The sequence below is a fragment of the Scardinius erythrophthalmus genome (genome assembly GCF_964197995.2).
Source record: "Scardinius erythrophthalmus genome assembly, chromosome: 3".
NCBI lineage: Eukaryota > Metazoa > Chordata > Actinopteri > Cypriniformes > Leuciscidae > Scardinius > Scardinius erythrophthalmus.
The window spans coordinates 49438415-49582593 of NC_138223.1; the positions used below are offsets into that span (position 1 = coordinate 49438415).

The 144179-nt window shown below is 37.8% G+C and overlaps 1 protein-coding gene and 2 pseudogenes across 3 annotated transcripts in view; 1 reads left to right on the forward strand and 2 right to left on the reverse strand.

Annotated features, from left to right (window-relative positions):
• Positions 1-8232: 8232 nt before the first annotated feature.
• LOC308688874 (B-cell receptor CD22-like) lies at positions 8233-27113 on the reverse strand (the record flags this gene model as incomplete). Its single annotated transcript, XM_081362314.1, has 8 exons — positions 8233-8290; positions 8495-8647; positions 11560-11659; positions 11743-11985; positions 12097-12351; positions 16806-17054; positions 17153-17488; positions 27056-27113. 8 exons carry the CDS (start codon positions 27111-27113, stop codon positions 8233-8235), a joined length of 1452 nt encoding a protein of 483 aa, XP_081218440.1.
• Positions 27114-29332: 2219 nt separating this feature from the next.
• LOC308688875 (B-cell receptor CD22-like) lies at positions 29333-113058 on the reverse strand (annotated as a pseudogene). Its single transcript has 11 exons — positions 113001-113058; positions 34995-35342; positions 34648-34896; positions 34307-34553; positions 33941-34195; positions 33504-33852; positions 33278-33323; positions 33117-33194; positions 32910-33030; positions 29513-29892; positions 29333-29392 (listed from the first exon to the last, which is right to left on the reverse strand). The product of its transcript is annotated as a B-cell receptor CD22-like (transcript).
• Positions 113059-133969: 20911 nt separating this feature from the next.
• LOC308688232 (B-cell receptor CD22-like) overlaps positions 133970-144179 on the forward strand; it is a 10503-nt pseudogene continuing 293 nt past the window's right edge. Inside the window, exons 1-9 of the transcript in view lie at positions 133970-134027; positions 134653-134994; positions 135093-135341; positions 135425-135671; positions 135783-136040; positions 136130-136372; positions 136456-136555; positions 136724-136817; positions 143660-143868. The product of the transcript in view is annotated as a B-cell receptor CD22-like (transcript). The remainder of the gene's footprint in view (positions 134028-134652; positions 134995-135092; positions 135342-135424; positions 135672-135782; positions 136041-136129; positions 136373-136455; positions 136556-136723; positions 136818-143659; positions 143869-144179) is intronic.

Genomic DNA, 144179 nt, shown 5'->3' on the forward strand with positions numbered 1-144179 from the left:
AGTAAAAGATCAACCAGACAAGTTAACATGGTCTGGATGAAATGCTGAACTTATACATGAATCTAACTAATAAAAGTCAGATAAGAAAATTTAAATGCAGCTCACTTATTTAATTCCTCAGAATCAAGCAGCAAAAAAATCAACCGGACAAGTTATATTAACTTGTCCGGTTGATTTTTTTCGTCCTCCTCGTTTTTTTCGTCCTCCTCGTTTCCACCTCGTTACAACGGGGTTCTACTCGCGTTAGCCTGGGTGAAAGGATGAATATATTATATATATATATATATATATATAAAAGACTTATATATAAAAAATAGTTTCAACATACAATAAAATAATCATAAATTCATAGCTTGCAATACACCATGTATCTCTTTAATCAATGCATTGCATTTGCAACCACTGGATTCTTATTGCAGTCTGTTTTTAAATAAACAGTAGCATGAGGAAACTTGCAGACCCCATAATCTATGTGCTGCCTCAGCACACGAGAGATCCGAGATCGAGTAACAGAATCTTTATTGCAGACCGGTAATCTACGCTCTGCCTCAACAAACGCGAGATCTGAGTCAAAGAATCTTTATTGGCTTTTTTCCCTCGAGAAGAAAGCCATCAGGAGTAGAGCTAAAACTCTCGATAGTGCAAATGTTACACGTCAGGAATTTATTAATGAACACTGTCAGCCCCCTTTTACTAGAGCTGACCGTGCATGCTCCACTCCCAAACAAACAACACATGAATTGCGTGTGTCCCCACTCGTAATGAAGCAAGGGCAGGAAGGAACACACAATCCAAAGCTGTTTGCTCCCCATACTCCTGTCTATATATATATATATGCTTGTGGTTGTGCACATACATCGATGCTCAGTACCTCTACCTCCTCAGAGATAGACTGCTGAAACACCGGGCTCTCTAACCAGGGCGGAAGAAACCACGGCACGGGCTTCCGATCCCAGAGAGGTATCCCCTGGGTAAAGGCAGAGAAAAGGCGGAGCCCGTCTCTAACCCCTCTGCGAGATCCATTTGCGAACCCCACAATACCAGCTTCCGTGCTGCCTCGGCAACACAGGGCTGGTACTGCGAGGAACGCAAGCCTGAACACCCTCCTCAAAGAGTGACAAGCGGGAACGGAGCGAGTAAAGCGATAGTAACTCGCAATGCTCGTAGTCAGTGCCCTCGAGCACTGACAGATCATGCTCCATTCCAAACAAACAATACACACATCGCATGTATCCCCACCCGCAAAGAAAGAGGGCAGGCAGTGACACACGATCCATGGCTGCTTTGTTCGCCATAATATTTCTGCTTGTGACAGACAACAATAAATAAGACAGACAGTATGTACACAGAGTGCTTGCTGAGGCACAGAAGCTAGCGCGGTTCTAAACCGGATGTCCTTTATCCTTTCCTGGTCGTCACGTCACCCGCCCGTGACGCCCACTCTCGCCATTGGACTAGTTGACACAAGTGCTTCAGACGCAATCACGCAGGAGCGTTCCCAAAGCGTCATCGACACTTCGCGAGTTCCCTCGAAAGGGAACTGTAGAGTAGAGGCTGACACTTTTTCGGGAATCCCGCAGGAAATAAAATCACTATTAATCACGGGATTGGGACGGGACAGGAAAAAATGTCAGCGGGAGTGGGCGGGACCGGGAATCGTAATAAAACTATGACACCCAACTTTATACACAAATATACAGTTTCTATAAATAAACTCTATATTTAAATTTTTAACTAAATTCTATTTGCCCTGTCTCTTTATGCTCTCCTGTTTGCTTTGGTGTGGCTGGTAAAGTGAATAACGTGCTCCACACACCCGTACCAGTTGGTGGCTGTAATATATGCACCAAGTTGGTATACAATGCCAACCACCAATAATAATACAGAGCTGACAACTCTCACGCATTCACCGTGAGACACACGCAATTGACACTTTTCACACGCTCTCATGCCACACATCCATTTTCTCACGCACAGAAAAATCGCGAAGCAAAGAGGACACGGAGACCGACAGACTAGACAGAGCAGGTTACTTATGATATAAAAAAATCTCAGCTCTCAGATTCTGTCAATTTTATTACGAAATTCAAACAATAAATACCGTTTTAGCGCTTGTAAATGTTACGTGACAGATCCCTAGCGCACGTGAACCGATCATCTCTACTAGCTAATAGTTAATAAAGACAAATGAACACTGTTGAAAGATACAGTACAACTTACCGAAATGTATATTCCTCATACATAATATCGATCAATCAGTGTTTTTCATCAGCATGAAGAGGTCAATAACATAGCTGGAGAACAATTATCTCACATTTACCTCAGGAAAGCCATTTAATGAACATAATATAGGCTATAGCACGTTAGTTGGCAAGAAAAAAAATAGCTATAGAGTATTTTGCTAAATATGTGTCCTATATTACATATTTATTATATTTTTACTTATATCATTAAATAAAGTTATAATAATAATAAAAAAACGCATTATATTTAATTTGAGTTATTTTTAACCTTAGATAATAGCCTACTACCAGCTGATAGGGCTCTCTGTATGTTTACAGCATTAGGTGAGTTGTTGTTTTTTTCTTGAGAAAAAATAACGCCTATCTTGTGTAGCCTACTTAATATTTATCCAAATGAGTCAATATTAAAGGTATAGCGGAGGATCTTTCCGAATTTTAGATAAGACCCGCCCTCTCCACTTTTTGAAAAGTTTGATTGATTCACCAGAATGATTGACAATTAGGAGGACCAATAGTATAGGTATTCCACCCGGAAGTAAAAAAATCCTCCGCTATACCTTTAAATCAAATCACAATAATTGAATTGAAATAATAAAAAAGCGTAGCTTACCAGAAATTGTACCATGTAAACATTGTAACATGTTGTCACTAAACCTAATGTTTTTGAAGGAGTTACACCGCACTCACGATCACCAAGGTGCCAGACAAACAAGACTGAAAATCTCAAAAAATAAACTGTCTGCACACTTAAATCCTTTAAGCAAATTTAATCACCAAGCTTTCAATCAAACGACCATCCTCAGGGCATACAGACAATGAATGTAGCAATCAACTTAACTGTGTTCAAACACATCAGGACAATCAACAGTGATTACCACACCTGTGAAAGCCAGGTAGGAAAGTTGTAGTCCAATGAGTTGTAGTTTTTCTTTAACCTACCCAATATACTGAGCTATCTAGGTAATTTACACATTTACTCCCCATAGTGAAAATCCCCACTACAAGAAACAAACATAAATACAAATATACAAAAATACAGGCACATATATACATACATACATACATACATGCTGCATAAGTGTATGGAGACTGTAAGGACATCAGTAAAACCTTCATAAACTGCAGTATTCAAGACTTATAAAAACAGTATAGCTGTGACTATAGCATGACACTCATGTTGAAGTCCACATTTAAACCTTTGGGATGTAAGGCATCCAAAGTATGAATCCAGTACAGTTCCCTTTGGCATAGCACTTTATCAATGTTGCCACCTCTAGGTAATTTAATCTGCTCAATTCCCTGAAAACGGAGAGAAGAGACTAAATGAGCACACTCTGTAAAGTGAAAGGCCACAGGGTAGTTAGGGTCAGCACGTCTGATAGAGCTTTTATGCTCACTGATCCTCTGTTTTAAACTACGTGTGGTCTTTCCCACATACACCATGTCACAAGGACATCTTAAAATGTAGATAACATTCTTAGTTTTACATGTAATAATGCCCTTCACATTGTAACTCTTACCGGATCTGGGGTGTTTGAAGTTATAGGTCTTGTGTGTATTATTACATTGGGCACAATTGCCACAGGGATAGTTACCATCCCTAAGGGGTGCTAAGAGTGTTTGGGTAGAAGCTGATCTTATACATGCTTTAACTACCCTATTGCGGAGGTTAGGGCCCTGTCTGGACACAAACAAAGGTGGATCCTTAAATTTATCCTGAAGAGAAGAATCATCAGATATTAGGTGCCAATATTTCATTATGGTGTTTTTAATTATAAAGGATCTTGGAGTAAAGGTAGTTATGCAGGAGACAGAAAACTTTTTATCCTTTTTAACACTCTTTTTCAAAAGGTGTGGCCGTGGTGTGGAGAGGGCGATATTATATGCCTCTTCAATACATTTAGTGGGATAACCCCTGGCTAGAAATCTTTGCTTCATATCTATAGCATTCTCCTTAAACTCTTCAATTGAATGGCAAATCCGTCTAAGTCTATAAAATTGACTCTTAGGCAGGCTGTTTTTTAGGGCACTGGGATGCGAGCTGCTTGCCAGAAGGAACGAATTGCGATAAGTCTCTTTACAATAGTGGGTTGTGGTCAGTCTACCATCTTATAGTTTGATCCACATATCTAAGAAATGCACACGTTTGGAGTCAGATTCTACAGTGAATTTTAGATCTGAGCTCATCCTGTTGAGGTGAGTGGTGAATTCATTCAGCTCATCTTGGGACCCTTTAAAAATACACAAGACATCATCTAAATATCTAAAATATCTGATGATATTATTGTAGAAGGGATTTCTGTCCTCATTAAAAATAAACTGTTGTTCAAAGAATCCAACGTACAAGTTAGCATAACTGGGGGCAAAGGTACTCCCCATACTTGTGCCTTTAACTTGGAGTCTTGTGTAAGCATGGAATAAAAATAGCCCCACATCATCACATAGCCTTCACCATACCTAGAGATTGGCATGGTTTTATTTCAGTTAGCCTAATAGCTGGTTTGCATTTGGGTATAAAGTGTTTTAATTTTACAATATATGGTGTAAAAACGTCTGAGTGCTGCCCTCTTAAGGTTGAACGGTGGCTACTGCAGTTGAATTTTCCTATTGGATGTTGCGGTGGCAAGTGACGTAAGCGGTGTCAGGTGACGTAAGCAGGTTCCAGCTCACCACGCCCCTGGTACGAGCTCACCACGCCCTTGGTACGAGCTAGCGTAGATTTATCTCTATTGTACAGTGGGCAGGAGGGTACTATTTAGGTGTAGTGTTGCTGGTAGCAACAGCACTGCTGGACTGCATAGCTTTCCAGCAGACTTGGAAATTAGGCGCCAGTGTTTGCATGCACTTGGCCTGGAAGACCGTGAGTGTGAAACCTGCATTTTACGCGAAATTGTTTCTCCAACGCAATAGAGGTGGAAATGTGCTTCTCCACACAGCTCGCGCTGAAAAGTGACACAGTGCCAAATGCTGCTACTCCTGCATGGACTCCACCACCGCAGCGGCGTCTTGATGTGAGTGATCATATATATATAATCACAATTTATGGTTAAAGGGATAGTTCACTTTGAAATTAAATTTTGGTATGTTTTAGCTTACCTGAAGGGCATCCAAGATGTAGGTGTCTTTTTTTCCGCAGTAGTTTCAATTTTGATATTTTTAGGTCAAACCGTTCTTGTCTGTTAGTCATTTCATGCAGGTATATGGATACTGACTCAAAGAGCTTGCACAAAGTCCAAAATAAAACAGTTCCCCATCGTCCAAATTAAACAATTCCCCATCGTAAGTACACATTGATGGCCTAAGACACGAAACGAGCGGTTTGTGTGAGAAAACGAACAGTATTTATATAGTTTTTAGCTATTATAAACACAGCCGCGTCCAAATGATCTGAGGGCTCGGCGGGTATAGATATACTAGATGTCGCCTTGGCTACGGTTCCGTTCCAATGAACTGCAGTAGCGAAGGCGACATCTAGTGTATATATCTATACCTGCCCAAGGGGCGGGTATAGATATATACACTAGATGTCGCTTGGCTACGGTTTCGTTCCAATGAACTGCAGTAACCAAGGCGACATCTAGTGTATATATCTATACCCGCCGAGCCCTCAGATCATTTGGACGCGGCTGTGTTATAAGAGCTAAAAACTATATAAATACTGTTCGTTCTGTCTGCCTGCCTCTATGGGAATTTAACATAGGGGTGTCCAGACTTATGCACCCTATATTTTAAGGAAGAACATTTATTTATTTGCGATACATTATTCATTCACAAAGAAAATTGGTGTCCTTAAAGGTTGGATTTTTCCTAATTTTTTAAATTAAGGCATTAAGTTCAATTTCCAAAAGATGATTTTTTATTCCTCTTTTTAGTCAACTTTAGCATGGGTGTCTAAACTTATGCATAGCACTGTATAATATAACAAAAATAATCACCAATGGAGTCAAATAGTTTACTCTGAATAAGATCAGTGATTCGGGTCACTACATGATCTTTATCATCAACAAGCTTTCTTTTACTGTTTTGTCCAAACACAGTTACAATATAAAAAAAAAAAAAAAAAAAAGCTGTCAAACTGCCTAACCAAAGTAAACACTGATCACAATACTGGTGACATCAAACTAAACTATTATTTTCAATAAAGCATCATCATCTAAAGCTCTGGTAATTCTCAATAAGAGCTTCAGTGAGTATGGTGAGGCTGCAGACCTGGAGCCGGGAGATATACGGCACAGGCAGTTTTACGCCCCTGTTGTTCCTGATTCGTCCAGTAGGGGGAGGCTGTACAGCAACACGAACTGAGGTATGTTAAATAATCTGCTAAAGTTATTGTTGTTTTGCAATGATGCAACATTTATTATTTATAAACGATTATCTAAGGGTAGACATCAGTTCATTTCTAAATGTCAATAGATGGGTCTTCTTTTTAATTGTCTTTTGTTGCCTGTCTTGCGTGAGATGGCCTCTTCTGGTAAGACTCTGTTTACTCCTTGCATTAAAACACTCCACATGGTTTCTGGGGCAATATTACAGTAGATATTGGAAATGTGTGAACACACAAAAGACAAATTTATAATGAGCATATATGTGTGGACAGTCTGTATGTAAATCTCTCTAAGTAAAGAGTTGAACTACACACTCACTCAAATATTTTTTTATTATGTCCGACGTAAAACTCACATTAAAACTTTGCTCCCATATGTTTTTAATGTAGCCTACTGTAGATTTTGGTTTGAGTTGTTTCTTATAAATGAGATGGTCTAATTATCTCATTTATATATTAATTTACCTTTTTTCTTAAAATAATAAAAAAAAAATCTATCCAACTTTTGCTTTTTTTATTTTTTTATCAGTGAGCGTGAGCACTTTGACAGGATAGAAAAACAGTTAAAGAAGAGTGGCAAGCCATAGGGGGTCATCATAATTCATAAATAGTGTTAATAAATAACTTTTTGTGAACAACAATATTGTCTCTTTCTTCTAAATGGCCCTTGGAATTTTAGAAATGGGATACATTGTGTTTGTCTTCATAAAATGCTATGTAGGACACTGTTGTGTAGCTGTATGACGACCAATAGAGAATATTACAGCAGATATTTCATTGAGGATCCATATGATTACTCTATGTCTAATGAGCTAAATATGGTTAAATGTAACTTTATATACATTACACAACAGCATATATCACTCAGTCTCCTGTATATAAAAACCTACGTTCAATATAACTATTCACTGAGTGAAGAGAGTGAAGCGTGTAGATATTTTAATTTGTAGTGCAGATCATTCAACTGTCTATTGTTACACTGCAACGTTTATATTTAAATGAACACTAAATTAGTCAAAGTCTATGAACAGAACGGTTATTAATGTGTAAGTTTCGAGCGTCGATTTAATGATGTTATTTTGTCGTATATCCCCCTACTGGACGCATCAGGAAAAACAGGGGCGTAAAACCGTATATCTACCGGCTCCAGGTCTGCAGTCTCCCCATAGGCTTCTGTAGACTCTGGAATAAAGTCAGTCTGGTTAGTAATAAGTGAAGCTGGTAATGCTGTTTGTGGAGATGAGATTATGATGTATAAAATGTGAACAAGATTGTTCAGATTGTAAATGTATTTCTCTCTGAAGTTTATTTGATTTCTAAGCTTATGCCTAAAACTGAATACCAAAAATTCTGAGATATACACATAATATTGAGCTATATATATATATATATATATATATATATATATATATATATATATATATACATATATATATAAACAAAGTAACCAAAGCATCAAATACACAAGAAACAGACTTTACATCAGTCCAGACCACAATGACTGTCACTCTCTCACAAAGGGTCAAAGAGAACGAAAGAGTCTTAATGCGGGTGATGAACCTGTTTGTATTGGTTGTGGTCTGAACAGAGGGGTAAATTATTCCACAACTATCCAATAATCCATTTTCTAGTCTAGACTGATATCTGAACACAGGCTTCTGTCACTCATTTGACGCTGCTGTAGATCACTGATGAATCTTCCACAATCTGAACAGTTGATCGCCTAAACAATCAAAACAAACAGGAGCACAACAATATTATAGCTGATATAACATGTGCTGGTTGAGCTGGTGGTTAAGTTGGTACTGGTTAAGTTGGTGCTGGTTAAGTTAGTACTGGTTAAGCTGTTACTGGTTAAGTTGGTACTGGTTAAGTTAGTACTGGTTAAATTGGTATTAGTTAAGCTGGTTAAGTTGTTTTTTCTCACCTCACTGCAGCATCAGGCTGATGAACTCTTATTTCATCATATTGGCATTCATTCTCCTCTGCTCTCTTCGTCTCTGTCTTTCTGTGATGTTGGACAGTTGTGTACTGGATCTCCTCAGCATCTCTGGATTCAGGAGCTTTTCCTCTGAATCTTCTGGGTTTCACATTGGCATACAGAGAATCATTGGCTGAATCCGGTTCAGAAAGAGGCTTGTTGATTGCAGGAGAAGAAAAGGACAGAATGAGTATCAGAAGTGAAATAATCAAACTGACTGTAAATATACTAATGATTATCACATTATTAGAAAACAAATCTATATTAAAACTGAAACTATATCAGATATTTTAACGAAACCATGTAAAAAAATAAGTGATTTTTTTTTTCATAAAGTGATTTCTTTCTTCATGTGTCACACCACCTGAGGGCGCTGTACATACAGTTTGAGAATCACTGGTCTAAAAAGAAAGACATATTAGTTTATTAATGTTTTTACTGGATATTATTGATAAAGACTAACAATTTATATAGACTAACAATTGATAATGTTAGTTTTGATTTATTTTTGATTTATTAGACAGTAAAAAAAATAAATGCATAACATGAAGTCATCACAGTGACATTATACATTAATTAGTTTCCCATACATTTACAGTCTGAAACACAGATAACGCCTGATCGATTCATTCTCTGCTTTTGTGAAGTCATGTGTCATGAGCTTCTCTCTCTCTCTCTCTCTCTCTCTCTCTCTCTCTCTCTCTCTCTCTCTCTCTCTCTCTCTCTCTCTCTCTCTCTCTCTCTCTCTCTCTCTCTCTATTTTCCCACCTGTTCATCATTGTAATTAGCATTTGCGCTGCTTCTCTGTGACACCTGTTCTCACTTAAGTGACCTACTGTAGCTGAACAGGACATGAAACGCAGGTGCAGGGACTACATGCTATCTAAGGAAATTAGGAAGAGACTTCCAGATAACATTAAACAGTTAGAGGCTCTCAAATTCCTGTCACCGAGTCATGCTCTGTCATCAAGTAAGCCAAGGATTGATGATCTTCCCTTTTTCCACCTCTTTAAGGGAGATGTAGGAAAAGCAGAGCAACAGTGGAGAGTAATTCACACTCTGGAATGGAACAATGCAGAAGATTCTGCATACACAGATACTGCAGGTGATAGAAACTTTGAAGATCTTGGAAATTTTGCATTGAGTCTTCTTGCTCTACCATTCAGCAATGCAGCAGTTGAGCGTTCATTTTCCCAAATGTCACTGATAAAGAACAAGCTACGAAACAGGCTAGAGCAGAATTCTTTGCTAAATATAATGAGGATTCGAGCTTACATGCAAAGAAGAAACATATGCTGCCATGAGTTTAAACGATCATCACGGATGCTTTCTCTCTTTACTGCTGAAATCTATTCAGCACCACCTGAGAAGGGTGGGGAAGAGAGCACAAATGTCTAAAATAAAACAGCCCTGTGATTGTATATAGTTCTGTTCAAAGCTGTACTCAAAATGAGGCTCCAGTTAGACCATCTAAGAAGAAAATGTTGTGAAAAGTTCTGAAAAAAGAGAAGACAAACAACAACAAAAACAAAGTGATGAGGTGACAAGTGTTCAAGTTCACCCAGTAAGCATATTGGTAATAATATTGATAAAAGCCAGTGCATGTTAATTTAGTTTAACAGTGTGTTAATTTTAATATTGGTGCTTGTGTGTAAACAGAACAACCGCAGATCTGGAGAGAAAAGCATCAGAGAAAAGTGCTGAGAAGAGGAAAAGTAAGTGCAAGTTAGTACTTCTGACTAGGGTCAGAAAATATCAGAGCGGACATGTTCTTATTTGACCTTGATTGTATGAGATTGTGTATAAAAAAATAAATAAAAAAAAACACTGTGTGATATTAAGAATTTGGGTAAGACAAAAGGCCAAAACTTTAAACTTATACATGTATACATTTATTTTAAGGCCCTTTGTGGGAATCCAGCTGTTATCTAATCTGATTGGACACTGGAAAATTGGGATAGTTTTCATTCCATTTGGGCAGGTTTTGAGTTGGCATTGGGCTGGAAATATTTCTGGGACCTGGCAACCCTGTCTAGCGCTGAAATGTGTTGTTTTTTACAGATACGGATAACGGATACTGTGTTCTCTTGTGGCTCGCACACAGTCTTCACTCGGATGCACGCTTCAATCCGATTTGGAGACTCTATATTCGTGCCAGTGAAATTACAAAACAAAATGCACACAAACGTGTCCCTGCCTGATATACAACCACTGATAAACATAATCGGTTTTGAGAAAAAAAAAAAACTATACGAGTGCGAATTAGAACCCACAACCTCTGACACGCTTGGCAAAAGTTCTGCCACTGGACCATTTAAAAACTCGCCACTAAAATTCTCACCACTAACAACATATATTAGACCTCATTAAACGACAAATTAAACACAATGTACTATTTAAATTGATTGTTGGACATCGTTATGTTATTGTTCATACATCTGATTTATGATTTAGCATTGTGTTAGCAATGCTTTTTTATTAAACGTGTATTTCATTAGTAAGCTACAGGACATCGTCTTTCAAAACATGACCTGCGCGAAAGAGAAAAAAAAAAATCCCCAGCACATTTCAAACCAAACTGACGCCCATGGCCCTACGTGAATTACCAGCTCTGCAAACTATCACAAGAGTCTTCCGTTTCTGCTGACCTACTGTCCACTGACTGTGAGTTTATTCCAGTTCTGTGTCGCTGCACTACAGACTGCCTGTGTTAATCCTTCATTAAAGACTATTGCAAGAACTTGCCTTTGTTCGTGGATCCTCTGTTTCTTCTGACATCATGTTTAGATTTACATCTTTCACTGTGAGATCTTCAGATTTAACACTCCTCTGTTTCTTTCTGTTATAATCACAGACATTAACAGCATATGGATAAATGTATCAATTTAAATGAAAATATGAATGCTGTTTTTGAAGATTACTAATAAAACACAAAATAATAATTGCCTTTTACATCAGACCAAAAGTGAACTTGTACAATCACTGCAGTTTTTTTTTTTTATTAAACTCACATTATAAACAGGATAAAGATGATGATGAAGGTGATGATGAAGAATAATCCTCCAGATGCCGCTGTGATCACAATCACATTCCCAGCAGCAACATGATGAACTGAAAGAGGAAGATCATCATGATTAACTCTCCAAACTGATGAATGATGTGAAGATACAGGAGTGTGTTAATAAAAGCTTCACCTGTGACAGTTACAGCGTCTGATCTCTGAGATCCATGTTGATTGTGAGCCTGACAGTAGAAGCGTCCACTCTGTAGTGCACTGAAACTCTGTCCAGATCCAACAGCTGAGGGTTCATTCTCCTTAAACCAGCTGAAGTTCAGAGCAGGAGGGTTTGAGTCACTGATGCAGTTCAGAGTCACTGAATCTCCCTCCACTATTACACCAGATCCACTCATCAACACTGAGACGTTCCTGGGGGGGTCTAATAACAATCACCAAATTATTTAAGACCTCTGACACATTTTTAAAATGACTAATATGAACCAAATTAATCAAAACAGAATTAGCATCTTATGTTTTATAATAAACTTACACATGACATTTAAAGTCACATTATCAGAGTATTTCCCTCCATGTTTATTGATGGACTTGCACTTGTATTCTCCACTGTCATCAGAGCTGATCTTTGAGATGTTGTAGATTCTTCCAGATCCTACAAAAGTTCTTCCTTTAAACCATTTGATTTCTGCAGGAGGGTTTGAGTCACTGATGCAGTTCAGAGTCACTGAATCTCCCTCCACTATTACACCAGATGGACTGATGGACACTGAGATGCTCTTTGGAGGATCTAACACAGGAATTTTTTTTTATCTTTAAATCATCTACTTTAAACACAATCTCTGTTTAAAAAAAAAAAATAATAAATAAATAAATAAAAAAAATGAATCTTGTAAGGGTGGAATTCCTGCAGTGGTTCAAGCTGCAAGAACTGCCGAATGACTAAAGAAACGTTATTGGCAAGATGGTAGAAAACTGCACATTTCTTGTCTTTAACCACCCACTGCCACTTATACCAACGACGGAAATAAGTGCAGTTACAATAGCTTAATATTTGTGGGAGAGCGTTGCTATAGATAGTGATGATATTGTATTGCAATATGTAGCACTTCAAAGTCAAATCCGAATCAAAACTAGTTAGCACATTAGTTGCAATTGAAAAGGTTTAATGACAAATTATGGTTATGGTTACACCTAAAATAGTTACAAAATATATGTATGAGATGATGATAACTTATATTATTAATTGTACCCAGCATATATGAAAAATGTTACCTGAGAGAGAGAGAGAGAGAGAGAGAGAAAGAGAGAGAGAGAGAGAGAGAGAGAGAGAGAGAGAGAGATAAAGAGGAGCCTCCAAGAAAGGGACCCAGAGAAGAAGATAGCCAGAGCATCAAAGAGACAGAGCAACAGTTACAATCTTCTTTTATCCTTTCCTTGACCATGTGACTAAAACCCAACTGTGAGACATTCAAACTGACCAATCAGATAATTACACTTCCACCACTGTACTAAAGGTGTGACAATTCATCGACCCCCCAAAGTACAAACATTTGGCCTGCAAGCCTAGATCACTATCAGCCCCTCTGTGCCTTAGGAACTCCAAATGGTCATTGTCTCTGAAAGAGGGGGTAGAAAATATATTTTCAATCCTACAAATTCCCCCCTTGGCACCGTTGGCCACACACATGGAGTCCAAAGGTGACACAATCCATAAAGACATGCTTTCTGTTGCGTGTAGTTGTATCTTCAGACTTTTCGTCCAAGCTTGTTGCAATCTCAATTGTTAATGTTCAGTCTTTGTTCTCCTTCAGCCTTGCATGAGGAGGCTCCATTAAATGGTGTTGCACCGTTCATAGATGCAAATCATCCATCGAACACTTCACACCTCCACAAGAACAGGCACTGAATCTGGGAGCAAACGCTGGTTTCTCTTTATGAGACGGGTCACAGAATGTGAACTTTGGTTGCAGGGATCCTGCAATCTTAAAAGAGCATAACAACAAACAGCAAAAGCAGACACATGGCATTTGTCATTGGTCAGAGGATTGATATGGTCAGATTAAAATTAGTCTTTGGCAAAAAGCCCTTAAATTGATGTACTTAAAAAGATGGTCAAGGGAGAATAAAAGAAGATCTCACAAGCTCTTACACTCATTCTGGAAACATTTAAATAAATTGCATTATAACAAAACAACAAATGCTGGTTTAAAACCCCATTTCATGAAGAGTATCAGCAAAATATTCAGTGTAACCAAACACAGAGATTCAATTCAATTAACGTCCATAAACATTGTTGCAAGTAAAATGGACACAATACAAATAAGCAGAAATCAAATCAGTTTCAGAAATGTTTCAAAAGCATTATTGAGAATACAAATATTTGTACTTGGTAAAAATGAAAAATACTGACATACATTTTAAAAATTCAACTTGGTGAGACAAATGATTACTTAAGTGATAAAGTAAAACCAAAGAAAAACAAAACAAACAATTACTGGATGCAATTCAGTTATAATTCAGTCTAGATGTAAAGACTTAAATAACATTGTATGCATTAATTTTGTGAGGCAGAATCAGATAGATGCAGATTTGTCTTTGTGTGAAGATCAAATTATGTGGCTGCATTTAGCTGTGGCTATGTGTAAATTCATCATGCCCCAAAACAAAGGTGAGGAGGTTTTACAATTGTGATGCAAATTTGGCCCTGTTGTTGTAACAGGGAGCCAGCATGAGAATGTGAGTATGAGGTGTGATCTGGCTCAAAATGTTCCCACACCATTGTTTCAGTTAAATGAGCATGAGAAAAAGTGCAAAATTCAGAGTTACTGAATCCTGTTGTGAGGAAAGCATTTTCATGGTTAATGCAAATTGTGATTACCATTGTGGCCACATGGCAATTCTTTGCTCCTTTACGTGGTTTTACTGCAGCTATATGGAAAAATAGCAGAGTTTCCACTAAGGAGACAAACAAATTCAACATAGTCACACATGCAACTTGAAATTGCTATGCAATTCCAGTAAACAGTTATTCCAGTTTACACAAGATACATGGTCTAGAATTCTTAGCATCTACAACCTTTTAACCTAAGTGTTTCATACAACACTTACAGTAAAGCAATCATGTGTTTTAAAGAATTAACTTAATTAGCCAATGTGCACATGTAGCACAAACAACTATAATGTGTGTTCTATGAGCACAATGTGTTACGCACAATTACAAATTTGAACATACAAACAGGATCATTGCAATTTGGATATTAAACTTCTTGCTATTGGGCTACTAACCCACTAGCAAGTGAAGTTAATAGCTGAAGGCCTTGCATGAACAAAGCAGTTAACTCACTAAGAGTTTTACCTGTACGTGCAGATCGCTGATTTTTGCTCTTAGAAAGTGGTTTACTATTTTTCTGAAAATAAGGAGGAGGTCTGCCCCTTCCCAGTGACCAGCATTTTCCCTCTATATGGCCTATTTTCTGACAGGAACTGCAAAACCTGCTTTCTTTACCATAGGGATGTTTGCTACGTTCTCCTGGAGTTTGAGGGTTTTCGCGACTCTCTAATGCTTGTACACCATGCGTTCTGGTACATGACTCTGCGCTATTATGGTGTTGCATCACCTTAAGAACTGAAATAGGCACACTTTCTTGGTCAGTTGCACATGCATTTTCTGAACTAAATGATTCAGATTCATTAGAGCAAGTCACCTCCTCTAAGAAGCGAACGTGCTTTTTAGTCCCATTGCTGTTAAGCATTTTGGGAGACAATTTAGCATTTAGCTTAGCCTTGAGTTCTGCAATGATTTCCTTGTGATTTTTACACTTTTCAGTCAGGGCTAACTGCTCAGCTAGTAATTTATCTAGCTGTGTTTGAAGATCTTGAATCTTTGCCTCAGACTTTTGTGCCTCTGCACTCTTAGATTGCACTTCTTTACATTTAGCATCTATACTTGAAGATAGACATGTTGTTAACTCACGTAGCCATTTAAAGCGCATGTAGTTTAAAGCTTCAATTATTTCACCATGTTTTGATTTCTTATCATGTCTACCAAGTATTTGCCAATATGTGAGAATTTCATCATCTGAATTGAGATTTTTTGGTACATATTTGCTGTTCAAGATAGGCTCAACTTTTTTGCTCCATAAAGCAAACAATACATCACTATTATCAGATTTGTTCCCTTCCATCCCCGAGGAGATCTGAATATTCACAATATGTGCAAATTATACAGTAATGGGACTGTTAAAGCTATTCAAAACCTTCTAAATTCTGTTTCATTCAATTCATGCAAATGGAGACATTTCCTATCATACCATTAAACAATGAAAACAGACTTACCCATCCCATGGTCAGAAGGTCAGCTTTAATCCATTCACAAAATCAACTGTGAAAAATGTCCTCATTCTGATCAAAGTGAATTTCAGAAAACACACTGCAAGGGATCCCGGGTTTCGGCACCATCTGTAAGGGTGGAATTCCTGCAGTGGTTCAAGCTGCAAGAACTGCCGAATGACTAAAGAAACGTTATTGGCAAGATGGTAGAAAACTGCACATTTCTTGTCTTTAACCACCCACTGCCACTTATACCAACGACGGAAATAAGTGCAGTTACAATAGCTTAATATTTGTGGGAGAGCGTTGCTATAGATAGTGATGATATTGTATTGCAATATGTAGCACTTCAAAGTCAAATCCGAATCAAAACTAGTTAGCACATTAGTTGCAATTGAAAAGGTTTAATGACAAATTATGGTTATGGTTACACCTAAAATAGTTACAAAATATATGTATGAGATGATGATAACTTATATTATTAATTGTACCCAGCATATATGAAAAATGTTACCTGAGAGAGAGAGAGAGAGAGAGAGAGAAAGAGAGAGAGAGAGAGAGAGAGAGAGAGAGAGAGAGAGAGAGATAAAGAGGAGCCTCCAAGAAAGGGACCCAGAGAAGAAGATAGCCAGAGCATCAAAGAGACAGAGCAACAGTTACAATCTTCTTTTATCCTTTCCTTGACCATGTGACTAAAACCCAACTGTGAGACATTCAAACTGACCAATCAGATAATTACACTTCCACCACTGTACTAAAGGTGTGACAATTCATCGACCCCCCAAAGTACAAACATTTGGCCTGCAAGCCTAGATCACTATCAGCCCCTCTGTGCCTTAGGAACTCCAAATGGTCATTGTCTCTGAAAGAGGGGGTAGAAAATATATTTTCAATCCTACAATCTGTACTCACACATGACATTGAGCTGAACATCGGGAGAGATGTGAGTGTGTCCGTCTACAGCACAGCTATATCTGCCTGAATCCTCTCTTCTGACTGACTGCAGCAGGAGTTCATTGTTTCTGTCTCTTCTCTCAGTTAATGGCTGTGAGTTTCTGTACCAGATGAATGTTGCTCTGTCAGTCAGAGCGCAGCTGCTTTTACATCTCAGAGTGACTGAATCTCCCTCTGTCACTCTCTCAGGAGACTCCACCTGAAGATCTGAACACAACACACACATTATATCTAGTGCTGCTGTCATACACTGATAATTATTCAACATAATGCACAGAAGAAGAGATAAACCTCACCAAACTCACCTGTGACAGTAAGAGTCACTCCTGGAACACCAATCCATTTCTTATCAGGTTTATCAGTGATGAATCTGAAATAGTACATGTGTGAATCCTTCAGTGTCACATGACTCAGTCTGATGGTGCAGTTCTGCTGTTTATCTCCCAGATACTGAAGCCTCTGACTGTATTCAGAGTCCTCAGACAGATCTGGAGTGTCTATACGTTTTTTTGTCCAGAACACTTTCATGATCTGATGTCCAGTAGGGTATGTATAAGTGCATCTCATTATCACTGTTGAGTCCTTTAGTGCACAGATGTGTGAAGGACTGTAACTCACACTCCAATCAGCACTAGAAACCCCTGAAACACAGAATTCATCATGATGAAAATGTTGTTTTATAAATTACAACAGACCATGAAAACAGCCTTAACATGCTGATTCTTGATGCCTGTGCGTGTCTGAATGTTGTTCATGCAATTGTTTTTAAATAAAAAAAATTGGAATATCTGATCTGAATCATGGCAATATTAACATTGAAAAATTTGAGATTATTAACAACCCACTTTTAATCAGGGATGAGATTTGTGACTCACTTCACTAAATGATAATGAAAATTATATAACCTGATAATCTTTGTTTTTGGCTTCATTACCAATAAATAATGTGTTTACACTTTACAAAAAACCACAAACTAACATGAAAACGTCAGGAGTCAAGAGCCCAACTAATGCAAACACTGATCAGCACTATTTCTCATATTCGTCAGTTATTTTGCTTTATTTTCTAGATTTAATCATAGGCTCGTTCTTACGTACTAGAGCACATGCTCTTGAAAATATCTTGACAAACTAAAAGACGTAAATGACATTTGTATGTATTCTTAATAAAATATATAGATTGTACTGAATGTCAGCTTGCTTATTTTGCTCAAGATAAGTATTTATTAAGTCCACATGTCATGCAAACTAGAAACTCTGCTTCTAACCACAGGTCAAGAGCTGTTGTTCCAAACACACAACTTTGCGATGCTGTTTACGAATGTTCATTAGAACTATAGTTTCGGGAAACACAGACTCGTTGAACTCAGGGGCGTGTCTAGAGGGGGGGGCACGGGGTGGCACCCCCCCCCCCCCCCTTGAATATGATTGGCCCCCTCGGTGCCCCCCCAACATCATTGGGCTAGATTTACTGTCAACATGACAATGCCCAACGCCATTGGATCAGAGCGCTGTCAATCTCTGCTTGATTTGCGATTCGCAAAGCAGAATCACTGGTCCACGTTTTTCAAACAGGAGAGAGAGACACCTCGACACGTCACTGTTTATGGTATACACACTCAATTACAGTATATATTTTGAAATATCGCACCGTATGTTAGTGTGCAAGGACCTTAACGTTAGATTAGCTAACATAACTTCGTCAGAATAACGTTACTGAATAGAGAGGACTTGTCAGTGTTATTCAGCGGCAGCGCAATCCACCACATAAATATAAAAGAGATATACTACTTTATGTTGTTTTAAAGACTAAAGGCACTATAATATTTGTCCAAAAAAGCCATGGCATGGTAAACATTAAAATGTGAGAACGTAAACTAACACCATAACTACATGCAACTCTGTGTAATTTCGATGCTCCAAGTGGGATTCAGGCTGGGGACTCCAGCATGGGAGTCAGGCACACTAACAAGGAGGCTAAAGACCGCAGTCTCTACCGTCAGTCGCTAGTGTGCCACTTGAGGCCAGGGGAGTGAGGTTTACACGCACAGCTCTCAATGGCTTACGTCTGTTACACACCTCATAACCTTGCACTGCAGTTTAGAGGTCCGATCCTAATATCGTGCAACACAAGATTAAATTTCCCAATGAAAGACAGTAGCGGTCGGTAACTCTGGTGTATTTTGGATGGGAGCGTGTGGTCTGACAATAGACCGTCCACTCCAGACATCCATTGACAACAGCGTATCCGCGCTTGAACTTGAAGTGAACAAAACATACTGCAGTGGGGAAATTCACACAGTTCCCAGTTCCTGCCCTGAGCAACCTGGCATGATATGTTCTGTGCATCCCGGCCACGAGTGCACCTTCAGAGAGAACATTCAGCCTTTGTGCTAGCATTTTGGAGGGGAGATGTAGGCTACTGAAACTGTCGTCAATCAGACATTCTGCTCCTGCATGGATGTTTACATTTTTTTATCTCATTTATCAGTAGTAAAGCTAAGCCAACAGTTTCCGTTTATACATATTTTGGGCTTTTGAGTGACAGATGTTTTATTTAATTTAGACTATTTTTGTCTGTGACTTTTTTTTTTTTTTTTTTGTGAATTTGCTTGATCATTTACAATAGAGATTGATCGCTAGCTGCTAGAAACATATGTTGTATTCACCAAAGTTAACGCTGACTGCATAGTTCTAGCTAATTACATCCTTGTTTTGGTTTGACGAACATGAATGTCAGTTTAGAAAGAAAAATGGATTTACCTGTTCTGCAAAAACAGAGCACCTGAATGTCGGATTGGAAGCCCTTCTGCCGGCGGAGTTCTCGCCACCTTTCGAGGGTTTTTCCGATGTAAATTCGGTATTTCACGCGTTCCTTATCCTTGACCCTCTTCTTTGCAATTTGTTCATCGGAACGTAGTCTCTTTGGTCGTGTGTCAGCCATAATTCAAACTTCCCTCTTCATGCTTCTCTCTCCTCCACACCCCCTTCATGTGTACGCGCACTAACCCCCCAGACCCTGCCCTCAAATATTTATAAAATAGACAAGCCCATTGACATGCCTCAACCAAACGTCATGCTTCAAAAGTAAATACATCAACATACCACAGAAAACTGCTCATTAATCATCAAAAAAACTGTAAGAACTGATTTTCCTGTTAAAACAAAACTCACCCTGCAATAACGCCATAAAATGCACCCTGGACAGCGGACAACAAAGGCAGAGCACAGAACCTTGTACTGCCCAAACTTATCTCATTGTTCCCCTGTTTGACTTCAACTCATCCCCCCTCTCCCTCCTCAAGGCACTGAAAGTTCATTAAGAATGTCTATATATCACATATGATGTATCTTGTGAATATGTTGTTTTTCCTTTTCATGTTTGGTGTCATTTTAAAGGGCACAGTGCGATTGGTAAAATGGTCTTAATTTCATTGCAGTCATTGGTTTAATGAAAAAGATTGAAGAACTTAGGAGAATCCTGTATCTCCTCTCTGGCTGATATCTCTTTACGATATCTCAAGAAACCAGGTGCTACCCCCCTGGGGTACATGGATTGGCCCAACCAACTCTAAACAACATTTGTTTAACCCCTTTTGTTCTGGTCTGGTATTTAAGGTGAGGGGACAGAGCAATCATTGGGAATCTTTTACCGGGATCATCCCCCACACAGTAATGCATGGCAGTATTTTCCTGTTGGAAAATCCTGACACATTACTGTGTGTCTTTGTCAGGAGAACATTGCTTACTTTTAGATTCATCTTTGAGTAAATGTATATTTGAATTGGCTTTTAATAAATTACTTCTGTAATTGGCATAATACATTTTTACCTGACAAATAAATGTTACATCTTGATTTATTCTGAAGTATTCTGAAATCATTATTTTAATATATTTAAGGAGGCTGGTGCTACCGCAAACTTAGTTAAGGTAGGTCAAACTACAGGCACATGAATGAACGGAGCAGTAGGCACGTCATCTTGGAGACCTGTTGATTTCTGTCTATCACTGGTTTAGCAAGTTGTATGGAAATGGCTAAAATAAACTACACTCTCTAGTCCGTAAGCAGTAGGCGACTGACTTTAGGGGTATATTAGCAAACCCTACATCCTCTGACTCAAATCAGAATTAACAAGTTTGTGTCCGTGAGAAACACGAATTGGCCGACGTGATCTCTGTGCGGCATTCGGGTCCATAACGTATTAATAACTGAAAGTATGGGATAATCAGGATAATCAAAGATCTAAATTAATTCATAATCGATGTTTATGATTAATTTCTAATCAGAAATACGATCTAAATTTGATTATCATTTGAAATTGGAGTCAGATCAAACGTAGAGCTAAAGTAATACTAAAACTAAGTTCCAATAGATTAAGTAAACTTCACTGGAGCGCTGAAAAGACATACACGCTTTAAACCTTCGCCAGGCCGTTGGATTCCGTCGTTGGGCCAATGGGTGGTCCTTACAAAGTGGTGACAGTCCCTCCGTGATTCTCCAGGTTGCGAGTGTCTTTTCAGCGAAATATTGGGACTTGCAACAAGTAAGAGAAAAAAGATGTCCTTCTCTTTCTTCAGCCGTTTGGTAAGTCAATTCTCTTTTGCCTTTTAGAAGTGTTGAGGGAAAATTCAGACGCACCTCACATAGACACATTTGTAGAATGGGTCGGCATACCCAGTTAGACCGGAGAACGCAAAATCCGGTGGGGCTTGAGAATTAGATAAAACCACATATCAGGGACATGATAGCGGCAGTGTAGATGAGAAAAGATATCCCTTGCTTTAACTTTACCTCCTTGTTTGCCAAAGCAACAAGTGATGAAACCTAAATTGGAATAACATCATCCAAATTTTATTCTGGTACTCAACAGAGGGTTGAAAACTAAAAACTTAAATTCTGAGGTAAATAATGTTGTTACATTTAATTATTTGCTTTGTTGCAACAACATTGCAACACTGGAAATAAGAAAATGGTCACGCTAACTTGTGAAAAAATCTTGTGATTTGATGAGCTAAAAGATAACAAGTAAAATTGTCTCACTTGAATCCTTTGTGTGTGAAGTGTAAAGTTGGACAAAACAGTGCAATGCAATTAGAATATTTCAAAAGAAATTATCTGGGAAAATGATTCCAGTCCTAGAGAACAGCTGCTATGCAGGAGTCCTAGGCTGAAATTTGGAAAAATACGCTAAATTTTAAAACTGATGCATATAATGACAATTATTGTGTTACTAGAGGCTTGTAACCAGGCCTGATAGTGTCAGAGGACATGCACAGCTTGTCCTTATCTTATGAGATAATTTAGACAAAGACCTATATGAATTACATCAAAGTAATCATGGTTCTTTGAAAATCTTTTAATAGTGTCAAAAAGTTCATGACTGATGTCCCGTATATGGTTTAAACAACACCATTTAAGGCTCAGTCTTATAAAACATAGCTTTAATTTGGTTTTATACCAGACTTTGCAATCACTGCATTATTGTATGCTTTCGAGGTCTCAAAAGAGACTGATAAAAGCAACAAGCCATAAAACAATCTTGGCGCCCTCCATGAGACCTGTTTGTCCAACCTTTCTTTCATATTTAAATAAGATTCTTAAAAGAATGCAACTGATAACATCTCAGCCTAAAATAAGATAATTGTGTCCAATTCTAAATTGTAGTCACAAAAATCTTTAAATTGAGCAATGATTTGACCCATGTTTCTCAATGCCTGCAGTCCATTGAATGTTCACAGCATCGAAGCAGCTGTAACTGGTTTCCAGTTTGGGTGTTGCTGTGTACACAATGCTAATGCCAGCACAGCTGGAGCTGCAGGGCCAATCACCTTCTAAAAGATCAGTGAGAAGATAACAAGTCAGTTTGGACAAATTACTCAGTAGAAACCCCCGAGACCAGAAAATAAAATTGGTTTGATTTATACAATTTTATAAAATATAATTTATATTATGACCAGATTGTAATATATCTTATATTGTAATGGCCAAGAATGGCTTTAATCTCGTGATGATTCAGCATTGGGTTAGAAGAAAAAAGAATGTTTAATGAGAATTAAAAGAATCAGAATGTAGAAAGATGGTACGTGTATGTAGGGAACAAGAAGGAGGAACACTACTAGTGTTGGGAGGAATGAGATAATAAATGGTTAGAGAAAGTATTGGTAAGAAAGGAAACTGAAAGGAAGAATGAATCAGAAAGAACTTCTTTACCTTCTATTTGTGCAAAAATCTTTAATGAGAGAAATTACAATGCCCAGTATATACCAACTAAAATGATCAACCTGATTACCATGTCTTAAATGTCCATCCAAATCCACAGGATGATTTCATTTTGATCTAATAGATCTTTAACCCAGTAACAAGGGGAGGTACAAATTTAAATTTTCTCTTGCAACAAAACCACAAACAAAGTGGTGCAAGTGTTAAACTCCTCTCTAGGAGCTTCATCTCACATGGGATCTGATCAGGAAAGGTATTTTACTGTACATGTAAGAACAGTTGTGTGAATTTAAATATCAGGCAGAAAATCTACAGTCTTTATGGACCACAGAGATCCAAATGGTCAAGAGTTGAATGGCACCATAAATTCCAAAGGCTAAAACAAACAAGCACAGCACCACCCCTGGTGATCTAATTGCTCTAAACACAGATCTGGCTAGTGTAAATAAACAATATCATGTAAAGAGATTTCCCTAGCAGACCTGAGGGTCCTAATGCTCACAACACAGCAGACTGTTTGAGTTTAGATGCAATAGCAGTCAGATCTGACTATTATCACTGTTTAATTGACCTTTTCTTTGCAAACACATGATCATGAGAATGATACATGTCTTTGTAAACAAAAACAAATTTTCTTCTAATGGCGTAAAATCTTAACAGATCAAAGCCATCAGTAACAACTGTCTGGCTAAAGCCATCAAATAAATATTGAGATAGACCATCTATCTTAAATGCAATTTGTATAAAGGCTCAAGATTAAACTGTGTTTTCCTCTCTAGGTCTATTTCCCTACAGGCTGACAAATGACTTTCTTTAGAACCAGATTCCACAAGGGTCTGGTTCTGCCTGCCTTAAGCAGGACACACAACTTTACATTAGGAGATGGGGGTGGAGAAACTTCCAAGGGGCCGCTCACACCTCATAACACTACAGAAGCAGCTCCTGTATGTGGCCTCCCGGTGTAGCACTGGAACTAAATTATGCAACACAAATTATGGTAGGATAAAACACCACCCATCTCCTGTACACAAACATACACAATACACACCATCACTATGGCAATCTTAGAACATCTCTACCTGGCATAGATCATAAGACTAACCAGGCCAAAATTATTCACATCATGCAATACATCATTTACCTTCATACATATAGGACAAGGAAAATTATTTTAATAATTTCTTTTCAGCATTACAGTCTTGTCAACTTCCTGTATGTAAATACTGTGCTGTGCATAGGACATGCATGGCTGTGGTCACACATCAATTGATTTAAATCCACATAAAAAATCTTATTGAGACCTATTAATTAATGCAACTGGTCTTTGGACAAAATATTTTTTATGTCCAGTCGTTAGCGTTGTTGCAAACCAGGAGGGCCCCCTAGTTTCCAACAAATGACTAATGACAATGATCTAAACAGCTAAATTTAAAATGCAGGCATTTCTATTTGTCAACTGAACAATTCAGACCTGCACTATTGAGTGTGACCTAGCCTGTAAATCAAATGCACAGAGGATGATTACAAAAGTTAAACCAGAAATTTAAATCTCTGTTTCTATACATTTCATTCTCTAATTGAATCGATTAAAACATTAAGTTTCATTGATGATTTGCACTTATAACAACTAATGTAGACAATTTTACAATTATGAAATTGTGTATTTCCATGTTTAATTATGTGATATACTCTAATTACTCTAATTATGCATACAACTAGTAAATATACTAGTTATGGTGACTTTCTGCTACCCGTCCTTGATTCATCCAGACCAAGTCTAAATCCCACTACCAGATCACTGCGGTAGTGAAGAATTTGGTGATCAAATTACACCTGTTCATTAAATATATGATTTTGAAGAAGAGACCATATTTACCACTCGCACCTTTGACTTTTGGGTTTCATATTTTTGAGTACATCATGTTTTGTTATCTTGTGTTCTTGTGTTTATCCAATAACTTTTCCTCATCTTACAATAACCACAAATACATCAGTGTTCAATTATTGCATGGTCATTCAAAAGTTGTTCAGGTGTCTTACACGCAGTGGAGCGTCATCAGTGAAATGATTCCTTCAACAATGGAGTTCTGATCTACCCGGCAAATGAAACCTTCTGCTTGAAGGTGACCGAGGACTTCTCAAATGGTCAGTTAAAACATCCTAGGGAGGACAAAGATGTTTCCGCAAAGCGTTATAATGACACTTTCCAATGACACTTTCTGATCATGCTGACCAACGCAAACAGACTTGATACAACGAGATCATTCTACAGACTGAATACCAACGCAGCCAAGTGCAGGTGGAAGCAAACCCGGCCAAGAGGGTCATGTGACACCCAGTCCGGCTGCTGCAGAATCCACACATTCTGCCATGCTTTCATTTTAATGTTCAACCTGTCGTAATGTTGTTATTTCAGGTGACGACTGGATTCCTGCACCAATCGACTAACACTGCAAACTACAGTGGTCAGGTCTGTGAACACTAAAAATGTGGAAACAGGAAAATGTCCAAAAAATGTCCCCTTAGGCCTGATCTAAATCTGTCCCAAGGGGCCAGGGGCCGTCTGTAAGAACTGATTTTCCTGTTAAAACAAAACTCACCCTGCAATAACGCCATAAAATGCACCCTGGACAGCGGACAACAAAGGCAGAGCACAGAACCTTGTACTGCCCAAACTTATCTCATTGTTCCCCTGTTTGACTTCAACTCATCCCCCCTCTCCCTCCTCAAGGCACTGAAAGTTCATTAAGAATGTCTATATATCACATATGATGTATCTTGTGAATATGTTGTTTTTCCTTTTCATGTTTGGTGTCATTTTAAAGGGCACAGTGCGATTGGTAAAATGGTCTTAATTTCATTGCAGTCATTGGTTTAATGAAAAAGATTGAAGAACTTAGGAGAATCCTGTATCTCCTCTCTGGCTGATATCTCTTTACGATATCTCAAGAAACCAGGTGCTACCCCCCTGGGGTACATGGATTGGCCCAACCAACTCTAAACAACATTTGTTTAACCCCTTTTGTTCTGGTCTGGTATTTAAGGTGAGGGGACAGAGCAATCATTGGGAATCTTTTACCGGGATCATCCCCCACACAGTAATGCATGGCAGTATTTTCCTGTTGGAAAATCCTGACACATTACTGTGTGTCTTTGTCAGGAGAACATTGCTTACTTTTAGATTCATCTTTGAGTAAATGTATATTTGAATTGGCTTTTAATAAATTACTTCTGTAATTGGCATAATACATTTTTACCTGACAAATAAATGTTACATCTTGATTTATTCTGAAGTATTCTGAAATCATTATTTTAATATATTTAAGGAGGCTGGTGCTACCGCAAACTTAGTTAAGGTAGGTCAAACTACAGGCACATGAATGAACGGAGCAGTAGGCACGTCATCTTGGAGACCTGTTGATTTCTGTCTATCACTGGTTTAGCAAGTTGTATGGAAATGGCTAAAATAAACTACACTCTCTAGTCCGTAAGCAGTAGGCGACTGACTTTAGGGGTATATTAGCAAACCCTACATCCTCTGACTCAAATCAGAATTAACAAGTTTGTGTCCGTGAGAAACACGAATTGGCCGACGTGATCTCTGTGCGGCATTCGGGTCCATAACGTATTAATAACTGAAAGTATGGGATAATCAGGATAATCAAAGATCTAAATTAATTCATAATCGATGTTTATGATTAATTTCTAATCAGAAATACGATCTAAATTTGATTATCATTTGAAATTGGAGTCAGATCAAACGTAGAGCTAAAGTAATACTAAAACTAAGTTCCAATAGATTAAGTAAACTTCACTGGAGCGCTGAAAAGACATACACGCTTTAAACCTTCGCCAGGCCGTTGGATTCCGTCGTTGGGCCAATGGGTGGTCCTTACAAAACTTCACTATAAACATCAGAAGAGAAGGAAAAATCGAGCAGCAACTAGTTGTTTTAGCGCCTCAGAAGTTGAAATGTAAGAGAGACTCACCGTGAATCATGAGCAGAAAGAAGATCAGAGGAAGAGGAGGAGCCATTCTGACCAACATCAGCATAACATATATCTATAATACAGCATTAAACATCACTTATATGCTCATAAACAGTGTATGTTCATCACCCTAAACAGCTCTTAGTGTTAATAAGATCTTTGCACATCTGAAGATTATTAATGCTCAACATCAGTGTGTGTAAATGAACTGATCATTAGATGAACAGAATATATTTCTCATGTCAGGAATCATGTGTTATATGAGCTTCATCTATAGAAATAATCATCAGTTTTCATTTAATTACGAATGGTGTTGAAGCTCTTCAGATCAACAGCAACCAAATGACTGACAGCATTAACACATGCACTTTTGAATCTAAAGATCGATTAGTAAATGATGCTCTTACCCGTTTCACCAACACTCATGACCAGTGACGAATGAACTGAATAAAACCAGCGTTGGGTTTTATGTGGTCAACAGGTTATATTTAACACAGGATATGATGACACTTCGACCAGTGTTGATAGCAGAGGCAAAGTTTAAACATGGCAACATCAGAGACAACATTAGACTAAAGTGATAAAAGTTAAACTGGTGAAACTCAGTCATTATAATGTTTTCAAACGTATATGCATATTTAATGCACTGTGAGGAACGTGCAGTGAGGAAGCTTCCAGAGGAGCTACAGTATGTGACCAGTTTAATTAGGTTAATTTTAGCAAATTTCTCTTTTTAACTATTGTGTCATAACTTGTTTATTGTTTAAAAGACTGATGATGTCCGCATACTAAAGAACCAAGAAAATAATTGATTGTGCATTTGATAAATCTTGACTAATCAATAGCAATTTGGTAATAAAACAAACACTAAGAACTTTTCAGTAATAATTAACAGAGTAATAGAATACTGAACATCCTTATGTCTGAAGGTTTTATAATATGAGATCTTCTATGCTTTTCATTATCACAGTGATCATATTGTGTCACTTCTAGTGAAACTCTAAATATGGCCATGAATGCAGTTTCCTCTGTAGTGAGAGGAGAAGTGAGAACAAAACGTATGACGAGATCACACAGTCCGCCTGGACTCTACGACAACGCAGTCCTGAAGTGTCAACTAGTCTCTCCCCTTTGAAGGCCTCCTTCCCTTCACTTTACCTCTGTACAGATAAAACGTTGTCAAAATAATTCCAGTTCACATGGATACGCGGAAGCGATAAAAAACTTTTCTATTAAACATTTTTAAGGCCAGACAAGTAATTTGTTGAGGTCAATTTGTAAGTTGTTATGCAAATGAGCAGGTTGGAAGTTCGATAATGAAACTAACTGAACATAATGGTGGCATATCGCCCACTTTGACTATGGAGGAGGACGAGGTGATGGTGAGGGGATGGTGAGAAGCAGACGACACTAAAGGATGGTGATGGCAGGATGACGATCTCCTGGTGGCGACGATGGTGGTTGGCCAGTAGCGGTTTTTGGCACGGTATTATTGAAGCTCATTTTTTCCAGGTGCAGCGAGATGAAACAATCTCAAATTTTCAGCATGCCGCAAGCGCACCGCAGGTCATGTGACAAGAACCAACCAATCAGCTTCACCCTTTCCGTAACAGCATTGAAAGCTCAGTCAACATGGATGATGGGGGTGCACCCAAACACTACAGGTGTTTTTTCTCTTCTCTGTAAATAATTCTTGTAGCAGAGCTACAGCAAGCGTTTTTAGGTGGTGGAAATCCATTAGCTACTAAAACTTCTTTGTCGTTGAGGAGAGCGAGTGCATGATTGCATAGCATGGCTTACGATATCTGGGAAACGACTGATGTCGTAGAGGCTGATGGATCCCTAGGCGCAGATCGAGAGCCTATGACACTGATTGGAGTCGCAGGTTCTGGAGGCCTAGGCGATGAGTGATGGAGGCGGAGCCAGAGAACCCGAGGACTGGGGCGATGGCGGTGTGACCGAGGACAGAGGCTTACCCAGCGGGAGGGAGGAACCCGCTGCAGCGAAGGGGTGTAGGGTCGGGCACGTAGTGGATGGCTCGAAAGTCCTTGGTGAAGACGATGTGTGATGATAGACCAAGGGGGAGCCGGTAGGATGGTGGTCTCTGGTGGAGCCGAAGGTGGTAGAAGCCAGGGTGGAGCAGAGATGGAGCGAAGAGGTCGAAGGCGAGAGGTGGAGCCGCAGGATCCTCTAGGACAGGCGCTGCTAGTGATTGCATGACCTGCGGCGTGACGTCCTGTCAGGGCATCCCCAGAGACGGCCCAGGGCTGCAGACATCTAGTAGTGATGGGGCTGGAGGACTGGCTGAGCATTGTGGAAGCGGAGAGAGGAGACTTGCTAAAGCCACAGTCACAATGACACAGTCTATGCAGGTTAATGAAATAAAAATGCTCCCAGTCCAAAAACAGTGGTTCTTCCGAACAAACTGACAGAATAATGTCCAGAGACAATTCTCACGGTCCAAAAAGGATTCAGGTACCGGCTGGGAACAGACAAGTCTCCATTGTCCATCAGCCAGTCCTCACGTTCCGTTCCCTCGACCGCTGGTGTCTCGGGCTCACACCCCTGGTCAGATTCACACTGAGACTCCACTACCGGGGCGATGGCAAGCTCTGGGCTCTTATCCTCGGGCTCTGGCTCATTCGTGGCGGCGAGTGGTGTTGCTCGTTCTGAGGGGGGCTCTTGTGACTTTTCCACGGTCGCTTGAGTTGAAATTTGCTCTGGGTCTGGCTGGGTTCTGAATTGGGATGTGACGCTCTCCAGACACCGAATGATGGCTTCCCTCCAGTCCAGCCCTGTGGTGTCTGGGAGGTCGATATGCTGGTGAAACGTTGCCTCTGATCCAGAATAGGGTCTTTAGGGTCTGGCTCAAAAAAGGTATGGCTCTCCTGAGCCAGGACGACAAACTTAGCCCGTTCGTCCATTTTTGGGTGGTCCGATCTAGTGATGTGATGTTCGGCACCGAGGCTTCGAAGCTTGTATCAAAAAAACAAAACATCACACATTGAAGCAGTGTATCGGAGCTTGGTTTGTTTTGCCGAAGCTTCGTTTACACACACAGTCACGTGACTACTTCGTATTCAGATTCAAAAATAGCGCAAACCCCTTGAGCAGGTTTCGAGTGTCATGCCCTTCGGTAGTAGTAAATAAAAAAATGAATAAACTTAGCCCTCACACTGTTGAACAAGTCCTGTTCCTTAATAAAAAAACTTTAATTTATTCAATTACCCACAAAATAATATGTTAGCTCCCCAGTTCACAAGCACTTCTCCATTCCACACAATTTTCTTTTATTTTGATTATATATACCTATATGAGCCTTGCCTATGAACTCGTAGGATTAGGACTGAGACTAAAGTTTATGTGAATAAGGCTGTATTTGTAGATCAAAGCATATTCATAAGAATTGTTTCTGTACAAGTGAATTAGTCACATTTATATATTTTTTATTTTTTTTCATAAATTAATTAATTCAGTTGTTTGTTCATACATTGTATAAGAACTACATCAACACTAACACATGAATTATGAGGATTAATTGTATTGCTTTGTGGTTTACAGAGCACAAAGTGATTTATTAAATTAAAAATAATTAAAAAAAAAAAAAAAAAAAAAAAAACACAGGTCTTCTGGGACAGAAAGTCAGCTTTTCCACCTTTTGACCACAAGATGTCGTTAATGTGCAACGTGTTGAAAAGCTTAGACTAATGAACCATTTTATGATACAGTGGAGGGGGAAAGCCCCAGTGCTTCACAAAGCTTCATTTCACCATCACTAGTCCGATCATCTGTCACGTGTGGTTTCAGGCAGACAGAAGAAGGCAGAAGAATAAAGTTCCAACATTAAGTTTAATGACAAATATCAGGCTGGGCAACACACACTTAGGGTAACTGTGATCAGACAGTGAATGAATGTGAGGGACCAACTTATATAGCCAACACAAATGAGGATGATTATGGATCACAGCTGACACACATAAACTAATAATGAGGAGCAGGAAAACTGAACAAAGGAACACATGATGAACATGAAAACAAACTAAAAGTCCATGAGAATGAAAGTAACTGAACATATGGTGACAGTTACAGGGTAAGTGTGACATCTGCAGGCTTTAAATTAAAGAGGTGCTTGTTACCCTTGTGTTTCATGTAGTTACAGGGTAAGTACAATAAAAATACATACACACTACCTAACATCACTGACTCTGAACCCTTTCTTTGAAAAACAACTTAATTCAAAACAGATTTTTGTTACGTTCTCCTCCCAGTCTAGGGGTCAGGAGGGGAGGTAACAAAGGAAAAGAAAATATGATAAATAAAAAAAGTAACGTAGAGACGTAAAAATACGTGGAGAACACACTTCAGCCTCAGTCTCAGAGTGAAAACATAACACAACTTTAAGGAAAAGTAAAAGTATTTATTTCCTTCATATATCAAAAAGGTTAATAAAAGATGGGAATATATCTTCAGGAGAAAGCATGTACTAAAATAATGAACAAAACAGAAGCTAACTAAGGTTTAAGGGAGCTACCCTGCACAAAAACAAAGATGAAAATCCACAACACAAACTTCCCTGAGCTTCCTCTCTAACCAAAAACAGGAGAGAAATATATATACAAAATTAAAAGTTATCCTCTCCCTACATTTCCCAGATAATCATAAACAAGTAAACAGAGCTAATAATAAGTTATACAATATATTTTAATTACCCACAGGTAAAAAGTCAACACTAGAATGTAAGCTAAGTAACTGTTGTTGTCACACAACAAATGAGCATAGGCTCCACTCCTTACTCAAAGATGAGCACCGGTTCTCACTCACACGAGCTTTCCAGTCTAAAGGTGATGATACACAGGGCAACTTTTGGGTAATGTTGCCGTCATCGGGCAACCAGATGAGACACAGGGCCCACGATCGATCTAAATTATCCAGATAGAAATGTATTGCCCATTTTCAGTAGGAAAGTGCCCAAGCAACAATCGCTCGGCAAGATTGTCCAGCAACATTGCTCAAAAAGTTCCCCTGTGTATCATCACCTTAAGGCCGGCTACACACTGGCTGCGTGGCGTGTCCGTTTTTATTTCGGCTCCCATGTTAACAGGTTAGATCTTGCGGAGCTGGAGCTGCGCTGAAAACGAGTGCTTGCTAGAAATAGAACCAACGCCTATTTTTCACGCGACATGCAAGCGTGTTGGAAACGTTTTCAGGCAAAATAAAATAGGAAACGTTGTTTATGTCATTTTTACACGAACACATATTAATAAATGACATTTTGATGTTTGAAAGTCTCTAGGTTTTGACATAAATGCAGATATTGTAATTAAAAAAATAAATAAAAAATAATAATAATATTGCACCTGTCAATACAGAACGAAAAATTATGTAGCCTATTTTGCCGTCAATACAGCCGACGTTGTCTTTGCTGTATCAGTAGGCTATATTTATATGTTAAACATATAATTTTAGTATAGGCTTCCACAACTCTCTCCCCATATGTCGAATATATCACCAATGAGGCTAGTCATATGTCACCTAGCAGCAGTAGCGCCACGTCAGACACGTTTCTGGTGTGCAAAGACATAGAAAACGCCACGAAGCTGACACGCAGGAGAAATGACACGCAGGAGAAATGACACACAGCAGAAACGCCACGCTCACGCCACGCAGCCAGTGTGTCGCCGACCTAAGCCTGGGGAGAAGTGTTGCTCAGCACAGGCTTTTCTGAGTGCACCATTTATACTCCTCTGCTCAGTCTCAGGCATGCTCACAATGATTTGATGGTAATTAACCTGAGTGAGAGAGAGTGAGTGAGAGAGAGCACAACACTTTACACTGACTTGAATCTATTGACTACTCGTGAGGACATTTTCTTCTTCATTGGTGATATGGAGATGACCCGAGGATCTCCCCCGTATGGTCAGATTCTCATATTCAGAAGAGTCTGACTGGTGAACATCAGGTCTGGGACGGACAGTCTATGGGAAAACACATTGATTATTTATTACCCGAGTTTTGAATGAACAAACTCTTTTGCACTTGTAGTTTTTCAGATTTAATTTACTGTGAGTGTGTCGTAGAGGTCAGATGATCTGGACTTGAGGTCTAGAGCTGCATATGTGCCTGTACTGGGATCATCGTCCTATAGGGAAACAGAGAGAAATATATTATATACACTGTACATATATATATTGAATTTATTCTGTAGTTCTTTGATCAGCTCACCTCACACTTGTGTATTGCAGATTGTCTGTTCATTCTTTTTCTCGTACTGTCAAAAAAAGGAAACATATAATTCATATAGATAAAAACAACATATCCTTCTGCATTCGTTTTTTTAAGTAAATTATACTTATACTCTTTATTATTTAATTTACATTATAAATAGTATGATGATGATGAAGATGATGATGATGAATAATCCTCCAGATGCCGCTGTGATCATAATCACATTCCCACCAGCAACATGATGAACTGAAAGAGGAAGATCATCATGATTAACTCTCCAAACTGATGAATGATGTGAAGATACAGGAGTGTGTTAATAAAAGCTTCACCTGTGACAGTTACAGCGTCTGATCTCTGAGATCCATGTTGATTGTGAGCCTGACAGTAGAAGCGTCCACTCTGTAGCGCACTGAAACTCTGTCCAGATCCAACAGCTGAGGGTTCATTCTCCTTAAACCAGCTGAAGTTCAGAGCAGGAGGGTTTGAGTCACTGATGCAGTTCAGAGTCACTGAATCTCCCTCCACTATTACACCAGATCCACTCATCAACACTGAGACGTTCCTGGGAGGATCTAAAGACAAAAATTTAAATTCATAACAAATACTAGAAAATAATGAATTTGAAGTTTTTTAACAATGTGCAGGTGATCATTAACTCACACATGACGTTTAAAGTCACATTATCAGAGTATTTCTCTCCATGTTCATTGATGGACTTGCACTTGTATTCTCCACTGTCATCAGAGCTGATCTTTGAGATGCTGAAGATTCTTCCAGATCCTACAATCGTTCCTCCTTTAATCCAGCTGATTTCTGCAGGAGGGTTTGAGTCACTGATGCAGTTCAGAGTCACTGAATCTCCCTCCACTATTACACCAGATCCACTCATCAACACTGAGACGCTCCTGGGGGGGTCTAATAACAATCACCAAATTATTTAAGACCTCTGACACATTTTTAAAATGACTAATATGAACCAAATTAATCAAAACAGAATTAGCATCTTATGTTTTATAATAAACTTACACATGACATTTAAAGTCACAGTATCAGAGTATTTCTCTCCATGTTCATTTTTGGACTTGCACATGTATTCTCTACTGTCATCAGAGCTGATCTTTGAGATGCTGTAGATTCTTCCAGATCCTACAAAAGTTCTTCCTTTAAACCATTTGATTTCTGCAGGAGGGTTTGAGTCACTGATGCAGTTCAGAGTCACTGAATCTCCCTCCACTATTACACCAGATGGACACTGAGATGCTCTTTGGAGGATCTAACACAGGAATTTTTTTTATCTTTAAATCATCTACTTTAAACACAATCTCTGTTTAAAAAAAAAACAAAAAAACAAATGAATCTGTACTCACACATGACATTGAGCTGAACAGCAGGAGAGATGTGAGTGTGTCCGTCTACAGCACAGCTATATCTGCCTGAATCCTCTCTTCTGACTGACTGCAGCAGGAGTTCATTGTTTCTGTCTCTTCTCTCAGTTAATGGCTGTGAGTTTCTGTACCAGATGAATGTTGCTCCGTCAGTCAGAGTGCAGCTGCTTTTACATCTCAGATTGACTGAATCTCCCTCTGTCACTCTCTCAGGAGACTCCACCTGAAGATCTGAACACAACACACACATTATATCTAGTGCTGCTGTCATACACTGATTATTATTCAACATAATGCACAGAAGAAGAGATAAACCTCATCAAAGTCACCTGTGACAGTAAGAGTCACTCCTGATTTACCAATCCATTTCTTATCAGGTTTATCAGTTGTGAATCTGAAATAGTACATGTGTGAATCCTTCAGTGTCACATGACTCAGTCTGATGGTGCAGTTCTGCTGTTTATCTCCCAGATACTGAAGCCTCTGACTGTATTCAGTGTCATTAGACAGATCTGGATACTCTCCATTATATTTTATCAGTGTTTTCATCCAGAATACTTTCATGATCTGATGTCCAGTAGGGTATGTATAAGTGCATCTCATTATCACTGTTGAGTCCTTTAGTGCACAGATGTGTGAAGGACTGTAACTCACACTCCAATCAGCACTAGAAACCCCTGAAACACAGAATCCATCATGATCAAAATTGTTGTTTTATAAATTACAACAGACCATGAAAACAGCCTTAACATGCTGATTCTTGATGCCTGTGCGTGTCTGAATGTTGTTCATGCAATTGTTTTTAAATAAAAAAATTGGACAAACATATTTGAATCATGGCAATATTAACATTGAAAAAATTGAGATTATTAACAACCCACTTTTAATCAGGGATGAGATTTGTGACTCACTTCACTAAATGATAATGAAAATTATATAACCTGATAATCTTTGTTTTTGGCTTCATTACCAATAAATAATGTGTTTACACTTTACAAAAACCACAAACTAACATGAAAACGTCAGGAGTCAAGAGCCCAACTAATGCAAACACTGATCAGCACTATTTCTCATATTCGTCAGTTATTTTGCTTTATTTTCTAGATTCAATCATAGGCTCGTTCTTACGTACTAGAGCACATACTCTTGAAAATATCTTGACAAACTAAAAGACGTAAATGACATTTGTATGTATTCTAAATAAAAGATACAGATTGTTTATTTTGCTCAAGATAAGTATTTATTAAGTCCACATGTCATGCAAACTAGAAACTCTGCTTCTAACCACAGGTCAAGAGCTGTTGTTCCAAACACACAACTTTGCGATGCTGTTTACGAATGTTCATTAGAACTATAGTTTCGGGAAACACAGACTCGTTGAACTCAGGGGTGTGTCTAGAGGGGGGGCACTAAAACATTAAAATGTGAGAACGTAAACTAACACCATAACTACATGCAACTCTGTGTAATTTCGATACTTAATGTTTTTTTATTTATTTTTAGGCAGAATTTAGTGTGTGTGTGTGTGGGGGGGGGGGGGTTGAGAATGAAAAGAGGACAGAGTCTTTTTATTATTTTTATTTCTTAGAACAAATCTGTGTGGTTCAATAAATGCAGTGCCACATTTAATACCATCTATATTAGGGCACAGGGCATTGCAAATATTTTTGAAATCGTGCTTAATGTTTTCTAAACAAGTATTTATTTCCAGTTGAATTTTCTGATTTCCCAATTCTCCTCTACAGAGATCTTCACAGATTTAGGGTATGTTTACACCACACCGTTTTCAACTGAAAACTTAACACTTTATATGCATTTTGGACATTCATTTGCACGACAACAGCGTTTTGGGTGCCTGAAAACACACTTTTGAAAACTGGTTTCAAAGTGCAAGTTTTTCAAAATATATATATGTGTGTGTGTGTGTGTATGTGTGTGTTTAAGCTGCATGAGTAAATATGATTGAATATATTACACATGCAGGACCATATCTGATCACATATACATCTATATATTATGTGTGTATTACTAAAAGTGTATTACTAAATATAAAATGACATACATTATGATACAGTATATTAGTAAATATATTATCACATATCTTTCAATATATGAAAAGCGGCAATTCCTTCAGAATTATTCAATATAATATTAACACAATATATTATTCTGTACATTTTCAAATATACTGTTAAACCATTTAATATATTGATCAATCATATATAGGGAAATATATTTTCTTTTCATAAGGGATTCTATTTGTTTCTGGTGCAGAAAAGTTAGTTCATGCATTCATGACTTCTAGACTAGATTACTTTAATAGATTACTAACTGGTTGTCCTGCATCCTCAATAAACAAGCTACAATTAGTCCAAAATACATAATTCTTACCAGCTCTAGAAAATATGATCATATAACAACAATTCTATCATCTCCACACTGGTTACCTATTAAATCCCAAAATGTATTCACCCTCAAGCCATAGGTGACTTTCTTCTGTCAGACAATCTGAGTTATATTATACAACATCCTGGCTCTATAGTGAATAGCGCTTCTGATTTTGAAGTCCATAAAAGTGCATCCATCCATCATAAAATAACTCCACATGGCTACGGGGGGTTAATAAAGACCTTCTGAAGTGAAGCGATGGGTTTGTGTAACTAAAATAGCTTCCGGCAGACGGCCCTACGCAAATCGACTTGCACCAAAAGAGTAACACCTCTGACATGATGCAGAAGCGCAGAGGATAGAGCAAAGCAAAACACCGGTCACGATTTAGAAGTCTAAAATGAAACATTTTAAACAGAAATATCGTAGAATTTTGCTATAAGAGAAGAGGAGCCCATCCCTATTTGTTTGAACTGCAAGAGGTGTCAAAGCTTTCGCTTCTCCTACATCCTACACCTACGTCATACATTGCTTCAGAAGTCACTCATTTGGTGCAAGTCGACTTGCGGATGTGGCGCGCTACAGCGCAGCAAAATAAAAATAATTTAAAGGGGCTTTTTATAATAATTGCTGCACAAACCAGCAATACTATATTAACCCCGATTAAATACAAGTAGCCGACTACGCCACCTAGGTTGTTTTAATGGAACCCAGGACCCAAGTTAATCATTCACTGAGGGCTGGACAGTATTGACACTCAACAGATAGATTGAATTACAAAAATACTTTATTAGACTATAAAATGATCTCAATATTAAAAGCAGTTATCAAAAGGGATGCAGTCCTCAGCACAGTCTGGTATGATGTCCTTATGGTGAATGAACAAATGTCCTGGGTTGGTCGCACAGCATGTAGGTCTCCACAGAATGAGCCAGAGATTATAGTGTACTAGAAAGAAATAAGAAACAACTACCAGTATCTCCAGTCCAATGCAAGAAAAAGCTAACTACAACTCACAGGTGCACACAAATACCCACACCATGTAATACACACTACAACCCAAATAAATCACACCACAGCAAAAGGAAAACAAGAGCTATGGATAGTAAGTTATACTGGAAATTAGTTCCTAGTATCTTATTATGAATTATCTCTATTATGAATTGTCTCTATTATGAATTAGATGCAAAATGGTCAACACAATATTCATCAGACGATCTTCAACTGGGGTTGTACTCACAATATGGCTGGGTAGCAGTTCCCACTACCCAGTCTAGTTAATTTCCAGCTTTGTGAAATCCTCCGTCGCCGTCTCACCAACCGCGGTCTCACTCGTCTACGACCAACACTCGTTGATTCGCCCCTCCAAACTATGGCGTTCCGATCGGCTCTTTATTATGACTTTGCTACATGCACTCGTCTCAATGAACGTGACGTCTGCGTCTGCCGAACGTGACGTCTACGTCTGCCGAACGTCTCGTCTATGAGGTGTGATTTGTGCATTTACTTTGCAAACTAAGCAATCACCGTGTCAATCGTCGCGTACCTTGCCGTGAACAATGACGTATGATATCGTGCGTGTGGATGAACGTCTGGATAACGTACGTGTGGATAAACGTGTGGATGAACGCCTGGATAACGTACGTGTGGATAAACGTGTGGATGAACGCCTGGATAACGTACGTGTGGATGAACGTGTGGATAAACGTCTGGATTAATACTTAGGCTATATTCTATTATCTTTACTATTGTACCTTTTTAATTTAGGATATGATCAAACACACACGTTTTCGTGCTTTTGTGGGTTGGGCAACAGTGTAGACACTATTAGTAATCAGTATAATAATAATTAGTATAATTATATTTACCCAAGATTTAATATAGTAGGACTGCAACAAGTGTTAGCTATTACTTAAGGCTGCCAGTTAGAAAAAGGTAAATCAATTAATTAAATCTTGCAGTTGGTATTTGACAGATTTTATTGCCTACAGCAATTTTATAAAACTAAACATTTAGTAAACATGTCTAAATAAAATGCCTAGGTTAAAAAAAATTGTTAAAAATTACCCAGAAACTAACAGTGATGTGTTAATATTGAACTATTGATATGTTATTGTGTTAGTATAGTTTTGACCAATAAATTTAACACAAATATAAATCGTTGGATTATTTGGCTAAAATTTTGCATTAACCATATGTTGTTGTTGTTGTTGTTGTTGTTATTATAGTCGTGCAAATACTTTTCAAGTTCAGTGCACTGACAATATTTACATTCAGTTAGAAGTACACTGTTAGACCTTACCGGGTTTTTTTACAGTAAAATACTGGCAACACTGTTGCCAGTAAAATACTGTTAATTGTAGAGTTCTTTACTGTAATCTAGTTTGTTTCTGTAAAAATGCACTAAATTCTAATTCAAGTTAACTAATTACACTTGCAGAAACCGACTGCCTTAAATTGACCAACTGTCATTTAAATGTATTAACTAAAATTTATAATGCATTAACAATGTGAGCAAAGTATTACTGTGAACTTCTTTCATTTGAGACCACTAAAAAACTATTGTACATAAAAAGATTTCCACTGGACCAGCAACTACACAGTCACCGCCTGTTAAATAAAGCAACATGCAGCAAATCATCAATGTTTGTAGATCTTCTCCTGGACTGATTTTACAGTAAACTACTGGCAACAGTGTTGCCAGTATAAACCTGTTTTATAACTTACAGTTTATTACTGTTAAAATACATTTTGTGGGTGTGTCTTTTTTATCTTACACAGTTAACCCTTTCAACCCCTCAGGGAAATCCACACTACGAGTAAAAAGTAGCGATGCAGTGAGATAATTAAGGGAATATGTAAGTGATTGTAAGCAGAATCACTGAAGAAAAGAGAAACACAAGAACAGAAAATAGAGGAACACAATAACTACGACTGACTTCCAGCCATTACACATTATTACACTTATTATTAACCAGTATGACTTTATTTCTGTCATACAGAAGTTGTTATTGAGATGTTTAATTGAAAATGTTTGGTTTGAAGTTACCATTATAGAGATCAGTGCTTGCTTTAGTTGGGATGCTGATGCTAAAACATTAGTCTGTCTTTTGCTGCTTGAGCTGTGTTTTTGCAAGTCACACTTGTGCACACACAGTTTATGAATGACTGCAGTTATTATGATGACAAAATCATCATATTGCCTGTTCATTCACTAAGGAATTCATTCTCACTTATTCAGAGTTTAATCCTCAATCAAAAGTGTTACATTACCACCACTGTGAAAACGCAGCAATAAGAAACAATGACTCTTTTTTTTTTAACACATGATGCATAACCAGAGAAACAGAGCTACACTATGTTTTAGAAACACAGAGATATCACAATTTAGCACATTAATCTCAACAATGGTGGCAATATTTCTTTATTATTATTATTATTATTATTCATGCAGCAGTGCATGCTGGGAGTTTTATATTATCCTGGAACCCAGCATGCATTGCGACATGAAACTTTTCACCATTGTTGAGATTCATATGCTGATTGTTGATATCTGTGTGTGTCTGAGTCAAGCAGGAGTAAAATAAAATTGAATGCACTATATGATTACAATATTCTTCAGAAGACCTGATTGCAGAATTATTGATTTCATTTTGTAGATTCACATATATATGCTAAATATGAGATAACTATCATTTCAATTATTATATACAGAAAAGATCAGAGAATCAGACATGTCCAGGGTGATTGTGACATCATTAAAAAATTCAAAAACACCTGATGATCTTCCTCTTGACTTTTTCTTGCCATAACAAATGTGTTTCATAAACTCACTGTTACAGCAGTCAGAGAGAGATGAAAGGTAAGAAGTCCAGGGACAAGAGACCAACTAAAGCAAATACTGATCTCCATCATGGTGACAACAAACTTTATTATTAACTAAATCACTGTTAATTCTCAACAAGAACTTTTATACATGTATGAAAGAAATAATCGTAAACTGGTTTGTAAACTGGTTTCACACTCAGTGTTGCTGGAAGTCAGTTGTAGTTTTTGTGTTTCTCTTTTTTTTCTGTTCTTGTTTCTCTGTCCTTCAGTGATTCTGCTTATCAGGTGTTCATCAGTGTCTCAGTTCACTCACTTCTTTTCATTCAAGTGGACTATATTAGTGAACTAATGTAGGGAATAGTGAATGAGGGTATAGGGTGTGATTGTGAAAACAGCCTCTGAGTGTCGACTTTGAGCACTGTTAATTCACAGTATATTCCTGTAGGCTACTTTTATTTTCTACGGTATATTACTGTTTTAATGGAAAATGGTATAATATTGTCAGAATTTTACAGCAAGGGTTAACAGTGTAGTAAACCTTTTTTTTTTTTTTTTTTTTTTTTTTTTAAATGTATTGGTTGCAATTGTTTTAATTTACAAACCAAGCAATGAAGACACAAAAAGAAACACGCTGAAGTCAAGTAAATGTAATTACATACAAACTCTCATAAGCTGACAGTGTGTTGAACACCTCCAGGAACAAACAAACACAGGATGAACGCCCACAATGTAACAAGGCAAAAGAACAGGTAGCAGTCTTTAATTGGGCTTGTTAGTACGGTGACGCATTGCTGCAACAAATATTATTTTTTTCCACTCAATTATGTCGTAATAACGAGATCTTATGTCGTTTTATCTCTTCTCGTAATAACGAGATCTTATGTACGACATATTTTCTTGGCCTTATAAGGACATGTGTAGTCATGTACAAAATATGCCTTTATCCACATACAATTTATAGCCAATCATTTTTTATCACTTCAACGTTCAAAAATCTGAAGCAATAGCAGCCCCTAATGGACAATGTTAAAATATCAAATTCTGCACACACCTTATTAATAAACCATACTATCCAGAAAAGCAGATGAGCCCGAATATGAACGCAACGCATTTAATTACACGTTAAGCGTTTCCCTTCCATAGAAACCTTTTATTATAAAGAAAATAAAGGTGTCTCTTAACGTGTCTTTCGAAGCCGGTGCACAGCAAATCCTTTAAATTGTATTCAATGTAAAAGAAAAATGAAAAACATAAGTAGGCAATAAAATAAACAAATTATTGTGGCATTTATTAGCCCTCAAACAATATTTATTTTAAAGCCTAAACGAATTTGTTTAAAGAAAAACACCAGCGTTTGGCGTTTATCTGTATAGGCTAAGTGTTTCAGCCGCCCTTTTCAAACTGGCGCAAGAAAATGCAACATAATTTGATTTGTTAAACATGAAGAGGATTATCCGTCTGGCATGGCCGCTCGCTCTAACGTTAACCTAGATAAATGTTCGCTATTATAAAGCGCATATCCAGTGTTTGTGCGGAGTGTGGAGCGCGCGCTGCATGACATGGCGCCGGTGCCATCACTCGCATTTTCCTATCAACAGTGGAAACAACTTAAAATACTCCATCATTTCTGGTCATACAGAAAAGAATAATACATCAGTCGCCACTACTTTTATTTGTGTAAACTCACAACAAGAAGAAAACGTTGCGCTTTTGTAAAATAAAATAAAACTCCATACATCTCCGCTGTAGCCTAGATGCGCCTTTCATACGGACAGGATTACATAATCAGATGGTACCGTATTTTTTTCGTTGGTGGACATTTTTTATAAGCTTTATATAGATAGCTATATTTCTCATGTCTGTGAGGCTTGTCTATACACTGTTTTTCAGTTTATTTTTGAGACGCGCTCCAATTCACGGAGATCATGAAAGCGCGCCCTGTTTGATATGTTTGCTGGCAGCCTACATTGATTTAGAAAAGACTAGTTTATTAATAAACAGTTAAAATGCTTCGTTATTTTTTTCAGACACATTTATTATCATTAGCCTACTTTTGCCGGTGCTTTGCGGCAAGTTTTATGCATGGGCTTGAGCGCGGAAGGCTATAGCCTATGCAGCCAGGATTGAATATAAACGTGCGATTAGTCCTAATTGCTTAAATGAATGACTAGTCTAGACAAGTCTATGGCAACTCTAATCAATAGCCTACTATTTGACATTATTTAATTAGTAGGTAATTAGTATCCAGCTATTTGATATGCCAGCAGCCATATCACCCTGTAGCCCAAGACTGGTTGCCCACTGAAGCTAAGCAGGGCTGAGCCTGGTTAGTACCTGGATGGGAGACCTCTTGAGAAAACCAGGTTGCTGCTGGAAGAGGTGTTAGTGAGGCCAGCAGGGGGTGCTCACCCTGTGGTCTGTGTGGGTCCTAATGCCCCAGTATAGTGATGGGGAAACTATACTGCCTAAAGAGCACCGTCCTTCGGATGAGACGTTAAACCGAGGTCCTGACTCTCTGTGGTCATTAAAAATCCCAGGATGTCTTTCGAAAGAGTAGGGGTGTAACCCCGGCATCCTGGCCAAATTTGCCCAGTGGCCTCTGTCCATCATGGCCTCCTAATCCTCCCCATATACTGATTGGCTTCATCACTGTCTCCTCTCCACCAGTAAGCTGGTGTGTGGTGGGCGTTCTGGCGCAATATGGCTGCCGTCGCATCATCCAGGTGGATGCTGCACATTGGTGGTGGTTGAGGAGATTCCCCCCTTCTATGTAAAGCGCTTTGAGTGTTGGGAAAAGCGCTATATAAATGTAATGAATTATTATTATTATTATTATTATTTACATTAAATTAGTTGAGTTAGCATAATTAGTTAATGAACTAATAAAATAATAAAATAAAGTTTAAATTAAGAAACTAACAATATATTTCTATAGCATTGCTTATTCCACCACACAAAGGACTGTTTAGAAGGTGACAATCCGGCATGTGAAGACTGTAGGCTGTATCTTAAAGATTTTTGTATTGTATTTTCTGTTATAAAGACGAATATTGACATTTCGTTAATTAAACAAAATAAGAACATAATGTTGTAAAAAATAAACAACTTAGGCTATGTTCTGTTAGATGACTACTTTTTGTTTAATTATATCTCTAGGTAATAAAGGTATAGCCTATTAACAAAAATAAATATTATATATTATATATTATATAAAAAAACTTATAGGCCTAGGCTATATAAAATATATTTTTTAAAAAGGGCCTCATTGATTAATTTGTTTAATTTGATTAATTGTTCGCCTCTGATTGGGGGCTGCTATTATTTGCTTAAGCTTTTTGAATGTAGAAGTGTGATAAAGGCGTGATAGGCTTTCAATCTTATGTGGATAAAGGCATATTTTGTACATGACTACATATGTCCTTATAAGGTCAAGAAAATATGTCGTTTTAATGACATAACATCTCGTTATTACGAGAAAAACATGTTCTTTTTGTATAAAGTCCCTATTAATGAGCTGAGGAGACATGCATACAGAACAGACAGAGAAACCCATAAAACATTACGTTTAACAGGTAAATTAAAATCAGTCAATGACCAGTTAAAAAATAAATTAATAGGCTACCTTTATTTTTTTAACCTTACTTCTGTTTTTTATTTACAATATTACCTTTAAACATACACATAAATAAATATATAAACATATATACATGAGATATATTACTAATAGTGTGTAGGCCTACACTTTTGTACAACTCATAAAAACATGAAAACAGTGTGTTATGAATGATCATATCCCAAATTAAAAAGGTACAATATTAAAGAAAATAGAATTTAGCCAGTTTTATCCAGACGTTTATCCACGCGTACGTTATCCAGACGTTTATCCACACGTACGTTATCCAGGCGTTTATCCACACGTACGTTATCCAGGCGTTTATCCACACGTACGTTATCCACACGCAAAGTAAAAAAATTCCTTACACAGCTACGTCGCCACCACGTCACCGCGCACTTTGAACGCAGCTCCAACACGTGGCCGTGACGTCTAACGTCTCATATCTTACATCTGACGCCTGATTACTATGGGATTTTGGCCAGACGACTGGCGAGCGTATACACGTTAGTTCACCTCTCAGTTTGCTTCGCGATCGCCAAAAAGTATGAGGTGTGATTTGTGCACTTTTTGGCGATCGCGAAGCAAACTGAGAGGTGAACTAACGTGTATACGCTCGCCAGTCGTCTGGCCAAAATCCCATAGTAACCAGGCGTCAGACGTAAGATATGAGACGTTAGACGTCACGGCCACGTGTTGGAGCTGCGCTCAAAGTGCGCGGTGACGTGGCGGCTATGGCGAGTGGATAATGCCACGGATAACTTACCGTATGGCGTTCCGATCGGCTCTTTATTATGACTTTGCTACATGCACTCGTCTCAATGAACGTCTCACTCAACGTCTTATTTTTTTTTTCTTTCTGCTATTTATTCCATTCATTTTAAGACGCAGACGTGACGCAGACGTCACGCAGACGTCACGCTGACGTCACGTAAATCACGCGTGGCAGTGAAGCGTCCAGTCAGACGTCACGCGTCATTCACGTGTGGCAGTGAAGTAAAAAAAAAAAAAATTCTCTAACACGTATTTAACACGTATTTAACACTCTACTCAACACAGCTCAGTGCAGTGTGCCAGCGGATGCGATCGGTTCTTTAATATGACTGTGCAACATGCACTTGTCTCAATGAACGTGACACTTGCGTCTGTCTTATAACGTGACGTCTGCGTCTGTGATTTATATATTGGATATTGTGTGTGTGTGTTGTTTAACCCACATTTTGAGGGCCAAATGCCCCCACAAAGATAGAAATATGAAGAAACAAACTTGATAGGCTATTGCATTTTTATAGCTTATTGTTAGGGTTGTTATTGTGTTTTTAATTTTTTATAGTTTTAAAAGGCCTAGGCTACAGCACTTTGGTAAACTAGAAAACAGACAACTCGATCGTGCAAACACTGTTTCTGTAGATCCTTTAAATAGAAGAATATAATTGAAAAATAGGCTATATTTTTTATATATAAGTCACCTGTGGTGAAAAATAAAAACGACTGTAAACTTTTTTTTTAAATAGTTTGTAAACTATTATTTGACTTTTTGTTTATGACGTTTTGCCCCTTTATTAAACATTTAAAATATTCACAAATTAATATGGATTTTCTTTTTAGATTTTACTGGTTTTCTAAGGCCAAATTATTTTCCCGCAGGGCTGAATGAGAAGAGCCATCTCTGGAAACATACAGAGAGCTGATTTAGGCTATAGGTGGTTTATAGGCTAATGATAATAAATGTGTCTGAAAAAATAACGAGGCATTTTAATTGTTTTTATTAATAAACTAGTATTTTCTAATCAGTCGGCTGCAAACATATCTCCATCTCCGCTGTAAAGCGGGTGCGCCTTTAGATAGAAATGCACCGTTCATGCGGATTATCAGACAGTATTTGCTTTCGATTCAAATTTGTTCGTTTAAAATTGGACATTTCAAGCTTTATTTTGTTTCAGTTCATTTTTTAGACGTGCTCCAGTTCACGGAGATCATGAAAGCGCGCCAGATTGTTTTCTTTTATTTTACGAAATCAAAAGGTTTTCTTGTTATTGTGAGTTTACTCAAATACAAGTAGTTGCGAATTATGTATTATTATTTTCTATATGACCTTAAATTATGAGCATTTTAAGTTGTTTCCACTGTTGATAGGAAAATACAAGTGTTCGCGCCCGCGCCTCCGTGCCACGCAGTGCGCGCTCCACTCCGCACAAACATGGATATGCGTCAAAATATTGTTTATTTGTGATAATCAAATAAAACCCTGTATTATTATTGTCTAACCTGTATTTATGTGACAATCAGCGGCTGGAGTGCCCGCGTGAGCCACTGGGGGGCACTCCTTCTCTATTTATCATTTCATCTTATGGCTTTACCTGGACTGATTATGCTTTATGTCTTTCACCTGCTTTAGTTTATGCTTGTTATAGCTTCTCTGATTTAAGCCTTGGTTGTCCTTTGCGAAGTCCTGTTACACTGTAAGCGTACATCTCTGAGCTTTGTTCCCTGTTTTAGTATTCTGTGTTTCTCTGGACTCTTGACCCTTGGCAGCTTACTGTACTGTTCATGAACCTGTGCTGCCTGCCTCGACCTAAGCCTGTTTTCACTACGAGTTACCGGATTGCCCCTTGTTTAAGTGTATGCCGGAGTTTATGTCTGCTCGTGTTTGAGCTGAAATAAAGTGCTGCACATTGATCCGACCGCCTCTGTCCGTAGCCTATACGTTACAATTATGACTGACATGACGAATTGCTTTGTTCCTTTTTTCGATAAAAGCGTCTTCTAAATATTGTTTGTTCTTTATTTTTTCTTTATTTTTTGTCATTGTTATAAATAACAACGAAATAACATCAGAGAATCTTACAATATAAGTGCAATAAAAAGTCCATAAAGTGCAATCCGTTATATCACCAGTCGACAGGGAAATAACAATTGTATAAACAATACTATGGATTGTGAGATGTAGTAAATAGTACAGCAATGCATTCCCAACTATTAAAGTTGTGTAGAGTGAGAATTGTGGTGTATGTGGTGGGGTGGGTATAAATTGGAGGAATATTTTTTTTCGGCCCGTCCTCACTAGAACAGCAAGCGGTACGTTGTTAATTATTGTATATTGTTTTATTATGTATTAAGTGGAATACTTCAAATTGTCTTAGGGTGCATGCTTAAAGTGATTCTAATTTGTAGCGGGTCCAGGAAAAATGAGGCCCTTTAAAAAAGTTATATATATATATATATATATATATATATATATATATATATATATATATATATATATATATATAGGCTATATATATATATATATATATATATATATATATATATATATATATATATATATATATATATATATATATATATATATATATATACATTACCTAGAGATAAAATTAGGGTATACAAAAAGTAGTCAAAACGCATAACAGAACTTTTTTTTTTTTTTTTACAATATGTGCTTATTTTTTTTAATTAACGGAATGTCAATCTTCATCTTTATAACAGAAGATACAATACAACAATCTTCAAGATACAGTATAATCTTCACGTATAAAGGATTGCCACCTTTAAAACAGTCCTTTTCGTGTAGGAACAAGCAATGCTAGAAATACATGGTTAGCATATTAATTTAATCTTTTTTTTTTCCGTTCATTTACCAATTAGGCTATATATGTTAACTCAACTAATGTAATGTAAATAACTGGATAATTACTATCCAATAAATAATAAGTCAAAAATGTCAAATAAATGTATTGATATAAGACTAAAGATTTTTGTAGTCAACTAGAACTAGTAGTAATTTATTTAAGCAATTAGTCGACTAATCGCACATTTATATTAATTAAATACATGGGTGCATGCATGGTAGGCTATGATGCAGATTGATTGGAAACTAAATAATATTTTCAGGTATGAGAAAAGAGTAAGTAGCCTGAGACATGCAAGTTTGACTATATGCTTAGGCTACTAGCCTATTCAACGGCTTAGTGAAGGGTGTCGAATCAGTGAGATAGTAGCATTATTTAGTGCAGGAAAATATAGAGTAAAGGCAGAGTTAAAAGATTTGAGAACAGTTCAATTCACAAATGGTAAATAATAAAACGTCTATATTGAGGAACTAGCCAATCAACAACATCAAAAAGGCAAGTAATTTCTGCAACATTTACAATTATACACCTCAGAGACTACAGTGTACAGTATACAGGCCTACACCTCAATTTCCACAATGGTTGATTCCTCCATAACAAAACATTTAGGCTAGTAAAATAAATAAAGGGTGTAGCCTAATTTTTTCCCCCTCCAATATAGAATAGTGGGAAGGTGTAGTATGTATCCGGAAGGACGATAGGTGGCGATAGGTAGGCTAATGCAGAAGTATTGAGTCCCACCAAAGAGTAGCCTATAACAGAGAATGTCTAATAAGGCCTATAAGTTCTTTGGTCCCACCCCTTATAGGTCCCACCGAGTTATTGGGTCCCAGCTAAAGACCCAAGCATTCAGACTGGTTCAAAGGTTCAAAGCACGTTTTATGGGTAACCGCTGGCTGTACACGACACTTCACTGAAAGACATCTGTAATATCCCTATTAAAGCAGAAATTACCTGGGGATTTACCTTAAGGACCAAAAACAAAGCCAACTTCTGAATTTAATCAAATTAAAGAATGCAAGTCAAGACTAAATATATCGCTACAGAGGGACCTATCAATACTAGGTTGAATTTACCTAACCAATGCCATTCCAAACAAACTGAATTTGAAAAATTGAAATTGAAAAAGAAATTGTTTATTAGAAAGGCAAAATAAAAATAACATCCTACAAAACTTTGATAAAGATTCAATTACTAAACTAAGAACAATGTGTCTAACACTCCCTATACCTCCCAAAGTGAAAGAAACACACTTCAAAGTAATGAACAACATTTACCTCTCTAAAGAATTACTGAGACTTCGCTTTGGTATAGATGATAATTCATGTACATTGTCTGAAAATGATGTTGAAACTACGGACCATGTGTTTTTCTCATGTAATGTGATACAGATATTTTTGTGTGATATACATAAATGGGTTAAGCAACAGATGTCTTCATTCCCAACCTCTATCTCCAGTGACGACATAACATTTGGATTGATATTGAAAATCAAGGGTGATGAGCTCTGTACTAATATTGTATGCGAAATTTTTCATTCACAAATGTCGTATTGTGAAAGCATCTCCCAATTTTTTTTTTTAATGAATTTAAACTGTATTTAAAATCCTTAAAAACTCTGAAAGGTTCTAAAGCACAAAAAATATATGAAACCCTAAAACACTTCCCAACTGAGATAAATAGTTGAACAAAGACTGAATTCTCCCCTTATATTATAATTTCTTACCGTTTATCTATTTGACTATTTATTTTTTCCCTTTATAAATCATCCTTATTTTTATTACTAAGACTACATATATCCTGTTTGTATTAAGAGCTGCTCCCTCTGGCTATATTTTCTCTGTATCCTATTCTGAAGAAACTGATTTTATGCAGCCATTGTTGTCTGTAAATCATTTTCAAAAAAATAAAATAAATTCACCACACCGGTACCTGCCAATAAAACCAGACGTCAGCTGCGGCTTATAACTTGAAGTCGGAGGTGGATGCCGCTTTTTTCCAGGCAAATAAATTATAGCAATTTATATAACATTTTAGTACTTAAATAGTGTACATGTTTGTTAAATAATGAAATATAAATATACAGAAAGAAATAACCATGTAATCATATTGAATATTTATTAAATATAACATTCATTTAACTTAAAATATGAAAGTCCTGTCTAAAAGAAAAAAAGAACATTGTTTCATCAATGAACTTTATTTAAAATCATATCTTGCTATCATTTAAGTTCAGTTTTACATTTGCAGTACTTGAATTTTGTCATTGTTTAATAAAGCAGCTGTAACTTTTGAAACAGATTTGGTATTTGTTGTTCTGAAATCAGAATGATCGACAACAATCCTGAACTAGAAAAAGTTCGCAGACAAACTTTAAGTTCGCTTGAAAAAGCCAAGCCAGAAAGTTTGAATTTTTTAAAAAATGTTCTACCATGGTTTAACATGATTTACCATGTTTCTAGTATGGTTTACCACATTGATTAAGCATTTTTTAATATGACCATGGATGGACGGACACATTTACATTTATGCGTTTGGCAGATGCTTTTATCCAAAGTAACTTACATTGCATTTCAAGGTACACATTTACATTCTTATCAGTTCAGATACATAATTAAGATTAGTAGAAAGAAATTAGTTAAAAAGAAAAAAAAGTTAGACAGGTAAGAAAGAAAAAGATTAGTTAGAAAGAAAAAAAGATTAGCTAGAAAGAAAGAAATTAAAGAAAAGTTAGAAAGAAAGATTAGTTAGATGTTTAACTAGGCTTTTAGACTGGAACTGGTAGATTGAACAAATTGTCACTCTCCAGCAGCTGCACCAATCACTGCAAAACCCTGGGTGGGTGTTTTCAGAGTAAAAGCCTTGCATCTCTCCTCGTTTTCTTCTTCCAACATAACCTAGAGGATTCATGAGAAAATTGTGACATTCATATCCAAATTACCTTATTAAAAGTACATATGCATGCAGCCACATGAATGACTGTCCTTATTGCATTTTGTCATTAAGCACCTAGCAGTGATCACATTTTCTTTCAGAATTTACAGACCCTTTCCAAAAAAAATTTAATATCATGGAAAAGTTTATTTATTTCCATAATTCCATTTTAAACGTTAAACTTCCATAGATTATAGATTCAGGGCCCACAACTTAAACGATTTCAAGTATTTAGTTGTTTATTTGAACATAATTAGAAAAATATTTATACACTAAAGATAGTAAAGACATTTACAACATTGATGAACTCTGTGTTGAACCACTAGCCATGTTGCAGGTACAGACAGTACATGTTATAAGACACAGACTTAATGTTATGAGTTTTTAAAAATGACATACCTGAACTAGGGAGAAGGTGTAATTTAGTTTTTTAAATGCCACTGTCTATGCCTATCTAAAGCCAGAGAACAAAGTGCTGAACTGAACCAACATACCTCAAAATAGCAACAGAAATTAATTCACATATAAAGGTAGAACATTTTAGGAGTCTAATTACATCTTTACCATGGACAGGTTTTTGCATGTTCTGTTCAAATTAACTTCAGTTAGTAAGATTTTTGATTTTTTTTTTTTTGGCTTCTTACCTGCTATAATTGATTGGTAGTTACACAAGAGGTGAAATAATAGAGGTGAAGTATCTTAAAATAACTGTTTTGTCAAAAATATTATGGTTTGTGTTGTACGTGTATCATCAAGGCTGAGCTTGTCAATAATTCCAATAAATCAGCATTTATTCTAATCAATAGATTAAGTTAACATGTTAAAAAACGCTACTAGCCTATTTAATGGTAATGGTAACATAACTTAACTTAGTGAGGTAACGTTAGCCCCTTACAAACCAGGACAACACGGTGCACAAACTGCATTTCTACAAATTATTAAATTAAGCAATTAAACTAAAGTAGGCACAGATACACTGTCTCTAACACAAAAGTTAAAATCCAAATTACAGAGCAACAACTATTTATTAACTAATTAATTAACTATGTATTTATTAATTAGATTAATACCGATTTACGAACTTACCGCACCAAATACATCCGCCATTACTGCATTCGCCGGCGCCACCATTGGCTGCTGTCGCTTGACTTTCAGTTACAAGTGATTGGTTGCTGCTACGTTGGACGATACTGATTGGCTGACACCGGCAGCTACTTCCCAGAGCTACTTCCTTGCCAGCTGCCGAATTTTTTCCATGAACCAGAGACGGTCGCCATATTGTGTACGGACACGGAGCGAATTCTTGACGATTCTTGCCTTGCAGATTCTGAATAATCAATTTGTAGCAGTTGCAGGAATGGAAGCAGTTTTGGCGTAAGTTTCTTAAGACATATTATCTGTGATATATCGACACAACTTATATTTTTTCATCATATTTATTGTTGTCATTGTTTACCCAGATAGCAATTACATGTGGGCCACATGTGGGTATTATCAGGCACATATGGCCTAGATGTGGCATGGCTGAACAGATATGGGCCAAATCGTAGCCATATTTGTTTTGCCATAACTTTAAAATCTGCGGGAAATGCTCTCTTGGTTCACAACTGATTTTGAGGTATATGGCCCAGATAACAACGAACACATGAGGACCATATGTGGTTGAGCTATGGCACACAGTGAGAAACACCGACTTGTGGTAAACATTTGGCTTATACGTGGAAAAACACAGGAATAATGAAATCAAGTGCGGCAAACATCCGCCGTTCCACACCTCAGGTTGCTCTGCATCTTCCCTCCTATTGGTGGAGTGAGACTACGGCGCGAGTTTGACTGCGACGCTGGCCAGCTGACGCCTTTTACTCTGCTTTCCTCACGACTGTGTACATTCAGGTAAGTGATGTTTTGGCATTTTAAAGTCATATAAATGAAATATACAGCATTATGTGTCAATATTGCATGTTATTATGCGTTTAGTTATTCGTTCCATCGAGGAAGGGGTTGAACTAGCTAATATTTTCTTCAGTTTACTGCTATAACTTACAATAAAGTTTAATGTAACTTAACCGTTAACTTAGGCTATAGCAGTTCGCTCGTTTGCCGTTTTAAATTAAGATGTTTTTGTTTATAAATCAACAGCTCACTGTCGTACACAATAAAATAGTATAGTTTGTCATTGTGTTGTAGCCTATTTGTGAATTAAGGCGACGCGGTCCCAATGTCGGTGTTGGTGTTACTGTTTGTCAGAAAACCTAAATTTTGAGTTCACAATCATTCAACTAATCATAATAATATAAAAATGACAAGAATAAACACATTAATACGTGTGCATTATTGTATGTATCTTTATTTAACTCTGAAATGATATTCAACCAAGACTTTTTCTCATGACCTTTCCCTCTTTAAAATTAAAGTTGTAATGTTAACGTTAGGCTATTAGTGTCAAGTCACAATACCAAAATTATGACTTTCGATACAATACCTGAACATTAACATGAACTAATAATGAACTGCACTTCTACTGCATATATTAATGTGTTAATGTTAATTTCAACATTTACTAACACATTCAATATAAAAAAATTGTACTTGTTAACTTTAGTATGCACTGTGAACTAACATGAACAAACAATGAATTGCTGTATTTCTGTTAACTATCAATTAATTGAGCAGCCATTCACTGCCATTATAAAGCTTGGAAGAGGCAGGACATTTTTATAATTACTCTAATTTCTCACGATATAGTTTATATACCATGCTATGGTATACTGTCATACCACCCAGCCCTAATGTGTGGTATGGGTGGGGCAATGACAATAATTTCCATATTAAAAACCTAGAAAATATGGTTTCAGATGGAGTATATAATAGTTTATAGTTCATTTTTGAATATAAAAGCACTTTCATTTTAGGGTGGGGGTGGTCTATTTAAATGCATATTTCAACCACTTACACGATGTTTTTTTTTTCGTATCAGATTACCTATGTGGGTCTGGTTGGTGGCTCTGACCTGGATAACACCACGTGGAGAGTGCTGAAAGGCACTTTTACAACTGCTGTGGCACGTTATGAATCGGAGAGAAGTCAATGGGAAGATTGGTGTCCAACGCCTGGTCGTAAAGGAAGTTGTCATTGGTGAGACCTTTTTTAGAAGTCACTTTTATTTGTATTGCACTTTGCACAATTCACAACTTTTCAAAACCGCTTTACAGAACAATGTATTTTTATTTCTGTTATCTCAGTATCGAACCAAACAACTTTTTTTGTCATTACCTGATCACATCCGTGGCTCACTTAGCCTAAGTGACTGCATTTTTTTATTTAGAAGTTTTATGTTTTGTTTTTAAAGAAAGTTATTTTTTATATATTGCGAATCATATTGTTTCAATCATACATTTTAAAGCTGTAATCACAATATAAGATTATCATTCTGTCAAAGTCTCATACCAGCGCATGCCTACAACTTTCTGTATTTAGTTCATTATCACTGTGTATTTAAAAGGTTAGTTTACCCAAAAATGAAAATTCTGTCAGTAATTACTCACCCATGTTGTTCCACCCCCGTAAGACCTTCGTTCATCTTCGGAACACAAATTAAGATATTTATGATGAAATCTGAGAGCTGTCTCACTCCTCCATAGGCTTCTCTGTTATTGAAACTTGCCAGCCCAGAAAGTTAGTAAAGACATTGTTAAACTAGTCCAAGAATACAGTGGCTGAACCTTAAGTTTATCAAGTGTCGAAAATACTTTTTGTGCGCAAAACAAGCTAAAATAAAGACTTTATTCAATGTAGTGTAACAGCACAGCGCTTCTGTGTTGTACGTCAGAACGTAGGCTCACGACTGGCCAGCATCCCACACATGACCAGCGTCGGCCAATAGTGAGTCTACGCTCTGACGTACAACCCAGGAGTTGGAAAAACTTGAGGGTAATTACAGATAGAATTTTCATTTTTGGGTGAACTAACCCTTTATGTTCCTCCTTGCATTCAGTACTTGGCCCATTATTGTTTGTGTGTTTCTGCTTCCAAATTGTCTCGCATCATTGCAGATTATTTTTTGTTAGTAAAAACACTTATTTTTGTAGACTCTGTCTTTGGACTAAAACATGACATTAATGCTATCTGTGTTGGTGTGTTTTTACATTAGAGTGTGCATGTCTTTTTTTTAAAAAAAAGAAGCAGAATACATGCAGTGATGTAAATTTTATCCGGTTGTTGGTGCAAAAGTATTCTAAAAATCGAAATAATTTGTCATAAGGAATTACAGTATAATTCTGGCCCACATATTGAAAAATACAATTTGCAATTCCTTTTGAAAATTTACTGGAAAAAAACTTTCATACACTGGTAATTCAGAGGTGTTTAATTTGTTAATAATTGCAATTAAAATATTAAAGGATATTTACATTAATGATTTTTTGTATTATCCTGCAGCTCTAGCTTCCAGGTTGTATTGCTACTAACATTATTTAAATTCTTCTTTATTGCAGGTGCAGTCAGGCAGAATCCCCTTACTGGAAAAGATCAACACATTGCCGACCGTCATTGGAGACTTCTCTGCACATCAACACACTTCTCAACTCTTTACCTTTCAAGTTTGCTTTAACTTTCTCAATTTCTCTTTAAAGTTCTCTTTACCAACTGTGATTTATTTGTATTACTCTCATTGGACTAATTAAACATAACATTAATACAAGCTTTGATCGAGTGTTTCGAACTTTGTTGTAAAAAATTAGCTTTGAATGCTATTTATATTATTAATTTGTATTCTTGAATGTTTTCAACTGAATTCTACTTAAAATAAGTACAACTGAGTAGCTGTAATTCTATGTATTCTTAAATGTTTTCAACTGAATACTACTGTAATTATTAAATTCAACTCTGTTGCTGTAATTATATTTATTTTGATAAATGTTTTCAACTGAATACTACTGTTATTATTCAACTCTTGCTGTAATTATATTTATTTTTATGAAATGTTTTCAACTGAATACTGCTGTAATTAAGTACAACACTTTAGCTGTAATTATTTAAATGCTTGTCAAAATAAATAGTTTTGAGTCCATTTGTTGTTGAGTGTTTAATTTACCTGTGAGTTAAGACTTTAAATACTGTCAGCTGCATGTGGGCCACATAAGGGCCGTTAGATTTTAACAGAACTCAACCGTACTAAAGTTGCATACCAGGCCCACATATGGGCCACATGAATTTGTTGTATTTGGCTCATGTTTGGTGGAGTTATGGCAGTCCTTTGGTTCAGTTCTGGCAAAGGAGATGTGGGCCATATTTGGGCCGGCAAACACAAACTAATCTGGGCCACAGCTCAGCTGTTTATCTGGCCCACATCTGTGCCAAAGGTAATTTGCTGACTGGGTAGCTGTCTATCAGGCCTAACTTACTAACTTAAATTATCGTTGGTTTGGTTTAGAGCAGACTTAAATAACGTTTGCGATGTGGCTTGACAACGCCAACATTGAAATGCTATTTAAACTCATTATGTTCGCACGTACGGGATAAGTTTTACCTGGTGACCTCTAGTCATTTGTAATAATTGCGGAGGTTGTCTGTGATCTTAACCCCGTGTGAATCGGCCATGTCTGTAATTTGTAGAGTAAAAATTCCCCCGCAAATGACCTAACGTTACCGAGGTCCTGTGATAATAATCCCGTGCGAATCGGCATTTCTGTGATTTGGCGGGGTAGTATATTATTTTTTTAAAGGTTTTTGTTTCCTGTGTGCTTTTTTTATCCATCTTTCGCGAATAATGGAGGCTGCGCTGGAGTGTTTCGATAGTATGGGTGCTGGGTCATCTCGCTATACACCATTCAACTATACACAATTTTCAGAAAGAGAAAGCTGACAACCCTCAGAAGAGCAAAATGAATGATTAAGATGAATTACACAGCAGCATGCGGTAAGGAACAATATTCCGTTTATGACGATCTCATGAAAGGCCTATACCACCAATTTAATTTCTTGTGCTATACGCCAAAAAGTTTTTTTTTTTTTTTTTTTTGCGTGCATATACTACGCACTGTAAATTTTAGGAGTGTGGAGTGCGTGCGTATTACACGGCATAAAGTGCGTATCATGCACGCAAAAACTATTTTTGCCATATAAATGGCACGAGAAATTAAATTTGTGGTAGCTTATAGATACGCACTTTAATGAGATCGGGTTGGATAAGTCCGTAAAATCAAGTAAAAATCACAGGCGTCGTTTATCCCGTGCGAATGCGCCACACGAAAATCAGATCTGGGTGGGTAATTTCTCAATCACACGTGGTCCCCAGATAATAATAATCCCTATCGGCTATTTCTAGTGCTTTCAAGCTAGAGCCATCAAACGTAAACCCAAACCATTTGACAACCATAATGAAAGATACATGTATGTTCAGTGTTTCCCACAGAATTAGATTCTATTTGCGGTGGTGTGGTGTTTGGGGACCGGGGGGGGGGGGGGGGGGGATTAAGTTAAATATATCATATATATATATATATATATATATATATATATATATATATATATATATATATATATATATCATATATTTTTATTGACAAGTACACATTCCCATTGCCAACACTTAGTGTCAGATAACTTAAAGACTTTGCCATTGCTACATTTCTATGCTATGACTGCTCCACAGACTTTTTGTTGCAAATTTTGCTCACACACAAACCTGGAACTGGACACACACACACACACACACACACACACACACACACACACACAAACTTACTGACACACTCAAACACAGGCTCACACACTCAAACACAGGCTCACACACACTCACACATTCAAAAAGACTCACACACACAGATTCAAACACAGACACACACTCACACTCACTCAGACCCAAACACAGACTCAGACACACACAGGCTCACACACACACACCAAACTGGACCTGGAGGTGGACACACACAGACTCAGACACACACACACGCACACCTGGAGATTGAGGTGGACAAAAACCAACACACACCAACCTGAACCTGGAGATAATAATAATATAATGTCTAGTCTGACTCTGGTGGCTGTGATATGAGCCTACCAACGTCCGTTGCAATGATTTTTGGAATGACTGATCGCGAGAGGAACAAATGACGTTTTAGTCGCATAACATCGGTTAATGGAAACGCCGTCATTTCGCAATAGTTGTAACGTTAATTGATATTTATAAAAAAAAAATCGCAAAAGTTTTGCGCGAATCTGTAATGAAACGCGACCGCGCTTAACATCTAGACAACTTCTCAGAGTTATGTTGAGCAACAGTGTTCATTATACTAACCATTCAACTCCGGATTGATTCTGGAATCTTCGCTGGGGGAATAAGCATTAAGCACCGGCAACAATCCGCCCTCTACATGCTCATGTTTTGATTCAGATCGTGCGGTAAGAGAAGGAGGGGCTAGTCGTGCCTCCATTGTCAGTTTGTGAGAGAGAGGGGGAGCAAGCAGCGCGAATAAAATACAATTTGACCCATATTAAATAGTTAAAAAATCTGAATCAATCCGTGGCGGTCAGGGTTGATATGTGGCGGGCCGCCACAAATTAATGAATGTATGGGAAACCCTGATGTTGATCGTGTGAGTAGGTCAACCTGAGAGCTATGTTGAATCTAAACACAATTTTGTGTACTTTCTGTTTGTATTTTTTGTGAATTTAAATTTCTCTCTTTTTTGGTAGACTTCCTGATGACATCAAGCAAGTGCTGGGTGGGTTCCTAAACCGCCTTAGTGAAAACATTGAACACGATCCGTCTGAACAGACAGAAACCGTTATCCAGCAGGCAGAAAATGTTATGGCATTTTTGCTGCAGTGTGTCGATCTGCCTCATGAGTGTATCGAACCCATAATTGAAAAGATATCCAGAGCTTGTGATCTTCTACAAGAAAACATTAACAATACAACCAAACGATTTCGAGTTCCAGCTTTATGTACCGGTGACAGAGGACGCCCAACTTTAATGATCTCCTACGACCAGCTGGAGTTTCTGCTCGAGTGTCAGTTTTCAGTTCCAGACATGGCCAGATTATTGGGTGTAAGTAAATCAACTGTCAAGAGAAGACTCCGTGAGTTCAGTCTGTCAGTTAGACAGGCATACAGTGTTATCTCTGATGAGGACCTCAGACAACATCTTGAAGAGTTCACGTCACAGTTCCCAAACTCTGGCTTCAGACTGGCTAGTGGGTTTTTGCGAGCTCGTGGTGTTAGGTAAGAGCTTATGAGCAATGTGAGAATTATATAAACAGAAATTTCATGGCCCTGTCCCCACATACAGACACACCCTCACATGCTTTCATAAATATCTTGGTAACACTTTACAATAAGGTTCGTTAGTTAATGTATTAACAGGAACTAACCATGAGCAATACATTTGTTACTGTATTTGTTCATCTTTGTTAACGTTACTCAATATACAGCTGTTCATTGTTTGTTCATGTTAGTTCACAGCGCATTAACTAATGTTAACAATATTTAAATCAAGTATTAGTAAATATTGAAATTAACATTAACAAAGATTAATAAAGGCTTTATATGTGCAGTTCATTATTAGTTCATGTTAACTGAAGTAGTTAACTAATGTTAAAGGCAGGGTAGGTAGAAATGGTCTAAAAATTTTATTTTTCAAATTTGTTTAAACTTTATGTACATATCAATACATAATTAAAATGTAAGTACTCTGAAAAAGAAAGTATCAAAATCGAGTGTCTGTAGACCTCTCACGACTGTTTTAAAGACATCTCATTATTTCCATTCACTCCACCCCCTCATTTCTGTGCTTCTTCCAAAGCCACGCCCCCAAAACACATGAACGCGCGACTCCGACCGCTGAGCTAGAGGACGCATTATTTACCTGAGACAAGCGGAGGGGAAGGGGCATTTTTTTGCCTGGTTTGCCTTCACTAACTGCATATGCCGGTACTGTAAATTTAGATTGCTCTTTCTCTGCCATTGTTTTGGTATTCCTAGGTTCAGTGCCTTCTTCTTCTTCTTCGATAGATTTTATTGGCAGCTTGCAAACATAGTGCATTACCGCCATCTACTGGACGGAGGTGTGATCAGGTTCCGTGCCTCTCGCACTCCTCAAATCAAACGGTCGCGCGCAAGTGGGCAGGTGCTGTGTGGCAAAAGGGTGGTTGCCATGGTTGCGAGAGAGTGACAGTCGCCTAAGCCAATCCTTTGATTCGTCCCGAATCGAAATAATGAGCTGTGTTTAATACAGATTAAACGGTCTAGAGTCACTTGATTTTTATACTCTTTTTTTCAGAGTTCTTACATTTTAATTATGTATTGATATATATAGAAAGTTTTAACAAATTTGGATCTTTAATTTTTAATAAATCCTACCTACCCTGCCTTTAAGTAGCGAACCTTATTGTAAAGTGTTACCAATATCTTTAATGAAACCATTGCTTTTCAAATATTATTTTATTAATGTTTATCTCTCATACCAAGGAAAAATTCGATGCTGCTGAGTGTATTCTACAACAGATGCTTTATTTTTTACATGTTTTATTTATTTTACACACTTTCTTTACCACTAGAGTACAACGATCACGGCTACTAGCCATGCTTAAAGCAGTGGATCCACTGGGGACAGCTCTACGAGGAGTTCAGCTCAACGTCATACAGAGGAGATCATATTGTGCAGGAGCACCATTGGCACTATGGCACATTGATGGAAACCACAAACTGATCAAGTGAGACTTAATTTATATGGTTTGTTTTTACATATTTTATTGTAGTATTATTTGTTCTGCTAATTTTTATGAATCCTACAAAACTTACCCCTAAAAATTCTATGTCTGTTTTTGTACAGTTGGCGAATTGTTATTCATGGCGGTATTGATGGGTATAGCCGAAAAATAATGTTTTTGAGAGCCAGCAACAACAATCGGGCAGCAACTGTGTTGAGTTGCTTTCTTGCTGCTGTTGAAAATTTCGGTTTACCTGTGAGGGTAAGAAGCGACAAGGGTGGAGAGAATGTGGAGGTTGCCCGGTTTATGTTGGAACACCCTCTTCGTGGACCAGGTAACTATAAAGAATAGTTCATAAGTACACGTGTTATTTAAAAAAAAATGTATCTAACAATTATCTTTTTGAAATATTATTATTTTTAATTACTTGGTTGTTTCTTCACAAAAGCTAAAATAATTGAATATGGTGTATTTTATTTTATTCAGTATTTTGGGAATATTTTGTGCTGTAACCGAATAAGTAAAAAGATCTGGGACTCAGCTCATGTCCATCTGCAGAGGGCTGTTTGGAAGCATAAGAGCCAGGCCAATGTCAGAAGAGCAGACACTAAAGGCCCGTGGAACGATATGAGGAATGATATTGTTGGGATCACTTTCAGAATGATTTTTTTCCAGCTGTTGAACAATAAAACACTGATAGCCAATCAAAATCCACTCGAATTTAAAGGTCTCACACTTTTTAAATGGCAGACGGAGCCGAGATACAGAAAAAAAACAGCACAGTATGACAAGTCAGGCCCCTTTTTAAGAAAATTGATATGGAAAACAATAATTTTTACTCTCTAAACAGTGAGAAATTTTACCTCAGGTATCCAGCGCTCGTTTCCACAACATTGTCTTACTTCCAGGACAAGTTCGGTATGTTATACTTAAAGCTCTGTTTTCAGATCGTTTCTGATGAAATAGAACGGTTAAGATTAAAATTTGGACACATGCTGCTGTCCCGAGAATTTTAGGTTTCTTTCGCTTTCCCCCTGACCTACAGAATGGCTGCATAGGTGTACTGGAACAATCCTTTATAAAACGCATTAAACTTTCGTTTACAAAGACTTCGTGAAGCTCACCGATTGGTCAGGGATGTTCACTGATATGCTCACACAAAAATCGCTGCAAAAGATGCTTAATTAAAGTCTTGTTGATTCTATCCTTGTGTCTGCGTTCATCTGTTGGGACACCTTGCTGCCAGGTAATAATTGTATGATTGTTTTTCTTTCTAGAAAAGACCAGTTTTATCACTGGCAGAAGTGTACACAACCAGAGGATTGAGCGTCTTTGGCGGGACATCTGGTGTGCAGTCACTTGTAATTATTATGCTGCCTTCCAGTGCCTTGAAGAAAGTGGCACTCTGGACATTCTAAATGAACTTCATGTTATCTGCCTACATTACGTGATGCTGCCTCGGATCAACATGCACCTGGATCTGCTCCGAAGAACATGGGATCAACACCCTCTCTCATCTGAGGGGAACCGTTCTCCACAGCAGCTGTGGGTAGGAGGCCAGCTTCTAACAACAGAGACCCCAAATGATCCAGTGAGTAGCCTGACACTGTTTTGTACAGCATAACATCAAAAACCTGAAATGAAACAACAAGTTAATGTCATAATGTAAATTTATTTTTTAGACTGATTTCACCTATTGGGGAGTAGATTGGGATGGCCCAGTACCACATCCAGATGATGCCCAGGGTGTTGAAATCCCGGAATCGCCCACCCCTCTCCAGGATGCATTGCTGGCTGTGCTTCGAGAAAATATCGATCCATTAATGAGCAGCACCTCTTTCGGCACAGACATATACCAAGAGGCTGTAAGACTGTGCGAGGCAGTTCAGTTTACCTCTTAATCATGTTGCTTTCCATTTGCTTCATAGTGGGCGGTCCTCACTTTTCTGAGAGCCTTTAAAGATCCGTTCGAGAGTCAAGAACTGGTTTTAGGGATCAGGTTATAATGAGGATTTGGGCAGGTTTAGGGTCAGGTTAGAGTAAGGACCTAGAGATTGCATTGTGTCAATGATTGTCCTCACAAGGATAGATGCACAAATGTGTGTTGCACAGCAAAATGAGTACACCCCTTCTGAAACTTAAATTACTTAGAAGACATATTAGGGTTGTTTAGAGTTACTCTTTTTTTTTTTTTTTTTTTTTTTTTTTTTTTTTTTCTAGAGTAACTTTAAGGCAATTTTTAATCAACAGGTTAGTATATTGAACCAACAAATTTAAAGAAGTTATATAGCCCACTGAATCATTATCAGACCTAATGCTGACAAACAATGGAACCACTTTGGAGAGAACTGTCAGGAGACTTGTATGTTAGCACAAGAGCTTTCATTTATTGATTTTTCTTTAATTACAAGTCCTGTGTTAGGTTATACCCCACTTGCCCATATTTTGGAACTGTTAATGTTATTCTCTGATTACTTTGGTGTGACTGATGAAGCTAGTTACCGGTATTATAACATCCGTGTCTTTGTATTAAGTGTGTGTGTGTTTTTTTTTTTTTTATGAAAAGAAATAGGCCTATTTGTGATTTAATAAAGTCTTCCTGTGATGAAACCTTTTTAAAAGTTTGTAATGTTGTTTTATATATATATATATATATTTTTTAATGTTGTCATATGGTGTATATGAGTAGGCCTATTTTCTAACCAACTTAATCAATGTGTTCTTCTCAACTATCATAATATATTGCCTGAACCATATTAATAAGTTTAATATTTTTAAAATTTAAACGAAAAGAGCAATTTAAATGTAACAATTAAAAAAAAAAAGTTTTGTTATAAATATGCTATTGCTAACGTTACATGTAGTTAATATAATAAATATGCGTTGCCTGAACCACATTTGTGTAATGTTTAAGATTTCTTTAAATGAAAACGAAAAGAGGCAGTGTGGTGTTTTATAACGTATTTCGTTTTATTGTTGCCTAAAATGTACATACAGAGATAACCAGAGTAGTAGAGCGAGCTAAGTGACGCGCGTCCTCGGGAGTCATTCTCCTGAGCTGGACTTGGCATTAAAGTCCGAACTTTGCGTACTTGCTATTGAGAAATGCCTAATGTCGGCGCTTAGCTTCTTGTGACAAACACTGGAGCAGTTTTTACTTCCAGGCATACCGAGTTAACAACATGTAAACGATGTTAATCCTGCCAACATGGCGGATCGAGGGGAGGGGCTCTATACCGTGACGACAACTCCTGATATACATAATGACGTAAATGTGAATAATATTTACAAAATATTAATATACTGCAAACCGCCATATAATTAATAATTGGCATGTGTGGATATAACAAATACATTTCCCCATTTAACTTTTATAGATCATTGCTGATTGTCTTTTTGTAGGCTACATGGACAAGGTACAGGGATGCCATTTTTGATCATTGCGCGCGGTTTTTTTTTTTTTTTTTTTGTGGTGGTGGGGGTGGGGGGTGGCAATATATACACATTTTGCCTAAAGTGACCTTTCTCCATCATGTCAGCCGATCGGTAAGCTGCAGATATACTATTTTTGCCAATGACAAAAATATCTGATCACTTTTCAAGGTTTTAGTCTACTTTTTAATGAGATTGTGCACTAATTAGAATGACATCCTAATGTATGATTTACACTTTTTTTTAATTTTTTTTTATTAACGTTAAATCGTGGACGGTCGAATTTCAAAGGTTTAAACTTTAATTAGTTTAAACTGTACTTAACAACCATAAGTGCTATAACACGTTATAGTTTTTCCTATTCAACTTTGAGACATGTAACGTTAATTACCCATTGTATTTTGTACAACGTGGACATTAAGGTAGGGATGTCATTTTAAATAATTGCGCGCATTTTGAGGGGGGATGGTGTGAACAGCCTAACTTACATGCGCTATAGATTTAACGTGACTTCTCGAACATGTCTCAAAGTTATGAAGTGTGAAATTTAACTTTAATTATTTAAAGTGCTATATTTGTAAATTGAAAGTGTGTTAAAATATGACGATGTACTGATTACCATATTGTGCTCGTGAATTTAACAGGGCGATAGTTTATTGGTTTTATTCATGTATAATTAATGTATACTCTTTTGTACAGAAAAGGTGGCCAAGAATTATTTTTTTTTTAACAGTGCGTTTTCAGCTACTTATAGGCCTATGAAAGCTTGTTTCCATTCAACACAGAATAAAAAAATTTAAAAAGGTAATTGCGACTTTTTATCTCATTTTGCGAGTTTACATTTCGCAATTCTGACCTGACTTCAGAATTGCGAAATGTAAACTCGCAAAATGAGATAAAAAGACGCAATTACCTTTTTTATTTTTTTTATTCTGTGTTGCATGGAAACAAGCTTCCAAATAAATAAGTACCTACTAAAAGAGAGTATGTGATTGCGGACGCTGCCATGGTGAAAAACTATCCATGATCCTGAACAGAAAATTCCTATAAACATAAAAAAAATAAAAATTTGTCTGTAAAAAAAATAATTAAGTTTGCTTTCAATTGAAATCTTTAATGGAAATTCAATTTTGAGTCAATGACACCATGGTGTCCTCTGTAGCTTGCGTTTATTGTTCTTTGCTGGTGATTAATTCTGATTTGTTTTTACAGCATTCAAAGCAATAATAGTGAGGCGGCACAACTGCTGCGGGATGCGGCCCAGGTTTTCACTGGACCGCAACAGGCTCCTGATACTTTTATGGCAAGACAAGACAGAGTTCAGGCAACGCTCTCGTCACTCTTCAGGCCATATGGGTCCAGAGACAGAGTAAGGGCAAGGCCTAAGCCTTTCACCACTCCCTGGTGCCATGATTTTTTCTGTCTGGCTGAACCAAACACTGTATCAGTCCCAAGGCCGGAGGAAACAGTGTCTTTGCATTCCGTTGGCCTTGGAAAGCGGCGTGTCAGATTTAAAGACAGTAAATGTTCATTTAGAGAATTTTCTAATGCTCTGTACGAATTCTTCCCTGCACTGAGAGATAGTGGCGGCTTCAAAATAATGAGATCCACTAGAAATAAATCCTTAGTTGACATACCAATACCACCAGATGGCTACACAGTAGAATATCTGAGGCATGAGAGTGGACTGAACAGGGCAATGGCCTACATAGTACCTCTGCAGCATAGATTGATGCCATGTAATCAGCAGGTTGATGAACAGGTAATGACATTTAACAAAAAAATGTTTTCCCACATTTACATTTGTTGTGAATGGAAATTACAACTTTGATTTACTTCTGTATGTATAGGTGTTTGCAATGGACACTTGCCACAGATGCTCCCTTGAGGTGCCACTTTGTGACCTGCAAAGGCATTTAACCCAGTGTCAAGAAAAGTAAGTTGAAGGGGTTGTTGATGCAAATATGAAATTTCATACACTTTCACACCTACAGTAAGGGCAATTTAGCACCCTCAGTTCAGACAATCTCCATTTCTTTGGACTGTGGGGGAAACCCACTCTTACACACAGAGAACATGCAAACTCCACACAGAAAAGCATCCTGGATCGCTTCTAACCCAGCTATTAAACCAACAGAGATTTTTATAGTGCAGACTGTAATATTGTTTTTATGTCAGTTCTTTCACATTGTACTTCATTATCTACTTAGTTAACTTGTTTAGTTATTAACTTGCACTTGTTGTGTTCCATTGTGTGTAGTACTGAACATGCAGAAAATGTTTCCAGTCCATCAACAACTTCCACGTAAGGCTTTATAATTTTTTTTTGTTTAAATCAGTTGTTAGTTTTAAATGGTTTGCATGAAAATTTTGACATAGTTTAATCATCTTAAATAGTTCCTAGACATGTTTGGTTTTACTCACACTAACCACACAAAGAGTTCTCTGTTATATGCACAATGCTCTATTTAAAAACAATCCAAAATCTTAGATAAATTGGTTTTTAGTGGGTATTGTCACGGACATGTTACGCGTCAGGTGAGCTCAGGTGTGTTAGTGGTTCCATCTGCAAGGTCCGATTGTATGACAAGAACAGTTTTAGTTAGATCGTCATCTGCTTGGAACAAATTGTACTTAAGAACAAGGCATATATCCAACATATGTAATTTTAAGAAGACTCTAAAACAGATGACAATTAATAGTATTACATCCATAGACTGTAAAAAAATATGGACGTAGTGTCCGTGACGTCACCCGTAGGTTTCTGAAGAGCATTTTTGAAGCCTAAAGTGGGCGGAGCCGGCCGTCGCCATCTTGGCCTTGCGTCACTCCCGGATAACAGAAAATACAGGCAAACAGGCGGGGCATGAGTGGAGCTGAGGAGCCTGGCTATCTGAAATCACCTAGCTCGACGTGATCGAGTTAGCTGATGATGTAAAGCCAATTAAACGTTCCTATTTTTGCCCTTCGAAATATTATAATAGTTAAAAGACATGGCTACACAAGTGAGACTGTGTATTACTTCGAGAGTGTTTGTGTGTGACAGTGATTTATGTGCATACATGTCCGTGACCGTCACTCTTTCATGGTCCGTCAGCGCGGCATTGCTCAAGTTCGTAGAGAGCTTATTCAGTCCATTTTAAATTCTGATTTTGGCCGTCTCTCAAATGGGTTAAACCATAGATATATTGCCTTTGAAGTGCAAGTAAATGCGCTAGAAAATCCGCGCTCATTCATGTGCATTTATTGCATGGACGGAGAAAGCGCCGACGCCTGCAGGATTTCATCTGACGGTACATAAGCATATTATAATCCATCTGTTCCGTGAGAGCTGAGCGAACGAGCATTTATTGACGTTTTAAATTTGAAAACCCCAAAAAGCAACGAAATGGTCAGACATCCATTAGTGCAGGTTCACGGAGGAAAACAACTGAAATACAGCGCTGGTTGTTCTCTCGAACGATAACGACGGAATCCAAAGACGTGGGCTTTGTACCCAAGTATTAAATTGTATGAAATAATCCCGTAAAAAAGCACAAACACTGCAGAGATGGCAAGTTCAGCAGCAACATTTGCTGAGGTGAAGTGACGGCTAGCACTGACAGCGGCAATCCATCTGTCACTCAAGTGGCCACTGGCCACACCCTTAAATTTAAATATTAATCAACTAAACGGACGAGTTATAAAATAATTCACCCCCCTCACAGTTGTTATGAAGGGCAAAATTAGCTGTATAGACCAAAGCCACATAGAGATCCAGGCTGTAAACATATTTTTTTCTGCTGTAAAGTTGGTAATTTTAACATGAGGGAGATACAGATTTGACTCACTTCTGCAGCCAGGCCAAGCGGCCAGTCAATGAATTACAGTTTAACTCACTTCCGTGTTGGTTTCAAGAGAGAGACGGGGAGGTTGCCGCTTGGATTACATCAGTTAATTTGTGACTGTTATAGGTACTGACATTTTCAAATGCTGTATGTGCGTGAATGTGTATATGTGGATAAATGTATACATGTGATTATGTTATATGTTTGTTATATTTATGCATGTTATATTTGTGTATTTTAACTGTACACATGTTTCAGTACTTTTATGGGCCCCAGGAAGACTAGCAACCACATTGTGGAAGCATGGGGATCCAAATAAATAAACAAATATATAAATCGTTATCCAACATACACATTCTGTCCTGAATTGTCTTTGTGTTTACTGGAAGTAGGTCAGAGAGGTTTCGGACATCATGAGAAAGATCAAGCAAAGTGACAACTTGTAATTATGCTTGATAATATTTTTATTTATTTTTATGTGACCAGTCAGTTTATGAAAAGTCATGACATATTAACCCTTCTATAGCTTATAAGTAAAATGTTCAACAATGTGATCCACGTTGTGTTTTAGAGTGGAAGGATTGCAGGTGGACAGAAGTATATCACTTAGAGTGGGACTGATGTTGGATGTCAACATGTCTGTGTTCAACAGCCGTTTGGGTATTTACACATTAGAAATTGTAACATCTTATTTTATAATTGTACATTATAAGCACTTTAAATTTTTTTTTTCTTTTTTTTTTCTTGTTTAGTTCTACCATTGAAGAAAATAACATCACAACTCAATGTTCCTGCACAGAGGTTCGATGAACTCTTAAGAGAGACATTTCCTCAATTAAAAAAAAAAGAATATGAATTCTGCAGGGTAGATCGCCACAGAACAGTGCATGTTTTGCCTGTTGAATTAAGGACACCACGGGATGTCAAAATGTACCCTGACATGGGACGATCTGTACTGTATTTAAGACCAAAGGTACAAAAGTTACATTTTTTTACTTTGTAAACATTAGAAGTGCTTGGGACATGGTCAATTTAATTTATAGTATTGACGTTGTACCTTACATAAAATCAATGTTTATGTTGTTTGTAAGGTGGACCTTGAGGATAGTGAACCTGAGTGCAGTGTTGTCATGGAACAGGTTTGTTGTGTCTTCCATTTTCTCTGCATTTTTCAGTTGCCAATAACAAAAGAATTGTCTGATCTATGAGCACTTCCAGTTTTAGTTTATTTCCCCCCATGTAGTCAATAATTTTATCCCTTCAAGTTGTCATTTGACAATCAAAACAACGCATTTAAACTTTGTTTCTGTTCATTTTTTCCTGACTTTAAATAGCTTGCCTTGAATTGCTTCATTTAGTATACACGGATGTATGAATATGCAAATGTCCTTGCCTACATCCATACACTGGGTTTGATCCCATACTACCTGATTCACAAGGTTTAATATAGTAAATGACACACGTTGGCAAGTGGAAATATTGGTTTAATTAATCCATATATGTTTGAGCCTGAAAGTGATTCAAAAGAAGAGCAAGAGTGAATTATACAGGCTTTTCTACTAGTCCATGTATCAGAATGATAATGTGTTTTCTGCATCGCTCTCTACAATGTCAGATACATATAGTATGTCATGATTACACACATAATGTTGGATTGACTGTGTTATCAAACAGCTAATAAAGTGTTGTTAATTTTACAAACCGTTATTGTGATTTAAGGTTGAACTTGAAGACATTGATTCAGAACCAGAGAGCAATGTTATACAGGTATGTTTTAAAAATTTCACAATGGGCCCTCATTTGGCATTGAATTCTTGTATATTACAGCTGAATATAACTGGCTTGTTGTACTTCTTTCTGTCATTGTTATTAGGAGGACTTAGTGGGGAGTCATGGAAGTCATTCAGAATCAGAGGATACTATCATAGCACAGGTATTTTAAGGAAAAACAAAACCCTCTTTGCATGTTGATCATGTACAATAAAATTTTAATTTCCGTAACATGCTCCAAGTAGTAAAAATTGTACATAAATCTTTTTTAAGTATGACAGCATATGATAACAATTTTTATCTTGTATCTGTAATTTGTATTGAAATAATTATCAAGTGTAGCATTACTTCTGGCAGGTCACGTTAGTCAAGCTCGCATCGGCTGAGTCTCAGCTGACCTACGTGTAGGAGTACGATTCCTATCACATTTTAAAATGAATACGTGCTATTCACTGTGGAACATTAAAAACTTTACTGTTTATGAACGGAATGGTTATGGAATGCATTGATCTACTCTGACTTCTTAGTGTATTATTCCTAGTGTTAAGGTAGAATTAAATGGTAGTGATTTTAAAAGGTTCAATATTGTGAAACATTCTATCGATCATGCAACTTTCTCTTTTAAGGAGGACCAGACGGTGAGCCATGAGGACAGTGACGCTTTACAGGTTGTTGTCATGTACCATACACTTTGTTCAAATGTTAAAACATGAAGTTCTTTTGATATTAATTTGAATGCTTTTGGAATTGTTTTAGGAATGGAGGGCTTTACGGCAACAGCAAGATGAAGAATATGCTCTGTCCCTAAGAACTGATCAAGATAAAGTATGTTTATTTTTTAGAACTTGATCATTATTGATTAATTTCAAGTAGTGCTGGGAAATAATTAATCGCAATTAATCGCAAAATAAACGTTTGTGTTTGCATAATATATATGTGTGTACTGTGTATAATTATATGGTATATATAAATACACACATATGCATGTATTTATTTAAGAAATATTTGCATGTATATACTGTATAATATATACATTTATACATAATTTATATTATATTATTAAATAATTTATATATAAATAAATAAAAATCTTAAATATATACATGCATATGTGTGTATTTATATATACAAAATAATTATACACAGTACACACATATATATTATGCAAACTTTTATTTTGGATGCGATTAATCGCGATAAAAATTTTTCCAGCACTAATTTCAAGTATTGAATGTATGACATGACTTTTTTAGTTCAAGTATGACATGACTTTCAAGTTGACAAATTTTTTCCTTGACCTCGGTAATGTTAGTAAAAACAATTGCATCAAAAGTGATCATAAAACACTGAGTTTATTACTTATTCATTTATTATTATAGTCTCCATAATTTCCCATTAGAGGTGTAATTACAAGCAACACTCTTTTGAAACAGGTCTCTAAACATTCATTACACGTTTCTTAAATCCAGTGTAATTTCTCCTATAACAACAGGATCAGAGGATCCGTGAAGAGGAGGAAAATGAACAGAAACGTTTAAAGGTATGACTTTTGTATTAGCTTATCATAATGTTGTATTTTTCAGAATTCAGTTTTAATAGCAATAGCAATGATGTTGATGTTGAATTTTGCACATGGTATGTCTTAGCATATTAAAAAAACCACATAGACATATACACACCATAAAAACTTGATTTTCACCACAGGGGGTCTTTAACTTTTGCAGATAATTGATGAACGAAGAAACAGAGTCCCTGAGGAACCCGCTGATGGCATACCATTAAGGTTCAATTTTCCTGATGATTCCATCAAAGTTAGAAGATTTCAACCATCTGATCTTATGCAGGTAAGAACGGTTTAATACGTAAGGGATAGTCCATGGCTAGCCGTGCATTAAGCCATTTAAATGCATGTCGTGGAGGCAAAGAACCGCTTATAGTTATATATTTGCCAGCATTGACCATTTTAAAGTTGTTATTGATGTTAACAGCGCAGTAATTGACTGGAAGACATAAATTAACAGCAACAACTTGACATAGTAACATATACATAAGAGGAGACCAGTAATGGCTATATACAACAAGCATACAAAAAAAAACCGCTTAAGCTGAAGCTGTAGATGTGGTAGTTTAAACATGTACAGTGGTAAGGTAAAGCAATAGGTTCATGAATTGTAATAGTATTATTAAGTACATTTCCGGGTATTTTGGAAAAAAATATAGATGAGTAATAGACAATAGACATCAATACAATTTAAAACAACAGCAACAACAATAATAATAATAGTAGTATTAGTCGAAGTAGGAGTGAAACAGCGGCAGTAGCAGTAGGCTAATAAATAATGATATCTATTAATGATATCAGTAATATCATCTCGATTTTATACATTTTGGACCAGTCAATGAAACAATTGCAATGTAACCCCCTAGAAATAGCAATGTAACCCCCTAGTTGCTGAGAAATATAATGTAGCGATTTAGAGCATGGTATAATTGACATTTATTCAGTGCAGTAAACCATATACAACCTTATGCAACATTGTTTTATTAGTGTGAAATATAATTTTTATGACTGGTACATTTTTACATTTTTAGAGGTAAACGTTTTTGGGTTTTCAGGTCCTCTTTGACTATGTTGGATCCCATACCTGTGCAACAGAGTTTTTCATAATCCGAGAAATTACATCAGCCCTGTCAGTTATGAGCACTACCACAGGAACACTTCTGGACCACAACATGACTTATCCATTGAATATCCATGTTCAATGGTTGCACATAGAAGATATTCAGGTGAAAATAGCCTCATTCATATTTCTGTCAGATTTTGGTTGTTTTGAATGCATTTAAGAAGCACCCAAACAGTACTTGGGTAACACTATACAATAAGGTAATTAATGACTGAATTATAATTTTTGGGTGAGCTAACCCTTTAATCTCAAAAACCAACACTGCAACTTTACTATTACAGACTGTTCCTTCAACCACATCAGAACATTCAGCGCCACCTTCTCCAGAACATTCAGCGCCACCTTCTCCAGAACATTCAGCGCCACCTTCTCCAGAACATTCAGCGCCACCTTCTCCAGAACATTCAGCGCCACCTTCTCCAGAACATTCAGCGCCACCTTCTCCAGAACATTCAGCGCCACCTTCTCCAGAACATTCAGCGCCACCTTCTCCAGAACATTCAGCGCCACCTTCTCCAGAACATTCAGCGCCACCTTCTCCAGAACATTCAGCGCCACCTTCTCCAGAACATTCAGCGCCATCTTCTCCAGAACATTCAGCGCCACCTTCTCCAGAACATTCAGCTTTGTCTTATGCAGAGCCTTCACCTCTGCCTTCTCCTGTGGCATCACCATCAGTGGCATTAGTCTCCACACCAGAGTCAGTGGAGAATGAATATATTTTTAGATGAATTTACATGGTTTAATTATTTTGTAATTTATATGTAGTAAAACAAAACTGACATATTTTTTTTATTTTCTCTTTTCAGCGTTGACCTCAATGCATTGCTGCGTAACATGCAGAACAGAGTGGACTTCACATCAACACCAACATCAAACCAGATCAATGCCACACGAGACAACATCTTGGGAAGTGCCATTCGCGCTTTTCGGCGTCAGCGGTTTGACCCGGAGAAGAAACTCGATGTCATTTTTAGAGATGCTGCTGATACTGCAGAGGGGGCAGCTGATGAGGGTGGTCCCACAAGAGAGTTTTTAACTTTATTGATGAAGGACATACATACCTGTGAGGTTTTTGAAGGCCCTGACTGGCAGAAGACTCTTTCCTGCAATTCAAAAGGTGACTTTTGTCCATTGTTTTGTCCACTTGTAATATATATGCAATATCACACAAGTAGCCGTCCGATATGTCTGTATATCATCACTGCTGTGATTCGGCCATGATAGGCAATCACATTATATTGCATTTTATACAACATTTTGACAGCATAAGTGTGTAAGAAACAACAACGGTGTATCTTTTGTGCAGAACTACTTCCTTCTGACACGGATTCAAATCTCAAGTTGATAGTTTAAAAGTTGTGGCGTTACTAATTTTAAAACGTCACTTACAACTAGTAACGAACGAACGTTGAGTCGCTTCATTGAAGCTTACTGCATTATGCAGAGTACATTATTATGAGAGAGATCGACCAATACTATAGAAATAGAAAGACAGTTCACTCCTATAACTTGTGAATGGGAGAAGCTGCAACGCACAGTATGGCAGAATAGTCCCGCCTTCTAAAGTAAAAGAGCCAATCGCTGATTTGTAAAGTCATTGCGTTACTGCAGCTGCTGTTAGAAGCTCCGATTCCCATATAAACCTGAGACTAGCGTTTATGACTGCCAGAGCCGGACAGTAACGGAGTACATTTACTTGAGTACAGTACTTAAGTACAATTTTGAGGGATCTGTACTTTACTCAAGTATAATTTTTGGGGAGTACTCATGACTTTACTCAAGTACATTTGAGAGGCAAATATTGTACTCTTTACTCCACTACATTTCTATCCATTACTGTGAGTACTCGTTACTTCTTCTAAAAAAAAATAATAATAATAAAAAGGAAAAAAGAAACATCTCGGAAACCTTCAATTGTTGTTTCCCTCTCAAATGTGATTGGATTGTGCAGGCGCCACTGATTGGGACAGCCTATCAGCAATCACCTTCAGCTTTCCGCCAAAGTCAACTCCATGGTCAGATTTAGATAAGAGACTAAACCATGGATGAAGACGCAGCAGGTCCATCCCGGGAGTATTTTTTTCCCCAGGATGGTAGGGGAAGACTCATGAATATTCATTAGGGAAGATTGGTTTTAACCCCAGTGACTGGTAGGTTTAGGGGTGGGGTTAGGGGGAGGTCATCAGACCAATCAGGGATCATCGATCCTCCACCCCGGCCAGTGACAAACAATTACGTCAAAATTACAAAAGTAGTGCTATAGTTAGTACTGGATTTAATTAAATAAAGATAACCACTCTACATAAGAGCCAGCAACAAATTCCAGAAAGACTGTGTGTGGGTGTGTGTATATATATAAATAATACACACAGATGCATATGTTTGTCTATTTGTGTTGCAGCTTTGTATGACGGTATGTACAAGCAGGTTGGACGAATTATTGCAGTTTGCCTCGTCCATGGTGGTGTCGAGCCACACTTCTTTTCTGAGCGACTATTTCTTCAAGTGTGCAACCTTAAGCCTCCTGCACCAAACACTGAAGAGATAGTCGACTATGAGTTCAGGGAGAAGATGAAGGCGGTAAGATTTTTGCAATCCTTTTAAAAATTACTAATGCCCATATCAAAGGCATTTTGTGCCATTTGTCGTGTAAATTCATATTTTTTGTTTCTGTGTCAAGCTGTTGTTACAGTAGTCATTGCACTGTAGAGATGCAGAGATCAGCTGTAACATAACCTGAATTTGCTGTTAAAAATAAATCATCCAACCGCCACCCCCATGCACTTATGAATTTCTGATTTAGATATCCACACCCAACCTGCCCGTTGGCATTCTTTTCTGCACTTTTTTCCTCACTTACATACATATCATGTTCACATGTTCAGAATTATGTCGACGACAATATAACTTTGTGTATACTATGATGAAGAGAGAACTCTGATAGCTTGACAGAAGTATGCAGTTTATTAACTCCATTCCTAGAGACCATTATGTGAATCCATTGGTTGTACACTTACTCTACAGTAAAAAAGGCCTAATTCTAACAATATCATACCATTTTCCATTAAAACTGCATTTTTACAGAAACAAACTGTAGATTACAGTAAAGAACTGTACAATTAACAGTATATTACTGACAACAGTGTTGCCAGTATTTTACTGTAAAAAAACCCGGTAAGGTCTAACAGTGTATCTTAAATGCCTTATGATTTAGATCCAATCGGCACAGAGTGTTGCTGAAGCACAGAAGGCCATCACAGGAGCTGCTGACGAACTGGCAATGTTGGGGTCACTGCGGCATATTCAGACGTTAGAGGACAGAGATGATATGGTGGTAGCAGCAACAAACTTCTTGCTGGAGAGCAGGTTGAGGGATTCTGTGGAACAGTGAGTTTCTGAATATAGCCTACTAATGTCTTAACTTAATAAGTTATACAACCAGAATTAAGGCTTTTGAAAGTCAAAGACTCTGACTCTGCACACAATGCATACAATGACTGATTGCACCTAGAAAGTCCATGTAACTAATATAAAATGGATTCAAAGCCGAAAAAACATGCATATATATATATATATATATATACACATATATACATACACAGGTGAAACTCGGAAAATTTGAATATTGTGCAAAAGTTATAATTTTGAGGATTATGGCTTACAGCTTATGACAACCCCAAATTCAAAATCCAGAAAATTTGAATATTACATGAAATCAATAAAAATAAAAATGAAATAAAGAAATGTCGGCCCTCTGAAAAGTATAATCATGCATATGTATATAGTTATATATACTAAATATATTAGTTTCACCTTTTAAAGGAACACTCCACCGTTTTTTTAAATAGGGCTTATTCACCTTCTTTCCTACATTTAGATAGGTGGGCAAATGCATTTTTGTCTCAGTGCATGCATTGTTTTAGTTTGACAGGGTCGGCGCTAGCTTAGCTTAGCACAATGAATGGAATCCTTTGTTGCCAGCTAGCATGTCCTGAGTAAAAGTGCTAAAAAAAATAAAAACCCCACCTAATTACTTCTTGTGGCCTGCGTATTCACAACTAGTACAAATAGCGATGCAGATTAACACTAGGCGATTTCCTAGGCAGATATTGACTTGGGACTATATTATGGGGAAGCACAGGCGAAGCACTGCAGCTTAGGCGAAGCACTGCTACTTGGGCGCAGAGATATCACGCAACACATGAAATGTGAATATGTGGTATAATGTGAATACAGGTATAATATGGGTCGATCTATACATGCATGATGTGGGAGAGAGGCCACACTATGCTTATATATATTTTTATTTTTATTTGCACACTGAAGAAGGCACGCGCCGAAACGTGTCTGTGCAAATAAAAATAAAAATATATTTAAGCATAGTGCGGCCTCTCTCCCACTTCATGTATTATAATTATCTAGGCCAGCACTCTTAAAATTGACAAGTGTACACATTGAGTGAAGCCTGCTCCTATCCACATTTACTTTTTGATCTATACATGCGTCATGTTTAAAATAATTACTTACTCTGTGGACAGTTGTCCATTTGGTCCATTCGGCGTGGGGCTTTTTTTCCAGTTCACTTTATCACACCGGGAAAAAAAATGTTGACATTTCATGTGTTGTGTGATATCTCTGCGCCCAAGTAGCAGTGCTTCGCCTGTGCTTCCCCATAATATAGTCCCAAGTCAATATCTGCCTAGGAAATCACCTAGTGTTAATCTGCATCGCTATTTGTACTTGTTGTGAATACGCAGGCCACAAGAAGTAATTAGGTGTTTTTTTTATTTTATTTTATCACTTTTACTCAGGACATGCTAGCTGGCAACAAAGGATTCCATTCATTATGCTAAGCTAAGCTAGCACCGACCCTGTCAAACTAAAACAATGCATGCACTGAGACAAAAATGCATTTGCCCACCTATCTAAATGTAGGAAAGAAGGTGAATAAGCCCTATTTAAAAAAACGGTGGAGTGTTCCTTTAATTTGAATTACTGAAATACATGAACTTTTACACGAGTTTCACCCGTATAAGTTCCAATATGTGGCAATAATAAAGGGAGTCGGTTGGTACAAAAATACTATGAAATTGAAGATTAAAATTTAATCTTATTTGTATACAAACACTTAAATTACACACAAGGAAGTTTACACAATAATAAAGTTGTAACATTAACTTTACAATTACATAATTATGGTTCTACTCTATAAGTAGTTTCTTGAAATATAAACAATGAAATGGTGGCTGTCATGAAAATAATGAATGTATTCAAATATCTATCTATATATTACAGAAACGTCTGTTTGTGTGTGTGTCTGTTATTCGCATATATCTCGAACCGTTAGTCCGATGAATTTCAAACTCAACAGGTGTCTCACTACAGGCACGAGTAAGTGCAGTGCCAAGTTTGACGTTGTTTCGATGAGAAATGCAAAAGATATCGTTAAATATATCGGTAAAAGAAGCACTTAGAAGGTTGTGGTTTAAAAATAAACATTCTGACATAAACACTCTGTCAGCTACACTGTTTACTTCTGAATATTATAGTTTATTCACAGCCATCATTTGTAGTAACTTAGCCTGCTCCCTGAATTCAATGCGTTCACAGTCTCTTTCACGGGCACCAAACCAACAATTACTAAAAACACACAAAAACTGATTTTGCACTAGTACATTAAATAAGAGTAGAAAATAGGTAACACTTTATTTTAAGGCGTCATCATAGCTACAGTACATGTACTTACTATAGTAATAACAGCAGATTATGCATAATTTAAAGTAACTAACCCACTGAATGGCTTTTCTGAGGTAAATGTAATGTGACGTTTACAAGCTGTTTTACTGAATAAATGAATGAGGAATTTATAGACTTGAAACACTGATTGAGCGATTACATGAGACATGATAAATATTTCGGGTAAGTTCTGCATATTTTAACATATCTTCATATGTTTAACATATGTTATTTCATGGTTATTTCACATTGTAAGTAGTTTTAGAGCATTAGAGAAAAGCGTTTAGGCATTCACATTCACTTCCTGCTGCAGCTTCGTTTGACCTGAGGCGCTACATTGATATGCCATGGCACTTTAAAAAGCGGCAAAACAATATTTATTATTTTAATTTTCATAAAATGGACAGAATTTGAAAATCTTTTATTGGATGGAAGGCGCTCCACAATATGATCATCATTTGAAAACAGCAAAGACTAAAAGATTGATTCTTAAGGATTTAGGAATTGATATCAGCTCATAAGAATTTATTAGAATCAAAAAAGCGAGATTTTCTCAGCCCAAGTGTGATAAAAAAAAAAAAAAGGTTAACGTTTTTCTTTCACAAGTATGTGTGTGTGTGAGTTGAGTATTATATAATTACAGCATTTTTGGAAAGAATGATTTTCTTGCATGATATAGTGCATACTAGGGAGGTCTGTCCAACACTTTAAAGACCCCTTAAACTGAAATAATTTGACCATAGCTTGTTTATGCTTGTCCTTTTTTCATCTTTTTTTTTTTTCAGATTTAAAGAAGGCCTGGAGTGTTTACAGCTTCTGGAACATTTGCAAAAGCATCCCAATCTCTTTAGAGGGGTACTAATGTTTGAGGAGAAGCCACTTACAGCAAGAGATTTGGCTGAGCTCTTTATTCCACAGCTGTCTCCAGTTGGCACCAACAGACGAGCACTGGAGAACAGAATAGTTTGTTTCTGGAGGGATTGGCTCCTAGATGTGGAAGGTAATATTACACAACCTGTAAGGTATATGGTTTTATGGATGTCACAAATAACATGCCCTTACGCAATACATGTTTGTTAAAGGTATAGTTAGATAAAAGCCTTTATTCAAACATGGTTCACTAGTCTCGATTCATTATTCTTTAAGATACTGCAATGATGCATTTCAGCCATTCAGCCTTCCTCAGTGTGTGTCAGGTACGAAATGAGTCACAGGTGTACTGTAGATGTAAATAGTTACTAGGTAGAGATGGGAGAAAACTAAAGGACTATTACATAACTACATATAATATAACTATGTAATGTAATGTTTATAATGTAACTATTACAAAATATCACAAGCATCAAAGAAAGACAAAAAGTGGCTCGATGGTGTTTTAAGCCCCCAATGTCTCCTTAGAGGCAGCTAACCCTACCCTCAACCTTAAACCTACCCATCCCCTCGCTGCCTGGAAGGTGCCGTTGGGGGTTAAAAACACCAAACACCAAAAAAGTGACCACCACATCATGTATTTTTTTTCTCTTTTTTTTTTCTTTGATGTTTGTGATTATACTTTGTATGATATTATAGGTCCCCCTGTAATGGTCCTTTTGGTTTCCACGATCTCTACTGAGTAACTAATTCCATCTACACCTGTGACTCACTGCACCTGCCATTAGAAGCTCTGGTTGCTATAGAAATAGACAGCGTTCTAAGATGTGGACTGCACATGAGCATTGGTTGCCCCACCTGAAAAATGGTTCTTTAAAAAAATTTTTTTTTAAATGATTCAAGGATTTAGGGAAAAAATTGCTAATAATTGCCTTTTGAAATGAAGGGATTGTTTTTTGTAAGAAAAAATATCCATATTTAAAGTTTTAAGAACAATAATCTTAAATAATCCTTTATAAAAAAATAACCTTTTTGTGTTCATTTTTCCTCAGAGGGAGGTTTATCACCTCTTACTCTAAGCCAGGTTTTGGCATTTGCCTCAGGATCGACCTCCATTCCCAGACTGGGTTTCCCAGTAGAAGCTAAATTAGAGTTTTTACATCAGGAGGAAAATGAGCCAGCCAGGATATTCCCTGAGGCAAACACCTGCGGCATTGTTCTAAGGCTGCCTGTGCATCATAACTATGAAGAATTTGGGGAATATGTGAAGGATGGAATTTTACAGGCACCCACATTTGGGGTTATCTAGTTGACAGCAAAAACTCCAGTGTTAAATGAACTCTCCTGGAGTTTATTTGGCTCCAGACTCAAGAGTGTTAAAATATGTGTTAAAGTTAATGAGATAATTAAGTGATTAATTGAGTGATGATTGAGCATTATTGAAGACGCCTGATGTTAACAAGCAGAATAACTGAAGGAGAAAATGTGGTCCTCATGTTGTTTCAAACCTGTATGAATTTCTTTCTTCTGCTAAACAGAAAGGAAGATATTTAAAAGAATGTCAGTAACCAGACAGTTTCTGGTCTCATTGACTTCCATAGTATATTTTTTTCCTACTATGGAAGTCAATGAGACCAGAAACTGTCTGGTTACTGACATTCTTTTAAATATCTTCCTTTCTGTTTAGCAGAAGAAAGAAATTCATACAGGTTTGAAACAACATGAGGACCACATTTTCTCCTTCAGTGATTCTGCTTGTTAACATCAGGCGTCTTCAATAATGCTCAATCATCACTCAATTAATCACTTAATTATCTCATTAACTTTAACACATATTTTAACACTCTTGAGTCTGGAGCCAAATAAACTCCAGGAGAGTTCATTTAACACTGGAGTTTTTGCTAATGTAGTTGACATTATTTGTTTGTTATTTGTTTGATATTGCCTGGCTGTGTTGCAAAAAGAGTTTTAACTACCAGAACTTGTTTAATGTTTTACATAAAGAGTGATTTATTCATCAAAAGAAATCATATTCCACTTATATCCAAGTTCTTGGATCTCTTGTGGCCATGTTATTTTTGATTTAATGGCCATTTGTGTTGGTTTATGTTTTCCTTTAGAATCAGTTTAGTCCTTTTTCAGTCTGTATTTGTCATAATACTGATTAAAAATTATTTGTTCATAGCACCAGCTGTGTGTTTGTGTACACAAAAAAATAAAATCTCTTGTGTTTAGTACTCATTCCACTCAATGTTTCAATTTGTGAAGTTAAAATTGATATAATCCATATAGATAAAGTCCAGTCGTGTGCATTTTCAATGATTGTCAGTTTACATCAGGTAATACTGAGAGAGTATATAGTGTTGACAACGTGGCTAAACATTTGTACCATTTTGTGAACAATGATGGCACTGATATGTTCATTGACAAATACTTTTGAGATTACCTAAGGCTTTTGCAGTAATCCATTGTGTACTGCTGTTTGTATGAATTGTTTTGAGAAATGCAGTTTCTGGCAGGCATATACTAAGGATGATTAGTGAAATGTAACTGAGAAAAATGAAGTAAAAGGTACATTCAGTAGTTCACTGTGTCATAAAAACTTGTAATGCATTCGTTTAAATTTACAAACATTAAATTTATATTTTAGAACAATTTCAGAACGTATTTGATTTAGTAATACTCTCATGACAACAAATTAATTGTACATGATTCCCTGCTTATCCTGCAGGTACTAAAACACTAGATTTCCCATCATCTCCACAAATGACAACGGACTTTCGCAAAAAACACGCCTCTATAGCCTACTGTTGCTATGTCCAACAAGCCACACTCTCATTTTTAAGGAATTCAAATAATAAATAGACACCGTTTCGTGACTCTTTACTGTCCAAGCAGGACATGAACTGATCGATTATCTCTTCTAGTTACAGCACATTAATGAATATCAGGATACGTTGTTTAAGTGTGATGTTAAAACCCATGGGAGAATTGAAAGAGAAACTCTGGCTCTATGTTAATTCTCTTCCGGCTTTTATGACTATTATGCCAAAATATTTCTGTACCTGATACAAATCTAAATGTTTTTATGCACAAGCAAAGACATTTAGGCTAAATAATAATAATAGCCTAATACTAATAAACTGTGCTCGCCTTTCTCTTTTGAGGTGTAGGCCTAACTGTTTTTAAGTATAATTCTGTTAACTGTCAGATCGCCTGTCAATCAAACTTCGGCGAAACTCTAAAACGAAATATTTCTAAACTCTAAAATTAAACATTACATAGGCTATTACAAATTACAAATATTATTTATGTTAGTTAAATCAGCCCAAATGTTTACTACTCTTTTGTGTTGGTCAAGAGACTCCTAGTGGTGAATAGTAGCCTAGGCTATATGATTTCTTGATAAGTAGGCTATCTGTGGATATGTTGACAAGAAACAATGGCAAACAAATATTTTAACATGAACATTTGTGTAAATTCATTACTATTTGGAATAAAAGCTATACAGGTAAAATCACTTAATTAAATACAACTGAAGATCGGTGGGAAAAAATAATAAAGAATGAGTGTGTGGAATGTGCTGGAAACCGCCCTTGCAGCAGACTATGGCAGACGCAGACGTCACGTACGGCACACGAACGAGTGATGTGGCAGACGCAGACGTCACGTTCGGCACACGAACGAGTGATGTGGCACAGTGGCAGACGCAGACGAGACGTTCGACAGACGCAGACGTCACGTTCGGCACACGATCGAGTGATGTGGCAGACGCAGACGAGACGTTCGGCAGACGCAGACGTCACGTTCGGCAGACGCAGACGTCACGTTCATTGAGACGAGTGCATGTAGCAAAGTCATAATAAAGAGCCGATCGGAATATGAGGTGTGATTTGTGCACTTTTTGGCGATCGCGAAGCAAACTGAGAGGTGAACTAACGTGTATACGCTCGCCAGTCGTCTGGCCAAAATCCCATAGTAACCAGGCGTCAGACGTAAGATATGAGACGTTAGACGTCACGGCCACGTGTTGGAGCTGCGCTCAAAGTGCGCGGTGACGTGGCGGCGACGTAGCTGTGTAAGGATTTTTTTTACTTTGCGTGTGGATAACATACGTGTGGATAAACGTGTGGATAAACGCCTGGATAACGTACGCGTGGATAAACGCCTGGATAACGTACGTGTGGATAAACGTGTGGATAAACGCCTGGATAACGTACGCGTGGATAAACGCCTGGATAACGTACGTGTGGATAAACGCCTGGATAACGTACGCGTGGATAAACGTCTGGATAAACGTCTGGATAAAACTGGCTAAATTCTATTTTCTTTAATATTGTACCTTTTTAATTTGGGATATGATCATTCATAACACACTGTTTTCATGTTTTTATGGGTTGTACAAAAGTGTAGGCCTACACACTATATCTCATTTATATATGTTTCTATATTTATTTATTTATGTGTATGTTTAAAGGTAATATTGTAAATAAAAAAAAAAAAAACATAAGTAAGGTTAAAAAATAAAGGTAGCCTATTAATTTATTTTTTAACTGGTCATTGACTGATTTTAATTTACCTGTTAAACGTAATGTTTTATGGGTTTCTCTGTCTGTTCTGTAGGCTGCATGTCTCCTCAATCAGAATCATCTGATTCAGATCAGCTCATTAATAGGGACTTTATACAAAAAGAACATGTTTTTCTCGTAATAACGAGATGTTATGTCATTAAAACGACATATTTTCTTGACCTTATAAGGATGTAGTCATGTACAAAATATGCCTTTATCCACATAAGATTGAAAGCCTATCACGCCTTTCTCACACTTCTACATTCAAAAAGCTTAAGCAAATAGTAGCAGCCCCCAATCAGAGGCGAACAATTAATCAAATTAAACAAATTAATCAATGAGGCCCTTTTAAAAAAATATATTTTATATAGGCCTATAAGTTTTTTTATATAATATATTATATATAAGATTTATTTTTGTTAATAGGCTATACCTTTATTACCTAGAGATATAATTAAACAAAAAGTAGTCATCTAACAGAACATATAAGTTGTTTATTTTTTACAACATTATGTTCTTATTTTGTTTAATTAACGAAATGTCAATATTCGTCTTTATAACAGAAAATACAATACAAAAATCTTCAAGATACAGCCTATAGTCTTCACATGCCGGATTGTCACCTTCTAAACAGTCCTTTGTGTGGTGGAATAAGCAATGATATAGAAATATATTGTTAGTTTCTTAATTTAAACTTTATTTTATTATTTTATTAGTTCATTAACTATAATTATGCTAACTCAACTAATTTAATGTAAATAGCTGGATACTAATTACCTACTAATTAAATAATGTCAAATAGTAGGCTATTGATTAGAGTTGCCGTTTATATTCAATTCTGGCTGCATAGGCTATAGCCTATATTCCGCGCTCAAGCGCATGCATAAAACTTGCCGCAAAGCACCGGCAAAAGTAGGCTAATGATAATAAATGTGTCTGAAAAAAAATAACGACGCATTTTAACTGTTTATTAATAAACTAGTATTTTCTAAATCAATGTAGGCTGCCAGCAAACATATCTCCATACATCTCCGCTGTAGCCTATGCGCCTTTCATACGGACAGGATTACATAATATGGTACCGTATTTTTTTTCGTTGGTGGACATTTTTTATAAGCTTTATATAGATAGCTATATTTCTCATCTCTGTGAGGCTTGTCTATACACTGTTTTTCAGTTTATTTTTGAGACGCGCTCAGATCATGAAAGCGCGCCCTGTTTGTTTTATTTTATTTTACAAAAGCACAACGTGTTCTTCTTGTTGTGAGTTTACACAAATAAAAGTAGTGGCGACTGATGTATTATTCTTTTCTGTATGACCAGAAATTATGGAGTATTTTAAGTTGTTTCCACTGTTGATAGGAAAATGCGAGTGATGGCACCGGCGCCTCTATGTCATGCAGCGCGCGCTCCACACTCCGCACAAACACTGGATATGCGCTTTATAATAGCGAACATTTATCTAGGTTAACGTTAGAGCGAGCGGCCATGCCAGACGGATAATCCTCTTCATGTTTAACAAATCAAATTATGTAGCATTTTCTTGCGCCAGTTTGAAAAGGGTGGCTGAAACACTTAGCCTATACATAAACGCCCAACGCTGGTGTTTCTCTTTAAACAAATTCGTTTAGGCTTTAAAATAAATATTGTTTGAGGGCTAATAAATGCCACAATAATTTGTTTATTTTATTGCCTACTTATGTTTTTCATTTTTCTTTTACATTGAATACCATTTAAAGGATTTGCTGTGCACCGGCTTCGAAAGACACGTTAAGAGACATTTTTATTTTCTTTATAATAAAGGGTTTCTATGGAAGGGAAACGCTTAACTTGTAATTAAATGCGTTGCGTTCATATTCGGGCTCATCTGCTTTTCTGTAGGATAGTATGGTTTATTAATAAGGTGTGTGCAGAATTTTATATTTTAACATGAATGTCCATTGGGGGCTGCTATTGCTTCAGATTTTTGAACGTTGAAGTGATAAAAAATGATTGGCTATAAATTGTATGTGGATAAAGGCATATTTTGTACATGACTACACATGTCCTTATAAGGCCAAGAAAATATGTCGTACATAAGATCTCGTTATTACGAGAAAAGATAAAACGACATAATATCTCGTTATTACGACATAATTGAGTGGAAAAAAAAATATTTGTTGCAGCAATGCGTCACCGTACTAACAAGCCCAATTAAAGACTGCTACCTGTTCTTTTGCCTTGTTACATTGTGGGCGTTCATCCTGTGTGTGTTTGTTCCTGGAGGTGTTCCCTCAACACTGTCAGCTTATGAGAGTTTGTATGTAATTACATGTACTTGACTTCAGCGTGTTTCTTTTTGTGTCTTCATTGCTTGGTTTGTAAATTAAAACAATTGCAACCAATACATTTAAAAAAAAAAGAAAAAAAAAAGGTTTACTACTTCTAACTGAATGTAAATATTGTCAGTGCACTGAACTTGAAAAGTATTTGCACGACTATAATAATAACAACAACAACAACAACATACTGGTTAATGCAAAATTTTAGCCAAATAATCCAACGATTTATATTTGTGTTAAATTTATTGGTCAAAACTATACTAACACAATAACATATCAATAGTTCAATATTAACACATCACTGGGTTAGTTTCTGGGTAATTTTTAACAAATTTTTTTAACCTAGGCATTTCATTTAGACATGTTTACTAAATGTTTAGTTTTATAAAATTGCTGTAGGCAATAAAATCTGTCAAATACCAACTGCAAGATTTAATTAATTGATTTACCTTTTTCTAACTGGCAGCCTTAAGTAATATAGCTAACACTTGTTGCAGTCCTACTATATTAAATCTTGGGTAAATATAATTATACTAATTATTATTATACTGATTACTAATAGTGTCTACACTGTTGCCCAACCCACAAAAACATGAAAACGTGTGTGTATGATCATATCCTAAATTAAAAAGGTACAATAGTAAAAATAATATAATATAGCCTAAGTATTAATCCAGACGTTTATCCACACGTTCATCCACACGTACGTTATCCAGGCGTTCATCCACACGTTTATCCACACGTACGTTATCCAGGCGTTCATCCACACGTTTATCCACACGTACGTTATCCAGACGTTCATCCACACGCACGATATCACACGTCATTGTTCACGGCAAGGTACGCGACGATTGACACGGTGATTGCTTAGTTTGCAAAGTAAATGCACAAATCACACCTCATATCGGAACGCCATATTACCGAAGTCTACAGTCGTGTACTTTTACGTGACAGAAGGGGTACGCCGCACCACAGACGGGTGAAACCAACGCGTGACTCCAACGTCGCATCACAGCACGTCGCACCACTGACGCGTGACTCCAACGTCTCACCACAGCACGTCGCATCACAGACGCGTGACACCAACGTCTCACCACAGCCTGACTCCAACGTCGCATCACAATAAAATAATATCTATTTCCCCCCCCCCCTAGCTTTTCTTATCTTTCCTTTGTTATCTTTCTAATCAATCATTCTTTTCTTGTATTCTGATGACATTGAAAATATCAATGATACAAATTTTGTATTGTATACAAAGTTGTGTATGTCATTAATGTCATCTCTGAATGGTTTACGAACATAGTTTTTATATATATATATATATATATATATATATATATATATATATATATATATATATATATATATATATATATATATATATATAATTCACTCACTTTCTACTGGATATGAGGGCTATGCAAATTATACACCATCAAAGTCACAACTTTTTGCACAATTATTAACAACAACTTTAAAGTTGAACAGATAAATTAATTAATTGTAATCTATAAACATAATATTCTGGAATGTGTCAGTCTGAGTTTTTACTTTTGAAGGTGGTAATAATTTTAATTTACACAGTTGACCATAATGGGCGAATACACAAAATTAAACTATTCACGATATTGCTTACAGGAGAAGGTGACAAGAAAGTATTTTAATAGCCTATTATTTTCAAGAAACCAACAATGAAAAAATATAAGACAGGGAAATAGTCGTTTAGTCACAAAATGCAAAACAATGTAGGTTCATGGTCAAATGTTCAAGACTAGGGCTGTCAGTGTCGACTATTTATTTAGGCTATATATTTTTTGGTCATAAAGATAGATCTGAAGTGAACAATAGCCTTTAGTATGACTTAAATACATAATTACAAATGAGGCAATATAATTGGTTCAAATAAAGTAGGGTATTAAAAGTAATTAATTATTTTATTTTATTTAACAACACTATTAAAATACATGAAGAAATATATAAACAATGAACATATGTATATTATGTACAAATGCCAACAGAGGGCGCAAGAGGATAACTGACGATAATTGTTACACTTTACATCAAGAGCAGTACTACGGTGACACATAGCTGCTGCCACATACATATTATTGTTTCCCCTCAATTATGTTGTAGCCTAATAACGAGATCTTATGTCGTTTTAACGTCATCTTTTCTCGTAATAACGTGATCTTATGTCGTTAAAACGACATATTTTTCTCGTAATAACGAGATGTCACGACATCTTTTTTTTTTGCCTTTATAATCCACATAAAATTGACAGCCTATCCTTTTTCACCCTTCTACGTTCAAAAAGCTTATGCAAATAGTAACAGCCCCCAATCAGGCAAAATGAATCAATGAGGCCCTTTTTAAAAATATATTTTATACAGGCCTATAAGTTTTTTTTATATAATATATTAATTATATATAGCCAAAGATTTATTTTTGTTAATAGGCTATATCTTCATTACCTAGAGATAATTAAACAAAAAGTAGTCAAAACACATCTAACAGAACATAGCCTAAGTTGTTTATTTTTTACAACATTGTGTTCTTATTTTGTTTAATTAACGAAATGTCAATCTTCATCTTTATAACAGAAGATACAATACAAAAATCTTCAAGATACAGCCATATACAATCTTCATATGTATAACGGACAGTCACCTTATAAACAGTCCTTTGTGTGGTGGAATAAGCAATGCTATATAGAAATGTTACCGGTATAATTTAAACTTTATTTTATTATTTTATTTGTTCATGAACTAATTATGCTAACTCAACTAATTTAATGTAAAGAGCTGGATAAAATTACTAATTAAATAATGTCAAATATTAAATGTAGGCTATTGATTAGAGTTGCCATAGACTAAAGGATTTTTCTAGACTAGTAGTAATTTATTTAAGCAATTAGGACTAATCGCACGTTTATATTCAATCCTGGGTGTATATGGCTATTCCGCGCTCAAGCGCATAAAACTTGCCGCAAAGCACCGGCAAAAGTAGGCTAATGAATGCGCCTTTCATACGGACAGGATCACATAATCAGATGGTAGCCTACCGTATTTGCTTTCGATTGGATTTTTTTTTCGTTGGTGGACATTTTTATTTTATTTATAAACTTTATATAGATAGTGATATTTCTCATGTCTGTGAGGCTAACTGTTTTCGGTTCATTTTTTAGATGCGCTCCAATTCACAGAGATCATGAAAGCGCGTTCGTTTTCTTTTATTTTACAAAAGCACAACGTTTTCTTGTTGTTGAGAGTTTACACAAATAAAGTTGCGACTGATGTATTATTCTTTTCTGTATGACCAGAAATGGAGTATTTAAGTTGTTTCCACTGTTGATAGGAAAATGCGAGTGATGGCACCGGCGCGTCCATGTGTGCCATGCAGTGCGCGCTCCACACTCCGCACAAACACTCGGATATGCGCTTAATAATAGCGAACATTTATCTAGGTTAACGTTAGAGCGAGTCCTTCATGTTTAACAAATCAAATTCTGTTGCATTTTATTGCGCCAGTTTGAAAAGGGCGGCTGAAACACTCTACAGATAAACGCCCAATGCTGTTTTTTTTTTCTTTAAACAAATTCGTTTAGTCTTTAAAATAAATATTGTTTGTGGGCTAATTAATGCCACAATAATTTGTTTATTTTATTGGCTACTTTTATTTTTCATTTTTGTTTTGCATTGAATACCATTTAAAGGATTTGCTGTGCACCGCAATGCCATCCTCCCATAGAAAGAAACGTTAAGAGCCACCTTTATTTTCTTTATAATTATGGGTTTCTATCGGAAAACGCTTAACGTATAATTAAATGCATTGCGTTCATATTCTGGGCTCATCTGCTTTTCTGTAGGATATGGTTTATTAATAAGGTGTGTGCAGCATTTGATCTTTATCACTGAAGTAGCCTATTAAGCCACATTAAGCTTTTTCTTTATGCTTAGCCTAATATGCAATTAAACCTATTTTTTACAGTCTGAATTAAACACAATGTTCGCATTCTGGGCTCATCTGCTATTAATAAGGTGTGTACAGAATTTGATCTTTTAACATGAATGTCCGTTGGGGGCTGCTATTTCTTCAGCTTTTTGAACGTATGATAAAGACATGATTGGCTATCAATTTTATGTGGATAAAGGCATATTTTGTACATGACTACAAAATGTGTCGTTTTAATGAAATAAGATCTCGTTATTACGAGAAAAATATGTCGTCAAAACGACATAAGATCTCGTTATTACGACATAATTGAGTGGAAAAAAATATATGTAGCCTATGTGGCAGCAATGCGTCACCGTAGTTTTTCATAAACTTCGATTTAAGAATAAAGAATTTTCCAAGCAAAATGATTAAGTCGACTATATATTTGTAGGGACCCCTAAAATAAATATGCCTTTTGTTTGAAGTATTTTAATATATTCAAATTTGTGCTTTTCATTTTTTTGTTTTCAATATTATTTCAGTGTGATATAACTTTGAATGTAATTGAATGTATTGAATGTAAATGTACTGTTGCTGGCCAGTGATTGAGCATGATTACTTTGCGTCATAACGTGAGTTACGTGAAGGGGGAGGAGCATCGCACATGGCATGTGAAGACAGTAATTTGACTGCTGGTGAGAAGTGCGTCATTTTGGAGACTTAATATATTCTGTGTAATATAAGGCCCAAAGTGTAAAGAATCGACGGGTGGTTTATTATTTTTTTGGTTTTGCTAGTTGAAGTGTTTTGGTTTGTTTCTGTTATCTTCTTCGTGATCTTTGAGTTATAGTGCTGAGTCAAGACGTGCGTGACGAGGGCTTAACAGCTAGTGACATTCAAATTCATGGTCAATAACTGTGTCGAAGTTATTGGACGTTCGTGGTGGACTTCAAAACTCTTCCAGGACTGGAAAGATTGTGTAGCTTGTCGTCGTGGGACGTGGATCAACTGCATGAATCGGGTATCGGGACTACTCGTGTGAAACTGTTCGTATCGTGAGTGACTTCCCATTGCTTCTTTCGTCGGATGGACGTAAGTGAACTCTCATTTTCGGATCTGTTGAATGTGCAGGAGTACATTGAATTCTTCATTTGTGAATGTGCACCAACGAACTGGGCCCCAACGATAATGAACAACCGTATTTTTGACTGCGTCACTGACTCGTGTATTTTTTGACTGCGTCATTGACTCATAACTAATTTGCATACTGAAAAACCGTATGTTGTGAATCGTGGGTTTTTGTCAAGTGTTTAATTGTTTTGAAAGAAATTTGTTTTATTTTCCTTATTGCTCTGTTTCATGAGAAAAGTGTTTAGCTTATATCAAACAGGGTTTTGAATTTGTCAACTTTTAGGCTAGGCTGATTGAAGACGGTGTTTTAAACTAAAGTAGAAAAGGAAAAGGGAAAAAATGCAAGTGTAAAAAACAAACAAACATAAGAGAGACAAGGAACAGTTCTGAGACTGAACAGTTGATTTTGTATATTTTATTTACAAAAAAAGAATAAGTAATTTACATACCATTGGGTATAAGTGTTTATCTGTCTTCATATAAAAACAAAGGTGTTTCCTTGTTTTGTTGTGTTTTCCTTTTAAAGGGGGTTATTAGATTAATGTAAAATAAATAAATATTTGTTAGTTTTTTCCCCTTAACATTTGCATTCTGGTATTTCTTTGGAGTTTGGAAAGTTAATTCATTTAAAAAGGTACTGATTTCTAGGAAACTATAAATAAGAATTGTTTAATTTATTATTTTAGTAAAAGTATTGTGTAATTGGTATAGGGAAAAATATACTTTACGTTAATTTCTTTTTATTTATTCAAAGGAAAATACCGGCCAAATTCACCATTCAACTGCCGGGAATCCAGGGTTTTCTTGTTTAGGAAATTTTAAATTAAATTGGTTGAAAAAAGGGTTACATTTTTGGAGGCCCCGCTGGGATCATTTTTTTTTTTCCTTCTTTTTCCCTTTTTACCAGCGTCTATATTTTCTTCTAGAATTTAGTGTAGCGGTAACAGCTGATCTGAAAAACAATTTGTTTAATTTTTGCCATAATACTAGTGACTTGCATTTACTTTCAAAATTATGGATCTGTCGCAGACTGTCGAGTGGAGCAGAGAAGAGAGTGTTGATGTCTCACGTGCTATTGTTTTGAGCAATGTTCCTTTGGATGCCAGTAATGACACTATTGGAAAAGTGTTAAACACAGTAAAAGTTTTTGGTCGCACTAGAATACGTGGTCGCCGTGGTGATGTAACTGGCAGATGGTTGTTTATTTTAGTGGAGACCAGTGCTGATTTAGATCCTGATGTTATACCTCCTGAGATAGGTATAGAAAATGAAGCTGGACCCTGGAGTGTGAACTTAGTGGGTAGTCTAGTAGCCCATGGTCCTGCCTCCGAAGATGATACTTTCCAGTTCAAGCTGCAAGCCTTGTTACAGCAGGAGGGCAAGTCTATGGATGAAGTGAAGGCCATGATTGTGGAAAATCAGCCTCCTAAATCTGACATCAGTGTGGATCTAGTTGATGCCATAGGCAAATTAGTAGATCGGTGTAATCAGGTGTCTAGTGATGGTCCTAGTTACAGAAAATTGAGATTGTTCTCAGGGTTGAAACCTGTCCCTCCAGGTGAGGAAGAGTATGAAGTCTGGATGGAGCAGGCCGCTCAAATGATAAGTGAATGGCAATGCACGGAATCTGCAAAGAAGCAACGCATTGTTGAGAGTTTGCGAGGTCCCGCGGCTGATATTGTCAGGTTTCTTAAAGTGAGTAGCCCATCAGCGACTGCAAATGAGTACTTAGCTGCCCTTGAGACTGTATATGGAACTACTGAGAGTGGGCCTGACCTTATGGCTAGATTTCGCCATACCTACCAGGAAAGTGGAGAGAAACTTTCAGCTTTCTTGTACCGTCTAGATAAACTTCTCCACAGAGCCTTGTTGAAGGGTGGGATTGAGGCAGCCGGTATAAATAGAGCCAGAATGGAGCAGCTGATTAAGGGGGCTCTGACCAATGATATGGTTGCTTTGCGAATGAGAATGACTCACACTCTGCATGATCCCCCTTCTTTCTCACAGTTGATGAAGGAAGTTCGAGAGGAAGAACACTGGGTAGCTGCACGAGAGAATGTTAAAGCTTCTGTTGCTAATGTTGCCTCTCCCCACGTGCCTGTGCCGCCTGAATTACAAAGCCTGAAGAAGGAGGTTAAAGAATTGTCTACTCAGGTGAGTCAACTGTTGAGCGTGGCCACTGTGACCCCTGCCTCTGACCGTGCCCCACAGAAAATGCCCAGTCAGACAAAGGATGCTATGAACCGAGACAGTGCCTACAAGCCCAAAACTTCCAAGTCAACTTTGCCTGGTATCTTCTGTTATAACTGTGGTGAAGATGGTCATAAGAAGTGGGAGTGCAAAGGACCTGAGGATCTCAGGAAGGTAAATCAGAAGCTGATGAAAATGCACCGCTTACAGGGAAACTTCAGCGGAGCTCAGTGACGGAACGGCACAGAGCTCCAGATAACCTACGTTCCACTCATGTTTCATTTCTGTTTGATGCTGGCCAGCCACAATTGCCTGTAGGTTTAGTAGGGCCTGTCTCTGAGGTGCCTGTTCAAATTGAAGGGATTTACGCAAAAGCTCTTCTTGATAGTGGCTCTCAGGTCACTCTATTGTATAGGAGTTTCTATGACACGTATCTGAAGCACTTGCCTCTGCAACCTGTGGAAAATCTTGAGATCTGGGGTCTTAGCTCGCATAAATATCCGTATGATGGATACTTACCCCTCAGACTTGAATTTACTGAAAATGTGGCTGGGGTGCATCAGGTGGTTGACACTCTCGCAATCGTGTGTCCAGACCCTTTGAAAAGAGAGGGGATAGCCATTTTGGTTGGGACCAACACTAGCTTAGTGAGGAAGCTGCTTGAGTCTTGTCGTGAACAGGCTGGAGAGAAGTTCCTGAACGTGTTGACTATGCATCCTGTAATACGAGAAGCATTTGAGTCTATTCAGCAGACAGACGTGTGTCAGGGTGATCCAAACAAACACGGAACAGTTTGGTTTGTGAAGAATTCCCCTGTTGTCTTGAAGCCAGGTCAGGTTATGCAACTCCCAGGTCTACCTAAATTACCCAGTCGGATGACAGAATCTTTATTGTTAGTAGACAAAGCGGAAGTTGATGATACCTTTACTGTTGACTTGCAAGTGAGACCTGAAGTTCATTCTGCATCCATTGTGTCCAGCCGACGGGTCATGGTGACTGTCAGGAACACGTCTACAAGAGAAGTATGGATAAAGCGAGGAACTCCTCTTGCTCATGTATTTCCTGTGACCATGGTGCCGCAACTTTCCTCCAACCGACAGTCAGAACAAAGTAACTTGTCACCTACATGTTTTGATTTTGGAGATTCTCCGATGCCGGAAGAGGCAAAACGGAGTTTGTGTGAGGAGATGATGCAGAGAAAAGAAGTGTTTTCCCTTCATGAGTGGGACGTGGGCTGTGCAAAAAGTACCATGCATGAGATTAGGCTGAATGATTCGCGTCCTTTCAGAGAAAGATCTAGACGTCTCGCCCCAGCTGATTGGGAGGATGTGAGGCAGCATCTACAAGAACTTAAGAGTGCTGGCATCATTTCAGAGTCCCGAAGCCCCTACGCTTCACCCATTGTAGTGGTACGTAAAAAGTCAGGGAAGGTCAGAATGTGTGTGGACTATCGGACGCTCAACCAACGGACCATACCAGATCAATATACCGTACCCCGAATTGAAGATGCTCTTCACAGTCTTTCTGGGAGTAAGTGGTTTACTGTTTTAGATCTGAGAAGTGGATATTATCAAATACCAATGAGTGACCCTGACAAGGAAAAGACCGCATTCATCTGCCCTTTGGGTTTTTATGAATTTGAGCGTATGCCCCAGGGTATCTGTGGAGCACCTGCCAGTTTCCAGAGGGTCATGGAGAGAACAGTAGGAGACATGAACTTCTTGGAGGTGCTTGTGTACTTAGATGACCTAATTGTTTTTGGGCGGACTCTTGAAGAGCACCAACAGCGGCTGTTGAAGGTTCTGGATAGGTTGAGGGATGAAGGGTTGAAGATCTCCCTTGATAAGTGTCAATTCGGCAGGACATCTGTGAACTACGTGGGACATATCGTTTCACAGGATGGAATATCTACTGACCCTTCAAAGATCGAGGCTGTGGTATCCTGGCCCAAACCACAAACAGTGACAGAGCTTCGAGCGTTTTTGGGATTCTGTGGATATTACCGCCGTTTCGTGAAGGATTTCTCAAAGTTGTGTCGGCCCCTAAATGAACTGCTGCAGGGGTACCCATCCTCTAAAAAGAAACATAACCGCTCACCTGTTTGTAATGCCAAGCCGTGCTACAAATTCTCTGAACCTTTTGGCTCCCGATGGACTGCTCAGTGTGACGCTGCCTTCCAAATACTCAAAAATTGTCTGACCCAAGCTCCAGTGCTAGCCTTTGCTGATGTACAAAAGCCTTACGTCTTGCATGTGGACGCAAGTCTGGATGGACTTGGAGGGGTGTTGTATCAGGAGCATGATAAAGGTCTCCGCCCGGTTGCTTTCATCAGTCGAAGTCTTTCTCCTTCAGAGAGAAATTATCCTGCGCACAAACTGGAATTTCTAGCTCTGAAGTGGGCAATTGTAGACCGACTGCATGACTATCTTTATGGTGTCCAGTTTGAGGTTAGAACTGACAACAACCCTCTAACCTATATCCTGAAGTCAGCAAAACTTGATGCGACTGGTCATCGTTGGTTGTCAGCCCTCACCACCTACAATTTCAGTCTGAAATACAGGCCAGGCCGAAAGAACGTCGACGCTGATGCCTTGTCCAGACGTCCACATACTCACCCAAGTGTTGATGATGAGTGGCAGGAAATTCCAGCGGCGGGTGTCCGAGCTCTTTGTCAGGAAATGTCTGTGGAGAGAAGAGCAGGTTGTGTGTCTTATCCATGTGTTGTGCAACAGATAGGGGCCCATATGTCTGCTGTTCCTAAGGCTTATTGTCAAGCTACTACATTGGTTGCTGATCACTTACCTGAGCTTAGTCCAAGTGAGCTCCAAGCTGCCCAAAGAAATGATGCATGCCTGGGAGAGGTGTGGGAAGCTGTCTGTCATAAGAAACCTGCAAGTAGTGTCCATCACAATCAACCTGAGATGAAGTTGCTGAAACGAGAATGGGAGAAGTTGTCAATAGATAATGGCTTGTTGTACAGAACCATTAGGCTGAGTGACCAAAGAGTGAAGCGACAGCTTGTGCTTCCCAAGCAGTACCACCGCATGGTGTTGAAATCTTTGCATGACGAGATAGGACATCTAGGCTTTGATAAGTCTTACAGTCTGGTCCGTGACCGATTTTATTGGCCACACATGAAGCGTGATGTAGAGGCCTACTGTAAAACATGTGACCGCTGCATAAAGAGGAAAACGCTGCCTCAGAGAGCTGCTCCTTTGTCCCACATGCAGAGTTCAGGGCCTATGGATCTTGTATGCATTGATTTTCTTACCATCGAAGCAGATTCTCGCAATGTGTGTAATGTTTTGGTGGTCACGGACCATTGCACCCGTTATGCGCAAGCCTTTCCCACTAGGGACCAAAAAGCATCTACTGTGGCAAAGACTCTTTGGGAAAAGTATTTCATCCATTATGGCCTTCCAACTCGAATACACTCAGACCAGGGCAGGGATTTTGAGAGCCGGTTGGTGTCTGACATGTTGACAATGCTGAATGTGAAGAAGTCAAGAACCTCACCTTATCACCCGCAAGGTGATCCTCAGCCGGAGAGGTTCAATCGGACCTTGTTGGACATGCTGGGTACCCTTGAGCCTAGTCAGAAGTGCCAATGGAGTCAGCATATAGCTCATATTGTCCATGCATACAATTGTACTGTCAACGAGGCCACTGGTTTCTCACCATATTTTCTTATGTTCGGCAGGGAGGCCAGATTACCTGTTGATGTATGCTTTGGAGTTTCCCCTGACAATACCTCGCCTGTGTCATATTTGAAGTATGTGGCCAAAATGAAGCAGGAATTACAAGCAGCTTATCAGTTAGCTCAAGCTACTGCTCAAAAGATGAATCAGAGTAACAAAGAGCGGTATGATCAGAAAGTCCGTTACCATAGTCTGAATGCTGGAGACAGAGTTCTGATTCGAAACCTTGGCCTAAAGGGAAAACAAAAGCTGGCAGACAGGTGGAGTGCTAATCCTTATGTAGTGGAGAGTCAATTCTCTGGCATTCCTGTGTATCGTTTGAAGCCAGTTGATGGTAAGGGGCCAGTCAAAGTCCTGCATCGAAATCATATCCTGCCTTTGGGACAGGCAGTCAGGCTACGTACACAGGCAGACATCATGCCTACTCCATCACCTAGAGCTTTGAGGCGTAGGAGAGCAAAGGAGAAGCGGAAAACTGCTGAGTTAGCAAACTCTCCCCTTGTAGTTGATTCCTTTCCAAGAGAACGCCATTCTTCTGATTCAGAGTCTGAGTTTGGGTTTTATGTTGAGGATGTGACAGATATTCCTCCAATAGCAGAGATCCAGATTGAAACCCCTGTACGAGATGTAGAATGCTCAGAGTCTTCTGATTCTCATAGTAGTTCCGAAGCACTTATAGCTCCATGTCAAAGTGAAACTTCTGCTGTTCAGCATGAGCCTGATGTTGAAAGGGTTGATGTGACTGACGATGTAATGGCTGTAGGTCATGACAATGCTATGCAGACTCCAGCTACTAGTGGTGAAGGTACTGAAGTTCAGTCAGATGTGGTACCTCCTGTAGTACGAAGATCCTGTAGGGAGAGGAAGCTTAATACCCGATTTACATATGATACATTAGGAAAGCCACATACTGAGATTGTTGCATCCAAGCAATGTAGTGTTAATGTAGCAGCTATCAGTGCTTTGTATTTTTCTAGTGGCTATAAAAATTCACATGCTTGGTGGTGCAATGCGAATGCCTTATGCGATGTGTGTAACAATATTCCCACACTTGTACCAATTAGTCTTTGTCCTGTCTAAAAACATGGTCACTCCTTAGATGGTGTGGGTGTTTTCTATGACCAGCATGGGGGCATACTGGACTTTTGGTGGGGGGAGTGTGTAGGGACCCCTAAAATAAATATGCCTTTTGTTTGAAGTATTTTAATATATTCAAATTTGTGCTTTTCATTTTTTTGTTTTCAATATTATTTCAGTGTGATATAACTTTGAATGTAATTGAATGTATTGAATGTAAATGTACTGTTGCTGGCCAGTGATTGAGCATGATTACTTTGCGTCATAACGTGAGTTACGTGAAGGGGGAGGAGCATCGCACATGGCATGTGAAGACAGTAATTTGACTGCTGGTGAGAAGTGCGTCATTTTGGAGACTTAATATATTCTGTGTAATATAAGGCCCAAAGTGTAAAGAATCGACGGGTGGTTTATTATTTTTTTGGTTTTGCTAGTTGAAGTGTTTTGGTTTGTTTCTGTTATCTTCTTCGTGATCTTTGAGTTATAGTGCTGAGTCAAGACGTGCGTGACGAGGGCTTAACAGCTAGTGACATTCAAATTCATGGTCAATAACTGTGTCGAAGTTATTGGACGTTCGTGGTGGACTTCAAAACTCTTCCAGGACTGGAAAGATTGTGTAGCTTGTCGTCGTGGGACGTGGATCAACTGCATGAATCGGGTATCGGGACTACTCGTGTGAAACTGTTCGTATCGTGAGTGACTTCCCATTGCTTCTTTCGTCGGATGGACGTAAGTGAACTCTCATTTTCGGATCTGTTGAATGTGCAGGAGTACATTGAATTCTTCATTTGTGAATGTGCACCAACGAACTGGGCCCCAACGATAATGAACAACCGTATTTTTGACTGCGTCACTGACTCGTGTATTTTTTGACTGCGTCATTGACTCATAACTAATTTGCATACTGAAAAACCGTATGTTGTGAATCGTGGGTTTTTGTCAAGTGTTTAATTGTTTTGAAAGAAATTTGTTTTATTTTCCTTATTGCTCTGTTTCATGAGAAAAGTGTTTAGCTTATATCAAACAGGGTTTTGAATTTGTCAACTTTTAGGCTAGGCTGATTGAAGACGGTGTTTTAAACTAAAGTAGAAAAGGAAAAGGGAAAAAATGCAAGTGTAAAAAACAAACAAACATAAGAGAGACAAGGAACAGTTCTGAGACTGAACAGTTGATTTTGTATATTTTATTTACAAAAAAAGAATAAGTAATTTACATACCATTGGGTATAAGTGTTTATCTGTCTTCATATAAAAACAAAGGTGTTTCCTTGTTTTGTTGTGTTTTCCTTTTAAAGGGGGTTATTAGATTAATGTAAAATAAATAAATATTTGTTAGTTTTTTCCCCTTAACATTTGCATTCTGGTATTTCTTTGGAGTTTGGAAAGTTAATTCATTTAAAAAGGTACTGATTTCTAGGAAACTATAAATAAGAATTGTTTAATTTATTATTTTAGTAAAAGTATTGTGTAATTGGTATAGGGAAAAATATACTTTACGTTAATTTCTTTTTATTTATTCAAAGGAAAATACCGGCCAAATTCACCATTCAACTGCCGGGAATCCAGGGTTTTCTTGTTTAGGAAATTTTAAATTAAATTGGTTGAAAAAAGGGTTACATATTGTACAGAGAAATTTGAGTCAGAAAAGTAAAAGAAGATATCAAAATTAGATAAATGTAGGCTATGTTTGAGCCAAGTTGTTGAAACATTGTTGTTGCCATTAATGATTAATGAGGATAGGAGCAGGCTTCACTCAATTTTTGATAATACACTTTTTAGAGTGCTGGCCTAAAAATATAATAGCCTACATAAGAATAGGACAGAGGCCGCACTATGCATAGACGTTTTTTATTCGTTGCACAAACGCGTTTCGGCGTGTGCCTTCTTCACTGAAACGCGTTTGTGCAACGAATAAAAAACGTCTATGCATAGTGCGGCCTCTGTCCTATTCTTATGTTGCCATTAATGAAACATTGTAGGCTATATCATTCCACAGAGAAGAGCTATGTGAGCAATTATAGAATAAATGGTCTAACGTTTCCGTTTCCATAAAGCAAAAGCTGCATTTTTCGTCTACGGTAGGCTATAAATTTAGAGATAATCTTGTTACAGGGGTAATAAATTATATTTCTTTTAATTTGTTTGTAATTAAAAATGTATGTGGGTTACTCCATGCTCCATTCCAATTAATATTTTCATACAAGGGGGACCATTTGTATCTGGAGGCAGGGATAGATTTTGCAAATAAAAGATTTTTATTACTTTGTTGTTAACTTTTCTGTCTAAGATAGACCATTTATTGAAACACTGCTGTAGAAAGACCAACAAGTTAGAGCCTGTTTATGGAAAATTCGCTTCTTTTTTTATTAAATCCAAGCAATTGGGTGATGACAAATTTAAAATTAAGAGGCTTTAATATTAAACAAAAATTCACTTTAAAGAAAAGCTTACAAAACAAAACAAAAATCATGTCTCCCGATCGCCTATTGCAAATCCAGTCTTACTCATGCTATTCACTTTTCGTTATCAACATCGGAAAAATAACATTAGATTGGGACAACGTGTGTATCAGGCGTCTTATTAGGCGACGTACTGAGGGACGACGTGTGTATCAGGTGTCTTATTAGGCGACGTACTGAGGGACGACGTGTGTATCAGGCGTCTTATTAGGCGACGTACTGAGGGACGACGTGTGTATTAGGCGTCTTATTAGGCGACGTACTGAGGGACGACGTGTGTATCAGGCGTCTTATTAGGCGACGTGCCTGGTTCAGACGTTATGATTTTTTATACATTTCTCACGTACGCCGTCGCCACGTCGCCGTAAGGTATACGTTACAACTGTGACGCCGCCGTGACGTCGCCGCCGGTCTGTCGTCTGACGTCTCTATCAATCCCATTCAAAAATAGACACGGACTGACGGCGACGGAAGGGTAGACTGCTCCTTCGCCTTCTTCAGGGTAGACTTAGAAAAGTCATTATCCGCTCGCCATACTCATACTCGTCTGCGTCTGCCACATCCCTCGTTCGTGTGCCGAACGTGACGTCTGCGTCTGCCGAACGTCTCGTCTGGGTCTGCCACATCACTCGTTCGTGTGCCATACGTGACGTCTGCGTCTGCCATAGTCTGCTGCAAGGGCGGTTTCCAGCACATTCTACACACTCATTCTTTATTATTTTTTCCCACTGATCTTCAGTTGTATTTTATTAGCAATTAAGTGATTTTACCTTGCTTATGTATAGCTTTTATTCCAAATAGTAAATATGAATTTACACAAATGTTCATGTTAAAATATTTGTTTGCCATTGTTTCTTGTCAACATATCCACAGATAGCCTACTTATCAAGAAATCATAAAAAGCATGTATGTAGCCTACTATTCACCACTAGGAGTCTCTTGACCAACACAAAATAACGTAGTTGTAAACATTTTGGCTGATTTAACTAACATAAATAATATTTGTAATTTGTAATATTTGTAATGTTTAATTTTAGAGTTGTAATATTTAGTTTTAGAGTTTCACCAAAGTTTGGTTGACAGGCGGTCTGAGAGTTATCATCAGAATTATACTTAAAAATAGTTAGGCCTACCTCAAGAGGAAGGTGAGCAGTTTATTATTATTATGCTATTATTATTATTATTTAGCCTAAATGTCTTTGCTTGTGCATAAAAACATTTAGATTTGTATCAACAGGTACAGAAATATTTTGGCACAATATAGTCATACAAGCTGGAAGAGAATTAACAGGCACGGGCGAACACTTTCCTATCAACAGTGGAAACAACTTAAAATAGCCTGTAATAGCTGTAAACTCACAATAACAAGAAAACATTGTGCTTTTGTAAAATAAAAGAAAACAATCAGCCGCATGATCTCCGTGAACTGGAGCGCGTCTCAAAAGTTAACTGAAACAGTGTATAGGCCCAACTGCCTCACAGTCAGACTTGAGGAATATACATAGCTTGAAATGGCTACTTTTAAATGAACAAGTTCAAATCGAAAGTGTCTGATTATGTAATCCGTAAAGGTTAATTTCTCTCTAAGGCTCATCCGCAGCGGAGATGGAGATATGTTTGCAGACACGGATTTAAAAAAAAATTAAAAAAAAAAAATTAAAATGCCTCTATATTTTTTCAGACACATTTATTATAATTAGCCTAAGATTTATGCGTGAGCTTGAGCTAGCCTACCATGCATGCACCCAGTATTTAATTAATATAAACGTGCGATTAGTCGACTAATTGCTTAAATAAATTACTAGTTGACTAAAAATCTTTAGTCTATGGCAACTCTAATACATTTATTTGACATTTTTTACTTATTATTTATTGGATAGTAATTATCCAGTTATTTTAAATTACATTAGTTGAGTTAACATATATAGCCTAATTAGTAAATGAACGAAAAAAAAAAGATTAAATTAATATGCTACCCATGTATTTCTGCATTGCTTGTTCCTACACGAAAAGGACTGTTTTAAAGGTGACAATCCTTTATACGTGAAGATTAGGCCTATACTGTTTCTTGAAGATTGTTGTATTGTATCTTCTGTTATAAAGATGAAGATTGACATTTCGTTAATTAAAAATAATAAGCACATAATGTTGTAAAAAAAAAAAAAAAAAAAAAACTTTTTGTATTTTGTATACCCTAATTTTATCTCTAGGTAATGAAGATATATATATATATATATATATATATATAAAACTTTTTTAAAGGGCCTCATTTTTCCTGGACCCGCTACAAATGAGAATCAATTTAAGCATGCACGCTAAGACAATTTGAAGTATTCCACTTAATACACAATATAGCCTCCAATTTATACCCACCCCACCACATACACCACAATTCTCTATACACAACTTTAATAGTTGGGATTGCATTGCTGTACTGTTTACTACATCTCACAATCCATAGTATATTGTTTATACAATTGTTATTTATTTCCCTGTCGACTGGTGATATAACAGATTGCACTTTATGGACTTTTTATTGCACTTATATTGTAAGATTCTCTGATGTTATTTCGTTGTTATTTATAACAATGACAAAAATCAATAAATAAATAAAAAATAAAGAACAAACAATATTAAGAAGACGCTTTTATCGAAAAAAGGAACAAAGCAATTCGCTATGTCAGTCATAATACAGGTTAGACAATAATAATACAGGGTTTTATTTGATTATCACAAATAAACACAAGATTTTGACACATATCCAATGGTTTGTGCGGAGTGGAACGCGCTCTGGCACGGAGGTGCGGGCGCGAACACTTGTATTTTCCTATCAACAGTGGAAACAACTTAACCCTCGTGTTATGTTGGAATTCTGTGCACTCCCCTTATGGTCCGGGTCAAATTGACCCGCATTGGATTCAATACAATTCCTCAAAAATCACACTATGAAAAACAACAAAGATTCAGGTTCAAACTGTAAACTTTTAATATCAACATTTGTCAAATATTCCAAAAAAATATATATCTTAAGATATGATTTAATGAAAATGTTTTTTAACCATTTTTTTAAACTATTTAAAATCTGAATATGAACGTTATATTTATATATATTTGCATATAGGCTACATTTTTTTTTTTTTTTTTTTTTTTTTTTTTTTTTGCTTAGAGCATCATAACTGAACAATTAATCAATTAATCTGAGCAAATTTTTCCTGCTGTCTATGTCGAAGTCTCAATATATTTCAGATATCTTGAATATATAAATGAGAGCTTATTTTACTATCTGTGTCTGTCAAAATTTTCATTTGTAATTTGCAATTAATTCTGAACACGATTTAGCTTTTTCAAGTGTGTTTGGTTTGGGTTAGAGCAATTTTAGATACACTTATACTTTAGAACTGGAGTTGATGCCCTGACATACATAAAATAAATGTTTTTATTTTGTGTCTGTACAGTTGCTTTTGAATAGCTGCCTATGATGGTCAAATTCACCTGCGAACATCACAAACGTAATCGTAATTTTGTTTGTATATGTAAAAAAAAAAAAAACAAAAAAAAAACACCAGCATGTTGAAACTTTGCATGCATGTTCATGATGATAAATGTGAAAAAGTCACAAAATATCAAGAAAAAAAAAAGGTTTAATATTATTTCAGGTAGCTTGAAAAAATAAATGATAGATAATTTTTACCATCTGTGGCTGGCAAAATATTTTTCTGTATTGAAATAAGTGTGGAAAACCAATTTTTTAGCTTCATAAGGTAGTAAAAAAATAAAATAACAAAATATAACCAAGAAATGTTATTATTTTAGGTCCGTACAGTTGCCTTAGAGCGTTAAAATATGCGGGTCAAATTGACCCGCGAACATCACGAAAGGAACAGTAATTTTGTTTGTATATGTCAAAAAACACCAGCATGTTGAAACTTTGCATGCATGTTCATGATGATAAATGAGAAAAAGTCACAAAATATCAAGAAAAAAAAAAGGTTAACCAGTATTTCCAACAACTAGAAAATCTAAACGGGTCAAATTGACCCGCAACATAACACAAGGGTTAAAATGCTCATAATTTATGGTCATATAGAAAATAATACATAATTCGCAACTAGACTACTTTTATTTGAGTAAACTCACAATAACAAGAAAACGTTTTGATTTCGTTATAGAAAACAATCAGGCGCGCTTTCATGATCTCCGTGAACTGGAGCGCGTCTCAAAAATGAACTGAAACAAAATAAAGCTTGAAATGTCCAATTTTAAACGAACAAATTCGAATGGAAAGCAAATGTCTGATAATCCGCATGAACGGTGCATCTAAAGGCGCATCCGCTTTACAGCGGAGATGGAGATATGTTTGCATCCGACACTGATTTAGAAAATACTAGTTTATTAATAAAAACAATTAAAATGCCTCGTTATTTTTTCAGACACATTTATTATCATTAGCCTATAAACCACCTATAAATCAGCTCTCTGTATGGTTCCAGAGATGGCTCTTCTCATTCAGCACTGCGGGAAAATAATTTGGCCTTAGAAAACCAGTAAAATCAAAAAAAAAAAAAATCCATATTAATTTGTGAATATTTTAAATGTTTAATAAAGGGGCAAAACGTCATAAACAAAAAGTCAAATAATAGTTTACAAACTATTTAAAAAAAAAAGTTTTCAGTCGTTTTTTTTTCACCACAGGTGACTTGTATATAAAAAAATAGTAGCCTATTTTTCAATTCTATTCTTCTATTTAAAGGGATACTCCACTTTTTTCGGAAATATGCTCATTTTACAACTCCCCCAGAGTTAAACAGTTGAGTTTTTCCGTTTTAGAATCCATTCAGCCGAACTCCGGTTCTGACGGTACCACTTTTAGCATAGCTTAGCATAGATCATTGATTCTGACGAGTCCAGTAGCATTTCTTTCAAAATGACCAAATAGTTTCAATATTTTTCCTATTTAAAACTTGACTCTTCTGTAGTTAAACCGTGTACTAAGATCGACGGAAAATGAAAAGTTGCGATTTTCTAAGCCTATATGGCTAGGAACTACTCTCATTCCGGCGTAATAATCAATGAACTGTGCGGCCGTACCATGGGTGCAACAGGTGTAATGATATGACGCAGCGCCTGAAAATAGTTCTAATAGGTTAGACAAACTTAGTCCCGGTCACGTTGGAAGAAGTTACCGAGCTGGGGACTATTTTCAGGCGCTGCGTCATATCATTACGCCTGTTGCACCCATGGTACGGCCGCACAGTTCATTGATTATTACGCCGGAATGAGAGTAGTTCCTAGCCATATAGGCTTAGAAAATCGCAACTTTTCATTTTCCGTCGATCTTAGTACACGGTTTAACTACAGAAGAGTCAAGTTTTAAATAGAAAAAATATTGAAACTCTTTATTCATTTTGAAAGAAATGCTACTGGACTCATCAGAATCAATGATCTATGCTAAGCTATGCTAAAAGTGGTACCGTCAGAACCGGAGTTCGGCTGAATGGATTCTAAAACGGTAAAACTCAACTGTTTAACTCTGGGGGAGTTGTAAAATGAGAATATTTCCGAAAAAAGTGGAGTATCCCTTTAAAGGATCTACAGAAACAGTGGTTGCGCGTTTTCTAATTTACCAAAGTGCTGTAGCCTAGGCCTTTTAAAACTATAAAAAAAATTAAACACAATAACAACCCCAACAATAAGCTATAAAAATGCACACACATAATATCATATATAAATCACAGACGCAGACGTCACGTTATAAGACAGACGCAAGTGTCACGTTCATTGAGACGAGTGCATGTTGCACAGTCATATTAAAGAACCGATCGCAACCGCTGGCACACTGCACTGAGCCAAGTTGAGTAGAATGTTAAATACGTGTTAAATACGTGTTAGAGAAAAAAATAATTAATAACTTCACTGCCACACGTGAATGACGCGTGACGTCTGAAGCCGCTTGTCCACCAGCGTCGAGATTTCTGACGCGACGCCAAAGCCCATTCATTTCCTATGGAACTACGTCAGGCAGCAAAAACGCCCCCGCAAAGCATGATGGGTCGCGTCGCGTCGATTTGGTCAACAGCAGCGCGTCAAAAAAGTATCTCGGTGGATACTTTATGCAAATGAGAGCGTCAAAACGCGGGGCAGCAGCCAATGGAAACTCGGCGGCGAGACTTTGTGTATGGCCGTTGCTATGGTTTCATATTTAAAGTACACACAAACCCCCGGCCCCAAGCAGCGAAAACGTCATAGGCGTCGCGTCGGAACAAAAATTGATCAGACGCTGGTGGACAAGCGGCTTGACTCGACACTTCACTGCCACGCGTGATTTACGTGACGTCTGCGTGACGTCTGCGTCACGTCTGCATCTTAAAATGAATGGAATAAATAGCAGAAAGAAAAAAAAAATAAGACGTTGAGTGAGACGTTCATTGAGACGAGTGCATGTAGCAAAGTCATAAAAAAGAGCTGATCGGAACGCCATACCAAACAGCAACCGCTGATACACTCGACTCTGTACACGCTGACTCACTCGTCTCCAACAGCAGCGCCTGTGATTGCTCTGCGTCGCCGTCGTGCTCACCGCCCACTGTTGCCGGTGTAGCAGTCGATTCTGTTCCCTACCGGAATTCCTGTTCCCCCTGAACGAGCCGTGTCTGATGACAGCGCATGCGCCAAAGCCTTAATAAACATTACATTGAAATCTGTAATAACGTTTTAAATTTGAAAATAAATAATCTGGATTGAATTGACAGATGGGGGAAAACTCGCTTCTAATAAAAAAATAAAAACAATAAAAAAACGCTTACATTTCGGGAAAAAATACAATCCTTTTTTAACCTTTGGCTTCCCGTACATCCAGTTGTGCTTCTTGCTCGTATTCAGTTCTAATGGTACGCATGGTAACTCGGCAACTACGCATGATTTGTAGTATGATTGCATTAAGGGAACAGGAATTCCGATAGGGAACAGAATCGACTGCTACACCGTCTCCAAACGATCGCTGACTCAATTATCTCCAACAGCTGCGCCCGTGATCGCTCTGCGTCGCCGTCTTCACAATACTCCGACTCACTCGTTCCCGCACAGCCGTGAAACGTTTGGTTATCACTGTTCAGCGTTTCTTCTCAGACGCCAGCACCTGTTTAAAATACTCAACCGGATGTCGACTTGCACGTAAATGACGCAGTCCAGACGACGCACACCTCAGTCTCTCAAGCACACGGTCTTAAAGGGCCACAGTCTCCACCTTTTTAACCAGCCTATGACACTAGGTCACTGATTAGTTTATGCACAGGTGTTAGGAAATGAGCATAGTACAAAAGTCATTTGATCGATGAGTCAATCATATAACATTAAAATGTGTATCAAAAATGCATTCATCAATAATTCACTCCCATCACATAGGCTATGGCCGTCTGCTGGAAGCTAGTTATTTTAGTTTATAAAGTTTTAAATATGGATATTTTTCTTACAAAAAACGCATCGCTTTGACTCAGAAGGCTTTCATTAACCCCCCGGAGCAGTAAGGATTACTTTTATGATGGATGGATGGATGCGCTAAAAAGGGCTTCAAAATCAAGACCACCATTCATCTCAGGTCCACTACTCGACCTGCTCCAAGTGGGATTCAGGCTGGGGACTCCAGCATGGGAGTCAGGCGCACTAACAAGGAGGCTAAAGTCCGCAGTCTCTACCGTCAGTCGCTAGTGTGCCACTTGAGGCCAGGGGAGTGAGGTTTACACGCACAGCTCTCAATGGCTTACGTCTGTTACACACCTCATAACCTTGCACTGCAGTTTAGAGGTCCGATCCTAATATCGTGCAACACAAGATTAAATTTCCCAATGAAAGACAGTAGCGGTCGGTAACTCTGGTGTATTTTGGATGGGAGCGTGTGGTCTGACAATAGACCGTCCACTCCAGACATCTATTGACAACAGCGTATCCGCGCTTGAACTTGAAGTGAACAAAACATACTGCAGTGGGGAAATTCACACAGTTCCCAGTTCCTGCCCTGAGCAACCTGGCATGATATGTTCTGTGCATCCCGGCCACGAGTGCACCTTCAGAGAGAACATTCAGCCTTTGTGCTAGCATTTTGGAGGGGAGATGTAGGCTACTGAAACTGTCGTCAATCAGACATTCTGCTCCTGCATGGATGTTTACATTTTTTTATTTCATTTATCAGTAGTAAAGCTAAGCCAACCGTGTCCGTTTATACATATTTTGGGCTTTTGAGTGACAGATGTTTTTTTTTTTTTTTTTTTTTTTACTGTTCCATGATAAAACAAAAAAACAATAATATCCCAAGATTAGTGGGATTTAGTAGGATCAGTCAGGTTAGGAAGAAAATCATTCAGAGCAGATAACGGGTGAACACAGAGTGAATTTTAAGTGGGAGTGGAATAGAACCTACCTAGCAAACACAGAACGTTCCCCTAATGTTCCCATATGGTTCCCATTTGATTTTTCAACCAAAAAATAAGGATAGTTCTCACTAGGATATTTTTTTTTTTGCAACTAAAGAGAACCATCCCAGAACGTTCCTGCAGGTTAGTTTTAGATTTTATTTTTTATGTTATGCTGAAATGTGTCATTTTCCATAAACTAAGTATATGTTGCAATTTATTAAAACCCGGATTAGATCAGTCAAAATGCATTTAAGCCAAGGTTAAGAGTAGTCATGACTGACTAACATTAAAGGTGCTCTAAGCAGGGGCATAGCAGCCATTCTAAAAGTGGAGGGGGACAAAAGCTGTATGTGACCATAGGATGTGACCGTTATAAGTATATGTTGCAATTTATTAAAACCTGGATTAGATCAGTCAAAATGCATTTAAGCCAAGGTTAAGAGTAGTCATGACTGACTAACATTAAAGGTGCTCTAAGCAGGGGCGTAGCAGCCATTCTAAAAGTGGAGGGGGACAAAAGCTGTATGGGACCATTGGAAGCCCTTCTGCCGGCGGAGTTCTCGCCACCTTTCGAGGGTTTTTCCGATGTAAATTCGGTATTTCACGCGTTCCTTATCCTTGTCCTTCTTCTTTGCAATTTGTTCATCGGAACGTCGTCTCTTTGGTCGTGTGTCGGCCATAATTCAAACTTCCCTCTTCATGCTTCTCTCTCCTCCACACCCCCTTCATGTGTACGCCGCGCACAGGGCCGGTTCTAGACATTAGGAGGCCCTAGGCAAAATTCATGTTGGAGCCCCCCCCCCCCCCCCCCCCCCCGCCCCTAATAAAAAACACTTGAAACAAATATGATTCCTAACCTTTTTATTTACAACATTTAATTTTAAATTTAGTATATTTTTACTTACACAGTATACATAAGTTTGGACACATCACTATTTTTAATGTTTTTGAAAGAAGTCTCTTGTGCTCATCAAGGCTGGATTTATTTGAACAAAAATACAGAAAAATAATATAGTGAAATAATGGTTTTCTATTTTACTATACTTTAAAATATATTTCTGTGATGTGAAGCTGAATTTAGTGTCACGTGATCCTTCAGAAAACTTGATTTATTATCAAATGTTAGAAATGGTGCTTAATATTTATTTTATAACCTGTGATACTTTTTTTCAGGATTTTTTGATTATTAAAAAGTTGTTTTAAAAAAGTCTTCACTATCACTTTTTATTTAACACATCCTTGCTGAATATTCCTGTTTTTTTCTGTATTTTTGATCAAATAAATGCAGGATTGTAGAGCATATGAAGAAACTTCTTTCAAAAACATTAAAAATAGTAATGGGTCCAGACTTTTACTGGTACTGTACATATTAGTCAAACTTTATCTAAGGTAATCTCTTTTTTGTTTAATGAAGATGTTATTGTTGCTGTTGTTATTTTGCTGTTTTATTAAATTTATTCACAGTTCCAGAATACCACTTCAGTAGATGAACATAAGTGCTTTTATCATTTTGGGATTTTTCCAATCCACTTTATTTATTATTATTGACTGCAGATATTGTCATATTATTAATATCAGTAATATGACATTGCATTGTTACCTTAAATATGCTATACACAAATCAAGTGGAAGAGAAAGATGCGCGCTACTGCAGAAAAAAAAAAAAAAAAAACATTTCTAAACTGATAGCTATTTCTGGCGCAAGGCTATGATGTCAGGGTATAATCTAATCATCAGCAGAATGTAGAAGATAGACCCATAGATATGAGATCCTTTATTTGAAACATTTGAAAATGTTGTAGTGTGCTGGCTTTTTAACTTTGAATACAAACGTCTTGTCTTTTACTTTTGTAGCTTTTTACTAGTCAGCTCCCGACGCGTTATTCATTGAGTGCGCAAATTCAAAGCGTCGCGTCTGGGCACGTTAATGACGCTCGCGCTCTTTTAAACTCGTAATAAAGCGGTGAATGATTTTTCCAGAAATGACGCTGATCTACAGTACAAGTTTATATTTAGAATACATTGCAATCACTCCAAAATAGATGACGACAACTCACACACCTGCATTACGAGCTGTGCTTCTTTGAGTGCCTATTTAGGCTTTTGCTTCGCAGCACGTGATGGATGCGTTCGCTACACAAACTTTCAGAAGCCGGCACCCGCTTTTGAAACGGAAACATTCATTGGTTTAACTGCAGATGAGTGACAATTCAACAATATCCAATGAACCATGAGGCTAGTATTTCTGCCCGTCTTGACTGGTGGACTATATATAGGGGATGTTACGGTTATGGAGGCCCCTCCTCAAAGCCCGAGGCCCTAGGCAATCGCCTGCTCTGCCTATAGCTAGCGCCGGCCCTGGCCGCGCACTAACCCCTCAGACCCCGATCCGCAGCCGTTCCGCAGTTAGTGGAAATCCGGGGTTAGTCTGGCCCAAAACTTAAAATTTGTAAGCCCGATTTTGGGCCCAATTTGTAACCCCCAACAATATGGGGGGCGTGGCCCAATTCAGTGCTACTCGCAACTGACTTTTTGTCCAAAAATACTCAATTGTGTGGTGCCATTACGATTATTTTACTGCTACCAATCATGGTGGGAAACATGTTTGATATTTATGACTCCTGTACGGGCTGCCAATGAGAGCGAGCGAGCTTCACTAACCGGATGTTACGTGCCTCTATAGCGGAGACTTGGCAGCCACAAACATGCCACGAAAGTGGAGTATTGAGAAAGAAGATCACCCATATCCGTTTTTTCTCCCTTTTTTTTCTTCCCGTAAAAAAAATCAAACCAGGAGTACCAGCTGATGCATTGATCGTCCTCCATTTGTATTTCTTCTCAAGTCACGTTTGATCACACGAGTCTCCATGAGATGATACCTCGTCTCACGGTGAAAATGTTACTACAGTCGAGAGGTGTGTGGTCTCGCAGTCTAAACAAAGCTTATAGTATGTGCATACGGAGGATTACAATGCTAAAATGTCTGTGTCTGTGGTCTCCCACAGTTTTAAAATCGGTTAAGATTGTGTCCCAGGCCTTACACAGATATTAGATGACCCAACACCTGTGAAGAGATGACGCCAACTCCTGCAAGGACTTCAGATGACGCCAACTCTGAATCAACACACACAACGACCAAATTCCCCATTTTGTAATCATTGCTTTAACTCATTGTATTTGCATAAATGAATGCATGGGTTTGTTAACTGCATGATTTGTATTATTTTAGAACTGTACATTTCTTAAAAATGTAACATTACTTTGACATAGTCGCTTCTGTTAACAGATTACTCTGAGCTGTAATGTAGACACATGCATTTTCTGTAAAGCTGCTTTGAAACAAAGTGTATTATGAAAAGCGCTTTACAAATAAATGTGAATTGAAATGAATAAAAACTCAGGAAACATAACATACATTATGGGGTTTCTTTCTACTTGAAAACAGCGCTTTGTTATACCGTAAATATTTTAAGCAAATCTTCTCAGGATCTTTTGACTGAGAGATAAAAATAAATTGATCTCCGTGTGAATTACTTCATCAGCTTTGATGGAGGATGATGCAGAAATAAACTCACAGAGTTCGTGTGAAACCATTGCAAAGGAAGTCATGCTGCACTATCAAATAATCAAAGACATTATAATCACTGATGATTTAAAAACTGATATTAAAATGTGAGTTTTATGGCTTTTAGTTCATGTCTATCAGCTCTGAGATCTGCTAATAAAATCCTTTGACACATAAACCTCAACAATATCTCCACATTGTCTTCTGAGAAAACGAGCCAAAAATAATCATGATCTGGCTATAAACAGATGCTTGTCCAATCAAATGCTCTAATGAGTGAGAAAGTCCCTCCTCTGAACCACCTGACACTGACTAGCAAGCAGCAAATTAGCAACTCATGTTCAAGACTAAAAAACTACTGGATATTTATAAAATAGACAAGCCCAATGACATGCCTCACCCAAACGTCATGCTTCAAAAGTAAATACATAAACATACCACAGAAAACTGCTCATTAAACATAAAAACTTCACTATAAACATCAGAATAAAAGGAAAAATCAAGCAGCAACTAGTTGTTTTAGCGCCTCAGAAGTTGAAATGTAAGAGAGACTCACCGTGAATCATGAGCAGAAAGAAGATCAGAGGAAGAGGAGGAGCCATTCTGACCAACATCAGCATAACATATATCTATAATACAGCATTAAACATCACTTATATGCTTATAAACAGTGTATGTTCATCACCCTAAACAGCTCTTAGTGTTAATAAGATCTTTGCACATCTGAAGATTATTAATGCTCAACATCAGTGTGTGTAAATGAACTGATCATTAGATGAACAGAAGATATTCCTCATGTCAGGAATCATGTGATATATGAGCTTCATCTATAGAAATAATCATCAGTTTCATTTAATTACGAATGGTGTTGAAGCTCATCAGATCAACAGCATTAACAGATGCACTTTTGAATCTAAAGATCGATTAGTAAATGATGCTCTTACCCGTTTCACCAACACTCATGACCAGTGACGAATGGACTGAATAAAACCAGCGTTGGGTTTTTATGTAGTCAACACGTTATATTTAACACAAGGATATGATGACACTTCAACCAGTGTTGATAGCGGAAGCAAAGTTTAAACATGGCAACATCAGAGACAACATTAGACTAAAGTGATAAAAGTTAAACTGGTGAAACTCAGTCATTATAATGTTTTCAAACGTATATGCATATTTAATGCACTGTGAGGAACGTGCAGTGAGGAAGCTTCCAGAGGAGCTACAGTATGTGACCAGTTTAATTAGGTTAATTTTAGCAAATCTCTTTTTAACTATTGTGTCATAACTTGTTTATTGTTTAAAAGACTGATGATGTCCGGATACTAAAGAACCAAGAAAATAATTGATTGTGCATTTGATAAATATTGACTAATCAATAGCAATTTGGTAATAAAACAAACACTAAGAACTTTTCAGTAATAATTAACAGAGTAATAGAATACTGAACATCCTTATGTCTGAAGGTTTTATAATATGAGATCTTCTATGCTTTTCATTATCACAGTGATCATATTGTGTCACTTCTAGTGAAACTCTAAATATGGCCATGAATGCAGTTTCCTCTGTAGTGAGAGGAGAGGTGAGAACAAAACGTATGACGAGATCACACAGTCCGCCTGGACTCTACGACAACGCAGTCCTGAAGTGTCAACTAGTCTCTCCCCTTTGAAGGCCTCCTTCCCTTCACTTTACCTCTGTACAGATAAAACGTTGTCAAAATAATTCCAGTTCACATGAATACGCGGAAGCGATAAAAAACTTTTCTATTAAACATTTTTAAGGCCAGACAAGTAATTTGTTGAGGTCAATTTGTATGTTGTTATGCAAATGAGCAGGTTGGAAGTTCTATAATGAAACTAACTGAACATAATGGTGGCATATCGCCCACTTTGACTATGGAGGAGGACGAGGTGATGGTGAGGGGATGGTGAGAAGCAGACGACACTAAAGGATGGTGATGGCAGGATGACGATCTCCTGGTGGCGACGATGGTGGTTGGCCAGTAGCGGTTTTTGGCACGGTATTATTGAAGCTCATTTTTTCCAGGTGCAGCGAGATGAAAAAATCTCAAATTTTCAGCATGCCGCAAGCGCACCGCAGGTCATGTGACAAGAACCAACCAATCAGCTTCACCCTTTCCGTAACAGCATTGAAAGCTCAGTCAACATGGATGACCCAAACAATACAGGTGTTTTTCTCTTCTCCGTAAATAATTCTTGTAGCAGAGCTACAGCAAGCGTTTTTAGGTGGTGGAAATCCATTAGCTACTAAAACTTCTTTGTCGTTGAGGAGAGCGCAGTGCATGATTGCATAGCATGGCTTACGATATCTGGGAAACGACTGATGTCGTAGAGGCTGATGGATCCCTAGGCGCAGATCGAGAGCCGATGGCGCTGAGCGGAGTCGCAGGTTCTGGAGGCCTAGGCGATGAGCGATGGAGGCGGAGCCAGAGAACCCGAGGACTGGGGCGATGACGGTGTGACCGAGGACAGAGGCGTACCCAGCGGGAGGGAGGAACCCGCTGCAGCCGAAGGAGTGTAGGGTCGGGCGCGTAGCGGACGGCTCGAAAGTCCTTGGTGAAGACGATGTGTGACGATAGACCAAGGGGGAGCCGGTAGGATGGGGGTCTCTGGTGGAGCCGAAGGTGGTAGAAGCCAGGGTGGAGCCGACAGGCCGAGATGGAGTGAAGAGGTCGAAGGCGAGAGGTGGAGCTAGGACAGGCGCTGCTAGTGATTGCATGATCGTCCATCTAGTGATGTGATGTTCGGCACCGAGGCTTCGAAGCTTGTATCAAAAAAACAAAACATCACACATTGAAGCAGTGTATCGGAGCTTGGTTTGTTTTGCCGAAGCTTCGTTTACACACACAGTCATGTGACTGCTTCGTATTCAGATTCAAAAATAGCGCAAACCCCTTGAGCAGGTTTCGAGTGTCATGCCCTTCGGTAGTAGTAAATAAAAAAATAAATAAACTTAGCCCTCACACTGTTGAACAAGTCCTGTTCATTAATAAAAAAACTTAATTTATTAAATTACCCACAAAATAATATGTTAGCTCCCCAGTTCACAAGCACTTCTCCATTCCACACAATTTTCTTTTATTTTGATTATATATGCCTATATGAGCCTTGCCTATGAACTCGTAGGATTAGGACTGAGACTAAAGTTTATGTGAATAAGGCTGTATTTGTAGATCAAAGCAGATTCATAAGAATTGTTTCTGTACAAGTTAATTAGTCACATTTATTATTATTTTTATTTTTTTCATAAATTAATTCATACAGTTGTTTGTTATACATTGCATAAGAACTACATCAACACTAACACATGAATTATGAGGATTAATTGTATTGCTTTGTGGTTTACAGAGCACAAAGTGATTTATTAAATAAAAAAAATAAATAAAAAAAAAACACAGGTCTTCTGGGACAGAAAGTCAGCTTTTCCACCTTTTGACCACAAGATGTCGTTAATGTGCAACGTGTTGAAAAGCTTCGAGTAATGAACCATTTTATGATACAGTGGAGGGGGAAAGCCCCAGTGCTTCACAAAGCTTCATTCCACCATCACTAGTCCGATCATCTGTCACGTGTGGTTTCAGGCAGACAGAAGAAGGCAGAAGAATAAAGTTCCAACATTAAGTTTAATGACAAATATCAGGCTGGGCAACACACACTTAGGGTAACTGTGATCAGACAGTGAATGAATGTGAGGGACCAACTTATATAGCCAACACAAATGAGGATGATTATGGATCACAGCTGACACACATAAACTAATAATGAGGAGCAGGAAAACTGAACAAAGGAACACATGATGGACATGAAAACAAACTAAAAGTCCATGATAATGAAAGTAACTGAACATATGGTGACAGTTACAGGGTAAGTGTGACATCTGCAGGCTTTAAATTAAAGAGGTGCTTGTTACCCTTGTGTTTCATGTAGTTACAGGGTAAGTACAATAAAAATACATACATACTACCTAACATCACTGACTCTGAACCCTTTCTTTGAAAAACAACTTAATTCAAAACAGATTTGTGTTACGTTCTCCTCCCAGTCTAGGGGTCAGGAGGGGAGGTAACAAAGGAAAAGAAAATATGATAAATAAAAAGTAATGTAGAGTATTTTAGAGAAAAAATACGTGGAGAACACACTTCAGCCTTAGTCTGAAAAGTAAAAGTATTTATTTCCTTCATATATCAAAAAGGTTAATAAAAGATGGGAATATATCTTCAGGAGAGAGCATGGCCTAAAATAATGAACAAAACAGAAGCTAACTAAGGTTTAAGGACCTACCCTGCACAAAAACAAAGATGAAAATCCACAACACAAACTTCCCTGAGCTTCCTCTCTAACCAAAAACAGGAGAGAAATATATATACAAAATTAAAAGTTATCCTCTCCCTACATTTCCCAGATAATCATAAACAAGTAAACAGAGCTAATAATAAGTTATACAATACCTTTTAATTACCCACAGGTAAAAAGTCAACACTAGATTGTAAGCTAAGTAACTGGCACACAACAAATTAGCATAGGCTCCACTCCTAACTCAAAGATAAGCACCGGTTCTCACTCACACACACACACACGCACGCTTTCCAGTCTAAAGGTGATGATCCACAGGGCAACTTTTGGGTAATGTTGCCGTCATCGGGCAACCAGATGAGACACAGGGCCCACGATCGATCTAAATTATCCAGATAGAAATGTATTGCCCATTTTCAGTAGGAAAGTGCCCAAGCAACAATCGCTCGGCAAGATTGCTCAAAAAGTTGCCCTGTGTATCATCACCTTAAAGGGTTAGTTCACCCAAAAATGAAAATTCTGTCAGTAATTACTCACCCTCATGTTGTTCCAACCATGTAAGTCTTTCGTTCATCTTCGGAACACAAATTAAGATATTTTTGATGTAATCTGAGAGCTGGATCACTCCTCCATAGGCTTTCAGAGGGACCCAAACTCGTCGGCCCAGAATAGTTATTAAAAATATCGTTAAAATAGTCCAAGTGACTACAGTGGCTCTACATTACGTTTATCATGCGACGACAATACTTTTTGTGCGGAAAAACAACAAAAATAACGACTTTATCCAACTATTAGTGTTCTTCAATGTGGGCCTCTGACGAGAGTTCACGGGAGCGCCAGGACGCATGCGCGAGAACTGAGATTACGGCGTTCTTCTTCTTCTTCTTCTTCGTTCTACAGCGTGCGTCTTCCTCTGCTTATAAACAGACCGTTTTGCGCTTCCGGCAATGTCGGGACGTCAACTTGTACATAGATATCATATTATTATATGATATCTATGATCTTGTACAGTAAATGGCGGTAATACTCCTAAGGACTGAGCAGCCAGTAACAATAGAAGAAGAACGCCGTAATCTCAATTCTCGCGCATGCGTCCTGGCGCTCCCGCGAACTCTCGTCAGAGGCCCACATTGAAGAACACTAATAGTTGGATAAAGTCGTTATTTTTGTTGTTTTTCCGCACAAAAAGTATTGTCGTCGCATGATAAACTTAATGTAGAGCCACTGTAGTCACTTGGACTATTTTAACGATGTTTTTAATAACTCTTCTGGGCCGACGAGTTTGGGTCCCTCTGAAAGCCTATGGAGGAGTGATGCAGTCGTCAGATTTCATCAAAAATATCTTAATTTGTGATCCGAAGATGAACGAAAGACTTGCATGGTTGGAACAACATGAGGGTGAGTAATTACTGACAGAATTTTCATTTTTGGGTGAACTAACCCTTTAAGGCTGGCTACACACTGGTTGCGTGTTGTCCGTTTTTATTTCGGTTCCCATGTTAACAGGTTAGAGCTTGCACACTGCCTGCACGTAGGGGTGGGCGATATAGCCTCAAAATTATATCACGATATTTCAAGAATATTTGCGATAATGATATTTATGACGATATAGACATGTTGTTGTTGTTGTTGTTGTTGAAGATTTTCTTATGTTTATCTCACCTAAATGTTTGCTCACTCATTGCGTTTTTACAATGTGGTAATTTTGTTGTTAAGAGTTTACACAACACAAGGAAGCTTGATTTCAATCTTTGAATTAAATGTTAAATGTGTGTAGGTCTAACACCAGTATTCAGAAATACTACAGAAACAGAATAAAGTAATCAAATGTAAAATAACACATAAGTCTTTTAGTTCTGATGACTAAATTAAATACATAGGTATAATAATTCTCATTCATTACAATTAAAGCTATCTTTTGTTGTTTTGACGACAACATTAATGACAGACACATAGCCTATGGCTGCTGTCACTTTTACAGCTAGTGCACGGATCCATTGCTGTTTTCATTATACTGTCTGTCACACTGTCACATGCGTTTTATAAATAACCGACTGTGTTTACGAGTAGGCACCAAGACTGGAAGTTTTACACAATTTTACATTTTTCCCCCATTAAAGCGATATAATCCGCGAAAAATAACTTTTGTTACTCGCGAGATGTACTCTATGTATGTACGCAGTGCAACTCCCAGAGAGCGCGCGAGTAGCCTACTGGATAGTTTAAAATCGCTTGAATGTTTAAACTGATAAGAATTAAGAAGACGTGAAAATTATTAACTTTATTTACGATGCACTGATGGCCCGATTGTGCAAGAGACCATCCAGTCATGTCCCGACTCCTAAACGCGTGAGAGAGAAGACGCGCGTCGGCAGCACCGCTGAATACTCAATCTGTTTGTGAAATTGTGAAATCGGCATCGGAGGCTGACAGGCTGCTCTCGCGTATATGCTACGGTATTATCGTGGACGGTATGATATGGCACACCCCTACCTGCACGTCTCAGGTGCCGAAAACGCGTGCATGCTATAAATAGAACCGACTATTTTTCACGCGACATGCAAGCGTGTTGGAAGCGTTTCCAGGCAAAATAGATAGGAAAAGATGTTTATATGTCATTTTGACATGAATACATGTTGTTTGAAAGTCTCTAGGTTTTGACATAAATGTAGATATAAATGTAATTTTAAAAAAATAATATAATAATAGCTGTGGGATCATCGCCCTCTAGTGCCAAATCATCACAATTTCAAAACACGGTCTGAAACAGTATGACGTACTAAAGTCTCGTTTGTTGAAATCACGTGCTCCAAAGCACCAATATGAAACAATGGGCTGAAATTGGTCTGTTTATTTTTTTTATCATTTATAAGGTTTTTCATTACAGCAAAACCTTACAGTGGAAAACAAGTTTACTGATTTATCATTACACTGACTTGAATCTATTGTCGTGAGGACATTTTCTTCTTCATTGGTGATATGGAGATGACCCGAGGATCTCCCCCGTATGGTCAGATTCTCATATTCAGAAGAGTCTGACTGGTGAACATCAGGTCTGGGACGGACAGTCTATGGGAAAAACACATTGATTATTTATTACCCGAGTTTTGAATGAACAAACTCTTTTGCACTTGTAGTTTTTGATATTTAATTTACTGTGAGTGTGTCGTAGAGGTCAGATGATCTGGACTTGAGGTCTAGAGCTGCATATGTGCCTGTACTGGGATCATCGTCCTATAGGGAAACAGAAAGAAATATATTATATACACTGTACATATATATATTGAATTTATTCTGTAATTCTTTGATCAGCTCACCTCACACTTGTGTATTGCAGATTGTCTGTTCATTATTTTTCTCGTACTGTCAAAAAAAGGAAACATATAATTCATATAGATAAAAACAACATATCCTTCTGCATTCGTTTTTTAAATTATACTTAAACTCTATATATTATTTAATTTACATTATAAATAGTATGATGATGATGAAGATGATGATGATGAATAATCCTCCAGATGCCGCTGTGATCACAATCACATTCCCACCAGCAACATGATGAACTGAAAGAGGAAGATCATCATGATTAACTCTCCAAACTGATGAATGATGTGAAGATACAGGAGTGTGTTAATAAAAGCTTCACCTGTGACAGTTACAGCGTCTGATCTCTGAGATCCATGTTGATTGTGAGCCTGACAGTAGAAGCGTCCACTCTGTAGTGCACTGAAACTCTGTCCAGATCCAACAGCTGAGGGTTCATTCTCCTTAAACCAGCTGAAGTTCAGAGCAGGAGGGTTTGAGTCACTGATGCAGTTCAGAGTCACTGAATCTCCCTCCACTATTACACCAGATCCACTCATCAACACTGAGACGCTCCTGGGAGGATCTAAAACAGACAAAAATGAAACCCTTAAATCATCTATTTTAAACACTTTTTTTTTTTTAAAAATAACTAATGAATCTGTACTCACACATGACATTGAGCTGAACATCGGGAGAGATGTGAGTGTGTCCGTCTACAGCACAGCTATATCTGCCTGAATCCTCTCTTCTGACTGACTGCAGCAGGAGTTCATTGTTTCTGTCTCTTCTCTCAGTTAATGGCTGTGAGTTTCTGTACCAGATGAATGTTGCTCTGTCAGTCGGAGCGCAGCTGCTTTTACATCTCAGAGTGACTGAATCTCCCTCTGTCACTCTCTCAGGAGACTCCACCTGAAGATCTGAACACAACACACACATTATATCTAGTGATGCTGTCCTACACTGATTATTATTCAACATAATGCACAGAAGAAGAGATAAACCTCACCAAACTCACCTGTGACAGTAAGAGTCACTCCTGATTTACCAATCCATTTCTTATCAGGTTTATCAGTGATGAATCTGAAATAGTACATGTGTGAATCCTTCAGTGTCACATGACTCAGTCTGACGGTGCAGTTCTGCTGTTTATCTCCCAGAAACTGAAGCCTCTGACTGTATTCAGGGTCCTCAGACAGATCTGGAAATTCTTCATCTTTCTTTTTATCTTTTGTTTTGCTCCAGAACACTTTCATGATCTGATGTCCAGGAGGGTATGTATAAGTGCATCTCATTATCACTGTTGAGTCCTTTAGTGCACAGATGTGTGAAGGACTGTAACTCACACCCCAATCAGCACTAGAAACCCCTGAAACACAGAATTCATCAAGATGAAAATGTTTTATCAACTCCAACGGATCACAAAAACTTTAGGCTACTTGTAAAAGGTGACTCATTACAGGGAATATTATAAGTAAATCTTCTCAGAATCTTTTGAGTGATAAATGATCTAAGTGTGAATTTCTTTATTGGTTTTGACGGAAGATGTTGCAGAAATAAACAGAAGTGAAACCAGAGCAAATAAATCAGTCATGAACAACATACTGCCCTCTAAAACAATCAAAAACATGACAATTAAGTCTAAGAAAAATGTCTATATGCTGACAAAGTCATTTGACACACAAACCTCTTCCTCAAGGGAGCCAAATCCTGTTCCTGGTGATCTAACTTCCTGCAAAGTTCAGATCCAACCCTGATCACACACACCTGTCTGCAATGATCATGTGCTTCTGCAGATCTTCTTTAGCTGGTTCAGTTGTGTTTGATCAGGTTTGAAGCTGAACTTTGCAGGAAGGTAGATCACCAGGTACAGGATTGTCCACTCCTATCATATCTCCACAATGTCTTCTGAGAAAATGAACCAAAAAATCAGTTTGTCCAATCAAATGCTCCGATGAGTGAGAAAGTCCCTCCCCTAAACCACCGACAATGACTAGCAAGTAGCAAATTAGCAATTCATGTTTAAGACTGATATAATTAAAAACTACTGGATATTTATGAAATATACAAGCCCAATGACATGCCTCACCCAAACTTCATGCTTCAAAAGGAAATACATCAACATACCACAGAAAACTGCTCATTAATCATAAAAAAAAAAACTTCACTATAAACATCAGAATTAAATAAAAAAAGCAATGTAACATTAACTCACCGTGAATCATGAGCAGAAAGAAGATCAGAGGAAGAGGAGGAGCCATTCTGACCCACATCAACATAACAAACATCTATAATACAGCATTAAACATCACTTATATGCTCATAAACAGTGTATGTTCATCACCCTAAACAGCTCTTAGTGTTAATAAGATCTTTGCACATCTGAAGATTATTAATGCTCAACATCAGTGTGTGTAAATGAACTGATCATTAGATGAACAGAATATATTTCTCATGTCAGGAATCATGTGTTATATGAGCTTCATCTATAGAAATAATCATTAGTTTTCATTTAAGCAAGAGTGTGTTTGTCTTACCGTGTTGTCGCTCATCAGACCAACAGCAACCGAATGACTGTACTGTATTAACACAAGCACTTTTAGCTTTACAGTGAAGAACTTTAAAGTGTGAGAAGTGTGGTTAACACTGTTTTTTACACACAGCTGCAGAATGCAGGGATGACGTATTTTTGTAGGCAATTTAGCACTTCCGGGTGCATCGTCCTGAAGTCAATGGGTTTTTGGTTAAATGCTTGATAAAAGGTCTGTGGTGAACACAAGCTCTCAATAGTTTCATGTTTTTTTTTTTAAACTCCACAAACAGCATTACCAGCTTCAATTGTAATGTGTTGCCAAGTCACTTGGTTAACATATGTGCCAAAACTGCTGCTAAAGAGCTCTCAATGTCACCTGAGGAATTGCTAATTGACTTCTACTACTACTTTGAGAAAAGTTCAAAAAGAAGAGAAGACCTAAAGCAGTTTCCGGACTTTTGCAATGTAGCCCAGCAGAGAGTACAAAAGCACTGTCCAACACGTTGGCTTTCTTTGGGAAAAGGTTTGGACCATCTGCTCAACCAATGGCCAGCCTTTAGTTCTTATTTTGAATCACATAGTGAGAATCAGAAGTGCTGTGACATTCAGAAGAGGTTGACAGACCCAACTATGAAACTATACACTTGTTTTCTCCACAATGTCACACAGTGCTTTGCTAAATTTAACTAGATTTTTCAAAACTAGGCACCAGTTCTTTTCAAGTTAAAAGAGGGTGTAGAAGAACTCCTGCATGACATAGCAAGCAGACTTATTGTGCCAAAGGTATTGAGAGAACTGAAATAGCAGGAGATAGATGTGAGCAACCCTAATGAAGAACTTTTTGTTGGGTCCTTGACGTGGAGGCATTTGCTAAGGGAGGAAGCACTCTCCACTCACAAGATGAAGCAATTCTTCAAAGATGCCAGAGCATTCTGTGTCAGAAGCTTGCAAAAAGTAAAGGAAAAGTTCCCAATGAGAGACCAAATCTTGACAAATCTGTCAGTGGTCAATCCAGAGAACCAAGATGATGTGAAACCAGAGCAAATTTTGACTTTGGCAGAGAGATTTCCAAATGTGATGAAGGCAGATGTCCAGTCGATGAGTTCTTGGGATGCTGTCCAAAGTAAGATCTGTGAGCAGTTGAGATTCAGAGAGATCTGTCAGCTGATGAAAGTGCTATTGGTGCTGCCAAATTCTAACTGTGACGTGGAAAGGGCATTTAGCATTGTGTGTCACATCAAGACAGAATTTAGGAGTCAGATCCCACATACACAGCAAAATCCCCAGTGTTAAATTAACACTCCTCAGTGTTTATATGTGTCCACACTACAGGGTGTTAAAAATTAACACTGAAGCAGTGTTGAAGTTAATGAGTTAATTAAGTGATTAATTAAGTGATGATTGGCCATTAGTGGTGACACCTGATGATAACAAGCAGATTCACTGAAGGAAAGAGAAACAAGAACAGAAAAAAGAGAAACACAAGAACTACTGACTTTGAACCATTATTGCACTTATTATTTTACCAGTTTGACTTTATTTCTGTCATACATCTACACACGGTCTTATTTAGGGTGTATTCACACCAGGAAAGTCCGATAGTTCACTTGCTTTGGTCCGGACCAAATAGGATGTTGATTTTTTTTGTTTGGTACGGTTCGCTTTCACACTGCTCTTTTTGCAAGTGAACCAAAATGTGTAAACAAAACCACACGTGTGCTAAGGTCGTCCATTCATTGGACAGGAATTCTCAAGCAGGGAAAAGCAGGAAGTGCACAAACAGGCTCAGCATGGAGATATTTCGTAATGTAATATTTGTTATTTTACTGATTTGATGTTATTCTCTACAAACGCAATATGAAGAAACTATAGCCTATGGTATAGATAAAAGCCCCCCCGCACCGACAATTGATTGCTTGGGTCCTTACATGCGCTTCGTGAAGCACACACTAGCTGGCACACACACGCAAGGTCTCTCGCTCCCTCTCTCTCTGCCGTGCGCGCACTCTGGCTCGCTCGCTCGCTCGCTTTAGACACCATTATGCCAAAATGTCCGTTTTGTTAAGTATCCTCATAAGAGCAGTCAAATAAAAAGACGCAGTTTTCTGCAGTTGGGTCGGTTCATGTTCACACCGTAAACGAACCGTACCAGAGTTCGTTTGGAACCGTACCGAGACCACCTCTTCAGCTGGGTCTCGGTTCGATTGTTTGGTCCGCACCCGAGTTCGATTGCTGTATTCACACCTGCCCAAAAGGTCCGCACCAAGGGGGGAAACGAACTAGAGTTCGATTCAATCGAACCAAACGAGGCAGGTGTGAATACACCCTTAGATTTAACAGAAGTTTAGATGGTAATGTTTTATGGAATGTTTCGTTTCATGTCACCATTATGGTGACCAGTGGTTGCTTTAGTTGGGCTCTTGACACTTTATTATTTAACATTATCTTTTCTCTGGTTGCTCCAACTCTGTGCTTATAGAGCATATGTGTTGTGGCAAGAGTAACTATGATTTGGGCTGTGTTTCCTGAAAACATCGCAAGCCTAATTTGATCTTACAGACCATTTGATGCAGTTGGTCTGCAATCAAGTTAGGCTTAAGATGCTTTTGGAAATGCAGCCCTGGTTATGATTTGATGATGAAATTACTAGTGACCTGATGCAATGATGTCACCCAGCATTATAAACTGATTAACTAATTTTATTAATTTTTCACTTCAGTAGGTACTTCCAGCAATGTTTTAAAGATCTGAAGGATTTAAAATCACACACAGACATCAAGAATCTACATATGAATCTCAACAATGGTGACAATCAAACAAATGCTTAATGTTGCAGTGCATGATGGGAGCCACCAATCAGAACGCATCAATGGCTGACATCATGCATTGCAGCATGAATAAATTATGCAGCTGAATTGTCCTGTTATTTTCATTGTTTTTTCGGTTGGCTTTTATTTTGCTATTGTTTTGTTCTGACTTTAGTAGCTTGTTTTGTGATGTTCATAGTTTATCTGTTTGTCACTAGTTTGTTTATTGTCACCATTGTTGAGACTCATATGCTGATTCTTGATGTCTGTGTGTTTAAACACAATAACTTCTTTGCTCAAAGTATTTTCAAAATTTTTGATATTGCTGTTGGATCTCAAACTGTAGAATCTCAGAGCTACAACCACCAATACTAAAACAAGACATCAAGCATATAGTCAAAGATTTAGACTCTGAATGACATCAGTGAATCAGGACACTACATGATTATGTCATTATCATCAAAACATATTGTGAGCAGGTCATGTTTTCTCTTGCAGTAACAAATGTGCTTTATAAACACAGAGTTGTAGCAACCAGAGAAAAACTAATATTAAAAAATGAAAAGGGTCAAGAGCCCAACTAAAGCAAACACTGACCACCATAATGGTAACTTGAAAAGAAAACTTCCATAAAACATTACCGTCTAAACTTCTGTTGAATCTCAAGAACTTTTGTCGATGTATGACAGAAATAAAGTCAAACTGGTAATAATAAGTGCAACAATGTGTAATGACTCGAAGTCAGTAGTTCTTGTGTTTCTCTTTTTTCTGTTATTGTTTTTTCTCTTTCCGTCAATGATTCTGCTTATTAACATCAGGTGTCACCACTAATGGCCAATCATCACTTAATTAATTTTTAATTAACTTCAACACTGCTTCAGTGTTAACTTAATTATCTCATTAACTTCAACACTGCTTCAGTGTTAATTTTAACACTCTGTAGTGTGGACACATATAAACACTGAGGAGTGTTAATTTAACACTGGGGATTTTGCTGTGTAGCAACATTGTTTCGGCCCAGATCCGGCCCACATCTGGCACACGTGGAAAGATGATCTAGCCCACATGCAGCGTGGAATGACGGCACTTGGGTGGGCCGCTCCTGTTTGCCAGATCTGGGCCACAAGCAGGCCATAGCAATGCCACATGTCAGCCAAGAGCAAAGAAATAAACCAGAACTGGACCTTATCTGAGCCACAAAATCTGTGTATATTAAATATGAAGTCATCTCAGCCTTAATAAGCCTGTTAATAAGCAGAATCACTGAAAGAAAGAAGAGAACAGAAAAAGAGACGAGCAGAAACACAAGAACTACAACTGACTTCAGCCACAGTCTTAGATGAAATCAACTGAAGAGAAAAGAAGACATTAAATCTGTGAAGATCTCTGCAGAGGAGGATTAAACAACTCCACAAACAACATTACCAGCTTCACTTATTACTAACCAGACTGACTTTATTTACAACACTATTGTTAGATTCAAATTACCTCAGTGAAACAGGTCATTTTGTGATGATTATAAATCCATCAACAGGTAACCATCATTACCTGATCTCAGTTCACTTTAGCTTTCTTTGCTGCTGCAAATGTGTTTGACTAACACACTGTCACAACAGCCAAAGAAAACAAAATATATAATACGAGTTAAGAGCCCAACTAATGGAAACACTATTCACGGATATGGTGACTTCAAATGAAACACATTAGAGTTAAACCTCTGTTAATTCTCAATAAAAGCTTCTGTAGACGTCTGACAGAAATAAAGTCAGTCTGGTTAGTAATAAGTGAAGCTGGTAATCAGAGGTGGAGAATCCAGGGGTCAGAAAGTAAAAGTCCTGCCATATATTTATTCCACCCATGAACTAACACAGCAAAAACTCCAGTGTTAAATGAACTCTCCTGTGAGTTTATTTGGCTCCAGACTCAAGAGTGTTAAAGTTAATGAGATAATTAAGTGATTGTTTGAGTGATGATTGACCATTATTGAAGACACCTGATGTTAACAAGCAGAATCACTGAAGGAGAAAATCTCATTTTTAAGTTGCCATTATGGAGATCAGTGTTTGCTTTAGTTGGGCTCTTGACCCTTAAACTAATAACTTTAGATTTACTTTAGATATTATTTGGACACACTGACACCAAGAATCAGCCTGTGATTCTCAACAATGGTGACAATAATAAAGCATGTTGCAGTGCATTCTGGGTACCACCAATCAAAACTCATCCATGGCTCCCATCATGCATTGCAGTATGAATAAATTATGATCTGAATTGTCTTGTTTTCCTAATTGAATATTATTTTTGTCACCATTGTTGAGATTCATACACTGAATCTTGATGTCTGTGTGTGCCTTAAAAAAATAATTTCTTTTTCTTTATCAGAACAACTTTTAAGAAATAATTTGAATTATATTGAAAAATCTGGATCTTAATCTGTAGAATCACTGTGATGTTGTAATGACCAAGATACATTTAAGTCAGAGATTAGGCTCTAAATGAGTTCAGTGATTCAGGTCAAATGATGATTATGTTAAAATATAACCAACTCCACCTGATCAACTTTTCTTTTTGTTCATCTGGCTGTAATAACTCACATCAACAGCCAAACAAAATCTAAAGATAATCATTTGAAGGTCAACTGCCCAACTAAAGCAAACACTGATCTCCATAATAGTGACTAAAATGGTGATTTTTCTCCTTCCGTGATTCTGCTTGTTAACATCAGGTGTCTTCAATAATGCTCAATCATCACTCAATCAATCACTTAATTATCTCATTAACTTTAACACTCTTGAGTCTGGAGCCAAATAAACTCCCAGGAGAGTTCATTTAACACTGGAGTTTTTGCTGTGTGAGTTCATGGGTGGAATAAATATATGGCAGGACTTTTACTTTCTGACCCCTGGACTCTCCACCTCTGCTGGTAATCCTGTTTGTGGAGTTGTTTAATCCTCCTCTGCTGAGATCTTCACAGATTTAATGTCTTCTTTTCTCTTCAGTTTATTTCATCTAAGGCTGTGTCTGAAGTCAGTTGTAGTTCTTGTGTTTCTGCTCGTCTCTTTTTCTGTTCTCTTCTTTCTTTCAGTGATTCTGCTTGTTAACAGGCTTGTTAAGGCTGAGATGACTTCATATTTAATATACACAGATTTTGTGGCTCAGATAAGGTCTAGTTGTGATTTATTTATTTGCTCTTGGCTGACATGTGGCATTGCTATGGCCTGCTTGTGGCCCAGATCTGGCAAACAGGAGCGGCCCACCCAAGTGCCGTAATTCCACGCTGCATGTGGGCCAGATCATCTTTCCACGTGTGGGCCGGATCTGGGCCGAAACAATGTTGCTATGTGAAATGTCTCACCAAACACTCCTGATGTCTTGCAAAATAAACAAAATCAAGGGGCTTTGGGATACCTCCCTGAAATTACTTTTTGCAGGTTGGGATGTCTGCGAGAATACTTTTTAGGCACAAAAACTAAACAAAAATAAAGTCTTTATTCATCAATCTCTTCTTTTCCACGTCATTTTCCTACACTGTAGATGTAGTAATTACAGTGCAGCGCTTCCAGGTTCTACGTCAGAACGTTGCCTCATTATCGACCGGCTCCTGCATCAGCGTTGCACGTGTGTCATACTCACGTGACCAGTGTCGGCCAATCATGAGGAGGCGTTGTAACCCGTATATCCACAACTCTATCCCTCCACCCCATTAGGGGACTGGACATTATTTGACTTTGCAGTGAGCACCACTTGCATGATTATGTAAAGGAAACATAGGAGTAGGTTGATATTTTACATGAATTGAATAATAAAGGTTACACAATTTATACAACAAAAGATTAAAACGCTGTCTGCACCGAAGACATCAAGCACATACATGTTGATTAAATTTTATTACATTTTCCAACTGTTAAAAATAGATTTACACTTCTACTATTGAATCCAATGTATCATCAGCGCTCGGATTCAATTCCATGGTGCTGTCAAGGAGAGCTCCCAATCTGTGAGATAAACTAAATAGGCTTGTTCGACTTCATGCAGCTCTGCGCAGACCGATCGGCGGCTGACTTGAAGCAGTGCATGCCGGTTAGAAATTTTGTCCGACTTGATGCAGCGCCGACGCCACGTGACTGTGACGTATGCCATCAAAGTACCGCGAGAGCGATTCGAGAGTAGCCGGAGAACTCAGCCAGCGCAGCTTCTCAAGAGCGGCTGCACGAGTGCTGATGACGACACAGCTGTTCCACGATTGGCCGGATTCACCGCATGACAACGATCACGAGTGTTTCGTGTTTATTCGAACACCTTTAGTTCCTCTAAAGCTCACAAATCAGTTTTTTATAACAGTAAACACTCTTCATGTCATTGCGATGTTATATTGTGTCATGTTTATCAAATTAAAACGTAGACTCCACTTCATTGATAGTAGCTTATGTTGAACTTTATTCTTGTTCAAACATACTCTGTATAAAACCGTACATAAAGTATTGAATGAAAATGTCTCTGAAACATCTGTGCATTATTAAGCAAATATTGCATTTATTTCACTTCAGCTGTGGTAAAGTATGCAAACACCACATGAGCGGTCACTACGGGAACCAGAAAGTGTCCGACTTCACGTCTCCGTTTGCAGCTCCTCCCGCCTGCACAAGGCTACTCTCGCCGATCGGTAACATCCAGCCGCAGGCTATGTCGAACACACCTAATGATATTGGCTATTTGAAAAGGGGGAGGAGCCACTCAATATGTCCCTCCTTAGCTTCCTGTTTCAGTGGAAATTACATCAGCGCATCATACAAAGCTGCTCGTTCCAGCGCACTACAGTGGGCCTTTAATGGACACAAGCACACTAAGTCTGCTTGTGAGAGCCAGACCAAGAGCCAGACCAAGAGACAGACCAAGTCCCTAAGGCTCTGTGAATGAAAGAAAAGTAAAAAAAAAAAACGTTATATAATACTCGTCTGAGCTCCGAAGGAGCTGAAGGACCGCCACTGCTGTACGGAAGCGCTTCTGCGAGTGAATCACGTGACACAATGACCAAAGCTGTCAAGCAGGCATCATACAGGCTGTGAAAAAACAACAGTTAAACTTCATGATTGTCACGTGTGTTTCAGGCAGGAAGACGAAGACAGACAGATCCAGTTTAATCTCAATACCTCAGACAGGCAATGGCAAACACAACTAAATATAACGGTGATCAGACGAGGTGTGAAAGAACGGCTTCCATAAATGAAGGGTACTCAGCTGATCTAGATGAAGTCATAATGACGGTGTAAGGCTGCTGCCAGTATGTCTGGCCGACCCCCCGATAGAACAAAAGGCCCCCCTGGACATTAACACTTGAACTATCTCCTGCATATGTAACAGGGATTTCGAGGTGCAGCACATAGTGCAGTTCACACTCCACACACTACCTCCCCCTCATCCCCCCTCCTCCTCACCTGAAATACACTGAAAACCTATGCAATGTAAAGTATGTACAAGAAGTATCTATGCATGTTTGATATCATTTAAAGTGTCTCAGTGCGCCTGGTAAAATGGTCTCATTCTCCCAACCATAATGAAAAGTTAAAAGAAGTTATAAAATATGAGAAAAGTGATGTGTCCCTTAAAGGTGTTTCCCTCCCCCAGATCCTCCATTCAGACTGTACCTCCTGTATGCAAAACAAGAACCTATTCAAATACAAATTCTGATCTCACAGTGTGAATCCCTGAATAGGGAGCCAAAATCTAATTATAATGACAGACCCCACCATTTGGTGAGCATATTGAATTATCTGGGTATATAAGGAAAAGGTGCAGAAAGTTCGAGGAGTCTGTAGGTTGACTGCCCACACAACCGCATGTGTGTAATCTTTCGCTGCCAGGTAATAATCTTTACAAATTCTGCGATTCCTGAATTGTTGATATGTTATGATTAACTGATGATTTATTCTTGCGAATTGGATTTGAATTATTGCTTCATTACCTGGTTAATAAATTGTAAACGTTTGATTTTATTCTGACTGACTCTGAGATTGTTTTTACTCTTATAGATTATAGGATTCGTATATTTCCACAAGTTTGCGTCAGACATTAGTGACGACTAATACTGGATATCAGATTCAAGTGTACTTGAATGAGGGGGGCGAGTTAATTTCCGTCCAGAATCAGCTAATGCTGTTTGATCAACCTGGATTCGGGTGCGTTCCATAACCTCTGTTCTAATTTAATGTTCTTTTAGATAAGTGTACGTGGATATCCCACGGGCTTGACTACACCAAAGCCATTTTAAGAAAAGTGAGTTGATCGGCTAACGTCTTTTAATGGTGGTCTTGACCTCTACTAATTGAAACAATTGAATTAAGTTCCTGAGGTGGCATTCAAGGGGGCTATTTAAGTGTCTGTTATTTTGTACGTGTGAATACGGCAAATCTCAAACATTTAGCCAATTACCTCTGTTTTGTTAAGCCAGACTGGCGAGATTGTGTCGTGCATCTGAAGGACTGCTGAGCGATATAGTTTCCGGATCTAGATGGGTAAACTATAATCAGAGTTAAAAGAATAATCAGATATTCGTTCACGTTTAATGATGCACAGATATCATTAAAACCTTTTTCATTTATGGAGTCAGATGAAACGAGCTATTGCATATGAGAAAATATATTGCATTTAATCTTGTTGTGTTACGTAAAAGGAAAGACAGTAACGCGCAGAGAAACCTTCCCCGTATTATTGGAGACCTCCATTGGACCAATAGACGGGTTTACAACGGTGACCATAGTAACGGATAACACAAGGAAAACAGGAACTGAAGAAATGCAAACTACATGCAAAATGCAAAGTCCATGAACTAAACAGAACATAATGGTGACAATGATGAGGGTGAATAGAAAAATACATAGAGAGTTTCATCTCAGATATGTTGTTCTTTTAAGGGGGGAGGAGAGACAGAGACATTTCTGCCACTGTGTGTTAACCACACAAAGTCCATCAGTCTAAAAATACTGTTACAGCAAGCAGTCATTTGGTTGCTATTGATCTGATGAGCTACAACACGGTAAGACAAACACACTCTTACTTAAATGAAAACTAATGATAGGTAATTAACTAAACACAAACAATAAACTAAAAGCCACAAAAAAAAAAAAAAATTTGTTATTAGTTGCATTATTTGACAGAGCAGCATGTTGTTCATGGCTGATTTCTTTGATGTTTTTATCTTTCTTCAAAGCTGATGAAGAACTTCACAGATTATTTATTAGATTTTGAGAATATTAGCCTGTATTTTTTCTGTTATAAAGTATAATTTACATGTAACAAAAAGATTGATGTGCTTTCCTGTGTTTACATGGTCTTTTGTAACTGACAATTCAACATTTTCATTGATGAATTCTGTGTTTCAGGGGTTTCTCGTGCTTGCATAGAAATTTTCCTCTTGGCTTGCATAAGCCAAATAGCATAGACATTTTCCCCTCTCTTTCACCAATGTGTGACAGGTGCCCTTTATTTTCTGGATTTTGGTCAAGCATTTTTGACTTATTGTCCCACGTGGCCATTCCCCATTCTCTGGCTTGGCCGACCATGAGTGTGATGGCAAAGGCCACTTAGCAGCGCCTGTCCTAGAGGATCCTGCGGCTCCACCTCTCACCTTCGACCTCTTCGCACCATCTCGGCCTTCCGGGTTCTGAAACTGCATTCATGGCCATATTTAGAGTTTCACTAGAAGTGACACAACATGGTCACTGTGATAATGAAAAGCATAGAAGATCTCAGATTATAAATCCTTCAGACAATTACCTCAGACAGTGATATTCTATTTCTCTGTTAATTATTCTTAGTGTTTGTTTTATTACCAAATTGCTATTGATTAGTCAAGATTTATCAAATGCAAAATTAATCAATTATTTTCTTGGTTCTTTAGTATGTGGACATCATCAGTCTTTTAAACAATAAACAAGTTACAACACAATAGTTAAAAAGATAAATTTGCTAAAATGAACCTAATTAAACTGTTCCTTGCACATACTGTAGCTCCTCTGGAAGCTTCCTCACTCCACGTTCCTCACAGTGCATTAAATATGCACAAAAGTTTCACAAGTTTTATCACTTTAGTCTAATGTTGTCTCTGATGTTGCCATGTTTAAACTTTGCTTCCGCTATCAGCACTGGTTGAAGTGTCATCATATCCTGTGTTAAATATAACGTGTTGACTACATACAAACCTAACGCTGGTTTTATTCAGTCCATTCGTCACTGGTCATGAGTGTTGGTGAAACGGGTAAGAGCATCATTTACTAATCGATCTTTAGATTCAAAAGTGCATCTGTTAATGCTGTTGATCTGATGAGCTTCAACATCATTCGTAATTAAATGAAAACTGATGATTATTTCTAAAGTTGAAGCTCATATAACACATGATTCCTGACATGAGGAATATCTGTTCATTTACACACACTGATGTTGAGCATTAATAATCTTCAGATGTGCAAAGATCTTACTAACACTAAGAGCTGTTTAGGGTGATGAACATACACTGTTTATGAGCATATAAGTGATGTTTAATGCTGTATTATAGATATATGTTATGCTGATGTTGGTCAGAATGGCTCCTCCTCTTCCTCTGATCTTCTTTCTGCTCATGATTCACGGTGAGTCTCTCTTACATTTCAACTTCTGAGGCGCTAAAGCAACTAGTTGCTGCTCGATTTTTCCTTTTATTCTGATGTGAAGTTTTATTTTTATTTTTATGATGATTAATGAGCAGTTTTCTGTGGTATGTTGATGTATTTAAATATTTAAGTATGTAAATATCCAGTAGTTTTTACTTACGTCACAGTCTTGAACATGAGTTGCTTTTTTTTTTGCTGCTTGCTAGTCAGTGTCAGGTGGTTCAGGGGAGTGTCTTTCTCACTCATCAGAGCATTTGATTGGACAAACATCAGTGTATAGCCAGATCATATATATATATATATATATATATATATTCATGTGTTTGAATATTTGATAGTGCAGCATTTTATGACTGACACCTTAGTTCTGTTTTCACACTTCTGTTTCTGTGTGTTTATTTCTGCAACATCCTCCATCAAAGGTCATGAAGTAAATCACACTGAGATCATTTATCACTCTATAGATTCTGAGAAGAGGAGCTTTTATTTCCTGGAGTCACTCAAAATATTGAGTTTTTAAATAGTCATAAAGTATTGTCATATTTTCATGGTCTGTTGTAACTGATAAAAAAGCATTTTCATCTTGATGAATTCTGTGTTTCAGGGGTTTCTAGTGCTGATTGGGGTGTGAGTTACAGTCCTTCACACATCTGTGCTCTAAAGGACTCAACAGTGATAATGAGATGCACTTATAAATACCCTCCTGGATATCAGATCGAGAAAGTGTTCTGGACCGAGTCATTAAAGGGTGATGAGTCTCCAGATCTGTCTGAGGACCCTGAATACAGTCAGAGGCTTCAGTATCTGGGAGATAAACAGCAGAACTGCACCGTCAGACTGAGTCATGTGACACTGAAGGATTCACACATGTACTATTTCAGATTCATCACTAATAAACCTGGTGGAAGATATACTGGTAAACCAGGAGTGACTCTTACTGTCACAGGTGACTTCGATGAGATGTATCTCTTGTTCTGTGCATTATGTTGAATAATAATCAGTGTATGACAGCAGCACTAGATATAATGTGTGTGTTGTGTTCAGATCTTCAGGTGGAGTCTCCTGAGAGAGTGACAGAGGGAGATTCAGTCACTCTGAGATGTAAAAGCAGCTGCGCTCTGACTGACAGAGCAACATTCATCTGGTACAGAAACTCACAGCCATTAACTGAGAGAAGAGACAGAAACAATGAACTCCTGCTGCAGTCAGTCAGAAGAGAGGATTCAGGCAGATATAGCTGTGCTGTAGACGGACACACTCACATCTCTCCTGCTGTTCAGCTCAATGTCACGTGTGAGAACATATTTGTTTGTTTTTTTAAAAACAGAGATCGTTTAAATGAGATGATTTAAAGATTACATTTTGTCCTGTGTTAGATCCTCCCAGGAGCGTCTCAGTGTCCATCTGGTGTAATAGTGGAGGGAGATTCAGTGTCTCTGAACTGCATCAGTGACTCAAACCCTCCTGCAGAAATCAGCTGGTTTAAAGGAAGAACTTTTGTAGGATCTGGAAGAATCTTCAGCATCTCAAAGATCAGCTCTGATGACAGTAAAACATACAAGTGCAAGTCCACCAATGAACATGGAGAGAAATACTCTAATAATGTGACTTTAAACGTCATGTGTAAGTTTATTATAAAACATAAGATGCTAATTCTGTTTTGATTAATTTGGTTCATATTAGTCATTTTAAAAATGTGTCAGAGGTCTTAAATAATTTGGTGATTGTTATTAGACCCCCCCAGGAGCGTCTCAGTGTTGATGAGTGGATCTGGTGTAATAGTGGAGGGAGATTCAGTGACTCTGAACTGCATCAGTGACTCAAACCCTCCTGCTCTGAACTTCAGCTGGTTTAAAGGAGGAACGATTGTAGGATCTGGAAGAATCTACAACATCTCAAAGATCAGCTCTGATGACAGTGGAGAATACAAGTGCAAGTCCATCAATGAACATGGAGAGAAATACTCTGATAATGTGACATTAAACGTTATGTGTGAGTAAATGATCACCTGCACATTGTTTAAATGTTCTAAATTCAAAATTTTCTAAAATTCATTTAACTTTAATTTTTGTCTGTTTTAGACCCACCCAGAAACGTCTCAGTGTTGATGAGTGGATCTGGTGTAATAGTGGAGGGAGATTCAGTGACTCTGAACTGCATCAGTGACTCAAACCCTCCTGCTCTGAACTTCAGCTGGTTTAAGGAGAATGAAACCTCAGCTGTTGGATCTGGACAGAGTTTCAGTGCACTACAGAGTGGACGCTTCTACTGTCAGGCTCACAATCAACATGGATCTCAGAGATCAGACGCTGTAACTGTCACAGGTGAAGCTTTTATTAACACACTCCTGTATCTTCACATCATTCATCAGTTTGGAGAGTTAATCATGATGATCTTCCTCTTTCAGTTCATCATGTTGCTGGTGGGAATGTGATTGTGATCACAGCGGCATCTGGAGGATTATTCATCATCATCACCTTCATCATCATCTTCATCCTCTTTATAATGTGAGCACAATAAAATAAACTGCAGTGATTTTATAAATTCACTTTTGGTCTGATGTAAAAGGAAATTATTCATTTGTGTTTTATTAGTAATCTTCAAAAACAGCATTCATATTTTCATTTAAATTGATACATTTATCCATATGCTGTTAATGTCTGTGATTATAACAGAAAGAAACGAAGGAGTGTTAAATCTGAAGATCTCACAGTGAAAGATGTAAATCTAAACATGATGTCAGAAGAAACAGAGGATCCACGAACAAAGGCAAGTTCTTGCAATAGTCTTTAATGAAGGATTAACACAGGCAGTCTGTAGTGCAGCGACACAGAACTGGAATAAACTCACAGTCAGTGGACAGTAGGTCAGCAGAAACGGAAGACTCTTGTGATAGTTTGCAGAGCTGGTAATACACGTATAGGGCAGTAACACAGTCCTTGTAAGTGTCCACAAAGCTGCAGAGAGAAAACAGTAGGAGGCCAGCAGGGTGACAGGGCAGAGAAAGCACACAAGACGAGCACAACTCCTCTAGACTAGACAAGATAACACAAGCTAAATCTTCATGGAGATAACATAAAACACAGGCATGACTCACGTACACACGTAATATTCCGACAAAGAACAAGGGGAACAAACGAGAAAGTAATGAGACTAAAGTGAGAACAGGTGTCACAGAGAAGCAGCGAAAGTGCTAATTGCAATGATGAACAGAGAATTGAGAATTTAACAAAACATTTATTTTACAATTCTTATACATTACAACACAATTCCAATATAAATATAACCACAACAATACATGTCACATTAGTGATACTAAAATAAAAATAAAAGATCATCTACAACAAAACAAACTGCATCATTGTAACACCACTGATTTGAAAAAGACATTAAGTCCTTCATCATTTTATAGAATTTAAAATCAATCCACACTCTTGATTTTATCCTGTTTTTTAAAATAGACAACTTCACATCCTTCTGACCCTTCAATTTTGTTCTTCCTCCTTAAATATATTGCCATTTTTGCTTCACCTATAATGAAGTTTAAAAGTTGACATTTTATTCTATTTTTTGCTACATACCGGTAACCAAGAATAAAACTCTGAACAGTAAAACATTCATTTAACTTGTTAAACAACAATTTAAGAAAATCAAACAAAAAAAAAATAACCCAACCTTGAACACTCCATAAAACAATGAAAGATTGTCTCCCTTTTTGTACAAAAAGGACACCCATTAGACACATTAGGATTAATAACACTTATAAAAGCATTGACAGCAACTGCCCCATGTAAAATCCTCCATTGAAGATCCCCCACTCTTTTTCCCAAAGGGGGTTTATACAATACTCTCCACACAGGTTTTATACTCTGTTTGGAGAGACAAACTTGGCTTGGATCAGTGTCTACTCTTCCATCTAAAACTTTCTTATTTAAAACTTTAACACAGTTTCGATACAATTTCTTACGGTCAGCCTCGTGAATACTTAAATCTTCCAAGTTCTCCAACATCCCCCCATTAGCTCCTTTAAAATCAGGAGTAAAGAAAACTTCAGGAAAAGGATCTTTATTGTTTGGAGAAACTTTCCCTTCCCCATAAATCACAAGTGGAAGCTTTTCTTCCATCGTAAGTCTCTGTTTTAAAACCTCCAACAATTTTCTTGCCAATCTTTCCGACTTTAATTTTAGACCAGATGCTACCCCTTGCGAGTTATTTAACTCAGTACCCCCCGAACACAGACTCCGAAACCTCTCTTCTCTTTTTAAAAAAGCTCCACACTCTAAAAAGCCCCTTATAAAAAGGTGTCAGTCCATTCAGTGGAATCTTGTTAGAATCCATTAAAAACAAAGTAAAGTCCAAACCCAGACCTCCAGCTTGTCTTAAAATAGATCCAGCAACATTTCTCCAACCCAGATCCTCTGGACCTGTTAAAAGTCTTTGAATGAACTGTAAATGAAAGGTTGCTCCTCTGCTGACCAGGTGTATCAGTCCTTGTCCCCCTTCCTCTCTAGGAAGATAGAGCACACTCTGCGGTATCCAGTGAAGTTTAGTCCAGAAGAAATACACTATTACAGCCTGCAGTTTTGCGAGAAGTCCACTTGGCGGCTCAGTACCCGCCAAACGATGCCAGAACGTTGAAGTCACCAGATTATTAATAATTGTCACACGTCCTCTAAAGCAGTGGTTCCCAAACCTGTCCTGCCGGCACCCCAACACTGCACATTTTCTTTGTTTCCCTAAACAAACACACCTGATTCAACTCATCAGCTCATTAACCCATGTGATAATGAGCTGATGAGTTGAATCAGGTGTGTTTGATTAGGGAGACAAAGAAAACGTGCAGTGTTGGGGTGCCGGCAGGACAGGTTTGGGAACCACTGCTCTAAAGGACATTTTTGGCCACAACCATCTCCATTTTTCCAGACGTCCTTTTGTTTTTTCCAAAATCCCTTCCCAGTTTTTTTGGAACATTGAATCATCTCCGAGATAAACACACAAATATTTAAAACCACTTTTCTTCCACTCAAGTCCACCAGGTAGTTTAGGAAGGCATCTACCTTCCCATTTTCCGCCTACAATGGCTTCACTCTTACACCAGTTTACTTTAGCTGAAGACAATTGACCAAACTCATTTAAAATTACCTGTAAAGTGTTTACCTCCTCTTGATTTTTTATCATAACCACAATATCGTCAGCATAAGCTGATAACTTAATCTTACACCCAGATTGCGGTATACTCCACCCATCAATGTTTGCCCTAATCCTTAACAGCAGAGGTTCAATGGCTAAAGCATACAACATGCCAGAAAGTGCACACCCTTGTCTAATACCTCTTGTAATTTTAAAAGGAACACTCAAACTTCCATTTATTTTGAGTATACTCTCAATGTTTGCATACAACACCCCAATCATTTTAATAAAACCCGGGCTGAAACCAAACTCACTCAGAGTCTTCCAGAGGTACTTATGCTCAACCCGGTCAAAGGCTTTTGCCTGGTCTAAGGAAATAAGGCCAAAATCTAAACCCAATGATCCAGAGACGTCCAAAATATCTCTAATTAAATGAATGTTGTCAAATATCGATCTATTGGGAACACAGTATGTCTGGTCTATATGTATGACCCCACCAATCACTTCTCTCAACCTGACTGCTAAGGCTTTAGATAGGATTTTTATATCAGAGCATAAGAGAGACACAGGTCGCCAGTTCTTTATGTTTCTGAGGTCTCCTTTTTTCGGTAACAGGGTGATCACTGCTCTCCGGCAGCTTGTCGGCAGCGACCCTCTGGTCAAGCTGTCATTAATCACCTCCAGAAGATCATCACCCAAAACTGCCCAGAGTGATTTATAAAACTCAACAGGAATTCCGTCGATCCCTGGAGCTTTCCCACACTCCATACTCTTTAGGGCGTTATACAGCTCACCTTTCGTAAAAGGTTTTTTCAACTCAGTGTTTGCTTCATCCGGAACTTTAGGCAGACTCACATAAAACTTACTGGCTATATCGTTCACCTCCACGTGACCACTCTTATATAACTCAGAATAAAAACCTACCGCTCTTTTTCTTATTTCCTTAGCCTCTATAATTTCTGTGCCTGATTCAGATAACAAGGAATGCATGGTTCTATTTTGGCCATTTTTCTTTTCAAGTCCAAAAAAGAAACTGGTTGGGCCATCCATCTGTGCTACACTCTGAAAACGCGAGCGTACCAGAGCACCCTGTGCTTTAACCCCCAACAAATCATCTAAAATTTTCTTTTTATCCTTTAAAATTTTGACACATTCTCTGTCTCTAATAGATTCCATTACATTTTGCATTTCAATTATCTCTTTCTCTAGATCTTTCAGGGATCGGGAAATTCTTGGCTTTACATTAGTGATAAAAACATTACAACTGACTAGACCATGATCTGAGAAACCCACAGGAGAAATTGCACATTGTTTAATAATATTAAAATGATGTTTAAAACAATACCACCTGTCCAGTCTAGCCATTGTCACATAATGTTCCCTCACTTGTGTCCATGTGTACTGCCTCTGAGTTTTATTTAGAACCCTCAAAATGTCATACAATTCACATTCTTTCAGAATTACTTTTAAAACACACTGCGAAGGCATATGTGGTTCTTTGTGATTTCTATCAATTTTATCATCTTCTGTACAATTAAAATCATCCCCTAGAAATAAAAACTCTTCAGACTTACAACTCTTTACAATATCTCTAACTTTATTTAAAAACATCACTCTTTCACTTCCCAATACTGGAGCATACACATTTATAAATACAACAGAAAAATGTTCAAACTCAAGCCGTAACTTCAGCAACTGTCCCCCGACTACATGCTCTATTTCACATGAGACTGGATTTATATTATTTCTTAGTAAAATTGCTACACCTCCACTAGTGGTAGTCTTGTGACTCACTATCACCTTTCCTTCCCATTCCATCATCCATTCACTTTCATTTGTTTATATCACTATGTGTTTCTTGAAGAAACATAACATCAATCTTTTTTTGTCTTATCAACTCATAAAGTATTGCTCTTTTCCTAAAATCCCTTGCACCATTCATGTTCAGCCTGCCCAGTCTTAAATTACTCATAAATAAATGAGAAAAAAAGAAACTGTGCAAAACAAAAACAAGAAGTTGACAAACAACATGCTTCAACTGTGCCGATTTGCAATTTAAGGTGATTTTTTTAAACTGCGAAACAATTTTTCCGTGCCTGACCAGCTCTCTTTGGATCACTTCATCCTTTATAAAAGGTGGAACATTCGACAACAAGATATTTTTCGCCGGTTGAATCAAAGGCATTACCGGTGTGTATCATTCAACACAATTCCACTAGCGACTACCTCATTAACCTTGTTCACGTCATCTAGGAACAAAACAAAAGCACTGTTCATCCTAGATGCCGACAAGATACTTCTATATCCCACAACTAGAGCAACTGCTATGCTGCAGTCCTCTATAGAGCAGCGCTCCGCAGAGATGACTTTAAAGCTTATCAAGCTTAACGCTCTCCGCTGCTGCCATCTCCGACAGCACGCGCTGAGCACTCTCCCTAACTCCAGCAAAACCTCCACAAATACACCAAAAAAAAAAAGAGAGAGAGAGAGAGAGAGAGAGAGAGAGAGAGAGAGAGAGAGAGAGAGAGAGAACAAACCCATCTCATGACACATGACTTCACAAAAGCAGAGAATGAATCGATCAGCCGTTATCTGTGTTTCAGACTGTAACTGTACGGGAAACTAACATTACCAATTGTTAGTCTGTATAAATTGTTAAGGCCCGTTCACACCAAGGATGATAACTATAAAGATAACGATAAAGATATAATTCTAAAAATCGTTCTCCATATTAAAGAATAACAGAGTTCACACCACAACTATAACGATAAAGATATGAGGAACGATATCGTTGGGATCACTTTCAGAACGATTTTTTTTTAGCTGTCAAACGATAAAACACTGACAGTCAATCAGAATCCATTCTAATTTAAAGGTCTCGTGCATTTAAAATGGGGCGCGCGCGCGCGTGCTTAGAATAAAAAGACCGTTATCGTTCGTTGGTGTGGACGCATATATAGTTATCTTTGTCGTTATCTTTATAGTTATCGTGCTTGGTGTGAACGGGCCTTTAGTCTTTATTAATAATATCCAGTAAAAACATTCATAAACTAATATGTCTTTCTTTTTAGACCAGTGATTCTCAAACTGTATGTACAGCGCCCTCAGGTGGTGTGACACATGAAGAAAGAAATCACTTTTGACCAGTAGCGTACCGTGGGGTTTCAGTCAGGGCCTTCAGTAAGGATCTACCCCCCCCCCCCCCAAAAAATAAATAAAAATACAATCATGCACTGTATGCACTGCGTAACATCAACGACGAGACAGCTGATCTTCAACCTCAGCGCACACGCACACCACTGTACATTATAAAAGCTGAGCTGAAACATCTCGCGCACGGATGTAAGTTAGTAATACAAATAAATAAAACATCTCCGGTTAACTAGCAGGACATTAATTTTCGTTTGTTGAATAAGATGCATTCTAGCGCTGAAATGTGTTGTTCAAGCTGAGTGCTCGTTGCCGCTGTTATCAGTGGCGCGGATACAGTGTTCTCTTGTGGCTCGCGCACAGTTTTCACTCAGATGCGCGCTTCAATCTAGCGCCGTTGCGGAGACTTTCTATTCGTTGAAATCTTACAAAACAAAATGCACACAAACGCCTTGCTTGATATACAACCACTGATGAACATATTCGGTAAAATAAAAATAAAAAACTATACAAGTGTGGACTCGAACCCAGAACCTCTGACACACTTGGCTAAAGTTCTACCACTGGACCATCGTCGAACACTGAAGTTGCATAGTTATCAATGGATTTACTCACGTGGAAATTCTCGGTATTAACAAAATTGGTAGATCTAGAATGACAAATGTACCCAAAATGACCCAATGTACTAATGAAATTTATTTCTGGACATCGTAATGTTATTTTTCCTGAAAATTGTTATTGTACACAAACATGTATTGTATCTGCCCACCCATGTCGATGACATCAGCGCGGGCTAGCCATCGACACATCGCTGGGCCTCTGGGGCGTTCTGTCATACGCATCACAATTTGATTGGCTGATAAAACACGTCAGTCAAAGTTATGATCAATTGGAAAACGGCAGCTTCAACGGAAGGCTAGCTATACTACTAGTGCTGGTCCACGGCGTTTAGATGACATATGTAAAATCCAGCTCAGACTCACAAAAAATAACCATATTCTTTCTGGAAATATAATTGTAACGTACTGATAGACAGTAATTGAATTTAGACATGTTCAGACACACATTAATTTAATTTTAGAAAAAAAAATTCTATTTTGACAGGGCCAGCAGAGAAGGCCCTGCTGGCTCTGACGGCACACCACTGCTTTTGACATGAAACAAAATCACTTATTTTTTTTGCATGGTTTCGTTAAAATTTCTGATATAGTTACAGTTTTAATATAGATTTATTTTCTAATAATGTGATAATCATTAGTATATTTACAGTCAGTTTGATTATTTCACTTCTGATACTCATTCTGTCCTTTTCTTCTCCTGCAATCAACAAGCCTCTTTCTGAACCGGATTCAGCCAATGATTCTCTGTATGCCAATGTGAAACCCAGAAGATTCAGAGGAAAAACTCCTGAATCCAGAGATGCTGAGGAGATCCAGTACACAACTGTCCAACATCACAGAAAGACAGAGACGAAGAGAGCAGAGGAGAATGAATGCCAATATGATGAAATAAGAGTTCATCAGCCTGATGCTGCAGTGAGGTGAGAAAAACCAACTTAACCAGTACCAACTTAACCAACACCAGCTTAACCAGTAACAACTTAACCAACACCAGCTTAACCAGCACCAGCTTCACCAGTAACAACCTAACCAGTGCCAATTTAACCAGTACCAACTAAACCAGTACCAGCTTCACCAGTACCAACTTAACCAGTACCAATTTAAACAGTAACAGCTTAACCAGCACCAGTTTAACCACTAACTTAACCAGTGCAACTTAACCAGCACCAACTTAACCATCAGCATCATAACCAGTACCAGTTTAACCAGTGCAAATTAACCAGCACCAGCT